The sequence below is a fragment of the Emydura macquarii genome, unplaced genomic scaffold (genome assembly GCF_026122565.2).
Source record: "Emydura macquarii macquarii isolate MOO-44397 ecotype Brisbane River unplaced genomic scaffold, CSIRO-AGI_Emac_v2 contig_320, whole genome shotgun sequence".
Lineage (NCBI taxonomy): Eukaryota > Metazoa > Chordata > Testudines > Chelidae > Emydura > Emydura macquarii.
In genome coordinates this window covers 6,054,916-6,199,094 of record NW_027130457.1, presented here as the reverse complement: position 1 = coordinate 6,199,094, position 144,179 = coordinate 6,054,916, and the positions used below count along the sequence as shown (strand labels likewise).

General features: G+C 41.1%; 2 protein-coding genes across 3 annotated transcripts; both read right to left on the bottom strand.

The window, feature by feature from the left end:
- Positions 1 to 13,906: 13,906 nt before the first annotated feature.
- Positions 13,907 to 52,125, bottom strand: LOC137167612 (reticulophagy regulator 1-like). The gene is made up of 7 exons (XM_067569817.1): positions 51,914 to 52,125; positions 33,258 to 33,384; positions 31,136 to 31,220; positions 25,605 to 25,742; positions 22,121 to 22,185; positions 20,262 to 20,388; positions 13,907 to 18,351 (listed from the first exon to the last, which is right to left on the bottom strand). The coding sequence occupies exons 1-7, from the start codon at positions 51,946 to 51,948 to the stop codon at positions 17,843 to 17,845; spliced, it is 1,086 nt and encodes a 361-aa protein (XP_067425918.1). The 5' UTR covers positions 51,949 to 52,125; the 3' UTR covers positions 13,907 to 17,842.
- Positions 52,126 to 85,176: 33,051 nt separating this feature from the next.
- Positions 85,177 to 143,702, bottom strand: LOC137167619 (reticulophagy regulator 1-like). Of its 2 annotated transcripts, XM_067569830.1 has the most exons (5): positions 143,283 to 143,702; positions 106,018 to 106,124; positions 97,105 to 97,135; positions 95,609 to 95,800; positions 93,920 to 94,704 (listed from the first exon to the last, which is right to left on the bottom strand). In XM_067569830.1, the coding sequence occupies exons 1-4, from the start codon at positions 143,588 to 143,590 to the stop codon at positions 95,635 to 95,637; spliced, it is 612 nt and encodes a 203-aa protein (XP_067425931.1). In that variant the 5' UTR covers positions 143,591 to 143,702; the 3' UTR covers positions 93,920 to 94,704; positions 95,609 to 95,634. The 2 variants fall into 2 exon arrangements, with proteins under 2 accessions (XP_067425939.1, XP_067425931.1); XM_067569838.1 differs by lacking the exons at positions 93,920 to 94,704; positions 95,609 to 95,800 and adding an exon at positions 85,177 to 85,544.
- Between the last annotated feature and the right edge of the window lie 477 nt (positions 143,703 to 144,179).

Sequence of the window (144,179 nt, the reverse complement as noted above, 5' to 3'; positions counted from 1 at the left end):
CTGTCTTGAGACAAAAGGTCCCTTCGCATAGGAAAGTATTGTGGAGTTCGAATCGACATTCTCATCAGATAGGGATACCACAGCTGTCTGGGCCAATCAATACGACACAGGCTCCATCATGACAAATGTTGTGTACTATTGATAGGAATGGGTTTGGATGCATATAGTAGCATCGCTCTCCATTTGAGGAGGAAGGCACCTCATTGGGGTCCTAATCCCAGCTCTCAAGCAAAAGCAGGGGAATTTTGGGTTTGTTGTTGTTGCAGATAGGTCTATTGTTGGAAATAGGTCTATTACTGGAAAATAGTGTGTAGCACTATGTTGTTCAGTTCCCACTGATGTTCTTGGAAGAATTTTCTGCTCAGCATTCTGCCATTGTGTTCATACAACTAGGGAGGTCTGAGGCTGAGATGTTTATGTTGTGACTTATGCACCAATTCCACAGTCTTATGGCTTCTGTACATAGGGAGTGAGATTGGGCACCATCCTGCTGGTTTATGTAGAACATGCAAATGATGTTGTCGGTCATCACTTGAACTGACCTGTTTGCTATCTGTGGAAGAAAGTGTAAGCACGCATTGCGCACTGCCCGTAACTCGAGTAGATTGATGTGCAGACAAGCTTCCATAGGAGACGATTGCCCCTGCATAGTGCAATGTTCCATATGGGCACCCCACCCAATTAGCAAGGCGTCTGTTGTGATTATCTCTGATGGTTGTTCTCACTGGAATGGTATCCTGTTGCAGACGTTTTCTGGTTTCGTCCACCAGCATAGCAAGTCTTTGATTTTGGGAGGTAGTACCAGTCATTTGTTTAGGCTGTGCTTGTTTAGTGTGTAGACTGAACACAACCATCCTTGAAGGCAGCACATGTGTAACCGTGCATGTTGTACTACGAATGTAGTGGCTGCTATATGCCCCAACAGTTGAAGGCAGGTACATGCTACAATGTACAGGCTGGTCATAATTAGAGAGATATTTGTTAGTGTATGGAATCTGTGCGTTGGTAATGATGCTCTGGCCTCTATGGAATCAAGGTATGCCCCTATGAATTCCAGTATTGTATGGATATTGTGGTTGATTTTTGCTAGTTTATTTGCAGTCCTAGGCTTTGAAAGAGGAGATGGTCCTCTTTGTGTTGTATAATACCTCTGATCATGTGGGACTTCTCAAGAGGCAGTCACTTAGGTATGAGAATATGATTATCCTCTGTCTGTGTAGGTGGGTCGCCATAATTGCAAGAGTCTTGTTGAAGACCCGTGGCATGGTGGAGTGGCCGAATGGTAGTACCCTGTATTGATAGTGTTCTGATCCCACTGTGAAACGAAGGAATCATCGGTGTGCAGGGTGTATTGTGATATGAAAATACGCGTCTTGGAGGTCAAGGGCTGAGAACCAGTCCCCTTGTTCCACAGCTGAGATTATTGTGGCTAAAGTAACCATCTTAAACTTTTGGACACAAGCAAATCTGTTTTGCTTCCTGAGATCCAGGATGGACCTCCAACCTCCACGTTTTTTCTGTATTAAAAAATAGTGGTAGTCGAATCTCTTCCCCCTGTACTGTGGTGGGACCTGTTCTATTGCACTTAGTTGTAGGAGGTGATGTATCTCTTGTTGTAGGATGTGCTCTTGACAGGGGTTTCTGAAGAGGGACGGGGAGGGAGTTTGGGTGGGTGGTATGGACATGAAAGGGATGGAGTAGCCCACTCAGATGATCACTAGGGCCCATCCATCTGTGGTAATTGTCATCCAGATGTTGTAAAATGGGCATAACCAGTGTCCAAAGATTTGTGCAGTGATGGTTGTTGGTGCTGAAATGGTGAGGAGGTTTCTCAGACCCTCAACCAAAGCTTCAATATGATTGTTTTGCCTGCGATGGTTGAGAGAGCAATGCTTGAGTCTGAGTCGGTCCTTTTTTGAGGTCTCTGCTTCTGCCTGTATGATTCAAATGGTCTTTGTTGGTGAGTTAATGAGGGTTCCCTGCATTGGTACCTGGCTGGTACCTCTTACACTTAGGGGCAGGTGTGTCAGTCCCAATGGTTCTCAGAGTAGCTCTCAAGTCCTTCATGGAACGGAGTACCTCATCTGTTTACTTGGAAAAGTTTTCCCTGTCAAATAATATGTCTTCTATCTTTACTTGCAGGTCCCTTGGGATGCCTGATGACAGCAGCCAGGATGCCCGGTGCATGACCACAGATGTTGCTGTTGTTCAGGCTGCTGTGTCTGTGGCGTTGAGGTATGCCTGTAGACATGTTTGAACCCTCAGTTACTAGAGACTTAAATTGTTTGTGTTTGTCTTCTGGTAAGTCACTAGCAAATTTGCTTATTTTGGTGTAATTGTCATGACCATATTTTGCCAGAAAAGTGTTGTAATTGGCCACTCTAAACTGCAAGGTTGCAGACGAATAAACTTTACAGCCAAACAAATCAAGTCTCTTGCAGTGTTTGTCCTTCGGTGTGGCTTTTATTGTGCCTGTTTGCTCCTTTGGTTCACAGCGTTTACCACCAAGGAGTTTGGAGGAGGGTGGGTAAATAAAAATTCTATACCTTTAATAGGGATATAGAAAATACTATCTGTCCTTTTATGGGTTGGTGAAGTAGTGGCTGGTGTCTGCCACACAACCATGGCAGGTTCCATTAATGCGTCGTTTATTGCCAATGTAATCTTCGTGTTGGTTGACATGTGTAGTATCTGGAAGAATTTGTTTTGGTTTTCTGCTTCTTCCTCAGGGGTATTTCTTGGCTTATTGCCACTCTTTTGAAAAATTCCTGAATTTGTCTGAAGTCATCAGCCATGGTAGGAGGTGGTAGCAATATAATCTCATTGGGAGATGACGAGGAATTATGGAGTGGCATGGTGTCTTGCTCTGCCCCTTCATCTGTCTCGTCTAATGGATCTTTTTGTATTTCAGATGATTCAGGTCCGGGTGATGGTGGAGATGATCGCCATGGGATGGTGTTATAGGATGGCTAAGTTGGGCTCTGTTAGTAGCCCATAGATCCATGGAGGCCTTTGCATAGGGAATGGCATTTGGGGGTGTATCCATGTTGTTTGTACCACTCTATCATCATTTTGTCCAACTGGGATCTTGACTTTGTGGTAGATATTGACTCACATCTAATGGGGGAGGAGTGGTGCAGTGAAAAGGTGCCTTCCTGTAGGCTGTCTTCCTCATCGCTTGAGAATTGGTAGCTATGCGAGATAATGGAAGTTCTGGTGCCGTATGGTCTGGTGACATGTTGGTACTGAATAACGGTGAGTGTGGCACAGAAGGTCCGGTGCCATCTTCCACCTCACATTGCTGTTGTTTCGGTACCCTTAGTGCTGGTGTGGTTATGTCTGTCGGTACAGTAGGCAGTGTCGCTGTTTTCTGTCCCACTTTTCTCGGTGTTGTCTTGGTCAATACTGATGCTGGCAGTGCCAAAGGTCAAGGTATAGGGGCCATGGTGCATCTTGGTGCCATTTTCGCCAGTGCTGACAGTGCCATGGAGGCAGAATTGGATTTGCCTCTTGTCTCTATTAATTTCCATAGGGACTCAGCTGACTTCCCAGCATGGACGGTGCTGAAGGTGCCTGTAGCATCAAAAATACTCACCAGTGAGGTAGTCGGCATGGAGAGCAGTGACTTGGCTAGATACTGCTTCATTTTGGGTACGTCTCTATCAGGTGAGGTTGGGGGCTTATTCTTCGATTTTTTGGCAGAATGAGCCTTGTGTTTCTCCTGTTTTTCATTGGCGTCTGGTTCTGAGACAGGTTTGAGGGATTTCTTCATCAAAATGAGCTTAAGATGGAGATCTCTATCACACTTAGCTCTAGTCTTTAGGTTAGTGCAGTGTATGCACTTTGATGATGCATAGTGGCCGTCTGTTACTGGAATTGCAGCTCTACAGGATCCACATCTCTTAAAACCTGGGGAGCCATGCATTTTAGAGTACCGTCTACTTCTACGAAGATAACTATCTAGAGGCTAAGGAAAGAAAGAAAAAAATGTTTTTACTAGATCTTATGGCTTACTCTAAAGCTAACTTATTATAACTAAAATCAGGGTTATTTACCAGTAACTGTTGTTCTTCGAGATGTATTGCTCATATCCATTCTAATATAGGTGAGTGCGCACCCCGTGCACTGGTTCCCGGAACTTTTTTCCCCTTAGCAAGCCCCGTAGGGCCGGCTCAGGCGCCCCTGGAGTGCTGCACTCATGCCGTGGTATATGAGGCGCCGTCGGCGCTGCGGGCCCTCAGTCCCTTCTTTCTGCTGACTCCGATAGCGGAGATGGAGGGTGGGTGTGGAATGGATATGAGCAACACATCTCAAAGAACAACAGTTACTGGTAAGTAACCCTGTTTCTACTTCGCGTGATTGCTCATATCCATTCCAATATAGGTGATTAAATAGCCATACCTTGGAAGTGGGTAGGAGTCAGCGTTAAGCTACCCTCGTCAGCACGGCCCTGCCGAAGTCCGCATCCTCTCGCCTGCTGCACGATGGCGTAGTGGGACGTGAAGGTGTGGACCGACGACCAGGTCGCTGCCTTGCAGATGTCCTGCAGGGGCACTCTTTCCCGGAAGGCCACTGACGAGGACTGGGCTCTGGTTGAGTGCGCTGATATAGCTCCTGGAAGCAGCACCTTCGCCTGCTCGTAGCAGGTCCTGATGCAGGCGGTGATCCAGGCGCAGATGTGTTGGGTGGAGACAGGTGAGCCCTTCATCCGGTCCGCCACTGCCACGAACAGCTGTGTCGACTTCCGTAACGGCCTCGTCCGCTCGATGTAGTAGGCCAGGGCTCGTCCCACGTCCAGCGAGTGCCATCTCCACTCCTCCTCTGAACTGCGTGGTTTAGGAAAGAACATGGGGAGGAAGATATCCTGGTTATAATGAAACTGGGACACCACCTTCGGCAGGAAGGCCGGGTAGGGTCTCAGCCACACCTTGTCTTTATAAAAGACGGTGTAGGGGGGCTCCAAGGTCAAAGCTCTTATCTCGGAGACCCTCCTAGCCGATGTAATGGCCACCAGGAAGGCTACCTTCCAGGAGAGGATGAGCAGCGGGCATGTAGCCATGGGCTCGAAGGGGGGTCCCGTCAGAGCGGCGAGGACCAGGTTCAAATCCCAGGAAGGCACCGGGTTGTGGACCTGCGGGTACAGCCTCTCCACCCCTTTAAGGAACCTGACTGACATGGGGTGTGAGAATAATGACCTCCCTTCCATTAGTTGCTGGAAGGCCGAGATGGCCTCCAGGTGCACCTTCAGGGAGGCCAGTGCTAGACCCTGGAGCTTCAAATGGAGCAGGTACTCTAAAATCATCTGTATGGGCGAACAGCTTGGTGGGACACCCCGGGACTCTGCCCAATGAGTAAAGCGCTTCCAGTTGGCCCGGTACGCCACCTGAGTGGAAGGTTTTCTGCTACCCAGCAGAACCTGTTGGACCTGCACCGAGCAGGCTCTCTCTCCCTCCGTCAGCCACAGAGTCTCCATGCCGTCAGGTGGAGGGAGTCCAGGTCTGGGTGCAGCAGGTGACCCCGGTCCTGGGAGAGCAGGTCATAACGCCTCGGGAGTGGCAGCGGCATGGCGATGGACAGGTCCAGCAACATGCTGAGCCAATGCTATCTCGGCCATGATGGGGTGATGAGAATGATGTCCGATTTGTCCCTCTTGATCTTCAAGAGGACCTTGGGCAGCAGCAGAACGGGGGGAAACGCGTACATCAGGGTCCTCGTCCAGTCTATGAGGAACGCGTTGGAGATGGAGCCTGGCTCGTGACCCCAGAGTGAGCAGAACCTTGGGCACTTCTTGTTCCAGGACAACCCGAACAGGTCCAGTTGGGGAACACCCCACTTGCAGAAAATGGAAGTCACCACCTCCGGGTGGAGTGACCAGTCGTGGCGGGGTAGAAACGACCTGCTGAGATTGTCCACCTTCTCGTCCCTGACCCCCAGGAGGTGAGAGGCAGATACGTGGAAGTCGTGCCTCACCACAAAGTCCCAAAGTAGAATGGCCTCCTGGGAAAGGCCCAAGGAGCGTGCTTCCCCTTGCCTGTTCATGTAAAACATGGCCACTGTGTTGTCCGTGAGGACCTGCACCATCCTGCCCCTCAGGAATCTGAGGAACACCTTGCAGGCCAGGCGGACTGCCCTGAGCTCCCTGACGTTGATGTGGAGATACCTCTCCTCTGCCGACCAGAGCTCCTGGCTGCTGAGGTCACTGCTGATGTGGGCCCCCCAGCCCACATCCGAGGCATCCGTGATGAGGGTTACTGATGGTGCCAAGTCTCTGAATGGGACTCCCCTCAGTACCTCCTCTGGGTACCTCCACCAGTCTAGGGAGGTCAGTACCTGAGTGGGAACCATGACTACTCTGTTCAAAGAGTGCCTGGCTGGTGCATACACCGAGGCTAACCATGCCTGGAGAGGTCTAAGCTTGAGGCGAGCCAGCCTCACCACGTACGTACAGGCTGCCATGTGTCCCAACAGCTGAAGGCAGTGCCTGGCTGTTGTCATAGGGGATCTGTGGAGATTGTCGATTATGGCAGTCATCGCCTCAAAGCAAGGCTGTGGGAGGAAGGCTCTGGACTGGGTGGCAGCCAGGGTGGCCCCAATAAAGTCTATGCGCTGCACCGGGGTGAGAGTGGACTTCTGCTCGCTGATGAGCAGCCCCAGTCTGGTGCATGTCGTGCAGGTGAGTTCCAGTCTGTTCTTCACGTGGGCCCCTGACTTGCCCTGGATCCGCCAGTCGTCCAGGTAGGGGAAGATCTGAACCCTCTGCGGTGCAGGTGTGCTGCCACCACCACCACCACCATACACTTTGTGAATACCCGGGGGGTGGACAAGAGGCCAAAGGGTAGGTCCGAGAACTGGTAGTGGCAGCCAGCTACCACAAACCGGAGGAAACGTCTGTGACCGGGAAGGATGATAATATGGAAATGTGTGTCCTTTAAGTCGAGGGCAGCGTACCAGTCCCCTGGATCCAGAGCGGGAATGATGGAGGCTAGGGAAACCATACGGAACCTGAGGCATCTGATGAATTTGTTCAGACGGCGGAGATCTAATATGGGCCTCAGGACCCCTTTGCCTTGGGAATCAGGAAATAGCGTGAGTAGAACCGCGTTCCCTTTCCTGTGGAAGAACCACTTCCACAGCCCCAAGGAGGAGGAGAGAGTTCACCTCCTATACGAGGAGTTGCTCGTGAAAAGGGGTCCCTGAAGAGGGACGGGGTAGTGGGAGAGTCCGGGGGGGAAGGCCGTGAGTTGAAGGGTGTAGCCCCTGAGGACTACAACAAGGACCCAGTGGTCTGAGGTGATGTTTTGCCACTCAGTGTAGCATAGCCGGAGTCTGTGAGTGAACAGTAGGGTCAGACTCAGGGGAACGGTAAAAGTGCCACCCTCGGGCGCACCATCAAAATTGCCGTTTGTTTTTTTGTCCTTTGGTTGGGCCTTGTTGAGGGCCCGCCAAGAACCCCAAGCGGTCATGTTGGTTAGGCGCCCTGTACCTATCCCGACCCCTCCTGGGCTGAGCGGGTCTGGGAGGTGGCCTAGGGGCAGGCTGGGGCTGGCATTGGGATTGAGGCTGAGACTGATGCCTCGAGGCCTGTGGGGTGTATAGCCCTAATGATTTCAGTGTAGCCCTTGAGTCTTTTAGGGCGTGCAGTTTGTCATCAGTCTTGTCCAAAAAGAGACCAGCGCCATCGAAAGGCAGGTCCTGGATGGACTGCTGGACCTCTTGAGATAATCCCGATGATTGCAGCCATGAACACCGCTGCATCACAATGGCTGAAGCCATGGCCCTGCTGGCAGCATCTGCTGCATCACTGTCCGTTTGTAAGGCCGCCCCTGCCACCGTAGCACCTTCGTCCAGGACCGTCGCAAAGTCTGCTTCTTGGTCCTGTGGCAATCCCTGCATGAACCTCCATAAGGAGGACCAGAGGTTCAAATTATATTGGCCTAGGAGCGCCTGGTGGTTGGCGATCCTCAGCTGCAGGGCCCCTGTAGAATAGATCTTGCGGCCGAAAAGATCTAGTTTCTTGTTGTCTTTATTTTTTGGGGGTATTGCCCTGGGCCCCCTGCCTGTCTCGTTGGTTGGCAGCATCAACCATGAGAGTCCCCGGAGCAGGGTGGGTGTATAAAAATTCGAACCCCTCCGCGGGAACATAGTACTTCTTCTCGGCGCCCTTGGACATAGGGGCGACCGAGGCAGGGGTTTGTCAGAGGGCCTTGGCCAGCTTCAAAACCCTCTCGTGTACTGGCAGGGCGACTCTAGATGGCCTTGCTGACCCAGACACACCAAAGAGGGGGTCCTGCTCCTCAGAGAGCTCCTTGAGCTCCAAATTTAAATTGCTGGCCATCCTTTTGAGTAGTTCCTGGTGTGCCTTGAAGTCTGTCAGGGATGCCGTATGGTCCCTGGCGGCCGCATCGTCAGGGGAAGATGAGGAGGATTGTGGAAGGGGCCCCGTGGAGTGACCCTCCCCAGGGTCCAATTCCTCCTCCGAGGAATGGCCCTTGTCCGGCTGGCTTGGAGGGGGGGGTGCTGGTTGGGCCACTGAGGAGTGGACCGAGACCGTATCCTGGCCCATCTGGGTCCCCCAAGGCTCCCAGTACGGCCAATACCAAGGCCCTTGCGGCCACGGCAGTGCCGGCATCGGTGCCGACTGGGCAGCCTCCTGATGGTGGGCACAGGATCTCGAGCTGCTGGATCAGTGCCTGTGATGCTTATGGCCACGGCCAGCTCTCGTCAACGATCTGCCCCGAGATGATGTCAACGAGGAGGAGAATCATTGGTGCTGACGCCTGCGGTGCCGGCAGGGGGGGTGAGTAGCTGGAGGAGCTGGAATACGACCTCCACCACTGCGCCGAGGTCTTGTGACGATGCTTGCTCCTCGGGGATTGGGAGCGGTGCCGGCCGTGACATCTCCGCACCAGCTCTGACTCCGAGAACCTTGATCGGTGGCACGGTGCCTGAGATGCCATCGGTGCCGAGTCTTTTGGCACCAGTGTTTGCGCCGTACTACGGCCCAGGGATCGGGACCGGTGCTGATGAGTCTCTGCTAGTGCCGGGAGTCACGCCAGGCTACATGCCCGGGATCTTGACCAGCGTCGCTTCGTTGTCTCGTCAGGCACCAGGATCCATGCTGGGCTGCGTGCCGGGGATCTGGACCGGTGCCGAGCACGTCTGGTCTCTTCAGGTGCCGGGATCCGCGTTGGGCTGCGTGCCGGGGATTGGGACCGGTGCCGCACTGGACTTGGTGCTGGTGTGCGAGGTCCTGAACTGTGACCCCCTCGCGAGGCGGAACTGTAGCGGCATCGCCTCGTGCATGAACCTCTAGACCGTCCTCGGAGCCCGCACTCTCTACCCTCTGCGACCGTCTGGGGGGAGACCTGGAATCCTTTCTCAACCAGCCACCGGGGCCACCAAGCACTGGTTTACCTCGAGACACGAGTCCCTGCACCCTTGGCCGAGGGGGGGATGGAGGCGTGGACATGCCCATGAAGGCACGTGCCGCAGTGAACACTTCCGGCATTGACGGCCCTGGCAGGGGCACTCCCCCATCCCCAGGAGTCGGGGGAGGCTCCCTGCGGGGAGATGCCGGTGCTGGAGTACTCTCCACGGCACGTGGCTGGGGCATCTCCTGACTGACCCCTGGCCAGTCAGGCGATGTGGGGGAGTCCTTGTGAGCGGCATCCTGCTGCGTCTTCTTTTTCGGCACCAAAGGTTGTTGGTACGTTGACTCTGGTGTCGGTGGGGCGCTCCGCACCGAGGAGATGCTCGATGCCATGGGGGATTGCGCTGGTTCAGAGTCCAGCCGGAGTGCAGACTCCATCAGGATGGCCTTTAAGCGTGCATCTCTCTCCTTCTGCGTACACGGTTGAAGGCCTTGCAGATCCTACATTTTTCTTTATGGTGCTGGTCCCCGAGACAATGGAGGCAGCGGTTGTGAGGGTCACTCACTGGAAATGCCTTGCCGCAAGCGGCACAGGACTTGAAACCAGTTGAGCCAGGCATGGCCCAACCTTAAGCCCCTGAGGGCTATCTATCTAATCTAGCTATCTTAACACTTAATACTATTCAAACTTAACTACTAAACTTAACAACTATTTTACTAATAAACAATGGTAGAAACAACGGGAAAGCTACTTGCTGAGCAAGAGGCAGATGTTCCAGCAACCGTCAACGGGAGGAAAGAAGGAACTGAGGGCCCGCAGGGCTGGCGGCACCTCATATACTGCGGCATGAGTGCGGCACTCCAGGGGGCGCCTGAGCCGGCCTACGGGGCTTGCTAAGGGGAAAAAAGTTCCGGGAACCAGTGCACAGGGCGTGCACTCACCTATATTGGAATGGATATGAGCAATCACTCGAAGTAGAACTCTATATCTAAACTATCTATAGAACTAATTAAATTGTGTTTCTTATTCTGTCAGGAACAGTGCTGTGGAGCTCCATCTCAGACTGGGGACAGATGAGAAGGAACTGAAGGGGTTGGGTCACGTGTGCAGCAGTTGAGGCTCCATTCCTGCGCATGCACAGCCTGGACAGGCACTGCTGCAAAAATCTCTGATTAATGGTGCTGGGACGCACTGACACCTAAAGTGGAGTACCCACAGGGACAGCACTTGATGAAGAACAGATAGGTTGGTCTTCTTCTCTCTTGATCTGGGAATCTTCTCACAGATACGGACACATGGCTGCCACTCAGGACAACAGCCAGAGCAGTCCCTAGAGCAGAGTGAATTGGGGCAATTGCCCCCGACCCTGCGCTTTGCGGGGGGGGGGGGCATGCTTTGCCCCAGGACCAGCTGGGAGGTGGGCAGCTGCAGCCCGCCTCCTGGCTGGGAGTGGGTACTGGACAGGAGGGGGTGGCTACAGCCAGCATCCTGCCTGCATGCCAAAACCCAGCAGGAGGCTGCCACCAGGGTCCCAGTTTTGTGCTGGGACAATTTTCCCTGGGCCCTGCACCCCGCCTAGGGACAGCCCTGAAGACAGCCCTGTGCAACACTGTCCAAAGTCTTAAATACTTCCCAATTGTCCAATAGGGAAGCTTCCTTTTCCTGCCTGGGTGCACACAGCACTCCAGTCTCTGCACCCAGCATTTTAATCTTTCCAAAGTTTTCCACATGGCACACAACTGTTGCACACGATACATAGCTTTCATTCATAAATGTAACTCTTTCCTTATAATCACAATTTACAAGATGGATTCCATATAGAAAATATTTAATTACATTTAGGGCCTACATCTAAGAGGCAACACTTCCTCCCTTGCAAGCACTGAGTCTTTGTAGGACAAAAGAAAGCTTTTAATAAAAAGGGGAAAGGAACCTTGGATTAATTTGGGAAAACATCAAAACTGTGATTTGTAAGCATGTGACCGTGAGCAAAAAAAAGTATAATTAGGCAGGCCAATAAAGAATTACTGCAGGATCGAGGTGCTAAAGGATCACTCAAGGAAGATAAGGCCATTGTGGAAAAGCTAAATTAATTCTTTGCATCTGTCTTCACTGCAGAGGATGTAAGGGAGATTCCTACACCTTAGCCATTCTTTTTAGGTGACAAATCTGAGGACCTGTCCTAGATTGAGGTGTCACTAGAGGTGGGTTTGGAACAAATTGATAAATTAAATAATAAGTCCCCAGGACCAGATGATGTTTCCCCAAGAGTTCTGAAGGAACTCAAATATGAAATTGTGGAACTACTAAGTGTGGTATCTAATATATCATTTAAATCAGCTTCTGTACCAGATGACTGAAGGATAGCTACTGTGATGCCAACTGTTTAAAAAAAGTCTCCAAAGGCAATCCTGGGCAATTACAGGCTGGTAAGCGTAACTTCTGTACCAGGCTAATTGGTTGAAACTGTAGTAAAGAACAAAATTATCACACACAGAGATGAACATGGTTTGTTGGGGAAGAGTCAACATAGCTTTTGTAAATGGAAACCATGACTCACAAATCCATTAGAATTCTCTGAAAGGATCAATAAATATGTGGATAAGGGTGATCTAGTGGATATAGTGCAACTGGACATTCAGAAAGACTTTGACAAAGTCTCTCACCAAAGGCTCTGTAGCCAAGTAAGTAATCCTGGGATGAGAGGGAAGGTCCTCCTCTGGATCAGTAACTAGTAAGTGGTTAAAAGACAGAAAAGAAAGGGTATGAATAAATTATGTTTTCAGAATGGAGAGAGGTAAATAGTGGTGTCCCCCAGGCTTCTTCACTGGGATCAGCACTGTTAAACGTTTTCATAAATGACCTGGAAAAAGGGGTAAACAGTAAGGTGGGAAAATTTGCAGATGATACAAAATTACTCCAGATAATTAAGTCCAAAGCAGACTGCAGACTTAAAAATGGATCTCACAAAACTAGGTGACTGGGCAACAAAATGGCATATAAAATTGAAAGTTGATAAGTGCAAAGTAATGCACATTGAAAAACATAATCAATGCATTAGAATTGGAAAAGGTACAGAAAAGGGAAGCAAAAATGATTAAGGGTATGGAACAGCTTCCCTATGAGGAGAGATTAAAAAAAACTGGAACTTTTCAGCATGGAAAAGAGATGACTAAGAGGGGATATGATAGAGGTCTATAAAATTATGACTGGTGTGGAGAAAGTGAATAAGGGAGTGCTATCTACTTCACATTACACAAGAACCAGGGCTCACCCAATGAAATGTATAGGCAGCAGGTTTAAAACAAAAGGAAGTATTTCTTCACACAATGCACAGTCAACCTATGGAACCTGTTGCCAGGGCTGGTGTGAAGGCCAAAACTATAATGGGGTTCAAAAAAGAACTGGATAAGCTCATGGATGATAAATCCATCAATGACTATTAGCCAAGATGGTCAGGGATGCAACCCTGTGCTCTGGGTGTCCCTACCTTCTGATTGCCAGAGACTGGGAGTGGATGACAGGGTTGGATCACTCAATGATTGCCTATTTCATTCATTTCCTCTGAAGCACCTGGTATTAGCCATATTGGGTTAGATGGACCATTGGTGACCCAGTGTGGCCATTCTAATGTACAATAAATACCCATTCCAGAATATGTTGGGCAGTGTCCTTTGCCTCAGTTTCTCACCTTGTGGTGTGAAAGTCCAACAAATGTTCCTTTAACCTGCCATTGCCCTCTCCCTGCACTTCACTCACAGTTACTGTCCTTGGTGAATGAGGGCGCAGAGGTCAGACCTGCCTTCACTGAGTTCACCCTCCCACCCCAGGGAGGAGAAGGTGTTGAGCTGTGCCTCAGTTGCTGCTGCCACTCACTGTGCTGCCATCCTTCACTCTGCCACCACTGGCTGCCGCCACCACCATTCATTCTGATGTCACATTTTGACGTTCTACCACTTAACCTCCCTCTCAGTGATTTCAGCAGGTAGTGGGGAACCTCACTGCAGGCTGGGCAGTCTCTTTCACTGTAGTACTGTCCCACATCTGGTCTAAGGCTCAACAGCTAGACTGGTTATCAGTGATCACTTAACAAAACAAAGACTCTCTATTGACTGTAATCAGCTCTGTCTTTAAACAATGGAAAGGGGGAGGGTCTTTAAGTAGAACCCACACTGCGCTCTCTGTCTTTCAGTGGGATTTGGCATCCCTACCCCCTGTTTAGTGATTGAGGTTCAGTTCAGGGTACCCCATCAATCAGGGCAAGCTAAGTACAGTTCTGCTGCTTTGTACGCATACACTCAGGATAACAACATTCCATTCAGATATTAGAGTGATTTGTAACCCAACACCAGCCAGAACGGATCATTTTGGAGAGCAGCAGTTCTCTCTGCTGTGCACCTAGGTAAAGTAGGTGCATCTAGGCAAACACAGTCTGCTCCTGAAGGCTTTTCCCCCAGCTCATCACAAGATGTCAGGGGAGAGCTCATTCAGATCCTGCTTACATGGATAAAATTCTAAAATTATCAGGCTGTCACTGAGAGCTAAGATTATTTATTTAGTATGACCCTCTACACTATTAAACAGTGATTCACATCAGATTAGAAAAAAACAAGAAGTGGCATTACCTTGACTAAAGTTATTTTTTTGGAGTAACAAACATACAATTTTATATAATGAAAGATAAAAATTAACAGATTTATTAAATGATTTTACAAACAATTACTATAATAATAATAATAATTCCATGTTTATAAAACAGTAATCATATTAGGTAAAGTGCTGCAAAATATTTTAGATAAACAGTTAAGACATTTTGTAATTTTCCAGTTTCTGGTTACTTGGATAGATTGTATCTATAGACCATTTATTTAATATGAAAGCAACTGACACTAAGGCATGTCTGTTCAGCAGAGTGTTTAGTTAAATGAACATTTGCCTGGAATAAGTGCAGAATGAACTAAAAGCAAATACAATCTGTATTTTTTCATATTTAGTAATGTCCTATTTATCTGTGCTCAAATAAACTTAGCTATCCCTTCTCGTAGACTCAATTTAAAAAGAAATAAGTTAACTAAATTATTAAAATTATGCATTTATTATTATGTATGTGCCAAAAAGGCTTCTATATCTAAGTTTAAACTTTTTGAAAGCAGGCTCTTTTATTCCGGATTTAACATATTGTTCAAGAAACAGAAATGACACAATTAAGGCCCCCAATTCAGCCATCCTTACGAGGGCAACAGGCCCAATGAAATCAGTAGGAATTTTCTTGAGTAAAGAGGCCTGAACTAGGGTCCCATATGTGCTCTTCTAACAAATGGAGAAATTTCTTAAAGATACAATCACCAATATGTGATCAATATGTGTGCATTTTTTTTTACAATATATTATGTCAAAACAAGTGTTCTATGAAGCAAATATACACTTTTACACCATTTAATTTACTCTCTCATACTCATATGGCTTTGTTTCTGTAATTTTATTCCTTTTTGAAAGGTGAGAGGACTCTTGATTGAAAAGAAGCTGTGAGAATTATTATGAAAGTGTAAAATGTTGTAATTCTTAAATACTATGTTTTGTTCCTGCTGCTGAGTGCAGCAAAATTAGGATCCCTAATATGAATTCCAACTGAACACACTTTGGACGGGACCTTTTAGAAGGACAGAAAATGTTTCTTTGTGCCCAACTGTTCAACTGATGCTAAAGGAATGCATAACCAATATTTCTTAATTATTTCTGAACCAAGTACTTCTGACTTATGCTGTCATTTTTTGAGAAAGTTCTGCAGAAAATCATGGCATGCTCAATTACTTACTATTCTGAATCCAAAGCCTTTTTTTTTTTTGCTCTGATAGATGCTTGTGAGTCATGAACAGAACATGAACAGATATGCTATAAAGAGCATCCTTCAGCAATTTTAAAAGGAATATCAACTACTAATAATTTTACTAAGTCCTCTTCTTCCAATCCTGCAATATTTGGGGTCCTGAACAAACAGTTGAAGTATAATTAAAACAGAAGAACAAAATCGTTTAAAAAGCCAAACACAGGGGTACCAATTAATGAGCAATTATGCTCCCACATTTCAGTAGGTTGTATGTACAGGTTTGTTTTGCCTTGCTTCCCGTGAACCATGCAGGACTTATTCCACACTGGAACATGTAGTCAAACTAATTACTTTTCTATCTTGAAACCAGAAAATGGATCATTTACAAAAAGTCTGAGCAACTCCTCCTGCAATTGCTTTTCTTCCTTGATGTAATATGTATTTCAATAAGAGTGCCCCTGTATTATATACTTTTGTAACCACAAATATTCTTCAGAAAACAACAATAAAGTGCACACTGTTACAATGCCACCATTGACAGCAAGCTAGTATGCCTCATTATCCATTTACAGTCTTGTTAAAGACCTCTCCCACTCCAGCCCTGTCCATCCAGTTTTTTCAAGTTTTGTAACCTATTAATCTTCTGTTACTTGTAACATCATGCAAGGGAAGCATACTTTTGTCAAGATGTTCTGTACAGCTTCATTGGTGACTTGTAACTTATACTCTTTTGACTATATAGATTGTCTTAAACATGCATTAAGGAAACAGTGTTCTTTACTCATCTGAGAAACTGAAATGGCTTTTACACTCATTAATTTCCTGGCCACAGGCTTTGTTTTTGTTTGTTTTGTTTTTTAAATGGGGATGCACAGGTAGAGAAAAAGTCATAAAAGAAACCTAACAGCTAATACTATATAAAATATGTGGCTGTATTTTATTTATTTTTCAGAAACTTGCATTAAATGTCAGATGATGTCATTTTAAAAACTACATTTTGTGGGCTCTACATCCAGTTTTCACTTGTTTCAGGATGGGTTAGATAATGAAGGCACAGGCTCACTTTTGTACTGATAAAGGACAGCAAACACAGTCAATAGCGTTACTGACACATAAGCAGAAGCAACAATAAAGCTAGTGTCAAGTCTTCTGTAGCTTTCCTTTACCTAAAATCTTTTTGGCAATCTGTCTACTTTTTAATGCCTCAGAAAGAAAAAAATTAAATTGTGTTACTTTAAAACAAGGGTTTTTTTCTAAAAATATTCTATTATGGAAGAAAAATTGACCTTGCTCTATAAGCTTGGTCTGTACTTTCTGAGGATCCTAGATAACAACATTCACCTGTGAAAATGCCAGCAAATAGGAGATCACGTAAAGATTAGTGGTAACAGCTGACGTGGTCCCTCAACCCTGCTAACAATTTACAGCACATTAATAAAACTAGCTGTACTTCTTCCTATTAATCTTTGTTTACTTTAAATTAGCATTACCTTTCATCTTTGTTTAAAGGCGAACCAAAAAATCTTGAAAAAATTGAGTAAGTTACTTGTTTAAGATCCCAAGACAGTCTGAGTATATGTGGAGTTAAAAATTACAAATAAATATTTTTAAATAAGTTCCTCCTTCACCTGCATGCCAAGAAATTTCTGTGTTTCTATAACATCTGGCCTCACTGAACCCCAAATACAGCTTAAAGAATAGCTCTCTCTACACAACTTTAATTATGAGTGATGGCAGCTGTCTCTTGAGAAAAACAGAACCTTGACTGCAGGAATTGGCAGGTAAAAAGCCTCTCTGTTCACCTTTAATATTCTTGGCTTCCCTATTCTAAACTATAATGAAAAAACAAAACAACAAACACCTGGTTCAGTTTACATGATATTCATAATCTCAAGTGTAACATTGTATTTGCCTTGCTTTCTATGGACAATACTGCCCAGTACCAAATTCTAACAGAGAATACAGCAGGCGGTCAATTTAGTAGTATGCCGTTTCATAACTCTACAAGCTTAAAACATCAGAGATACATATCCAAGTTATCAGCCTATCAAAAAATTCATTTGAAAGTTTACCTATGCAACACAACTTTTGTTAATTTTGATGGTGTTGCACACATCCTTAACTTAGAGGTTTATGCTGGTTAAAGTGTTCATGGACATCAAGTGTGCCACATGCAATAACCATAGGGATCTAGTTGTTTCACTATAATAGAGACAGATAAGATTTTGCCAATCTCACTGCATTCTATTAATAATTTCTCTTCACTGCACATATTCTTAAATGCTTTGGATGCTTGAAAACTACGCATAAACAAACTGAAGGAGGACAGTATTTGGCTGAGGACCCCAAAATCTGGATTTGGCAACTTAATTTTTTCTTAAATAACAACTGACCTCTAACATTCACCAATGACCAAAGAGTGGATAGATACTTCATTTCCATGCTACTACATTGAGGCATAACTATCAGAAACATTAAACTATCAGTGTCAGCTGATATGTATCCAGTTAATTTACTCTGTGTAAGGGAAATTATTACAACACATCTGAAGTAATAGTTAAAGCTTACAGCTCAGAAATTTCCATTTTTTTTGCATTTGATTTTTTGTTTCACTTCTGCTGTGTTACTAGCTCTAATTTCCAAGTTAATGACCTCCAAGCAGATTTGAAAGGAAGCCTGAAGATTTCTTTTTTTCCTGTGGCTTTTCCTCTTGGCCTTGTGTAAGCCCCAGTTCACTCTCAATCTGCTCAAGCTCTGATTGATCAAGCAGTTCAAAATCATCAGCTTCTTCTGTGTCTGTCTCCTCACTCAAACTGGGGACCACCTGTGAGGGTGCTTGCTGTGCGGACTGCAACTGGTCTTTGATGGCAGCAGACACTGCAGCTGCAATAACTTCACCGGCAATACCACTCACTAGGTTAAAGGTTTGGTCACTGGTTAAAGGCAGAGAGAGGCCTGTGGCAGACTGCCTCTCTTTATTCTGTCTGGGAGAGTGAGCCACCTTGGAAGGCATCTGTTCCTTTTTTGTCTTCTGCTGGATGGGAATGCCAATGCTCGAGTCATCATCATTTGTTCCTCCACCATTTTCTAAAGAGGGAAATTCTGCAAGATCGCTGGCAAAAGCTTCTTCGTGATCACTAGGTCGGTCAAAATCTATTAAGTGATCAACAGTAGAAAATACTGTTAGCAAACAACGGAGAATGAAAGAACACAAATAATTATTTTTAGGAAAAAGTTTATTCCCTACCACAATTTTGTGATTTAGCACAGGAGAGCTTTCTGGCACCATTTAAATTAAACATTTCTCAGTTTATATACCCAGTATTTCAAAGTTGGGAACATCATTGTTGCTCAAAACGGACTATATTGCTTCAGTGAGAACACATTCATAATTTAATGGGAAAATGTCAGGTTAAAAGTAAATATTAAAAGATGCCTTAGATTATAAAAAGGTAAAAACTAATTTCCTTTTTACCATTTAAACTGATTACTTTTTACATTTCACTTAGCCTAAAGAATAAAAACTTCCTGGTGAAACTCACTTTGTGGTACTCATGCATGAGCACTATGCTGATGGGGACAGGCTGTAAAATCTGTTTGGGAATGTCTGAATCCATTAACAAATCTCTTTTTATTAAGGTTTAAAAAAATATCATGAAAACGTTTTTGTTAACATCCAGACTGTATGTAAAACATCCTTAGCAAAACCTTAGCAAAACTGACCAGTGCAGTTTCACTTTTAAATGGTTAAAAGTAAATCAGATATTTAATAATTTTATTTTGAATCATCCAAAGTATTATTAGTAATGAGGAATTTTAAAAAAAATTAAAACTTTATAGTGTGCCTTTAGGACCTGAATCTATAGTCCTTACTCTACTAACTAAAACACCAACTGACCATAGGCCTGTGGATCAGGCCTTAAGGGAGTGAATTAAGTAGAATACATGTGAAAAGAATATGCACTGTTTGAATGAGGATTTTTAAAAAAAAATAACCTGAATTTATTTTGTTTCATAAGAACAAGTGACAAGGAGTTTTGATAAGAGTTAACTGATATAAAAGTTTTGAAGTTTAAATGATTAAAATGTATCACACATATCTATCATTAACTTGTGTTTTTCCACCAAACTGTGCTGTTTGGCTACAACTTGGGATAGCTACTTTAAAAAAAGAAAGAATTAAGTGACACTGATTTGGCATATATAACTACCTTATAATACTATCCTACTTGTAATTTTAAGTAATCTCCATTTTAAAAGAAATAAAATGCAGGATCTGCAGAATAGCAGAATTACTGACTGAATAGATTACTTCAAGCTTACGATAATGACACCAGTTACAACATATCCAATATCAGTGACATTTACAATTCTATGGTATTTCTGTTGATCTGACTAGGTGGAAGTTCTCCATCACCTATCCAGAGGGCCATATCCTGAACTCTGTACTTTGCTTCTACTCAGTCCTCACTCATGCAAAGTCCCATTGGGAGATTGCTTGAGCAAAAACTGAGTAAGGATCTCATAATTTGGCCTTGAAAGATGAGTCCTTGAGTATCTCCTTCTAGCCTATGAGCCTCCCCATCCCATCCTGGCTCAATGCTGCCCACCTCCCCCAAAATTCTATTTGGAGCCCATTAATGCTTTTATTTAATTGGCTGCTGGAGTGGTTACTGAACACATCAAGGTATGCTTTTCCTCTACTCCCCTTATATCAACATAGCACGCTCAAACCAAAGAGCAAGAGGATAAATCCTATTTTTCCACCCTGCCTGAGAACTCTGGTGGAGATAGCTGGGTCTTGCTGGCTCTCAGTATGTTTAGTTTAGCCTTTGCTGCTGATGTTATTTAAGTTATGCACTGATGTGCTTCATGATGTACAAGACATAGACAATCCTTGTCCAGCAGATGTCCCCAAAACACAATAAATTAAACCTATTGCAATATATTTTAATAATAAATGTCAGCTTTTACAAGGAATTTGTCATGTCCTGACATTCCCTAAAAGTTTTAGATAATTTTCAGTACTGTAATAAATGAAGACAACCAAAACCATTACATACCATCAGAAGTGTCTGTCTGTGGAGTGTATCCCTCAGATAAATTAAAGGTCCCATTATCAGTCCAAGACACCTCTGATACATCTGTGTCAGACACCGATAGCTCTTTAGCAACAACTGTAGAACTAATCTATATATACAAAAAAAAAAAAACAACAAAACCCCCCCCCATGAAATGTGGCATTCTTACACTCAGAGAATTCATTTTACAGTTAATGCCTACACATTGAAAAACAATGTAATGCATCTTGCTTGTGATACCATATAGAAATTCTCCCCAGCTTAAATGTAGAAACAAGTAGATAACACTTGCAATACATCTATGCTGCAGTTGGGAACTTGGGTAGACAGACATGTGTTAGCTTTGCTCAAGCTAGTGTGCGAAAAATAGCAGTGTAGCTGGAGGGTAGCATTAGTGGCAGCTTAGGTTATCTGCCTGAACATGTATCCAAAGGGGCTGGGCAGATTTGTACTCAGGCAGATAGCCCAAGATGCTGCCCAACCTACGCCCCACCTACACTGCTATTTTTAGCACACTAGCTTGAGCAGAGCTAGTACATCTATCTACCTGAGCTAGGAAGCTGTAGTGTAAATATATCTTAGTTACAGGATGTATTTGAACATATGCAATTATATAACACATTTTGATGTCTGATTTTATCCCTGCTTAGTGCTTCAGCCTCCTTTCCCATCACTTGAAATCACACTATGCTAAGCAAGCATTAGAAAACACTTTGCTTACAGATACACAGTCATAGTTTACTCTCAGTCATATTTTATGTGGATGTTTATTCTATCTGCAATGAGAACTGCAGGATTCTGCAAATACAGCATGTGTATTCATGCTTTATATACAAAGCAAAATCAAACCTAGCTAAACTTGAAAATAATTATTCTTATTGTGTTTTATCTATACATGTTCAGTCACATTAACTACAGTTTTTTATCCTATTGAAAAAAAAATCCTTATGCTTCTGAGCATAAAACAACCATTAAGTGCCCATGACTGACTTCTTCTACAACATCTGGTAGCATCTGTTGTCAGAGTCAGATTTCTGGACTACATGAACTATTTGGTATAATCCAGCATGGGAATTCCTAGTCCCAATCATTTTATATCAAATAATTGTCATTTAATATACTTTCTGTGATTATACTGCAGAGAGCCATGATATACAGTTATATAGTATATTAACATAGACTGGAAGTATTTTAAAGTCTTTTTTGTTGTATGTATTATCAATGCTACATAACTGAATAAAGGCTGCATGGTATACTTGTTTACAGGCAATATAACACCACATTAAAAGTGGTCAAATGAGCTTAAATGATTACACAAGTCTAACAAATTATGTGGTTTAACTATAGAAATGTTTCTTTACATATGTTGAAGTTAGAGAGGGGGAGCTGCAAATAGCAAAATGAATCTGCTTTACAATGATCTCAGTTGCATCTCTAGGCACTACTATAATAATAATAAGAATCTGTATCTCCACTCCGGAGAAGTGGGATAGATTCAATTGCTATGAAATTCCGGTAGTCCTTATGCAGCCAATACCATAGGGATGTAACATTTTAGAACAGATATAGCTTCCCCAGAATAATAGCCCAGTGGGCCACAGACATTTGAGGAACCAGTACTCATAGATGTGATTAGTTTCTGTGTAAAGTAGGATGGAGATAATATGAATCACTTTTAGAATATGATGTGATGATGCACATGGCTATGTTCCTGGTCAGCAACAGCATGTCTCTTATTAGGGGAAAAAATAAACTTTCATAGAGCACAGAGACCAAAAGAAATCTCTATGCTTTTCAGTGCTTTTTACATAAATGGAGATAGCTGACTAAAATCTAGTCACCTTAGGACACAGGGCTGATATGTCCAATTCACTGTCATCTTCTGTGGATCTTGGTTTTGCTGTTTCTGAAAGAAAGAAAATTACAACTAGTTATTTTCTATCCTACCTTGATTACAAAGCATTTTGAGTTATTTCTGTTGTCTCTGTACAACAACTTGAGCTACAGCTCCTTAAATACTTCAATCATATTATGGGCTTCATCTGCTGACACAATGAATTATTCATATTTTATATATAATAGGCTGGTGATGTAAAACAAGTTGACTCAGAGGCTCGGTATTTACTAAGGTATTATTCTGTATCAGCTGTAGCCAGAGAGACAACATTCCTCTGCACAGTCTTCCTGCACACTTATCTGTCTTTAATATGTTTATTTCTTTTTAAAACCTGTTGCTCCTTGCTGTGTAAAGTGCTCTGACAATATACATCCCTAAAATTACAATACAAGTACAAGTTAACGCAAATAAAATGATTCAAGTAACTACAATTCAAAACTACACCTTCCACCTAGCTACTCTAGTGTTGAGATGGCTGTATTTTGCAGATTTAAAATAGGCAGTAGGTATGCAAGCCATGCTATTTTCTTCTGAATAAAATGCATGTAATTTCTAGGTACGTGCATACAGGTCTTCATGCCCAGGATTTTTCTCTCCTTTGCACTAAATCCACTCATTCTTCTCTCTGTACTCATCCTCCCTTAAAATTTGCACTGAAAGTGACCAAGTTGGTCTGGCAGTTTTTGTTGGGTTCCAGGTGTCTCCAATGAACATACAAGGAACACACATTTTGCATTGTTTGTTCTCTGCCCTTCTGTCAGAAACAGTCTCATCCTCCACCTCCCCCTTTTTTTTAGGAGGAAGTTAACTGGAAGCAACATTGCAGGCTAGCAGAAAAGCTGATAAGACTCCCGGACTCCTTCTAATGCTATTTTTACTTATTTTGATAGCACCCACAGTACATATTAAGATAGGGGAAAATGCAGCTGATAAAGCTGCTTTTATGCTCGGGGAAGAGTGCACTATCTGCAAGATGCACAGTTATATGGCCTGAAAAATTTTAAGTGAATGTGCATTCTACTGATTTAACATTTAAACATGACCGAAGAGTAAAGCTCCATGCATGTGAGCAATTTGCCCAAGTACAGTGGTGGTAGAAACATAACGTACTTCCTGATTTTCAGCTTAAAATTACAATATAAATGAAAAAATCCATTAAGGCAAAGTTAACGGAAGTTTATAAATAGAAATTTGCTCCTGACATAAATGTATTCCTTAACAAAGCCTAATAGAATCTGCTGTAATCTAGGTCTGAAAGGAACATGGGTGTGATAAGAATTCTTTATTTTAGATTTGCTTTCCTATCTAAATGATAGTTTAGATTAATTTGTGGGACTGTGTTATTGCAATTCTCCTTAAATGCTGACTGAATCTTTGGAAAAAGGTTATTTTAACAAGTATAATTTTTTCCCCAGTAGTTTGGCTGGAGAAATGCATCTGTAGACGCTGAGTCTGGAGTCCAATCTCCTACTGTAGGTTCTATTTCTCATTCTGTCACATACTACATTGTGTCCTTGGGCAGTTCTCTAGACCTCCCTATGCCTGAGCTTTCCCCATCTAAAAAAGGAATTACCCCCAACAAGGATGGCGTGAAGCTTAATTAAATTTGTTTTTGTAAAGCTATATAAAATCTTACAATGAAGGTGCTACAAAAGCAGGCCTGCCGACCGGGGGAGAAGACAGGGGACAAAAGGGGCAATTGCCCAGGGGCCTGGCGATTTAAAAGGGCCTGGCCCATGGGGGGCAGGTGAAGCTTTCCTGAGGGGAGGCTAGCTCCCCATCCTGCCTCTTCTGCCTGTGGCCCCACCCACAGTGCACCTCCGCTCCACCCCAGGCCCTGCTTGGCCCCACCACTCACCATGTCCCTCCATTCCCCCCATCTACACGTGGCCTCCCCGACATAGCTTGCCATGTGCATCCCTCCTTTCCTCTCCCGCTTGCTCCCCCCACCCTGCTCAGCCTCCCTGCTGTCACTCGCTGCCTGGGGGAAGAAGGTGTGTGGAAGAAAGCAGGCTGAGCAGGGGAGGGGGCAAGGCTGGGATGCAACAAGGGCGGAGCATGTGCAGGGTCTCGTACGGAAGAGGTAGGACGGGGAGCTAGCCTCCCTAAGGGGAAGCTTCATCCACCGTCCATGGTTGTAAACCTCAGTCATCCCTTTCTGAGGCAGTGGGGCATTGACTGTTCTGCCCGGGGGCCCACAATTGCCGTTGCTGGGCCTGAACAGAAGCATTTTCAATAATAACCTCATACCTATGACAAAACACATTTTCCCAGTGTCACTTGCTTTCTCCCTCATGTGAACAATCAAATAAGCAACATAATAATTTTGCTCATATAAAGATGACCCAGAATAAAAGTGTCTCCTAGAAAGTCTGGAGAAAGATGTATCAGAAATATGGCCTTTTGATTTTATATTGTAATTCAATTTCATGGCTCAAAAATAAATGAGTATATCATTTCATATCCTTCCCAGCAGTTGTTTTGTGACCCCCACATACCTTCCACAATAAACATCGTAATAAAATGAACAACAACATGCATTTATACAGTATTTTTTATTTCAAAGAATTTCAAAATGCTTAAGCCTCACAATACCTCAATGAGCAAACATAAGCACACAGAGGTTATGGGACTTGCCTAATGTCACACAGTCATTAGCATAATTTAGCTGGGTTAGAATCCAGGGATCCTGATTTCAGAAGCCTCAACCTAATTACTAGATATTAGGTGCTTTAATGTGAATAGAACATATGCACTTGGAAGTACATGTTAACTCTGAGTAAAGTGGCTAGACTAATGTTTCATACTTTAAGACTAGCAATTTTCCTAAATATATGAAGTGATGGGGCAGATCAAATCTAATGAAAGGACTCAACCCGACCTTGCTTCCCTCTATATGAAGACTCCTCATCCCATCCTAGATGGTCAGTCTGACATACACTGTTACTCCATGTTTAAATTTTGCTCCCAACCCTCAGGCTATGTCTACACTAACGGCGGCAAAGTCACCGCCATCAGATCGAATTATATGGATCGACTGAGCGGTCAGTGAAGACCCACTCAGTCGATCCAGAAGTCGACATACTAAAACCACCTCCTCAAGTGATGTAGCGCTGCATCGACAGGAACACAGTTCCCGTCAGTGCAGTGCAGTGAAGACGGCACGCAGAAGAGAAGCACACAAGTCAACAGGAGTTACGCAAGTTCTTTGCATACTTTGTGTAACTCCCATTTGCTGCCGAATCGCCGAGGTAAATGTAGACCAAACCTCAGTTTAGAATTCCAATAATGACAGGTATACTTATGCTTGGTTTCAAAAGATGAACTGTGATGTTTACAGTATGAGCAGATTTTTGCATAATTTTACATGTATAATATTTGGAACTGTATGCAGGAAAAACAAAACCCCACTCACATTAGTTACTTACCAGATCTCTCTTTCTTCTTTTGGTTGATATAGTCCCCAATTCCAAAATCCAGTTTCAGCAGAACTGACTTGATTTTGCTGCACACCTTCTGCCCAAATTCATTGCACTTGAAGAGTGGACATAAAAAGGCACACAGTACTGTAACAAAAAATGAAGATATAAAGGGAAAGGTTACTAAAATATTTCTGTTTAATTCACTAAATAAAGATTACACCATATATTTCCTTAATATAAAGAGAATTACTTCTACATAACTTAAACAACTGTAAATGCCACATCAGACAAATTACTGAACTCAGTCCAGTTCCTGCTGTTCACTAGTCCACAGCACAAAAACTACCATTATATTCACATCAACTGGCACCTGTTTTCATAGTTTCTTTAGAAGGCTGGGCACTGAGATCAAACTACCCTCTCTCCCACCCTTATAAATGTGTTCTGTTGAGGTTAGGGTAGGCAAAGCATTCCACAGCTGCCGTCTAAACCATAATCTATCTGGATAAACAGAGCTTTAGTCTCTAGTGACAGCAATCCAAGCCCTCTCACAAGGGCCCAAATTTGCTTTTCAAAATAAGTGAATAATAATAAGTCCTCTTTATTCTACTCCTGTCCATTCCCAGTGCAAATCAGAAGCAAAAGGATATCACTGAGACACTTTCCAGGGGTAGACAGGGACCTCACCACCATCTGTTCTTAGTGTGAGAGAGTCTTGTCTGTACTTGCTGTGGATCAGCTTCCTGAAACCAGCAGTGTCTGCTGACACAAACACTACTTTCCAAGCTTTCCTCTTTTTGTACAGGTTAGCGATAGGCACAAACCAGCCTGTGCGTCCTCAGAATGTTCTCTACAGAGTCAGCCCCTTATTCGCTGAACACTCACACCACTACTAGGCCTGCTGTTCCCAAAGGAACAGTACACCACAGCTTACTAGTTAGAACACAGCTCTGCTAAACACACAGCACTTAGATATATTTAGAGAAAATATTTATTATCAAACAACAGAGATTCAAGTGGCAGTGAGTAAGAATATTGGAAACAAATGGTTACATATAAAACAATATCATAACATACTTTCTAGAGACTAAATTTAATTAACAAGTTATCCTCCTGACTAAAAAAAGCTTTTTATCACCTGAAGTTCTCTCAACATTCTCAACTATGCTTGGTTGAGACCCCTTTTTAATGAAGCAAATTTTGCTGTCCATTTACTTCCTAGGTGAAGATGCCAAGGTGTCGATATACTTGGAATATACTTGGTATACTTGGATATACTTGGAATATACTTAATTTACATGGAATATAAATTTAATTTAAATTTAATTTAAATTTAATTTATACTTGGAATATACTTGGTATACTTGGATATACTTGGAATATACTTAATTTACATGTAAACAGATAAACATTTCTTGCACAAAAGAAAACCTGTTTCTCACTGCTCCTGGTGACCAGTCCCTAGACAAAGACCTTAAGAACATAATTTTCAGTGTACACACCTAACTCTTAACTCTATGCACAACATCCGTACATGCATTTTGCAATGATATTGATAACCAGCGTGATACAGGCTTTTATTAAAAACCTCACATGACACTCTTTTGGTGAACTAGAATACCAGACCCAGGGGATTCCTGTAACCCTTATGTACCATTTATTCCTGCCGCCACTTGCCAATTGATCCAGGCTTGTATGTACATTTTATCCCACTTTGAAGAAAGTTTCTGCTGTTGTGGAACATCAATCTATGTCAATCAGCAATTTTAACCATTAGATGAAATAATACTGCTGGTGTTGTCCACAAAAATACAAAATTTATTTATATATTTAAAAGAAATCCATGCTTTGTTAATTTTGTCTCATCCCAAAATAGGATTTAAAGTAGGGATGTAAAAGATTAAACGTTTAAATGTTTAAATGATAATGTTTTAAACAGCTGATTACCATTTAAACTGGAGGGGTGCAGCAACTGTGCTTGGCTCCCCACCAGCGAGAGCACCTCTTGCTAGCAGGGAAATGTGGAGCCCAGTGTGGGGGGCAGGTAGCTGCAGCTGGGCTGGCTCCCTGCAAATGGGGAGAAGTAATCACAATTGGTCTGACTCCCTGGCAGTGAGAGCAGCTGGGCAGCTCTTGCTGGTGGGGAAGCATGGAGCCCAGCTGGGGGGGGGGAAGGCGGGGAGAGCCGTAGCTGGGCTCGGCTCAGCTCCCCATGAGTAAGAGCTGCTCAGCTACCGCGGCAGGGAGGGAGCTGCAGCTAGGCAGCTCTCACTTGGCAGTGAGAAGCCAAGCCAAGCACAGCTCCCCCCCAGGGTTTAACCGTTCTATTTTTAGAATGTTTAAACAGATTTTTAATTAAACTAATTTTTACATCCCTAATTTAAAGGTGGAGTTTTACAATATATTCAGTCAAATTTGTTGACATACATAGTACTAGAAGTAATTGCTGCCAAAACTAGTATCATAATAGATTTGTAAGGTAACATTATCTCCCATTTCTCTATATGTTGGGGAAGAGGTGGCAGATTATTATCAAACTGTTAAGATTTCATTACTGCGAGAGCTTTAAAAAGTATTCTTCCTCATTTCTGACATTTCCCCTGCAGAGAGAAGAGACTAGTAAGGCTCTAATGTAGCACTCAGGGGATCTGTGAAATCAGTTCCTAACCCTGCTACATTTCTCCCTGTGACCTTGGGTAAATCACTTAATCTCTCCGTGTCCAGTTTCCTATATGTGAACTTCTTTCAGGACACACTGTTTCTTACTAAGCATTTGTACAGTCCCTACCACAGTGAGGCCCGTAGGCACTACTCTAACACAAAGAATAACAGTAAATAAATTCATCTGTCAGGATAGACAGACAAGAATTTAAATTGGCTTAAGAACAGCTAAACACTGGAAAGAATTGAAATCTATGTCATGTTCCACCTATTCCATATGGAAATCATAGCTTAAAATCAGAATTTGGCCTGTGTGTACCAGTATGCCCAAAAAAACACCAAGAAAGCAACGGAATGGCACAACTCTTATGGTCAGTTTTTGGCTTCCCCAGAGCCTGCAGAATCAACTCTTGGCAGGTCCTCCACAGATCATCTTTGTGACAAGCCATGGAGGGCTTTAGAGGTCAGGGCCATGGTCCTTGTGTTGTAATATGGAGCATCCTGTTTTGTCTGTAGCCACTATGTGCCCTCTCCTACTTGGATTACTTATGCTTCTGAAATAAATACTTAGTATAGGTAGCTGTATGGGTGTAATAAGGAAGTGATCTATGATGTAGTATCTGTGGGACATGGACTATCTTTTTAGTGTGTGTGTATGTGAGAGAGGGAGAGGGAGAGAGAGAGGGGTGCACTGGTGGTTCATTATTCTGTGTTGGCAACTCATCAGGCTGGACAAACTCACTACACCTAACTCTGCTGTCATGATATTTATCTATAAAGAATGTTGCGAGAGATATCAAATGAAAGCTGGTGACACACTGGTCATTGATATAATTGTGAAATGCATGTATTAATACTTTACAAGGAATTATGAATTCTTACTGATATTATGCCTTAGAGTCTGTAAGCAAACAAAGGGAGAAACTGGTTCTCTCTCAAATGAGATAGAGCACAGTTATCTCCCTGTCTTTAACTGAACCTGGTCGTGCCAGTGACAGTGGGTAATTCATTTGCATTGGAGGCAACAGGAGTAACAAATTAATATGAAAACGTGAAATAAGCATAGGAAGACACTGGAGTCTGAACCTCAGGGCTTCATCCTGACTCTGGTAACAAAGATAATAAATTTTGGGGAATATAAGGAGAAGCAAAAAGACACTGAAGAAACAAAGAGGTCAGAGCTCTTTGCATTCCATGAATGGTAGATCCTCAGCCATGCGGGGTGGGTGACACTGAAAGGCTGCTTTAGGTAAGAAACTTGGCTTAGTCAAGGATTGGAGCCTGTTGAGATAAGTTTTAGTCACTAGAAAGTGTGATTATACTTTTGTTTTATTTGTAACCATTTTCTGTTTCTCTTGTCTGCTTAGTTTCACTTAAATTTCAGTTCTTTATTAATAAACATATTATTGTTTTATTATACATTCATTATAAACAGGTTGATGTGTATTGTGTCTGTTCAGAGACAGCATATTTGGTAATTTCAGTGAATGTCCAGTGACAGGGTCTGGATGTTGCAGGGAGCCTGCAGTACACCAACATTTAAATTGCAAGGAACTTAGGACTGGTGGAGTCCTGAAGAATATGTGAGGCCGGCTAACAAACTGGAGTGGCAAGGAATTGTCACTCAGTTTAGCACCAGCAGATCCCTTTTATGCTTAGGCAGAGAAGTGTATGGGAGTGTATGTGCTGCTTGTGTCAGCACAGGAGCACTGTCAATGGCATTCTGGATGGCCTAGGGGAAAAAAAGTCAGTGCTCTCCTTGGTTTTGTGTAGATGTTTTCTGTTCCTGGTATCGGACAGATCCTTGATGCTAATGGTATAATCATTATCTTAATAGGCTACTAGCCACATTTATTTGAAATGTAACATTCTCTCCCACTTGCAATGGGGGTAAACTTTTGGCATTCTTGTTGTATTAATTCTGTATTGGTTTCCTGGTATACAGCTATTTTAGAACAAATACACTTTTCAGCTAACACTTTGTCTATTAAGAGCTTGACATGGTGCACTTGCACTGATATCACGCTCCAATGTGGTGGATTAATATATGCATCAGCCTCAGTTTACTTTGTTTTCCCTCTCCTTAACCAGAAATTCTCTTGAAAGGACAAGGCAATCTCTCAGAGCAGCAGAGATTGACACCGATATATTAGCAAGACAAAAGCAGGTGGGTTTTTTTCATATAATTTACTCAGGTCTTCACCCACTCTTGAATTTTTTTAAAAACCGGTAATATATAAATGACAGTATTAGATGACTATATGGACACATGAAACACTACAGCAGTTGGCGGCAAAATTTGTAGAGAACAGTAGGGACAGTGGGATAGTTTTCCATGGAAGAGATGTCTCCATAACAGGTAGCTCAGAGCTCACCATCAGTCTTTGAAGACATCATTTGCTTTCTGAGGAAGGTAAATGTACTTCTGAAAGATGGAAATCATTGACAAAGTACATATCAAAAGCAGCACATTCTGACCTGCACCAGGTATTGTGAGGTGGAGGAGTATGGTTTCTCTTCTATAGGAAAGCAACATTATAACAACTTTCTATACTAAGTGACTAAACATTTGCAGAAGTTCCAACAGAGAATTTGTGGTCATGCTAGCATTTATTTTTATTTATGATTATGTTTGATTTTGGCATAAATCTGAGTCTCTTTATATCACTGCCTAAAAGATATTACACAGTTGTGCTTTGTTGTGTCAGAACTTTAACTGACAAACTGAAAAACTTGTAACCTGACTTCCATATGAAACCATCATTGGTCAAGATCCATATACAGAATTATTAAAGAACAAAACAAAACTATGTTAGACTGCATAATGATCATACAACATGTGTAAGACATGACTGAAAAAAAAAGATTATACTTACATAGAAAGTAGGAGAGTACAACTCCAGGAATGTAACTACCCAAGATAGTGAAAAATGTACACACACTACAGACCAGAAGGCAAAACTGAAAACAGAAGAGATCAGAAATGACAGTTAGAATTCATATTGCTATGACATTAAATATTTCCAGCACTTTGGATAAGAATAATTCTCCAGCAGGGTAATATTCTAGTTTAAATGTACAATATTGCAGACTTTTCATTATAATTGCAATATAAATATTAAAGTAAGCACAAAATAGCATATTTTTGGGTGATTAAGCAATGTCTCAGATGGCATTATAAAAATAAGATATCTTCCCTCCACCTACCATATGGAAGATTTAACAACCTCCTGGTCATCACGAGTCATGAAAATTGAGTACAATGAATATAAAAAGAAATACAGTAGACAGTATTAACAGGTGCTCATTTTGTTTATGTCACCATCTTCAAAATCCATCTGAAAACTATAACCTGGGTTTTATTTTACTCTATTTAAAACTGGGGGCTAATTTGAAAGGAAGGCATTAACAAGGTCTAGTTAAAGCCAGATATAGCTTTGTGCAAATTAAGCTGTAATTTACTTGATATTTTCAGTGTTTTGTCTCATATATTGCTAACTTTGAGCACTTGTCAACACTGTGCAGTGTATCATTATGGAAGCATTAGTTACTGCTCCATAAGTTAAACTGAATTTTTCATATATAAAGGGATTTAACTTCTGTTGTGTTTGAAAAATACAGCATAACTTCCCAAAACTACAGCATTTATTTTTAGAATATAGAATTAATTTTCTGAGAATTTACAAGCCTGTAATTAAATTTGGAGATAAAGTTAATTAACAGAAGACTGGCATACACAGGCAGACAGCCAACAAGGGGTGCCACCAGCAGCAAAAGGACTGCAATACTACACCCAGCCACAAAGAGGTGCTCAAGAGGCAAGTGCCCCTCCCCCCAGTGCAATATGGTTATTGCATGGCATCAGTAGAGGGCAGAATTTGGTTGTCTGGGTGCATTAAAGTTGAATTTCCATACCTCAGTATGATTGGGTTTCTTTTAAGTTTAATCTTAACTTTGAATTTCCTGGGTATGTGTTTGATTCCAGGATAATCACAATATCCCTGTAATATATTTTACCCTATGTTATTAATATATATTCTCAACCTTAGCTTCTTAATATAATTTTCATCTTGGAATATACAAATTCATTGTCGTATGTCTGAAGAGCCTCCTTTCCAAGAAATATCTTAATGCAAACTCTTGTTATGATCTCAAGAACAAAATTTATCATGTCCAAGTAAGTTTGAATGCAAAAATGAAAAAAAAACAGTGAAACACTCAAAGATACAAGCAAAAGTCTGCAATGTCTACTACAGCTGCCATGATGCACTGTTCCACCATAAATATTGGTCGTGCTAGTAACATTTTGTTTAATTGAAAAGACCAGTTCAGATTTGGCCAAAAACAACTGTACTCTGCCAACAGGAGTATTATATTATACTCTTCCTTGCCTTTATCATGCATGTGTTTTCCACCTCAGGCTGTCTATGAAAGATTATGCTACAATTATAAGAGCAGATAAATGACAGCACTAGGATATAAGTTGGAGCCTCTCATATCATAATATTAGATGCTATTTATGTAATATTTGTGTAAAACTTTCTGAAAATAAACTAAAGCTATTTTAAAAAATAACACATATATTTATAAATGATGTAGGCGTCTCCTATTTTTGTTAAAGCTATTATTGCAATCTGATCTTTCTGATGTCTCTACTGTAAGGAGACAAATTTAATCTCCAACAGGAGCTCCAGAGCAGTGCATCCCATAGCCATCCTGATCATGCCATATCCTGAACCAATTCTGGTGTTGTAGTGGGAGGCTGAGGCGTGCGGGGCTCTGCTGCCATAAACCTTTCCCTGAAGCAACTTTTCTGCTACATGGCTTCCCTTACCGTTTGTACAGGAAGAAGCCAGCACAAGTCCTGATTGAATCTAGCTTAGTGTCTTTATTTTAGCAAATTTATCTACTGTATATTTTATCAATTATAGTTTGCTGAGTTAAAACATCTTCTGATAAAAGAGTATATAAATGTTGATCTTTCTTTATTGAACTTACCTTGCCAGGGTTTTTCTCTTTGAAGTGTGACATTTCTTGAAGAAATATAAATAAATTCACCAGTGCATCCGCAATACATTGGTTTATTCTGGGCCTGTAGTCAGGTTTGGAATTGATGACCTCCCAGCTGAGTATAGAAAAAAACCTTTAATTACAAGTAAAACTGAGAAGGTATTGCCTTTATGGAATATTTTGCTCACATTAATTATCTTTCATCTTATTTCTGTAAAAAGCTTAACAGAATCTGACCATTCTGAAAACTTATGTCCTCCATTTATCATACAGCTTCTGTTATGCTACAGAAATCCACAATGCTTATTATCCCATATGTTCTAGCTAATACATTACACAATGATCTAATTAAGTCTCCTTATGGAGTGAGGTGCAAGTCGAGAATATTTAAATATTATTTATTATATTATTAAATACTTAACCACAGTATTCTCTTGTACACAGACCACTGAATTTAAAGATTACAAGTTGGCAGGCACCAATTATGTTATCAGACTACTTCCTACAGCTTTTCCCCCTGGACATTCTTTCCTAACATACATATTTGCAAACCATCACTCTATTTACTTTAACTATATGTTACATGCTTTCCCCCCACCATTTGTCTGCCTTGTCTATTTAGATTTAAACTCTTAGAAGAGGTATTATTGTCTCTTATACTATGTTTGTACAGTGCATAATGGAGCCCCAATCTTGGAAGTCTTCTAGGTGAAACTGGAATACAAACAATTAATAACAGTTAGCCATGATGATGAAAAGCCTGAGCTAAAATTTGTGAAATCACTATGTACACTTCCTTGGGCCCAGAATCTTTCCAGAGCTTGACTCTGTTTTCCAAAATCAAATCTTTTTATTTGAATAATAAACTACTTGTACTCTTGGTTACAGCAATATCCCACACTCTTTAAATCAAAACAGTCTCTTATTGAAACTACATAGCTAAACAGACCTAAAAATACACCAGACAGCTCAATTCTATATAATATTTTTCTAGGTTCCTGTAAACAATCACAGCTAGAATCATTGCTTATTAATGCTGGTCCTTTAGAAGCATTAATTTCAAAGCTTAGATGCACCCCTACATTATGCAACCATACAAAAACACCAAGTTTGTGTTACTGGTGTTTCCTTTTTAAAAGGACATTATCACTGTATTTTTCATACATTTTAAAGCCATCTTGTGTGCCAGTTAATGTAGTTAATTTATTATATAATATTCTGGTGGGGTTTTTTTGCATGCAAATAAGAATTTTTTTTTTGCAAATTTAAGAAATCTTTAACAGATCTATTTTTCTATCCTAAAACAAAAGCCATCTGCTGAAGGATTGAGGTTTAAATCTATTTTCATTTTTTGTTTTATTGTGCAGTCATGCTAACTTATTATTGTAGGGTTGCTCGAGAGACCAGGCCTATGGCCATTTGTATTTTATAATTTTTTAAAAACAATCCACATAGAAGAATTAATGTAGGTTAAACTTGCAGAAAGATGTTAGAAAAAACACAGCATATATCTAATTTTTGTCTCATCAACTTGGATGTTTTAAGTGATAACTTGTCGGCTTTTAATTTTAGCTTGGTTGAGTGCATGGTAAACATATGGAACACAAGAAACTGTAGCATACGGGAGGAACAACTGGTACTGGCCTATGGATATTATGTCCCATTAATGCAAAAGATGTATGTGCCATCACATATATATCCAAAATCTGAATTACATATCCCACATTAGGAGAGAGGGAGTTGGCAACCCTATGAGTGACTGCTCAATTAGCACAGCATTGATCAGACTTACGCAAGTAACCTGTACACAGTACTACAATCTCTAATGAATTACGAGGCCACTGACAACCACAAACAACAAAACCTTTTATATTAGCAGTAATAATTCTTTTTGTCATAGACAGGTCAAACTAAAGAGAAACCAAAGAACTAGGTAAAGGAAAAAAGGGTAAAAGAAAACAACAAGAAAGTACCACACACAGTGCTAAATACACAAACTATAGGCTCAAGGAGGGTCTCTCTCTTATCCTGGGACTGATACAGCTACGACAACACCGTATAAAACTATAGGCTGTCAAACACAGGTATCCCTCTTTCCAGATGATTGTTCTACCATTTAGGAAGAAGAGCCTTTCTTAGCTAGGTAGCAAAGACAAACTACATTTATTTTCAGTTTTTCCTACCATTCAGAATAGTAAAAATTCCTTAGATTTCACTGTAAGAGCCATACAAGCTCCTTTTTCAGTAATCATTAATTAGTGAGGGATGGCATTATCGCTGTTTAACATTCAACTCGCATGAACTTGGAAGGCAAATATGCTCAAAACTTACCCTTAAGCATTTGTCCAAACACTTGGGTTGGCATCCTAATTGGAACATTTTAAAATGATTTCAAAACAGATTCTAAAGAAACCGCTTTACTTTTTAAAATTTTAAATCATTAAGAAATTTAAAAATGAATGTAGTTCTTGCTGAAAATTTCACTGATTTAACTTGTTTAGCCATTTTTACTAGTGTGAATGGGTTTAAAACTTGCAAACTTTTTCCTAGAATAATTGACTTTGTTCAGCTGAAAGCTGGTTAATAACAAGCTGTTTTGGTCTCATTCTCTGTATAAAATCTCATGTGCCTAATTAAAATTTGTCTATTTTTTAAATTACTCTTTAGTCAGTGTGTTAGGGAGTTAGTGATGAGCTATATTCTCTTTTAATTGCATATTGTGGTCATCATATTTTATAATACGAGCTTGTACTTTATTCAAATTTTATACTGATGTAAGACAAACTATAAATATAATAAAAATTTTGCAAGTATTAATTTAACCTTATTTGTATCCTTATGAAGTACTGTAGATATTTAAAGATATGCAACAAAATCATTAAAATATAGAGATGGTTTTGAAAACAGTATTCAGTACTAATATTTATCTTATCTACATTAGTAATGAACTCCCAACAATAAACAACAAAATTATTTTAAGTGAGAAATTACTTCACTATTAGACTTCATAAATATTAATATATGGTATACAGTTGCAGTCTCACAAGACACCGTGGCTCTGAGCCCACTCACAATTTTTCAGACTTAAATAGAAAATAATAGCTGCAGAATAGCAGGCTGTGCTTTCTGCATTCTACCATTCTTTTCAGAGGAGGACATAGGGTACTAATGGTTGGGGCCTCCCTTCTGAGGGGGATGGAGGCTTCCATCTGCCAACATGACATAATTCTTCAGGAGGTGTGCTGCATTCCTGGAGCCCACATCCAAGATATTACAGAAAAGTTGCCAAGCTTTATCTATCCTCTGACCATGCTGCTCTTCCACATGGGCACTAATGATACTGCCAGGTCTGACCCCGAGCAACTCAGTGGTGACTACAGGACTCTGGTAGCAAGAGTGAAGGGTGTCAGTGGAGGGGGTTGTCTTCTCGCCCATCCTCCTGGTTGAGGGTAAGGGCCCAGGCAGGGACGTGAACATCCTGGAGATGAATGCATGGCTGTGCAGATAGTGTCAATGAGAGGGCTTCAGCTTCCTCGACCATGGGAAGCTGTTCCAGGAGGATGATACGCTAGAAAAAGATGGGATCTACCTGACCAAGAAGGGGAAGAGCATCTTTGCATGCCGACTTGCCAATCTAGTGAGGAGGGCTTTAAACTAGGTTCCAGGTGACAGAAGCAGAGATAAGCATAAAAAGAGGAAATTGTAACAGAGGACTAGATTTTGGGGGTTGGGGGGGGGAGGGGGAAGGGAAGCATGAAAAATTACAATAGGCTCACAGGAGAAACAAGAGGGAAATCATGGGGGGGAATCTGTTCAACATCTCAGATGTCTATACACAAATACAAGGAGTATGGGAAATACACATTAAGAACTGGAAGTATTAGCCCATATGCTAAATTATGACAATTGGTACCACAGAGACTTGGTGGGATAAGTCTTATGACTGAAATATTGGTATAAAGGGGTACATCTTGTTTACGATAGACAAGCAGGAAAGAAAGGGAGGTGTTGCATTATACATTAAGAATATATACACTTGTTCTGAGGTTCAGAAGTAGGTGAGAACAGACCAGTTGAAAATCTCTGGGTAAAGATAAAAGGGGTAAAAAATACGGGTTGCATAATAGTAGGGGTCTAGTAGAGACCATCAACTCAGGAAGAGGAGGTGGATGAGGAATTTCTAGAACAAACGACAGAATATCCAAACCACAAGCCCCGGTAGTAAAGGGGGACTTGTAACTACCCAGACTTCTGTTGGAAAAGTAATACGACAAAACACAAAATTTCCAAAAAGTTGTTGAAATGTATTGGGGACAACTTTTTGTTTCCAAAAGGAAAGGAAGTAAACAGGAGGAAGCCATTTTAGACTTGATTATGACCAATAGGGAGGTAATGGTAGACAATCTGAAGCTGGAAGAGAATTTGTGTAAAGGTGATCACAAAACAATAGATTTCATGATTCTAAGGAAAGGAAGAAATGAGAACAGCAGAATAAGGCAATGGACTTAAAAAAAAGCAGACTTTAACAAACTCAGGGAACTGGTAAGGAGATAGAGTGATCCTATGACTCCTTTCACATTAGTATCTTTATAGATGAAGTGATACCTTTTTTGTGTATGCTAGCACATCTAAAACTAACGAAAATAAACCAAGCCATTGTTTTTAACTGCTGACTATTTTTTTTCTTCTCCTCATCCTTCTAGCAAACTGCTGCATCATTTCTAAAATTGCAACCAGCGAATGCACAAGCTGTCACATAGCAGCTGTAAAAACAGATGCTTCAACCTATCACGGTCACAAACTCTGGCCAGGAGATTCAGTAGCATGACATTCTCTGGAAATGACTAACGGCCTCATGCTCTCCGTTTGTATCTATATATCTGCTCACGCAAAGACCCATCAAGTTCTTCTCAGAAAGGTCAGTTAATCTCATGTTACTGATTTAAAAATCTCAGAGTTATACTGGAATGTTTTTAATCATGTGTACATATTATATATATATGTACACATACACCCCACCCAAAATTACAGCCATGACAAAGCAGAACGTGATGTGGCAACTGAAGGATTATAAACACATAAACAAGAGTTAGTAAGTACACAGCTTTAAACCATCCTGATATTCCAACAATAATAATCACATTTGCTTCAATTCTCTGCAGGCTTTGTGGACTAGAAGATGCCATTTATGTCCTATTACTCAAGTTGGTAGAATTGAAAGTTACATTCCTACAGCTATATAAATCAAAATCGCTAATATGTCTATTTTTGCAGTCTTTACAAAAAATTAAAATCCAGAGTTCAACAGAGAAGTTATTTTCTAGCTGTTACTTAGAATTTATCATTTAAGAACTTTATAGAGTTTGATAAATATTACATCTAAACAATTTAGAGGACTAAGAACATTTCTCATGGGCTACTAGCAATAGTTACAAAACTTGAACAAATGAAAGCAAGCTTGCAAAGTATAAGAGATCCTAGAAATAATACTTCTTCAAAACCACCTTGGCAGAAACAAAACTAAATATTTAAAATATTACATCGGCAATTTCTTAGCACCAAAAGCTTACAGATCTAGACAAGTTTGACGTCACATGAAAATCAGTTTTACATGTTACTCAGTTACAGATAACAAAAATGGCTTTCAGTTCCCCCCAAAAGTTCAAATTTCAGTATGTAAAATAAAATATTTTGAAAAAGCATAACCTTGATTTTAATTTATATTTCTGGAATAAAGGGTTATAATTAGTCATTTTAATTATATCATGTTAATAACTTAATGGCAAAAACTTCTAAAAATTCTATCATAAGATGGTGCAGTAGGATTATATTTACTATAATGAAGTATTACAGATTTGTGAACAGCATTGCATGTGGTATGTAGGAACCATTTAGTGCGAAGTAGAAACATCTAGTGTTAAACATCACTTAGATAGTACATTCTTAGTGATGTATCTGTCCAGTTTAGAAGGCTGATTATGTAGTCTTCTAAGTGTTTTCTCTGGTGCTACTTGGAGCTCCCAATGAAATAATTAGATATATTAAGATATTGAAAGTAATTTGTGTCAGCTGATTATGACAAAGCAAATGGAATAAATTTGTACTTGTGGCATAAATCAATCAGTGGGAGATGAAATAAACATCTATTTTCTTTGAACAGCTTAACAGAATTGCTTTAGTTAGTGAGGAACAAGCCTAGAAATATACTCTGCCCTCACCCAAGTGAACTGTTAACAGTCTTTGACCAAAACTCATGGTTATTAATTTACTTACTATAAACAGTTTAAGTTTTCTAAAGCAATCTATGATCGCTCTTTCTAATCAATCCCACCATTGTGCATCCACAAGGGAGTTCTCCTTCATTGCGCCTGACTCTAAGTCAAAAGCAGTCCTGAGGAAAGTCCTCTGGCTTTCACCAGCACTTAACATTATGGTCACTACATTATTCATATATTTCTTTAACAGTAGTGCTGTAGCAGCACCTCTCCTCTCAATGGCCCTCCAGGTCACAGGAATTTTATTTTTAGATTGAAGTTGATGAAATTTACTGGCCACAAGAAGAAATGAGCAACATCTCCAAATCCAAACTCCCTCTAATTATTACACCTCTCCCCAGTCCAACCATATAACAACTATGAAAGCTGTAAAGGCTCTGAATGGATGCATTCCGTTAACAATATACAGTGTTTCATAACTTTTCTAACAGTTTGGATTAACTTTTGTTCTTGGTTTGAAACATTTTGGGAGAAATGGAGGCAAAACTATTACCTACAATCAATGGTAATTTGTACTGAGTATATGCTCAAGTTAAGTCCAAAAAGACCACTTTTAACTTAGAAGAAGAGGATCAGGCTCCTGTCTCAATTTCTTTTGGAAGATGTGGTTTCTCTCAGGAAACCAGTTTTAATGGTTAATAAAAATAATGAATGCATAAAACTGAAATGTACTCAGTAACAATTTTTCCTATTAAATGCAGGTCACAAGTAGGAAATATTTGATCAACAGCAGTGCCAATAATGTTCACTCCCCATAGTAATGAGATATGTGGAGCATTTGATAACTATCATCTGTAGAACTCAGTACTTTATTAAGCAGTGCTATCCGAACTCTGAATATACTAATGCTTAGAACCATTAAAATTAGCCCAACCTAGGGGAAAATTAAAAAAAAAAAAAAGATTTGAGGAATAGTATCTTTTTGGGTTGAAGCCTCTCTGTTGTGGACCAATGTTAATATTTTAAGCAAATTCTTACAAATGCTTTCATCAAAGCAGCTTTTTTTTAATGATAAAAGGGTTGAAGAATGTTTTCTATAGAGTTCTTTATGTCGGTAAGGAGCCACAATAGTACTTATGGATAAGAAATAAATGATAAGTAAAATACATAGCTCTGAATAGTCCTGATCTGTAAGCCTTTTCCTTTCACTAGCCATGCTGCTTAATTTAGACATTTCACAATTGGATGTAGTACTAGTCCTCAGTTCAACAAGTCTGTGTACTACTGCTAAATTAAACTCTGTATCAACATCTTCATTAGTTGTGGATACCAGGTGAGTGTTTAAATATTTGGTGTAAGTAACAATACAAAGTCTCTTTCCTCCTTTACCTTTTGAATCTTTCCTGGAAATAAGGGAATCAGAGGATACATATACCTTAGTTGACCTAATCTGGGATATCATATTGGCTAAAACCTATTTTTTTCTGGTAGCTGAAGACTCTGAGTCCTATATTTTTGGGTATCCAAAACATCTGATTATCCATTCAAAGATTCTGAATGTGGGTTCCACTTGCTGATGAATAACAAGTCATCTCAAAAAATCCACACACTCATTCAGACACTACTATCTGTATCACTTATGAACTGCACACGCATTTCTGACTGAGAACAACATGGATTTTTCTGGTTAGAGAAATTTCTTTTGCTTCTCTTCATGATTCACAGGAGATGACTGTGGTATTTTATTACATGATTAGCATTTGATGATCCTGGATGCGTTTTTCAGGGAATCTGACGTACTGCAGATCTGATAGTATAGGACATATGACTCTGTATCTTCCCTGTTTCAACCAAACATATATTGATCTGTGATCCATGTACCAATATGCTCCCTGGCTTACTTGCTAATGCTGGCATTTGTTGTGCTATTTTCCTCTTTAGAATTGGTAAAGGATATCATGTCTCACGAAAGTTCCTGAAAACTATTACTCCAGTAAAATGAAGAACTTGCCTGGCATACTAGTTGAGAGTCAAGTCTTTCTAAAGCAGATGATCACAACGTTAAAAGAATAATATTAAGTTGTTTTACAATACTGGGGAAAACCTCATATTGGCCTGTGGCTACTCCTAGAAGTCAGCGTTCTCTGCCTGGAGTCTCTACTGAAGAGAGTGCACTTATCTCCTCAATTCATGATTGTTGTGAGGTATTGTGACTGTCCATGACTACGGTAGCCCACCTGAAAATGCCAAGGCTGCAAAAAGAGAGCAGATTCTCCCTAAACTGGTGGCTAATATTGCAGTTAGTTTCACCAACCAGGTACAAACAATGCCTCTGATTCCCCACACTGGTTATGAAGACACTAAAACAAGAAGTTACACAGCCCCTTTACCACATTTCAGTCTCTGGCCCCCAATTAGCACTAGGTCCAGTAAAGAGATAAGTTACTTAAAACTCTATTCCATTTACCAAAATGTTCTCCTGACCCCCAAAGGGTCAGCCACATTGCCAGATCAATATAGTTTGAATCTTACCAAAATATCACGCTGCCAGCCAATCCTTTAGTAAGTATAACTAAAGGTTTATTGTAAAAGGAAAGAAACAAATGAGAAGAGAAATATTAATAGGCAAAGTAATCAGATACACACAAGTGACATTAAAGTCCATATATATATCAGATTTGCAGCAGAACTGTAGAGTTTGCAGGCTTATACAGTTCCTCTGGTGTACTTCCAATACCTGGTTGAGGTCTCAGTCTTTTGTTTCATAGCTTCAGTTGTAGATGAGTTGATCCAGAGGTAGGAAGCAGGAATGAAGAAGACAAGATGGGGATGGTACAGCTGCCTTTTATGTTCCTTTGTCATGTGGCTTGTCCCAAACATAGCCACACACAGCACATGGGATAGAAAGCCTCAGAGTCTCCTGTCCATAGGCATGTTCTTACATGTCCTGGTGACTCATAAGGTGTAATCCCTGGACTCTTTCACTGGATTCATTGTACCTGTAAGATCCATTGATGGGCCATTAAACAGGTTTAGTGCTGCTGCCATCCTGTCTGGGGTGTCACCCAGAATCACAGCACAAGTTGAAATACAAATATGCCATACATATTTAGAACTTATAATACAAAATTGACACACATATAAATATGCTTATCAATCTTAGTGAATGATAACCTTTCCAATGGTACCTGACATGGCATATCTCGTACAAATTATTGTAATTTTGCAATATTTATATCAATATTATAATAAATGGTCACCCCTAATCCGGACAGTGTCACAGATATGACTTTCTATAATTCTATCACTTGATCTGGAGATATTTTTACTTTCCTCAGCTCTCTCTCTCAAAACAAATATCAATTTAATGATCAAAAACTTCTTGGGGAGAATCCTCTTCCCTACTTCCTCAACACCAGTAGCTTGCTCTAACACATCCTACATTTGTTGAGACTTACTGATAGATGAGCTACATAAACTCCAGTTAAAATGTTTTGAGTATTTCAGCTCCCATCCCATCTGTCTGCAGATACAGACCTACTTTTTGGAGCAAATTTGATGGGCCAGCCCTTACATAAAAGATTGCTTTAAACCACTGATTCCAAATGCCTCCAGTATCTCTTATAGATATCGTCAATCCTCTAGTCCAGGATTGCCGAGGAGGAAGAACAACAATACTAGGCTCCTCCTGGTACTGAGGTCATTTTTAAAATAATGTGTAATGTGTCACTGTAGCTAAATGTTACTAATTTCAAGTCCCCATTCTGCCAAATCACAAAATAAGCATTTCAGTGCTAACATTATAAACCTGATTTTTATAAATGCACAATATGATACTTGCCCTACTGTATTGTATTTTTGCCAAGCAGTAGCAGAATTTGTGGCCTTAAAGGTGATTTTCCCATTTGGATTAGTGTAATGTGTTTGTTTACAAAATGTATAGAAGTCCTGCTTCCTTGAACAAGAGGGGTAATAAACAGCAATACAGGCAACAATCTTTTTACAGAGGGGTAGCGTGTTAGTCTGTATACAGCAAAAACAATGAGAGTCCTGTAGCACCTTAAAGACTACAAATTTAATTTATGTAGGCATAAGCTTTCTTGGGCTGCAACCCACTTCGTCAGATGCAAGAAATAGAAATCAGATGGGGGGGGTATATGTATATACATCCAAGGGTAAGGAATAACAATGGGGAGGGGGTAGGTGTTAGCAAAGTCCATTCAGTTAGAGTAGATGAGGCCTATTCACAACCCTTGATTAGAAGGTGAGAATGTGTGAACAATGATAATTACTTCTTGCAATCAGATAACCATTCCAAGTCCCTATTCAGACCCAGTTTGATTGTGTCAAGTTTGCATATGAGTTCCAGCTCTGCAGTTTCTCACTGAAGTCTGTTTTTGAAGTTTTTTTGTAGCAATATGGCAACTTTCAAGTCAGCTACAGAGTGTCCTGGGAGACTGAAGTGCTCTCTGACTGGTTTATGGATGTTACAATTTTTTATGTCTGATTTGTGTCCATTTATTCTTTTGCGTAGTGACAGTCCAGTTTGGCCAATGTACATGGCAGAGGGGCATTGCTGGCACATGATGGCATATATTATATTAGTAGATGTGCAGGTGAATGAATTCCTTATGGTGTCTCTTCCCCTCCCCCCCCAGACCTCGTTGATGTCTCACTGGTTCACAAACTCTATGCCAGTTTTCCTCATTCAGCCATTGCACTTTTAACCTTGAAGACTCCTAGTCCAAGGCTGCTCACCAAGATCACATGATTTTGAAAAGTGAACGGGGCATTTATCCTACTTTTGTGAACCTGCTCTGCAACAGAGAAAACTCAGATCTTCAACTGCCAGACAAAGAGGAGCACTTTATCTCCCAAAATACCCTTATCTCTTTGGTTTTAGTTATTGTATGGCATTTTCAGCCCTTTCTATGTGGAGTTTCATCTGGCCTGTTTATACATCAATGCCCCTTAACATGGAAGCCATTAGCAACTTTTGCCATAGCAATATTATCATCATCATACATTACAGCCATATAATCAAACCTGTCATTCTGCCTTGTAAACATTTAGTGATATGGTCAAGTGACCATTTCATTTGGACATGTCATCAAATGAATAAGGCTTTCAAGCATATGGTGAAATTACTGAAAATGAGCAACTACTTGTTCAAATATTTAAATTTGTGCAGTGAATTAAATCTCCAAAAGAATATACACATTACACTTTACTATTTACTATCAAACACAAGGAAACTTATATTACTGCAAAAGGCCATGTTTTGAGTAATTATTTATAGTACATAACACCTAGAGGTTTCTACTGAGATTGAAATCCTGTTGTTCTAGGTACTGGGCAAGTACATAGTAAGAGACAGTCCATGCTCTAGAAAGCTTACAGTCAAAATAAACAAGACAGATAGTGGGGGAAAGAGGAAACCAAGTCATAGAGAGGTAAAGTAATTTGCCCAAAGTCACACAGAAATTCAGTGGCAGAGACTGAAATGGAACCCAAGTCTCCTGACTATCTAGTGCCCTAGCCACTGGACCACATTACCTCTCAGTAATGAACATATCCCTATTTTTGGTATAATTGAGGCTTTCAGTGATATGGGCAGTTATATTTCAATTACTTTTTGAAGCACTTACAGTTGTGTTTACACTTCTTGAGCAGTGAACAATAATATATTTAATAGAATCACAGAAATGTAGGGCTGGAGGAACCTCAAGAAGTCATCAAGTCCAGCCCCCTATGCTGAGTCAGGACCACGTAAACCTAGACCATCCCTGACAGGTGTTTGTCTAACTTCTTAAAAACCTCCAATGATGGGGATTCCACAACCTCCCTTGAATACCTATTGTAGTGCTTAACTAGCCCTATAGTGAGAAAGTTTTTCCTAATATCTAGCCTAAATCTACCTTGCTGTACATTAAGCCCATTATTTCTTGTCCTACCTTCAGTGGCCCTGGAGAACAATTGATCACTGTCCTCTTTGTAACAGCCCTTAACATATTTGAAAATTGTTATCAGATCCCTCTGCAGTATTTTTTTCTCAGCACTAAACATGCCCAGTTTTTTTTAACCTTTCTTCATAGGTCAAGTTTTCTAAGCCTTCATCATTTTTGTTGCTCTCCTCTGAGCACTCTCCAATTTGTCCACATCTTTCCTAGTGTGGTGCCCAGAACTGGACATTGTATTTCAGTTGAGGCCTCATCACTGCCAAGTGCACAGGAGGTAGTTATCCCACTTTCCTACATGCCACACTCCTGTTAATACGCCCCAGAATGATATTAGCCTTTTTTGTAGCGGCATCACATTATAGACTCATTTAATTTTTGACCCACTATAAACCCCAGATCCTTTTCAGCAGTACTATCAGTTATTCCCCATTCTGTAGTTATGCATTAGATTTTTCCTTCCTAAGTGAACTACTTTGCACTTGTCTTTATTGAATTTCATCTTGTTGATTTCAGACTCATTCTCCAATCTGTCAAGGTCCTTTTGATGTCTAATACTGTCCTCCAAAGTACTTGCAACCCCTCCCAGCTTGGAGTCATCAGCAAATTTGATAAGCATACTCTCCACTCAGTTATGCAAGTCATTAATGAAAATACTGACAAGTTCTGAATCCAGGACTGAACCCCATAGAACCTCACTAGATACAGCCTCCCAGTCAGAAGGTGAACCATTGAAAACTACTCTCTGAGTACAGTCTTTCAACGAGTTGTGCGTCCACCTTATACTAATTTAATCTAGACCACATTTCCCCATTTTACTTATAATAATGTTATGTGGGACTGTGTTAAAAGCCTTATTAAAATTAAGACATATGTTTACTGCTTTCCCCCATACAATAGGCCAGTCACTCTGTCAAAAAAAAAAGAAATTAGGTTGGTTTGGCATGATTTGCTCTTGACAAATGCATGCTGGCTATTCTTTATAACAATATTATTGCCTAGGTGCTTACATATTGATGGTTTAATAATTTTTTCCAGTATCTTTCCAAGTATTGGAGTTAGACTGATTGGCCTATAATTCCCCAGGTCCTCTTTGTTCCCCCTTTTAAAGACAGGTTTGTTTCCCCTTCTGCAAGCCTCTGGGACTTCACCTGTTCTCCATTGGTTCTCCCAAAGGTAATTGCTAAAAATGGTTCTGAGATTGTGTCTGCTAGTTTCTTAAGTACTCTAGGATGATTTTCATGAGGCCCTGCCCACTTGAATACATCTAACTTATCTACATATTCTTTAACCTGTTCTTTCCCTATTTGGGCTTGCCTTCCCTTTTGCTGTTAATAGACACTTAAATCCTGATGAGCAGCATTTCTCACGTAGTCTTCTCAGGATTTACAGCATTCCAAACCACAAATTCTGGGTCACATATTGAAGAGTAATGGGGGGAAAATCCTGTATTGTCCATGTTGAAAAATTCTTTTGGATCCCCTGACCTCTGTGCACAAATAGAACTACAACTTTTTTTTCACCATCTTCCATCAGTTCTCGCTAAGAATCATCAGCTAGAACTCTCTCTGATAGTTAATGTTTTTGTGACTTTTTAAAAAAAAGATGTTATTGAAACTGTTAACAGAGGATAAGGTACTGGGTAACTTAAGCATAGGTATCTTGATTTATTAGAAGGTAGTTGTGACCATTCTGTGTCTAGGGCAGCCACCTGGTAATGCCAAGGTCAGGGCAGGCTATGAAGAGAGAGCAGATTCTCCCAGCGCTGGTGGGTGGCACTGAAGCCAGGCTTCCCAACCAGCCACAAACAGTGCTTCTGACTTCCCACCGTGGTTATCAAGAAGTCCAAAATACAAATATACACAACCCCCTTTATTGCACTCCAGTCTCCGGCTCCCAATCAGCCACTAGGTCCAGTAAAGAGACCAGTTATTTAAACTCTATGCTCTTTACTAAAAAGGTTCCCTCTGATTCCAAAGGGTCAGCCACAGTACCAGATCAATATAAGTTTGGATCTTACCCAAAATACCACACTGCCAGCCAATCCTTTAGTAACTAAAACGAAGGGTTTATTATAAAAAGAAACAAACCATAAGAGAAATGTTAAAAGATTGAAGTAATCAGATATATACAAATGATTCGAATGTCCATATGCATCAAGTTTCTAGAAGAATTGTGGAGTTTGCAGGCTTGTAAAGTTCCTCTGGCATACATCCAGGAATTGGATGGGCCTCAGTCCTTTGTTTCACAGCTTCAGTTGCAGATGACTTGATTCAGAGGTAGGTTGGTAGTTGAAGCTGAATCCTGACTGAAGAACAAAATGGATACCCAGGGATCCGCCTTATATACCCCTGGCCCTTGCCAGGCTGCTTGTGAGATTTTACATGAACTAAAATGGAGTCTAGAGTTACGTGGGCAAGTCCTGGTGGCTTATGAGGCATATCTCTGGTTTCTCCCCTGGGCCCCTGGCCTCTGTGAGTGTCTTAATAGGTCGCCATAGGTATGTCTCAGGCAGCACAATTTGAAATACAGGTATATTAAATATATTCACAACTTCCATTACATATATCACACATGAACATAAGTATTATCATCTTACCTAACACAATTTAACCTTTCCAACAGTACCTGATATGACATATCTCATGTGAATTATTATGATTTTGACATACTGATGTTAAACCATATACTACCTCCCCCCCTCCCCCCGCGCCCCAATCTAACCAGCGTGATAGTAGTTGGCATTGCTATTGGCTTGTGAAAGCTGTTATACACTGTCTTTTTTTTAATGTAAAAGTTAGTTGCTAATAGGATAATTTAAAATAAAACAATACAGTAGAACCTCAGAGTTACGAATAACTCGGGAATGGAGCTTGTTTGTACTTCTGAAATGTTCATAACTCTGAACAAAACGTTATGGTTGTTCTTTCAAAAGTTTACAAATGAACGTTAACTTAATACAGCTTTGAAACACTAATATGCAGAAGAAAAATACTGCTTTCCCTTTATTGTTTTAGTAGTTTATGTTTAACACAGTATTGTACTTGCTTTTTTCCCTCTCTCTCTTTCTACAGCTGCCTGATTGTGTACTTCTGGTTCCAAATGAGGTGTGTGGTTGACTGGTCAGTTTGTAACTCTGGTGTTCGTAACTCTGAGGTTCTACTGTACATGATAATTTAACTGGACAAGGGAGAGTCATAAGTGGAATGAAATATTTCAAACGAATTAGAAACACAGTAGGCCATATAATTCTTGAGAATCTGGAATGTGATTTTCAAGAGCGCTCAGTATTGGCCTAATACATCTCTCCTGGAAGTCCATGGTAAACACTGATTGCTTTTGAAAATCCCATCTTTAGTGTTTAAATTGGGAGTGGACTGAATAATGACCAGTGAAAAATATCTTCAAAGTCCTCGTTCTATAGACAATGGCCTGTGCAGAAATGCCACTATCCTCTTTCTCAAATGCACCAAGCAGTTATACCACAGTTACTCCATTACCTCCCAATTCATTTCAAGATCCTTTTCAAAACTGCCCCTTTTAAAACTATGAAATGAATTGCTCCAGTCTACCAAACAAACCTCTTCTCTTTACTTCTTTCTGCTCAACTACAAATGATCTCCTTTTTGACCCTCCATACAATCTTACAACTGTTGGTGCAAGAGCTTTCTCTTGCTCTTTGAAACACTCTTCCTGTTTCTCTGTATATCTCATTGACCCTCCAGCTAACATCAAATGCTGCCTGAAAATCACATCTTTTCCCCAGAACAGCAAAGGAAAATCTAAACTAACTGTATTTAACACTCAAAAGCACTGAGAGATATAGACTATAGAAAAACTATATATAAAATAAAACTATTATTAACCATGTGGTAAAACTAAAATGGATGTTTTCCCCTGTACATGCTCAGTTATTTTCAAATGTTGACCTAGAATTTATGCAAGTCAGGGTTAAATGCCCAGAAAAATCCACTAGTAAAAATGATGACCTCTTTGACAAGACAAAAAAGCAAATGAAACCAGAAAAACTCCTCTTTATAGAAGATGGGGGGAGGAAAGGCATAAACACCTGAGTCTTTTTTAAAATATAAAAACAGTTTCCACTCTGAGAATTTATAAAACAGAAAACAAGTGAGAAATTCACATTACTGAGCCCAGTTCAAAGGAAAGAAAACGGAAAACAAATATTGCACTTCAGTATGAGGGACAGATTAGACATATAGATGGAGGCTGCAAGTGGGGTTTGGTACAGAGCTGTAATCCCCAGTTTGCTGATTACATCAGATTTCCAATCCTTGTATTCCCCTGGAGAGGCACAAAGGGTGGGGGACCAGGATCTGGGCCCATGAATTCAAGGGGTGTTCCAGGAATGCATTATGGCAGGAGTTGGTCCTATTAATATTAATATATTTTGTTTCAAGTTCTCTCTTCTGAAGTGTTTGCTAATCAAAGCTTTAGTTTACAAAACTCTAAATTTCTACAGTGTTAACTCATATCTAATAGACAAGACCTCCTTACAACAAATTCTGAACTCCATATGCTGTCCATATTCTTCTAGTTTCCTTTGCATATTGGTAAATATCAGATTAATTAAAAAGTTTCAGAATTACTAGCTAAATTTTTCACTCGTGTTAAGATAATACAGATGGAAAATAATCTCTGTGATCAAAGTGTTCTATTCCCTTAGAAATGCAAGATATAGTCCCCTCATAAGATTGACCTGATATAATGAAAAATCACACTTTTGTTTACTCCCGAATTTTCTTATGTCACCCCATTATTCTTTCCCTGTATTGTAAAGATAACCACATTTTTAATAAATAAAAGTACCAGTGAAAGTGATTTTAATAAAAAGCAGCTAAATAGATATTTAAAAAAGACCATTAATAACCAATTACAACTTCACTTTAAAAATAACCATGTTACATTCAGTTACAATACTTTTACATCAGATATTTGCCAAAGCCCAGATTCTGCAATCAGATGTGCATGTGCTTGCACAGAGCCCCAATCATGTCACCAGGGATCCACGTGGGGATAGGAGTTTGCCCACATCCAATTGCAGAATCAGGTCCTAAGATATTGTCCTGGAGTGGACAAGTAGAAATAGATATTTTGTATTCAACTGTATCCTCTGGTAGCAGCAAAGGTCCATAAATCTTGGAAAAAATAACTATTGTGCTTGTATCCAAATGCATCCATTGGGATGATACACTCAAACCCTAAGTGAATCTAGAGTTCTGGCTCTTACAATTCCTTAAAATGTGCCCTGGCTGTACAAAATCATTTTTGAAAAGCTGAAAGTCTTCAAGCAAATTTCTGCCATCTTCATAAGTATTTTAAATTTTCTGATTCACACAGGGCAATGTACAATTTGTGAAGTCTCAAACTGTTCCTTTGGTCATGCTTTGGAGCCAATATTTTTCACCAATATCATAATACTGAAAATAATCCCAGAGTGGAGAGATTGTTTGGCTTTCAAATAACAAAAAAACCAAATAAACAAAATAAAATAAAATAAAATAAAATAAACAAATAAAAATAAACCCAAAACCATAAAGCAGAAACTTTGCTGTAGTCTGATTTACACCCAAAAATAAAATATAATTTTTTTGTATGTGTGAAGGAAGAAAAACTTTTTCCTTCAGACAACCAAGATGTTATTTCCTAAAGGGTTACTGGTTTCAACTTGTTTTGGCAGTCCATACAACGTTAAATCCAATGCTATTCATTGTTCATATTTTCCTATTCCCGTTAAGGAATCCAACTCAATTATTTCTAGGATACACTAAAGATTGTTCAAATTCATACTTCACTTTAAACACATTTTAATGTGATTATTAATAATGTCTGCATTTAACTTATATATATAGATAAATTTAAGTCATTATATTTATTTCTGTGCTGTAACAAACTAGTTGCTTCTAAAACTAAATTTTAGATCAGTACCTCTTTCTCAGTCCCTCTCCTATGATTTTACAATCTAATTTAAACAAACAGCAGATCTTAGAGTGTATTCCACAGGCATACCTCAGGAATGCAATGTCCTATCTAGCAGTATGAATTATGGATCTGTCAATAATGGGCTCCACAGAAGTTGTGTGTGTCTCTGACATTTTGAGGTTTATGTTGTCAGGATTATGGCTGTGAGGAGTGATTTATTAGAAATCTTAAATTGTTTTGTGTCATTCACTTTCTTTTTACTTAAAAATAACACACTAGCACTTATATAGCATTCTACAATATAAAACCTCTCTATAAATATTAACTAATCCCAACAGTGCTGTGAGCTAAGTACCTTAGATCCATTTTAAAGATGGTAAATTGAGACAGATGAAGTGATTTGCTATAATCACAGAACAGGTTTGAGTTAGGGCTGGGATCAGAATTCAGGAGTTCCTTGCTTTTATTCCTATACTACTTCAAAATACACAATTCTATATGAAAGAATTATTAAAGTAAATTACTGTACCTTTTACCTTGTCCAAAATCCTCACCTTCTGACATTTCAGACCAAAAAAAAAATCTACACCAAACTAGTTAATCCAGACAAAATTTTTCAATTCTTTGTGTTTTAGAAGAAAAACAGCCCAGGACTCTGCTTTGTGTGCTTCTGAGTAAAGTGCTTCTTGTTCAGAGAGTGTGTGTTTACACACATCCTAAGCATCTGTTTGTCTTGAATGAAGTTCAGAGTGTTCTATTTTGATTGGCTAATTCTATAAATAAATAGGTTACATCTTACTACAAGTCCCGTGACAGGATATTGGGTTTCAAGCATGGCTCAAAAGCCAAATATTTTTTTATGGTCATGTGAGGAGGATTCACCAGCCAATAATTAACCTTTTTTTTTTTTTTTTGCCTAACTCCACTGAAGCTCCTCTGCTCCCTCTCTAATTTTCTTAGTTGTAACTAAGCACAAACCAAAATAGTAGAAAACTACAGTATATGGAGCTTACCAGGAACTTCACAGCAGTTTAACAAACCATATATAGAAAATACTGTATAGTAGTTTAGAAAAAAGTTATACTGTAACTGTGATAACATCTACAAACTTTGTTTATTGGCTGTCTCTGCCATACAGTTGGCAGACACAACATACTGTTATTTTTCCCCTCCTACAACTAGAAATATCATGAGACACTAGCAGTTCCTTAGGGAAAATGAATTGGAAGATCTATATTTCCAGTTAGGATTAATTTCCTTCTTGCGATATGAGCACAAGTTCCTTGATTCTGTGTGTACTTGTGAGAGTCTGTCAAGTCAGGGAAATTGCCTCCTCACAGGGTTGCTTCTTTCCACAAGACAAGAGTTTGACATAGGCATATGATCTTTATAGTATCCTTATGGACCATCACTACTTATGGATATCATTATGCAAAAATCTGTTTTCTAGAAGAGGAAGCAACAAGTTTAGATTTTCCTTACCAGAAAGAATTTATGCAAATGTTTCCTGGAAATAAGAAGTGTTTAAAAAAACCTATTGTTTTAAAGTATCTGATCAAAGTAGGGATAATAGGTAAGGCAAAAATCAGGCTCAATGTTCTATTTATTAAGCCTTCTGAAGTTTACAATGTGTCTATGTATTATAAGTAGTACAATATTGACTAGAAAACTGCTTCTTAATTTAAAAAACAAACTAAGGAAAAAGGATACACATTTTCAAAACAAAGGGATTCTAAATGAGTAGTAGGATCTATCTTGTAGCAAGAATGGACCAAAATTAAAAAAAAACAACTATATAGCTCACAAAGACTGGCTACTTCAAGTCACAAGAGCTAAGCTGGTTGGGTAAATATTTGGATTAGAGACCATGTAAAAGTCTCAGAAAATGGATGGACATCAGAGAATGTGCATGTTGGAGGTCTGAAGGAAAAGGAAGTTTCACTCTTTTCCCTGTCCCAAACTTTCAGCCACTTTCTGCTTTCTTCTCCTTTCCAGTCTTCCACACTGTCCCTCTCCTCAGTCCTCGGCTAATCAACTCTTCCTTCCAAGCCATACTCCTTCCTTCCTTCCTCCCTCCCTTTGTTACAGATGTTGAGGGTCCAACAGGCGTGGGTGGTGTTCTGCACCCCAACAACCCAATTTAACTGTACACACAGTGGTAAAAGTGATGCCGCTTTACACAACAGATTTGTTCCCTATGAATATTCAGTCATAATTGCTTCCTTTAGTGACCAAACAAAGTGTATTGTTTTTTGTTCTTGTTAGCATAACTAAGTTAGAGGGAGCTGGATTCCATTCTGGCTTGCAACTCTTCAACAAAATTGTTAACTATGTTCCATTTCCAGAATAATGGTGATATGGAATACAGAAAAGAACCCAATTTGACTGAGCTTTTTCAGGCTTATCAGTTAGAAAAACACATTCTGTTTGATTATATAGAATGTGTGTGTGTACATCCATCCGTCCACCCACCCCATTAAATTAACATTAAAGATTGCAAAGTCAAGCACTCAAAAATTAGGAAATGCCAGAATTAAGGTTGCCATGCATCTTTAATTCCTCCCTTATGCACATGCATTATGATGCAGTCTTTAATTACATGATCACATACTATTTTTTCCACATGACCCATGCCTGATTCAATGCACAGGATGGATGGTGCTCACATAATAAGCAGCTATTCAATATTTTGTTTTATCCTCCTTGCTTAATATGTGGCCTTAGGCCTTATTTACTGCATACTATTCAAACCCTGCTCTGAACACAATTATTTCCTCATGGGCTTTTCTCTGATGATCATTACTATATTATCTCAGTGCTTCACAAACAATAATTTGTCTTTCCAATACCCATCAGAGAAGAGGAAGTTATTAAACCCATTTTACAGATGTGGAGCTGAGCCACTGAGAGATTATGGTCAAAAGTGTCCACTAATTTTAAATGCCCAATTTGAGATACCTTGGACCTGATTTGTCAGGGTACTTAGCATTACACAGCACTTCATATGTTAAAAGCAAAGCTCCCACTGACTTAAGTTGTAATTGTGAATGCTCAGCACTTCTGCAAATCAGACCCTGGGGTCTCAAATCAAACATCCAAGAAAATTATCCTTTGTCACCACACTCCGAAAAGTTTGGTTTAAGTGACTTGCTTAGTGTCATAGGGAAACTATAGCAGACGCAGGGATAGAATCCAGTTCTCCAGGGCAGCATACAACTGCTTTAATCATAAAACCAACCTTTCTCTTCCTGATTCATTCACTACATACCGTCCCAACTTCTGTAACAAATGAGGGTAGGGTCCCAAAGACAACAGTCTCCTTTACTAAACAACCCTCATTTATCTCAGAGGAGTTTTTTAAATAAATGTGACAGTTAATGTTTATTTTTAAGCATTTTTTCAATTTTTATTTATTTACATTTTCACAGTTGTGGGAAATTATGGGAGGGGCTCAGACAATGATTTAATAATAGTTGACTGAGATTTAAAAAAAAAATAAAGCTTTATAACCATTAAGAAACAAACTATCAACATTAAGAAAAACAACTGTTGTTGTCAACATCAATAACTGTCAAAATATACAAAGTAAATATTCTTAAATCAAACTGTAATAGGTTCTCAAGCAGCATTTTTAGTAGCAAACTGAAAAATCAAAAAAATCCATTATGTGGCATAATATTGACACAACATGTTTCATCAGCTGGGGTGAAACCTTTATATTCACAGCTCAATTCACTACTTGCCTAGACCATATTGGGTTGTAGTTTCTTTATGTATTATTATAGGAGAAATGAGTTTTGAAGAGGGACTTAATAAAAGTTAAGAAGGTGGCTTTTATGGGCTTTGACTCACTAGAAGCTTTCCCTGCTCAAGTGATACGGAAGGAACTGTGAAAGTGCTTGTTTGAGAAGCAAGCAATCAAGGCTGGCATCATAGGCAGAATCAAGGTAAGAACTGACTTTACAATAAGGTAACAGGTTGGATAGGTAGGGTGGAACCAAACTGTGGTGATCTTTGAAAGCAAGGACAAGAAATTTGTTTGAGATAGGAGAATGGGAGCCAAGAGAAGGACTTAAAGGGTGTGTGAGATGTAGTCAGGACAATAAGCCAAGCTGTGCAAGATGATCAAAACTTGGACAAGCGTTACAGTACTAAGAGTCATCAAGTAAATTTCCCAGGTCTTTATTAGCATGGTTGTCAAGTAATTTCATATCAATCTCACTAATTGTAATCATTTTATTTTTAAATCACATCTCTTCAGGCCAGGTAAGTGACATATGGCTCTGGGGGCAGCAACAAGTGTGCACTGTTATGATTAAGTATTCATTAATATGACAGGGAAAGGCAACATTTCATTCTAATTATTACTGGTTTGGCACCAGCAACATCTTGGGCTACTGGAGAGCCAGATAAAGAATATTACAGTTACAAATGTAACAATGTAAAAATGTGACAGACTGTGTGCGTGCGCACGCACACGTGTGGGACAGCTGTTGAATTACTGCCTTCTACTTAGACTCAGAGAATACCTGTGACATACAAGTTTGAATGAGTGTTATTAAAATGATTTTTGTTTCCAATTCACAGAAGAGATGAATCACATCAAGGTTGTTGTTTCTCCCTCCAGCAGCAGAAGGTGACAGGCAGAAGGGATGGATCATGTGGGCTCTGATCTGGTATGCATTCCCAGTTCCACAGGATGAGCAGCAGGCTGGTAGTAAATATGCATGAATCACTGTTGCCATGCCAATTGTCAGTACTGGCAACACTGTCAAATATGAGTTCCCTGGAACAGTTCTTTTCTCCCACAATTCAAGTTTATGGAATTTCCCCATCTCTACCAGACAAACTACACAAGTAAGATACATAGGTGTACTTGCCACACACCATTTAGTGTGGGGACACTCCACATGGTATTGAATCAGCACCGGAAAGCCAGGCAATGTATGAAACAAGCTCATGTAATGTGCAACATTCTTTTTTAATTTGTCTACAACCTAGTTGGAAAGAAAAGGACCTACGTCTGTTACAATTGCCTTAATGTGTCTAGTTATTTATATTTAACTAGTGAAGGATATTCTGCTTCTGTATACAGAAGGTTATTTATATATTTCATGAATCATCTTACAATGACTTTACATTACTCAAAGTGCCATTAGGATGTTATTTTATTTTGTAAGGTTCAGTCTATGTAACGATTATGTAAGCATGAAGGGTGTAGTTGGTACAATTTATTAAATATAGTAGAAATTGCATAGAATACTATTCCTACAAGATTATCAATTTATAATGATTTCTCCCTACCTTCCTGAGACTTTATTTTGCAAGTTATATTTATTCTGTTAAAAAGCAGAGGGGAGGAAAACTGTATGAGGAATCTCTAATAACAATATTTATTAAAGATGTACATCTAAGGAATTGAGATTGGAGCTAAAAATCAATCAATGTCAATTTTGCATATTAAATAAATACATTAATATTAAGCATATTTCCATGTTCGCTTATAGTCTTCTCCTTGTGCTGTTCAGGGTGTGATGGCCTTCTCAAGGTATTGCTAATCAGAGCTTAAAAGCTAAACTACTGTTCAATGGGGCTGCATAGTGCAGGTTGTTTTTGTTTTTTTTAACATACGTGCTCACAAACCTATACTTTATTCTATATTTGCCCCATGATGATAATCTGTACTGTCCAGTGATACAAGAGGGACATAAGAAACCCTCTCAATGTCTTGCAACAAAGTACCAAGATATCTTGAATCAAAACATCTTAAAGGCTAGATGCAGAGATGGACTTCACTACTTGAACTCTGTACATTCCCTTTTTTAATGAACTGGGTATGTCAATATTTTACTAAAAGAAAATACATCAACTAAAGATAAACATACCTAATATTCCATGAACTTTATTACTCTCCCTTTTCATACCTAGAAGTGTATAGATATTGTCCAAATAATTTTCATTCACATATATAAGTACAACATAAAATGTGTAAGTTTACACTGTTTATATCAGAAGTCTATTATAGCAACTTCTGTGCAACACTGAAGGATATGTGCTGTATGTATGACTTGTACCCTATAACCCTTTAAGCTGTTCTGTATGGCGCCCCACTGATTTAAAAATGTATGTGCAAGACTACACATGCCTAACTTTGAAAATCTTCCCATGGTATATCTGTGTATATCAAATTTCTGACATGTCCCCATCAAAGTACTGTGTGTCTGTGTGTGTATTAAGGAAAGCAATTTGTGGGTGAATTACCATGTAATTCTATATAAAAAATTCATCACGCTTGATCTGGCCAATGTGATTTACATAAGTATTGTACCATTAACTAAGGCCCTGATCCAACAAGTTGTGTGAGGGCAGATCCCTTGTACATACATAAAATATATTTTATACGTTTTATATAATATATATAGAGATTTTTGTTTATATAGTCACACTTGTATGTGTCCATTGGATTTGAGTATACATATACAAAATTACTGTTTTATCATAAAACAGTTTTAAAGGTTGTCATTTTTACTTTATAACATTTAAAATTTGCTATAAAATATTTTATACCTAAAAATCTGTTTATATATACCTAGAGGAATGATCAGATAGAAGCCTCCTGGTCTAACAGTTAGACCAATGCTTAATTCTCTGAAAGCAGGATGTTTGTACATAATAGCAAATGAAAAACATCGTATACAAGCAGCTCATGAAACTCTTAGAGAGCCAGCCAAAATAAGCTGTAATGAAAAATTCCCCTCTCCAAATGGAATTCTGTAAGTTATGTTTCTTCTCCGTACGTGGAGGAAATAACCTAATTATTAAAACAGGTTTTAAAAATGAACTAAATATTTAGAAAAAATGAATTCAGGTTGGATGGCAAAAATCATATATGCAGTATTAAAATAGCCATAGAAAACAGAGCTAAAACACAGGCAACAAAGTCCTCAGAGCAAAGCACACAAGTCACATTTTTCTTAAGGAGACATACAAAAAAGGAACATGGGGGAGGCATCTCTGTCAAGAGACACCAACACCTGATTTGTAAGCCATGAATTGTCATTATGTGTAGTTATTGTCTCACCATGAGGATCTCATGCTAGCCCATTTGCGTGAAACACAGAGCCCAAGAATTTTTCCCCCCTCTGGTTTTTGCATATAAGCCACAGAAAGAATGTGAGAGGCAGAAGACATTTCCAAGTTTAAAAAAGCAATCACATTCCTAGATGTGTCAAAGGAGCACATCTTCCTCAAATACAAATATCATAGACCATGGTGAATGTGTGTGGCAAAGTGAGAGAGGACCTGGATAGTATGCCAGGAGTCCTTTCTACTAAGGATGAAAATCACAACTTTCCCTGGGACTTTTTGGCCATGGAATCCTGTTAAACAACTGTAAGAGAAACAAAGGTGGAAAACAAAAATGTGTCACTTTGAATCACACTGATCAGTTTCTAAATTAATTTCAGAACAGAACTAAGCACCATTCATATTTTCAAGACATATTATTAGTTCTTGTGTGAAATTGTAAGAGTTGGATTTTTTTGTTTTGTTTTTATTGGACATAGCCCATTTCCTATCTATCCGGAAGTCTATAGACTGTAGGCATATACTACTTCACCCAGTATTATCGGAACTCATGCTAATTAAATAAATCACAGACCTGGCCAAGCAGGCAAGTAAATGACAGACACATGGGGATGGGTTTAATCAGCAGGCTGCAACTTTATTAATTATACACTGGGACGTGCACTACCATGCCCAATCCTTACTCTAACATACCAGGCATTTTAATTGGTTCCAGGGCAGTTTGCAGGGCTCCAACCTCACAAACAAAACAATAACTCGAGGTAGACCCTCCCTGATGTACCCCATGGACTCATCTCAATTATGAAACCTCTGTCTCCCCACCCCTATGCAAGTGTGCATTGGGGGGGGGGGGGGGGGGGGGAAGAGAGGGAGCGGGAGGAGGAGAAGAGGGTGATAGAGGCCACAAGGCTGGTGGTGGGGAGACTTCAATCTGCAAATATTTCTGGTCTCTCCCCTTATATAAAGGCAAGGTCCTACAGTGAAATCCTGAGTCCCATTGACATCTGGGAACTGGTGCTTTTAGCCTTTCCCTGGGCATAGGCCAGAAGTTATGATGGGTCAGTAATCCTACCCTCATTATATAAACCTTCCAATAATCTATTGTTTTCAATTAACTGTACATCCAGGAGGCTGTGAGGAAGACAGATAAAAAACACTAAACTTCTTGCCAACATGGCCTTAAAGGGAAAAATTCCTTCCTGATCCCTAAAAAAAATAGGCAATCAGTCAGACTCCTAGAAACACAAAAGGCACAGCTCCTAAGTTACAATGAGGGGAAGGAGGGTAGGACAGCAAACTGGAGAGTAAGAGGCATTTGAAAAGCCTACACTAGCTTAAATAGGCAGGAAGTGGTCAGCTGGAAGCCAATTAAATGGGCCCATCCCCTCCTGCTCCAGCCAATAGCTAAGCAAAAGACCAAAAGGGGAGTGGGAAATCACAGTCCCTATCCCCCAGAATGCATTCTGTGCTTCTCACATGCCCTGTCTGATGAAGGCAATAAGAGGGCACTCCACTAAGTAAGCAGGGAGTTTGAGACTTTGGAATGTGCTTTACCACTTGATCCATAACTGACAAGTTTGTTAGTTTTCAGGGTTATCTTTTCTTCTCATCTGTAAAAAAAAAAAACCACAAACAAACCCCAAAATCGGTTACTAATCTTCTGTGACTGTTGTTCTTCAAGGTGTGCTGCTCATGTCCATTTAGAGTGACCAGATGTCCCGATTTTATAGGGACAGTCCCGATATTTGGAGCTTTTTCTTATATAGGCCCCTATTAACCCCCATCCATCCTGATTTTTCACACTTGCTATCTGGTCACCCTACATCCATTCTATGCTAAGTATGTGTGCACCGCATGCACAACTGCCAGAGACTTTTCTCTCAGTGGTATCCATTAGGCCAGCTCTAGAGCCCTCTGGTGTTGCACACATATGCTCCAGTATGATGGGCGCCACTGGCCCCACAGCCTCTTGGTTCCTTCTTACCGGTAATTCTGACAGAGAGGTAAGGAGTGCAGGTCATGGAATGAACATGAGCAACACATCACGAAGAACAACAGTTACGGAAGGTTAGTGACCATTTTTTCTTCTTCAAGTCCTTGCTCGTGTCCATTCCATGTGAGGTGATGCACAAGCAGTACCCCTGGAGGTGGGCTCAGAGTTCATGGATGTGCTGATTGCAACACTGCTCTCCTGAAACTGACATAGTCAAGGACCTGTTGGTAATGGCGTAGTGGGACGCGAAGGTATGAAACAATGACCATCTGCGGCTCTGCAGATGTCCTGGATTAGTACCTGCTTGAGGAACACTGCTGACAAAGCCTCTTGTGGAATGAGCAGTCACACTGGCTGGAGTTGGAACCTTCACCTGCTCGTAGCAAGCTCGGATACAGGTGGTTATCCAGGACAAGATTCTCTCATTCTTTCCGCTACTGCTGCAAAAAGTTGCGTGGACTTGCGGAAGGGCTTAGCTCTCTCAAGTTAGGCAAGACCCACCTAACATCCAATGTATGAAGCCGATGTTCCTCAGTGGTCTTGTGAGGTTCTGGAAAGAAGATGGGAAGAAAAATGTCCTCCTTGTTGTAGAATTGCGACAGCACCTTTGGTAGGAAGGCCAGATGGGGGTGCAGCTGGACCTTCTCCTTGAACACCGTATAAGGGGGTTCTGAAATCAGAGCTTTGATCTCAGAGACCCTTCTGGCTGAGGTAACTGTCACCAGGAAGGTGACCTTCCAAGAGAGAAGCAGTATGGGGCATGATGCTAATGGATCAAAGGAGGCCTGGTGAGCCTCGAAAGGACCAGGTTTAAGTCCCATGGGGAAACTGGATCATGAACCTGAGGGTAGAGTCTTTCCAGCCCCTTGAGAAACCTGATCATCATCTCATGGGAGAACACTGAATTGCCATGCACTAGAGGGTGGAAGGCTCAGATGGCTGCCAAGTGAATCCTAACAGATGAAAGTCAGACCTTGATATTTCAGGTGGAGCAGATGGTCCAAGATAGATTGCAAAGAAGACCGGGATAGAAAGATTCTGTTCAGAAGCCCAACAAGTGAAACTCTTCCACTTGGCCATGTAGGTAGCCCTGGTGGAAGGCTTTCTGCTACTTAGCAAGACTTGCTAAACCTGTTCTGAGCAGGCCTGCTCTTCAGGGTTCAGCCACGCAGCAACCATGCCGTCAGGTACAGGTAGGCGAGGTTAGGTGAAGCAACCAGCTGTAGTCTTTTGAAAATCAAGTCCAGGTAGGAGTGGAGTTGCCACTGAGAAGTCCAGAAGCATACCAAACCAATGCTGACATGGCCATGCTAGAGTTATCAGGATAACCTTCGCCTTGTCCTGTTTGATTTTTAGGAGGAACTTGTGAATCCAGGGGATTGATAGGAAGGCGTATAGTGAGCAGTCTGCCCATGAGAGCAGGAAGGCATTGGAAAAATAGCCCAGGTTGTGCCCCCGCAGCGAACAGAACTGATGGCATTTCCTGTTCTGTCTGATGGCGAACAGGTCCACCTGCAGAGGCTCTGATTTCTGGAAGATGACACTGACAACTTCCAGGTGAAGAAAACACTTGTGGTGAGAGGGAAAGGATCTGCTGAGGTGATCTGCCAGTGCATTTCAGGCTCCCAGGAGATGTGACACCTTGAGGTGAATGGTGTGTGTCACACAAAAGTCCCAGAGTTGGAGGGTCTCATGGCACAGGGCTGAAGATCAAGTCCCTCCCTGCACGTTGATGTAAAACGTTGATGCAGTGTTGTCCATCAACACCTGCACCACTTTGCCTGAGATCTGGGGAAGGAACACCTGGCAAGCCAAGCGTACCACCCTGAATTCCCTGACATTTATATGCAAGGAGAATTCTTCCTGGGGCTAAAGGCCCAGAGTCCTGAAACTATGGAGGTGGGCTCTCCACCCCAGGTCTGATGTGTCCAAGACTAAGGCTACTTACGGATGACGGTACAGATATCATGGTGCCTTTCATTATGGATGGTCTCTCCACCAGGTCAGTGAAGCAAGGACCGGAGGTGGAATCATGAGTATTGAGTCCACATAGTGTCTGATCGGGGAGTAGACTGATGCCAGCCACATCTATAGGGGTCTGAGGAATAGCCTTGCTTATTGCATCCCATAGATACATGCCGCCATGTGACAACAGTTTGAGGCAGACCTGAGCAATTGTTAGTGGGTGGGTTATGACCTTTGTTGCAAACAGCCGACTCCATCCTAGTGGGTCTCACGCTTCTGTTGCTTATAGTGGGCCAGGGCGTCTCCAGTCACCCCGTCTTCCCCGAGGAGGGGGTAGGGACCTGGGCCCACCCACTCCTCCGGGTCCCAGCCCAGGGGCCCTATGAGAAGCAGCTATGTGCTGCTGGCACCGTGTTCCCAACTGCAAATTCTCTTCCCCTGGGCTAATTTTCCCCCTCCTTCTGTCCTTCTGGCTTCTTGAGCCTGGTACCTTCCTCCAGTCCGCTCCTCCACAGAATCTCTGCACTCTAGTCTGCTCTTCCTCACAACTCAGCACTCCTATAATATAATATAACAGCACAGCACTCCTACTCCTCTCAGCTCGTGCCCTGTCTGTTTGGGTCAGAGGGTTTTTATGGAGCACCTGGCTGGTCCCTAATTGGCCTCAGCTGCTCCTAATTGCCCCCTAATGACTCTCAGCTAAACTGCAGGGAACAGAGCCCTGAGCATTCTGGGGCTTACATATCTCCCTTCAATCACTTTCCTACAGCCTTCTGCCTTCGCTATATCACACCTTGCAGATCAGATCCAACATAACTCGAAATCTGGCCTCTGGTAGGTAGGCCTTGGCCTGGGTCAAGTGGAGCACTGCCCCGATGAACTCTATTCTCTGAACCGGGACCAGAGTTGACTTCTGCTCATTTAATCAACAGATCCAGTGCCTGAAAGGTGACCCATACTACACCAATGCTGTGCTTGATCTGAGCCTGTGAGCAAACTTTAATCAGCCAGTCATCGAGGTATGGGCAGACCTGTCCACCTCGATGTCTAAGGAATGCTGCTACCACCGCTATACACTTTGTGAAGACTTGTGGGGCTGCCGACAGGCCGAAGGAAAACATGGTGAATTGGCAGCGGCGTTGACCCAGTAACCAAACCTGAGAAATCTCTTGTGACCACGGAAGTTGGAGATGCGGAAATAAACCTTTAAATCAAGGGCAGCATACTAATCTCCTGGATCCAGGGAGGGACTGGTGGAGGCCAGGGAGATCATGCAGAACCTCAATTTCTTCGGATATTTGTTGAGGCAACACAGGTCCAGGAAGATCCATATACTCCCCCCTTGACCTTTGGGATTAGGAAATATTGGGAGTAGCATTTTCCCCTTCAAGCCTCTACAGCTTCCCCTCCCCCACATAAGAGAGCTTGCACCTGCTAGACAAGAAGTTGCTCATGAGAAGGGTCCCTGAAGAGGGGTGGGGATTAGGAGGGAGAGGTGAACGAAAATTGGAGGCTATAACCCACTGTTATACTGAGTACCCAATGGTCCGATGTTATCTATGACCAGGCTGGGCTGAAGGGGGACAGGCAGTCCAAAAACAAGAGGAGGGATGGATTGGACATCGAGACTGGTATACCATCCACAAGCATACCTTCAAAAGGCCTGCCTGGCTCTTCTGGGATATCTATGTGAACCTGACTCGGAAGCTGAGGTACAAGGTAGGGTTTGGTGCTGCTTATAACCTTTCTCCTTTTTTTTTTTGTAGAGCTCCTGCCTGGGAGGTTCCATGAACCTGGGAGGCTGCTGGGGCCTAAAATGCTTCCTGGAGGGGTGTAGAGGCCCAAGGAGTGAATGGTGGCCCTCAAGTCTTTGAGGCCATGAAGCTTGGAGTCTGTGTTTGGAGAACAGGGAAGCACCGTCAAAGGGGAGGTCCTGGACAAACTGCTGCACTTGACCATTTGTGTGTGTGGTCTGAAGCCCATGCATATCTCACACTTCTCCTTAACATGAATTTCCCGGAGGCACTTTAGACAATTAGATTGTGGGTCACTCACTGGCATAGGCTTGCCACAGGAGGTACATGGCTTGAAGCCCGGGAACAGGGGCATGCCCAGTCCCTGAAGTGAAAGATCATCAACAATGGGGACAACTATTAACACTACTATATATACACTAATACTAAGAACTATACACACTAACTACAATAACTGTACAATATATGGTAGAAACATCCAAACCACTGGGAAGAAGCCTTTCAAGAGCAAGGAGGATTGTTCCAGGCAACCATCATGGGAAATAATATGGAATAGAGAGGGCATAGGGCCAGTGATGCCCCTTATATTGGCGCACAAGCATGCGACTCCAGAGGCGGCCCATCATATACCACTGAGGGAAAAATCTCTGCAACTGCGCACGTGCCGTGCACACACTTAGCATGGAATGAACACAAGCAAGCACTTGAAGAAGATGGGTCATGGGTTGGGTGGAGTAGTGGTGTGAGACTCATGTCATATTCTTGTTGTTCCTGGTTTATCTAATTTTATCTTGGGGTAACTGACTGGCCTATTTATGTGTATATTTTTGAAAGATGGGCACTCCTATTATAGAGTAGGAAAATTCCAATTGAATAGGTAAACATAGATAAATGTAAATAGTTAACATATATGCTATCTGTTGTTAAGGCAACAGTATATATACTTTAAAGATGTGACTCATGAATCCTGTACTACAGCCTTGAAATTAGCCCGAGGTAACAAGTAACATTGCTCAAATGCTCACCAGTCTAGAGACAAAAAGTAGGTTTGGTAACTTAAAAATAGTTTGTGTGTCTAGACAAATTACATGACAAGTTATTATACAGAGCTGAAAAAGTGTTCAAGCTACCGTTGGCACATTATATGTTCCAATATAACTATCAAACCTGGTATATGTCTGCATGGGATATAATGAGTAAAAGAAGTTTATCTATTGAGCTAATAGAGGATAGCGGAGGTCACTAGAATACAATGCTATATGTAATCCAGCTCAGGAAGTGAGGAATAATTCAATCATGCAGAATTTCTAAGGTAAATAAGAGACATGCATCTAGACAGTTCTAAGGCCTGTGTTTAACTGAGATCATTAACATGCCAAGCTGTCAAGGCAAACAAACATGGCTCAACACTGCTAGTGTTTGGAGCAAGAGGGTAGGGGCCAGCTTCCTGATTGGATATTTAACTTATTTTAGGTGCAACTGGGGAAATTCAGTAAAATATCTATTATAAACATGTCTGTACCTACTCACTTCTGGCTAAGTTATAGTTTTATATAATAACACAGGGTCACAGTCTAACTTCTGTTACTTTAATTTTGCTCCCATAGTGCCATGAGCCTCCTACCTTTCCTTCTTTGTTTCTTTTGTACCACCTTTGAAAGCTCTTACTGTTTAATGCAAGAATTTTTATAAAATACCAGCCAAGAATATTTTATGTTTTAAAAAGCCACACCACTGCCTCCCTTTGGATTACCACCCTTATTTCCTTTATCATCAATTTTCATAACAGCTCTAAAGAAGTCTGTCAGTCTTGCATTCAGGGAAGATATTTCACTTGTACATTTTACAGTTGGAATATTGAATATGTGAACCACAAAGCATTAATTTTACATATAGTTTCAGGCATATATTTGATAAAATGTGTGATATTTTGTCACCATACTAACCTTTGCTTTTTTACAGATAAGTGACAAAACTTTGGAATCTCCGCTAAGTTTCTATATGTTCTCTACTTAGCTCTGTGTCTCAAGGTACTTGCATATTTGTTGGTACAAAGAATCTTTGTATAATGGAAAAAACAAACAATTACACTCAATATGCTGTTTGCTTACTTAGTAACTGTTAAGTAAATATTTTCTAAAGAGCCTCTAGAACTGCTATGGGTGATATATTTGAAATTCAAGCAGAAAAGTTCCTGGATTTGTCCTCTCTAGTAACAGCACTGTGCCTACAACTGCCAGCAGATTAATTGAAATCTGAATGATGACACCTGAAAAATTAGCTAAAAACTTCTCATAGTAAAAAAACACTTGACATTGCTACCAAAAATAAAGGCTAATAACCAAGCAATGAACCACCTGAATGTGGTCTGCTGATGGGATTTCAGACACTGTGTTGGAAGCAAGGAATCCCTTCTTCCATTCCTGTTCAGCCACAGCATGAGATTTCAAGAAATCTGTGTTGCAATTGCTCAGGTGGTGCTTTTGCAACCAACAATGGAGACATTTTCGTACATTCATCTGTCTTAGGTCAGTGTTCAATGGAAACATCGGATGATGCAGCTTAAAATTCTGTCATTATTTAAAAAACAAAAATACAAAATTTTATTTTAGTGACCTCACTTAAAAATGCCTCTGAAGTGCAGTGGTTTCCAAGTAGGAGACAGATAACACTCTTGCACCCATTACTGATGTAGAATATTAAACTGTATCCTCTGACCCACCTCTTCAAAGGCCAAATCCTGCGAGGCCCTGAGCACCTGCATCTCTCCTGGAAGTCCATGGTAGTAGCAGGTGCTCAGTTTGAATTTAGGCAATAGCTACTGTGTGTGCCTTTCCAATACTTTACACTGTATCAATTACAAAAATAATGCAGAAATAAACTTGCTTTATACACCACATGGTCAATCACATCAGTCTAAATTTGTACAGTTGTTCTGCGGTCCAGGAGGTGGTGAGAGTCAGACCAGCTGAAAATCTCTGGGTAAAGATGAAAGGGGAAAACAATAGAGGGGACATCATGGTCGGGAGCAACTACAGACCATGAATTCAGGAAGAGGAGGTGGATGAGGCATTTGTAGTAAAATAACAGAAATAACCAAACCACAAGCCCCGCTAGTAATGTGAGACTTCAATTACCTAGACATCTGTTGGAAAAAATAATACAGCAAAACACAATTTCCAGAAAGTTCTTGAAACGTGTTGGGGACAAGTTTTCATTTCTGAAAGTGAAGGAAGTAACCAGGGGGGCAACCATTTTAGATTTGACTCTGATCAATAGGGAGGAATAGGTAGTGAATCTGAAGGTAGAAGGCAATTTGGATAAAAGTGACCACAAAATAATGGATTTCATTATTCTGATGAAAGAAAGGAGCAAAAGCAAAATAAGGACAGTAGACTTTAAAAAGGCAGACTTTCACAAACTCAGAAAATTGATAGGCAATGTCCCATGGGAAGAAAATTTAAGGAAAAAAGGAGTTCAGGAGAGCTGGCAGTTTCTCAAAGAGACAACTTTAAAGGACTGCAAACTATCCTGATGTGAGGGAAAGACAGCAAGACTAGTAAGATGCCAATATGGCTCCATCAGGGGCTCTTTAACAGCCTGAAAATCAAAAAGGAATGCTACAAAAAGTGGTAACATGGATGAATTACTAAGGAGGAGTACAAAAGAATAGCACAGGCATGTAGGGACAAAATCAGAAAAGCTAAGGCACAAAATGAGTTAGACCTAGCAAGGGACATAAAAGGCAATAGAGGTTTTCTGAATATATTAGGAGCAAAACAAAGATGAAGGAAAGTGTAAGTCCTCTACTTAGTGGGAAAGAAGATCTAACAACTGATGACATCAAGAAAGCTGAGGTGTTTAATGCCTATTTTGTTTCAGTCTTTGCTAAAAAGGTTAACTGTGACCAGATACTCAACACAATTAATATTAACAATAAAGGGCAAGAAACACAAGCCACAATAGGGAAAGAATAGGTTAAAGAATATTTAGGTAAATTTGATGTATTCAAGTCAGTAGGGTCTAATGAAATTCATCCTAGGGTACTTAAGGAACTAGCTGAAGCAATCTTGGAAGTGTTAGCAATTAAATTAAAAAACTCCTGGAGGATGGGTGAGGTTCTGATAGACCGGAGAAGGGAAAACATAGTATCTATCTTTAAAATGGGGAAAAAAGATGGCTCAGTGAATTATAGGCTAGTCAGTCTAACTTTAATACTTGGAAAGATACTGGAACAAATTATTAAACAATTTGTAAGGTTCTAGACACAACAGGATTAAAAGGAATAGCAAGTATGGATTTGTCAAGAACAAATCATGCTAAACTAATCTAATTTCCTTCTTTGACATGGTTACTGGCCTCCTGGATAGGGGGAAGGCAGCAGACATGATATATCTTGATTTTAATATAGTCCCACATGACATTCTTATAAGCAATCTGAAGAAAAGTGGTCCAAATGAAATTACTAAAATGTGGGTGCACAACTGGTTGAAAGACTGCACTCAAAGAGTAATTCTCAATGGTTCGCTGTCAAACTGGGAGAACATATCTTGGGGTTCTATATGGGTTAGTCCTGGGTCCAGCACTAGTAAATATTTTCATTAATGAATTGTATACTGGAATGGAGTCTATGTATTAAAAATCTGTGGATGCCACCAAGATGGAGAGGTCACAAGCGCTCTGGAAGAGAGGATTAGAATTCAAAAAGACCTTGACAAATTAGATAACTGGTCAAAATCAACAAAATGAAATTCAATACAGACAAATGCAAAGTACTTCACTTAGGAAGTAAAAAAACCAAATGCACAACTACAAAATGAGGAAAATAGGCTAGGAGGTAGTATTCTAAATGAACATTAGTGAAATGTTGATGCATTTGCAAAAAAGTTCATATTCTGTTATTATTAACAGGTTAACATATCTAAGACATGGAACTCTACTAGTCCCCCACTACTCGGCAATGACGAGGCCTCAGTCTTCAAATCTGTTAAGGGTGATTATAAATAATATTGGAATCAATTGTTCTCTGTGTCCACTGAAGACAGGACAAGAAGTAATGGGCTTAATCTGCAGGGAGGGAGATTTAGGTTAGATATTAGGAAAAAACTTTCTGACTATAAGGGAGTTAAGCTCTGGAATAGGCTTCCAAGGGAGGTTGTGGAATCTCTATCACTGGAGGTTTTAATAACAGTTTGGACAAACAATCTTCAGGATGGTTTAGGTTTACTTGGTTCTGCCTCGCTGCAGGGAGATGGACTTGATGACCTCTCAAGGTCCCTTCCAGTCCTACATTTCTATGATTCTGTGAAAGTTAAAATTTGATTGAGGTTTGGTGAAAATGCCTTACTTGTTGTGAGCCTTATAGGATGAGGAAATCTCAAGATTTATTTTAATGCATATTCTGTTCCAGTTCGCTGTTTGGATGATACAGAAATAAATGATTTCTTGAACATTCTTAAATAACTTCTCTTAGCATCATTCTGACAGTACAGAAAGCCAGGACCTGAGAGCTGACAGCTCAATTCAGGGAAGCATTTCACATGTACTACCAGAGAAACTATGAAGTGAAAAAAAGCTTCAAGTTTTATTAACAATTTCCTTTTTTTCATTAGACATAACTTCATTCCTGATTGGAGACTGAGATTTACATCACATGACACAGTTTAAATGAGTGGATGTTGCACCTGGGTGGACTGAAAAGGAATTTTATGCTTTAAAACCCTTTTTTTTCCCTAGTTAAATATTTATCACCATGGAACTTTGTAATGGACTGATCTCCAAGATACTTTTGGTCACCTAGTTTCAAGAAATATAAATAGAACAAAAGCAATACTACTAAGCATGAAAAGAAAACTTGGATATATTAGCATCAATCCTTTTCCCTGTAAGAATGAGAAACAGCTTACAGAACCTGACAGACACACTACACTTTCCAACGTTGTCCATTCACCGACTAAAACACTAGAGAAACAATTTAAGGAGAATAGAATATACTTCAATATATAAACACATCAGATATCTGTTCATAGGGAAGACCAACTCAAATAAATTATCATAACATTTTGTTTTTGAACAGTGTATAGAATACTAAATTGTTTCACTAGTCAGCATGTTGAAATGCTTAGTAATAAATAAACATGTTATTCTGCTGATATGTTCACATGCTTTGATAAGCTATGTGCCAGGACATTCCTTGCTAAGTTAAGTGACTAATCAGATGATGTGCTGGTAAGCACACCCTCAAGTGTCATAACAACCCGGATGTTTGCACATGACATCCAGAGAAAAAAAGCTGTCACTGTAGCTTCGTGTGCCCTCTGTAAATAATTTCCATATTACGTTTTGTAATCTAATGCTTGTATTTAGGGAACCAGGATACAAGTAAAGGTCAAAACCTACCACTTTGTAAATTCATTATCACATATCATCTTTCTCTCTGCCCCCACTCTACAGGCACTAAGCTTTAAAGTCATCTTCATTCAGAAGCAACAAAAAATATTTTAATAATTGTTTCTGGGTGTCTCAGTTCATTCACTATAACAGAAATGTCAAACACATTTCTGAAATTCTCAAATTAACTGAAACCAGTTTTCTTTTTTCTCTTAAAGCTCTCAAATTTCTCCTTTCTGAAATTTGCAATGTGGTTTACCAATTGGAGTTAGAAACAATTAACAGTAAGTAGCTCATTATCACCCAACTTTGATTTGTTATGAGTGCTGAAAATATTTTCTCAAGTCACAGTTTTCAGGAAAACAGTCTTCTTAATTGAAAATATTTATTTTCATTGCTGTATCTACTGTACATTGCCTATAGCTGAATGTTTGGCTTTATAGAATTTACAAGCCTATTATTTTTTAAAGCAAAGGGAGTATTGGGAAAGTGTTTAAAATTATTAGCTTTCTGAAAAAAAAATTAACAGCATGGAAAAGGGGGATAATACCAGAGCAGCAGTAAGGTGCCTGGAAGTTCTATGCCCATAGATATGCCCAAATATAGCAAGGCATCTGAAGTATGACCAGACACTGAGGTTATGAGTAAGGGATCAGTACTTAGGTGCAACCACTTTATTACGCTATCTCTGTACAGGACCACATGCATATTCTTAACTAGATTGCTTAGTGTCAAAGGACTGATATTTGTGACCGGCAGCGGCTGTGATGAATGATCCTTGAAAACAGGAGAAAAATGCTCCATGGCTCCATACAAACATATGTCACATAACGTGGCAAGGTTTTAGATTGGACCCTGTCATCTTTTCTGTAGGGAGTAAACCCTTCCCTAACCCACTCATGTTTTCAAGGAAATTTCCCCATGGATATTTCCTCCCTACAGCCCCACATGCCACATTTTTTTTCTGTGGGAGGGAATCTAGACATACTTTTAAAAAATTGCTATTTGTATTTTTGGTAGCATTTGGCTATTAGATTTTTGAGTTTGACAACTGGTGCCATGTGTTTTTAATGTAGATTTTTTTGCTTACTAGAAAACAGATCTATGGAAGTTTTCACGATATTGCATTGTGGAATGAGTTTGGTTCTATGAAAATTTCTCACCACTTAAGCAAAAGTGTCTCATTTTTTTCCTTTAATACTGAAAGTACTCTGTGTTGTAAATGACACTAAGGGACACTCTGAATGATATAGTTTATAAATACCCTCTAAGAAGACAAGCCAAATGACTGAAGGATTATAAGTTCTCTCTACCAGCTGTTCAAGTATTAAAATGGCAAGTAGCAAGACTGGGAGTGTGGAGGGGAGTAACAAAGAGCCAATGTTGAAAAATGTACATGTGCAACCAAGTAAATGTTCAGAGTAGCAAGCTGAATTACTATTACGGAACTCTTGTAATTCAAGTTTATTTTCTACCCCCTAAAAAGGTCAAATACACACATCCACTGATTAATAATTTTAGGGCTCTCATTCTAGTGACGCTTCCATGTTCACTACTAATATAAGGTTCTTTGACAAGATAAGACCAAATATGGAAGTCACTTACCTGTAACTGTAGGTTCTTTGAGATATTGTAGCAAATCTTTTGCAGAACTTGTAGTAGCAGAGGTATGGCGTATCTCAGGCTGTCTGGCCCCTGGAACTGTGATTTAGAACTACCCTGGAGCAGTATAGGGTGAACTTCTTATTGGTTTGGGATGCAAAAAGGTCCAAGGTTGGTGTTTCCCACTGTGTGAAGATCTCGTTCAGGATGGAAATGTGTATCTCCCACTCATGAACTGTGGAGAAGTGCCTGCTGAGATTGTGTGCTGCAGAATTCTATGCATCTGATAGGAATGTAGCTGAAAGTGTTATGTGGTTTCTAATGCACCAGTTCCATAAGTTGACTGCTTCTAAACAGAGGGAGGGATTTTGCTACACCTTGTTTGTTTGTGGAAAATACAGGTGTCATGTCTTAACACTTTCTGAGTGTGTGGGACTGAATAAGTGGGAGGAATGCATTGCAGGTTAGAAGGACTCCTCTCAACTCTAGTAGATTGATAGGCATCCTGACCTCCCAAGGAGTCCAAGTGCCATATGCAGTGTAGTTGTCTAGATGGGCTCCACAGCCAGAGGAATGTGTCTATGACAATGCTCACATCAAGTGTGGGTATAATGAAAGTACTCCATGCATACCTGTCCCAGGTTTGTCCACCAGGCAAGAGAAGCTGTGACCTTGCCAAGAATTGTTACTCAGGTGTTTATGTGGTCTCCATCTAGTGAGTAAATAGACCAGAGTCAGCCCTGTAGGCAACATAGATGCAGCCTGATGAATGGTGTTACATAAATACACAAGATCATTGACTTGACAGAGGTCTATGACTTGAGAGTGACTTGTCTTATCAAGATGTTCATGCCTTGAAAACTTTCCATAGTAAGGTAGTATCCTGCTGAGGTCAAATCTAGTGTTGCACCTATAAAGTCTCTAGTTCTTGTGGGAGTCAAAGTGGACTTTTCTGTGTTGACACATATTCCCAAGGCTGACAGAAGATGAAGCAAGCACAGAGTCGCTGATTGGACCTCCTGACTGGAGCGACCTGTTAGGAGCCAACTGTCTAGATATGGAAATATTGTGCAGTTATGATTTCTCATTGGGGCTGCTACCACTGAGAAGACCTTCCTGAAGACCCGGGTACTATTGCCAGTCCTCTGAACTAGTAGTGTTCTCGTCTCACCCGAAATCTGAAGAACCTTGTGAGACAAATGAATGTCCACATGAAAGTACGCTTTTTTCAAGTCTAGAGGCTTGAACCATGTTCCCTTCTTCAGGGATGGGATTACTGATGCCAACATAACCATTCAGAATTTTGATTTGCAAATAAAAACATTTAATCGCCAGAGGTTGAGAATGGATCTCCATCCTCTGTTTTTCTTGGGAACTATGAAATACGGGGCATAGAATCCTTTCCCTTGGGGCTGAGGTGGCACTTGTTCTATGTATGGCCCCTTGTTGGAGGTGAGAACCTGTGTCCTGATGGACAATCTCCTTGTGAGAGTGGTCCCTGAAGAGAGACCAGGAAGAGTGTTTGGATGTAGGAGGGGAGAAAAACTCTATAGAGTAGCCACAGGGAATGATTTCTAGTAATCACTTGTCTCTTGTGATTGTCCTCCAATTTTGGGTGAAAAGGATGACGCGTGCACCAACTGTTTGGGGGGGAGAGTAGTGGATGGTATCAGTAAGGGTAGGCAGGCCTCAATCGTCCTGTCAAAAGTAATTTCTGGATGGTAGATGGGGTTGAGCAGTTGGTATTACAGTAGAGGGAGCTATAGTCTTTGTACCCAGATTACTTTGTGGTTTGAATGCATGCTGGTGGTAGAATGATTGAGAAAGTGGTCTTGGATTTTACACCTGCTTATGATGTTTTCTCTTTGGGGTGTATATGCCCAGGGAGCTGAGAGTTTCCCTAGAGTCTTTCAATGAATGTAGATACTAGTGAGCCTTTTTTTAAAGAGATTAGACTCATCAAAAGGCAACTCCTCTGTGGTATTCTGAACCTCCCTGGAGAATCCCAAAGAGTGCAGCCAACATCCATGCCTCTTAACTATTCGCATACCTATCCTTCTAGACATGGTGTCAGCAGCATCCATTGCAGCTTGAAAAGATATTTCTTTTAGCCACCAGTTTGCCTTCCTCAATGAGAGATAGAAATTGGACCCTGTCCTTTAGATGGAGTTTGTCCCTGAAGACTAAACTCTGAGCAATTGTTGAAATCATATTTTGCTAACAAGGCCTGGTAGTTAGCCATTAGAAACTGAAGGCTGATATTTTCTTCTATCTTCCTCCCTAAAAGGTTAGGGTCATTTAAAGTGTTGCTTTGGGATGCTGTAGTCTAGACCTCTAAATGGCTGCTTGTACCGAAATGGACTTGGACATGTGAAGAGAAAGTCTGCTGTTTTGATTGATACAATATATCACTTCTCAGCCCTTTTCAGGGTGGGAGCCCAGAAGACCGGAGTATGCCAAACTACCCTGGCTTGTTCCATGATGGCCTAGCCTAGTTTACTGGGAGGGCCACTTGGCTTGGATCAGATCGTAAGATGTCAAGGAGCTGATGCTGAGTATCTTGGACCTCCTTTTGTGAAATCTGGCACTCATTTGCTACTCTCTGCAGGAACTTGATATTGGTTGCGGTCATCAGGCGAGGATGGTGAAAATGGGACAATACTGTCATCTGGTAAGGATGATGAAACACCCATTCAGTACCATTGGTACCTGCAGATATAGCTCAACTTCCTCTCTCTTAAATTCCAAGAGCCAACTGATGTGTAGGAGACGGTCGATGGGACTCATGGACTGATCTAGAGTGCCTAATTTAGGGATCCTGTGGACCATAATTGGGCCAATATGGGATCAACCAGTTGTAGGGGGACCCCACAGCATTAGGCACCGAAGGTCCCTTGGATAATCATATCTGGGTGGAAGACAGACCCCCTGATCTTCTCGAGTCTCTGTCCAAACTCACCTCTCCGCATGGGAGTGAAGATTTATCTGGAGCATCAGACAAATCTAAAGAGAAAGCTGGTTCTTCTTTGACTGTTCGAGCCGTTGATAAAAGTGGGTGAAAGCTCCTGTCAATGGACATGAGAGAGGGGGCATTCCCCTCTCCCTGAGTTGGTTTCTTCCTTCAGTGTCAAAATGTGTCTCAAGAGGATTGGACCCAACAAAAGAGAAGACTGAGGATAGGGAAGAGTGAAGATGTCCTCTGGGGAGTGTAGGTTTCAGTTTGTCCTGGACTTTGGGGTGTTCTTGTAGTTGAGACCATTGTATCCAGTGGGTCCCTAGTCACAGTGGATGGCCAGTCCTTCCAGGGATGGGTTGGGATCATCAAAGATACCAACTCTTAGATGGTATTGGTGGGTGCATGTAGGCATATGCATTGCAGCAGTTGTTGGTACCGGTGGATCTTTCACCTTTGTGCCTTACCCTCATGTTCCAAGGGTTTAAGTGGACCTATATCCTTAGGGTCCGTGTGAGATGACTCATCCGACTTATACAGAGTCAGGGAGGGAATCTCTTCTTGTGCAAGCAGACCTGGCAGGAGACTTGTCCTTATGTTTATGAGAGTGCCCCTTACTCTTATGAGAAGCCCTAGTAGACGATTCCTTAGGCTTAGCAGCGTGGGCTTCTGCTCCTGAGCTCATACTCAGAGTGGGTGTATGCTGGGGCTGATGTAACAGGGAAGTCTCCCTGGACTCATGGTATTCGCCACAAGGTGTTTCTGCAGATGGAGCTCTTGCCTCTGCTGGTTCATGGGGAGAAGGAGCAGCAAGTGCTGCTCTTAGCTGAGATATGGGCCTCTCCCAAACAGAGGCAGCATTCATGGTTTATGGGGAAGAGATACAGGTCTTAACCCTGTGACTCTGGGCATAGGGAGAGACTCCCTGAGGCAGGGAGAAACTAAGCTATACTAACTATACTAGAAGACTAAAATCTAACACTAAAAATACTAAAAACTCTGTACAATATATCTAACAGTTTTGAAGAAGAAACAACACAAAGGATTCCGACCAAGGCTATGTGGCAGTAAGAAGAAACTGCAGAACTGTTGGTCCGCACTGCTCCTTAAATCCTAAATCCAGGGCATGTGGAGGGCAACTACATAGCATAGATCAATGGACACTGCTTGCTAGAAATTTCCAATTTCAGGCAGATAGTGCAAATATGTACCCGTGTATGGAATACATGTAGGGACCAGCTTTTGAAGAAAAACGGATATTTATTCAAATGTTTTATATATATAAAAATTTGACTGCGACCATTAATGACTTTGTGGTCATTATGAGGCTCAAATATGATAATGGTTTAGCCACTAAAATAATTCAGTGCAAAACACTAATTTAACAAAACTAAATACTCAAATGCCAAAAATTTAGAAAGTTAAGGCTCTGCCTGAAAAATTAACTCCTTCCCTGAAATCATTCTTCTCTATGCTTAGGTCTTGCTCCAAAGCCCATTGAAAGCAAAGGAGTCTCAATCAGGTGAACAAGGTAGAAAGCAGACATGGGCTGTCACTTGACTTTATAGAAGCTCAAATCTCATTTTTTGCAGACCCTCACAGCAGGTTATAAGAAAAAATATTCTTCCCAAACATTTTCTCAGGATTCCTATGATCAGAATTACAAATCTTCCAACTAAAATCTAAACCTAGTATAAAGGTACAGCAAGCAGGCTGATGTTTGATATCAAAGAGCCAAACCACAGTTTAGAACTTGAACCGCAGAAAGCTATATAAAACTATATAAAACTCCACACTTCTTTTTAACCTTTCCTCCTCATAGAACACTATATATACTGAACTTACACTGCACTGGGCAAAGTAAAAGGAAGTTTAATTAATTCAATAACTTTTTTCACCCATGTCATCCAATCCTTCTTACAAGAACATCTATTAACAAGTTAGACTTTTTGCTGGGCATCAAGACACTTTTCTCATCCTTTATTACTACTATAAATAACAGCAGAATAAACCCTCACATATCTTGGGGATATTATTTCCTTTGCTGACACTTAGAATTCAAGGCATAGGTTAGCAGGTGAGGAAGATGGAAATTCTGTCCTATGGGTGTCTGAATATGGTCCCCTTTTCACTCAACTCTCACTGGATTACACCTGAAATATTTCCAGGGAAAGACATGGTCTGTAGTCTGAGCACAGGAGTACAAACCAGGAATACTAGTCCTAATTCCAATGTTGAAAACTCTCTTTCCACTTGTGGGCAAGTATCAACTTCATCCTTAGTTTCTCCCCTTTAAAATCATTATCTTAATGTGCTTATGTAAGACACAAGTGATTTATAGAGAGTTATGTTTACAAACTGTTTTGAAGAAATTAAGAACTCTACATGCTAATTATACAAGAAATAATCACTTGAATCATTAAGCGATATCTAACCAACCATACTAAAAAAATTACACGACATGTAACATAATCTAACTAAGTCAACTATCCTCTTTGTAAAAGCGTACCAACTTTGGACATCCAGATCTCAACTAACAACTGTGCAAAAGAAGCAGCCATCTTTTTTCAGTACATCTGAGTTTAAATTAGCTTAATGACGGAAGTAAAGCTTATAGCAATTAATTGCCTTTAAACATCTACAGAATATGAAATGCCTAAATAGCACAAAAAGTTGTGAGATAATCTAAATCAATGAGCACTTTCTATTCTTATATACAAGAGATTTAAAAATATGAATTCAGAATGAAAGCTATTTTTTCATTCCAATTGCCACAGGAAAAATATTTCCCACTTACCTTTACCTTTGTCACCAGCCCTTACTTCATCTTGTTAAGAAAACTTTTTATACTCCAGAAAAAAATTCCCCAAGTAAATAAATAGACCTGAATTCACTATAGCACAGGTAAACATTTGAACAAGAAAATCTGAATGATCTGTAACATGGTATGAGACTAGCTTGAATAGGTATGCAGACCATATGTAAAATTTGAATACATATATTTTAAAAGGGTTTGTTCTTGATGAGCTTTAAAGAAACCTTTTTCTGTCACGATTTAGATTTCAAAAGATAAGTTGTTTGACTTGTAGCCCGGTTCCAAAATAGGAAGGTTACTGTAATTGCTTTGTTTTCAGAAAGAATAAAAACCATTGTCTGCTTTTAGATTAGCAAAGGAGAAAATAGATGATGAATTTATCACGTCTAAATTTATTTTCATGTTTGAGCAATTGGCTTTATGTTCAGGTTTTTCACATTAGTTATTTTTTTATGGGTTTTATACTGAATTTTCTGTAAAATGGTGACAATGTCTTCTTAAGACTTTTCCCCTAAATGAGATCATGCCAGCTGCCAGAAAGTGGTCTCATATCTGGATTTTTGACATTTGGGTGGGCATGGGGGGAGGAGTTTAAACAGAGCAATAGTCTCTGTGATATGGAAAAATACAGAAAAATTTCTAAATAGCTGTCTTAAGCAGGACTTTTCCAAGGTGACACTTGCTAATGACGACCTAATTCAAATTGACTGGACTTAGTTGCATGGCTCCCAGATAGGCCTCAATCCTGCTTTGCATGAAGACTTTGGCAGATGATTCTGCAGGACAAAGGGAGGTACTGCAAGGCAGTGCAAGTAAAATTCATAAGCCATAAAAATTAAGGGTAAAGCCAAGAAACTTTACCTTTTGGGTCAACAAGTCATTTGGGCTTTTCAAATTCTCCAATGCTGATCACACCTTGAGGATAGGAAGTCAAAATATCAACAGACAGTCACTGATTAGTCTCTCCCTGCACCCAAGGAAGGTTCACTAATGAGAAGGAATGTGCCAACAGAACCCCCCATGTAGATCTTTGTCTGCAGTTCCAGTTCCACTAAGAGCTGAGAAGTTTGCAAATATATCATTTAAAGTGATTTTTAACTTTTCCTAACCTTTGTTTTCTTAGCTGGAAGACATCTCAGCCGTTTTTTTTTTTTTAATTTTATTGTGTGAAAGTATGGCTGTGAACATGAATGTTTGAGCGCATCCATAAAGACCACATGATGAGGAATGCTCCAGAAAGAAAAGTTACCCAGGTTTAAACAGACCTAAATATAGTCTCATAAAAACAGTCACTAAGTATGTTCTGTGTTTAATGGTCTTGAAATACTTGAAATTGTCATCTCTAATTTCTTGTAAATAAGAGTTGTTAAACTTCTGCTTAAGAGGTCCTGTTAAAGTTTGTGTTTCATATTTCTGTAGTGTGGAGGAGAAAAGGGTTAGCCACCACATAAGAACTGAAGTCTAAGAAGGAAGCTTTACAATGATCTCTGAGGTCATGGTTTAGACATTACATAAGGAGAAGTTACTCAACTTGCACAGTGACTGGAGTTCTTTGATGTGTATGTCCCTATGGGTGCTCCATTTCATGTGTGCATGTGCCCTATGTGCCTTTGATCAGAGATTTTTGGTAGCAGTGCCTGTCCGGCCAACATACATGCTCCACACATCATTGTGCCGTGCACTGATCACATACAAAGCTGCGTGGGGAAACCACTCTTAGTTCTTTCTCTGCCACAAAACTCCATGAAACAAAACTCTGAAGCAGAGTTGGGGGGAGAATTAGTGAAGCACACACTGGGACCCCGATCTCAAAGAACTCCAGTTACTGCACAAGGTGAGTAATCTCTCCTTCTTTGAGTAGTGTACCTATGGATGCTTCATTTCAGGTGACTTCTGAGCAGTATCCCCTAAAGTAGAAGGGAGCTTAGGGACTACCAACAGCAGAGTCTGATCTAGAGGCATGTATCAGGGTGTAGTGTTTGGAAGAAGTGTGCACAGATGCCCAGGTTGCTGCTTTGCAAATTTCAGCAATTGGAAAAAAAATGTATAGTGCCATTGAGGCAGCTTGGGATCTTGTAGAAGTGGCTATTATTCTTGAAACGTGCTGAACATTAGCAGGCTGATAAATAAGAATATGATACACTTTGAAAGTTTTTGGATGGAGATTGTAGATCCTTTGGATCTGCAACTGAAATGAACAGCCTGGGAAAAACACAGGTCGGTGGATAACTTTGTTAGTGTGGGAATCGGAGGATTTTTAGATATGAACTTGGGATGTGGGATATGATCCTTGAAGAAAACATCGAAGGGAGGGATTAGCCATTAATGCTCCTGGTTCCCCAACCCTGCAAGCAGAAATGATGGCCACTAAGAATGCCATTTTCATAGATACATGCAGTTGAAAATACTTAGCTAGCAGCTCAAAGGGAGATTTCATAAGACTATCAAGGACCAAGTTGAAATCACATACAGGAATAGGCTCTTCGATTTGCAGAAAAAGATTAACCAACTCCTTGATATATCCTGTCAGGGCCCAAATATATTTTTTTCAGGCCAGTACAAACTTGTAATACAGGCCTCCCCCCACACACATACCACAATTTCTCATCATACAATACAATCTCATGAGCCATGAAACATTTTTTCCTCATGGTAACGGGGGTTGCAGTCTGGGCTGGGCCCCTCAAGGCCTCAGTAAAGTGTACTCTTCCCCCCCCCTCCAGGTGGGGGTCCTGTATCCTGTTACTGTGGGATAAGAAAGACTAGAATTCCTGCACAGTGGAATGAAAGGCTGTAACAGCGGCCAAATGAATTCTGATGGAACTCATAGGAAGACCTGACTTCTTCAAATCCAACAGGTTGTCAAGAACAGCGAAGAGGGAAGAATGAACAGGAGAAAATTAGGTACATCAATATGAAATCTCTTCCATTTCTGAAGGTAAGCATTTCTAGTACAGTTCTTTCTGCTATTTAATAGGAGCAAATTTGCTCCTAATTAGCTAGATCTGCTAATTTGCTATTTTAAACTGGAGGGTCACCGAAGTGTAGCTTTTACACCCAAAGAGGCTGACACATTTCTGGATTTTATTGTATGGTGCAGACACAGAATGGTGTGTCTACCGTATTCATTAACAGCCTTCATAATTAAAGAGTTGGGAAGAGGGTGTGAAAATAAAAATTTGAGAATTCTTTGTGAGAATATAGTATTTTTTAATCAGCTCATTTACATATAGATGGTGCAGTCAGTGAAGTCTACCAGATCATTTTGGAAGGATCCAGTAAAGCATCATTTACTGGCAAGGCTACTCAGAGTATGTCATGTGGCGTATATCCAAGAGCATATTTTGTAACTCTTGCACTTCTTCCAATGGGATCTGACGTGAGTTAGCAATCCGTTTTATCAGGTTCTGAAACCGCTTAAAGCCATCGGCATAAAATGGGGGAGGAGGCATTATAGTCTCATCTAGAGAAGATGAGGATATACTAGTTTGTGGTGTCACCTCCTTGTCCACTCTTGCCTCTTGCTCTTCAAAAGGCTCCTCATGAAGCTGGGGTTGTTGAGAAGGGAAAGATGGGGCAAGGAAGTTCCTTTCGTGATGATCCCCATGAAAATAGCCAGGAGCTCTTGAAAACTGCTGACAGTATGGCTGCCTGTGGGTCGCAATATGTCCATAAGGTAGAGGGGAAAGCATTCACTGCTGCTCTTACCAGAGAGAAGTGGCATGAGATTGACTTGCTCTTGGGGCTTCTTTCTCAATTAAGGTGTATGGAAAGATACCTCTGTGGTGATATGTAGGAGATCCCTGTACAGAGATCTAGGAATCTAAAGAATCCATAGTCTAGATGAGAAGCAGACACTGGAGGAAGGATGGTTGTCTAGCTGGTGCCAATGGTACCGGAGAACCCTACGGTATCAGAAAAGAGTAAGGCCTTGGACACCAGGCAGATCTCAAGACCAACAGCTGTCCAGTACCATTAATACTGGAGAGACTGGCTTGTCAGATAATGACAGTCCTTGGAGAATCTAAACTTCTGTAGTACCATGTGGATCTGCACCTGTATTCGGTGGGGTTCCAGAGTAACCAATGGCTATAATGAGGATATCAAATGTGCCAGTACCGAAGATGTTGGCCTTGGAGATACTAGTGTTATAGTATAGGTCACCTGTTTGGTATTGGTGTTGCTAATGAAAAGTGTCAATGTTACAGACTTCCTAGACAGAGGCAGATTGCTTAGAAACTCTGCTGAAGTGGTCATGTTTGGACTTTACCACAGACAATTTTGGTATGCATGGTACTGAGTGTCTTTGAAGAGTTTGAGGTCTTCAACAACTCCTGATACTGCAGATGCCTGGAGCCTCAGTGGTGCCGTTCTTGGGACATGAGGTCTTTGAAAGTGTCGATGATGATGGCAGCTGATGCGTTTTTGAAGTAGGCTTTCTCTGAGGAGATTCAGATCTCTTCCTGGAAGCATTAACATTACTCTCCATACTCTAGTCCTGCTAAGACCTAGGTACCAAAGTTAACAGGGCACTGTGCTCACTTGGAGGCTGATGTCCAGAATGGGCCTCTGGACCTCGATCTGAGGCTAGTTGAAGGGAGCGCTCCATTATGAGGACCCTATGTTTAATCTCCCAGTGTTTACAATATCTGCTTTTAAAAGCTGAGCAAAACTTGCACTTAGCTGGGATATGGGTGTCTCCCAGCCAGCAGATATATATCCGGAATGTCCGTTGCTGACCAGGCCAGTTTCCTGGCAGTTAAGCCAGTGCTTGAATCTTGGGGATAATGGCATATTGAATCAACAAAGACCCCAAAGCAAATCCCTCAGAATAGAGGAGAAAGAGTAAGGGAGGGGAAAATTAAATGGACCTCCCCCATATGTAACTAAAGTAACACAACTATAAAAACTAAATAAACTAAAACTATAATTATAACTAAAAAGTTGAGGCTAAGCTAAGTAAAGCTGAAGCAGGCATTGTAGACGCATCTCAAGTGATGGGTAGTTCAGAAGAAACTGAGGAAATTTTTCTGCACAGCTCTATATATCCTCAGTGCAGGGCATGAGGATGTCTGGGAGTGCATGTGTAAGCTGAAAGTGTACTGCTATCGAAAATCTCCAATCAAAGGCGCATGAGGCATATGCACATCTGAAGTGGTATGCCATAGGGACACTACTCAAAGAAGAATTGTTTCAGCATTAAGATGTTTAACCAGATTCAAATTATAAATATGATGGACTTTCACTATAAATCCCAGCAAAAGAATTACCAAATTGACAGCCACTTTCTTAGAATTTATAAATGATTATTTTGGTATTAATGTAATGATTTAACTCTAATCCAATACTGAGACTGTCTTGTTCAATTAGATTTTGATTTGATAGCTGTTATTTTGTTTAGTTAAATATTAAAGAGTGTTTTTTTATTTTAATAAAATTTATAAAATAGAAATTGATAGTCATACTTTTCAATATGTAATACAGATCCATAATTTTTGAGGGCTTGGTCAGACCCCACTAATAAATGTATTGCTTTCAAAGCAGGCTGGGTATAGTCTGTTATAATATGGTTTATATAATAAATTCTTACTATCAAAAATACTTAAGTTTAAAGCTGACTAAAGGTAATAATCAATGCTGACTTTACTTTGAAGTAATTACTAAAAGCAGTCATCTTAAGTTGTCATTATTTACATTTTTTTGGGAAGTCTTCCAATAGTGCACTATCATTGATGCAGTTAAGATGCAACAACTGCACATCTGGTGTAGAAGCTTCTGAAAATCCTCTGCCCCAATTCTTGCCAGCTCACAAAAATATTTTTATCCTGAAAATCAAATGAGCAGGAAACAAGCTGAAAACCAGAAAAATGTCACATATGTATTTAAACTGCTTTTTGGAAGATCATGTTGTAAAATAAAGATTTTTTTTCTCTATGAAGGTAGTAATTCTAATAATTAAATCTTTGCAATGGTAAACACTTATATGTTGCAAACAGCTGGGGAAAAAGTTTCTGCACAGAGATTTTGATGCAAACTGAAAAAAACAAAGGTTGCTGTTACACTGGTTAGATCAGGGGGTGGGGCGTTTAATATATGGTTTAACATCAGTATGTCAAAAAAGTAAAAATTCATGTGAGAAATGCCATATCAGGTACTGTTAGAAAGGTTAAAATGTATTAGGTAAGATGGTAATACTTATGTTCATATGTGATACATGTAATGGAAGTTATGGATATGTTTGATATATCAGCATTTCAAATCGTGCTGTCTGGGTAACAACTCAGACAGGAGGGCTGCAGAACAATAGCCTGCTTAGTGGCCCATTGATACATTCACAGGTGCAAGGGGCCCAGGGGGAGAAGCCAGGGATATACCTGATAAATCACCAGGACTTGCCCATGTGACTCTGGACTCCATTTTGATTCCTGTAAAATTCCACAAGACAGCATGGCCAGGGCCAGAGGGTATATAAGGCAGAGACCTGGGGAATCCATTTTGTCTTTGATCCTGTTCAGCTACAGACACACATCTACCTCTGGATCAGTTCATTTGCAACTGAACCGAAGGACTAAGACCCATCCAGGTATTGGATGTATGCCAGAGGAACTGTGCAAGCCTGCAAACTCCACAATTCTTCTAGAAACCTGATGTATCATTTAAATGTATCTGATTGCTCTAATCCTTTAACATTTCTCTAATGGTTTCTTTCTTTCTTTTTGCAATAAACCTTAAGTTTAGTTACTAAAGGATTGGTTGGCAGCATGGTATTTTGGGTAAGATCCAAACACATTGATCTGGTGCTGTGGCTGACCCTTTGGGGTCAGAGGGAACCATTTTAGTAAAGAACAGAGTTTAAATAACTGGTCTCTTTACTGGACCCAGTGGCTAATTGGGAGCCAGAAACTGAAATGCAGTAAAGGGGGCTGTGTGTATTTGTATACTGGCTTCTGTGGGGATTCAGAAGCACAGTTTGTGGCTGGTTGGGAAGCCTGACTTCAGTGTCACCCACCAGCGTTGGGAGAATCTGCTCTCTTTTTACAGCCTGCCCTGACCTTGCCATTATCAGGTGACTGCCCTGGGCACAGGACAGGTCACAGTTGCATCTGCATTTTTTCCCCTTTTTTAGAATTATCATTTTTCAGAAATCACCCACCAGTCCAGCTCCACCAATAAGAGCAATAATGGAAATACTAAAGCAGGCAAGACTTAGACATTGTTACTAGTGAGTCATCTAGACCCGCTCTGCTTAGGGTGTTTCATACCATGCAGTTTGCAAAATCTTATAAGAAAGCCTTTTCTGTCAAGTCTATCATTTCAAACATTTCATCATGGAGCTACTATCTTGATTAGAATAAAAAGTATTTTAATCTAATACAACACTGCATTTTTAAGCAGCACAGCTTAAAGTAAATACAAGTGCCACTATTCTTCTGGCTCTTCTTGTCTCCTGCTGACCTATTTCCCAATGCAAAAGGTTATTTTCCCTCTCTTTTGTAAACTTGCAAAAGTTAGGGGTCAGGATTTTCAGAAGCTTCCAAACCAAATCTCCTGCAGCTGTTGCATGGGAGCCTCTTGCTCAATCAAGGAATGGCATTCATTTATCTGAGAAAATACAAACAAAATCCTTCAAATATACTGCATTTAATATGGTTTATAAGGAAGCATATAGTACTATTTATAAATAACTAATGAGATCTCCTAGCGTTACCTGTTGTTACTTTGGCCTCACTAGTAAATCTCCAACCACAGATTGAAACTGGCATTCTGCATCCTGCAATTTTAACCCAAAATTTGTACTAATCACATTTGCTCCTTGAAAAATGGAAAAAGCCATTTAAATGGCTGACTTCCCTGAAATAAGTGGGGCCAAGTTTTTCTAAACTAGCCACTAGTCTGTCACTCCTTCAAAAATAAAAGTATTTTAACAAATACAGAAAATTGCTAGACCTGTCTATTGGTGATGAAAGAACTATAACTGATTCTTGCTAATTTGTCTAATAGCAAAAAAAGAAATATTAAAAGCAAAATATTTATTGTTCCATTGTGTGTCTTACCTATTTAAAGTTGGACAGATTTACAAATATGCTCTGATTTATTTGCACCACTCCAGTGATACAAAGCAGTCATTGAGCTAGTTTCACAAGCACACTAAATATTTTTAACTTTATGATTTTGTGTTATATTTTTCAATTAGATTATGGTTTGAATACATTATTTTATTTAAAAGCAGTCACCATGACATGTATTCATAGCACTATGACAATTAGGCAATGATCCATCCTTAATTAAGCTCTAACGGAGTGTATTTATGCTGCTATATACCTCTCTCTCTCCCACCCCCCCCCCCCCAAGGTCAAATGCAAAGTAGATGATTCATACTGATACGTGATCTAATATTTTTGAGCCACATTCAGAAATTGCCTGGGACCTTGCATTTCTTTTTGGTTTGCTGATCTTTGGGAATTATGTTTGCCTTTGTTTTTAATAGCCACATTAGAAAAAAAGCAAGTTCTTTCCTAAGATGAAGACTATAGAATTCCAGGATGTGGTCATGAGGACTGTGTGGCTTTTCAAAAAATAATATCTTTAAATATTATCCTACTAGAGGTTCATTAATTATTTTAAAGCATTATCATATTGACATGTCTTCTGAATAACTCGTTTAGACACTAAAGGATCTATAAGTATATATGTGCCCTCATGCCTCTAACAAATCACTTTTTTAAAATCTCCGCTAAGAAGTAAGAAAATATATAGACATTTTCCTGAAGTGTAGAATTCAATATTCCAAAATGATTTTAGCAAACATTTGGATCAATGGCTGAAAGTTTGTTTAGACTAATTATCTAAATTACAAAGAGCACAAAGGCTACTCCTCCTTACAAGTGATTCAAAATTAGCTGAAGAACAAAAACCCAGAAAGTTATTCTTACATTTAGGGAATCAAATTCCTCATTAACTGAACAAAATAGAAAGTGAAATTATACAATCATGTGATATAAAACTCAAAGTTAGCTATTTCAAGGTGAAACCCCTTACAGATTCCATTGGTTATGTCTAGATAAAGGCTTTTCCTGAAAAAAGTTTTATGTAAAAGTTATCTAAGGGCCAGATGATGACACCCTTGATCATGTTAAGTAGCACCTTACTCCACATATAATCTCATTAAAGTCAGTAGGAATATCTGCAGAATAAGGCACTATTTAAAATTATTGAAAATGGCATAATTTGGCTCTCACTATTAGTTTTTTAGGACCCATTTCAGTCTAACACATATGTCTTTCATATTTGAGAAGCCCACAAAGATGTATTTTGGCAGTGTAACAAGAAAAACTATCACTAAGCAGAATGAAGGGAAACATGATGTTCAATGCTAATGGGCCCACTGTGTGATCCCTGGCTTTGTTTTTAGGTTGACAAGAAGATCAGAGCTTTGGAAGTAAGGAAGACTGGAATTCCTTTGTCCATTTTGTGGTAGGAAAAAGTTCCCATCTTGTGACAGAGACTAAAAAAAGCTGATCTACTTTGCTGCTAGCAGTTAAGTAGTACCTTTGCTTCTTCTCTATCTGCAATTTCTTTATGGTGTGATTTGGTAGCCATCTTCTCTGGAAGGTCCAGATAAGAGTAGGAATAGGGCTTACCTCTCATAAGGACCCACCTGTACTGTGGAAGCTTTTAGTGACCATGTTTAAAAAGGAGAAAAAGCTAGCATCTGTATTAGAGAAGGCAATCATATAAGAAGTTCACAGTTAGGGTTAACAAAGCTAGATATTTTGGAAGGCTAACCGTTCTGCAGTCACATATGCTTGACTCAGGAACAGAACTGAGCATGTCAACCAATCTGCTCCCTTTACATAGGCAGTATTTTCCTTTTGCATTTTTCCTGCCACCATCAGTGGCTAGAAGGATGTATACTCACTAGACGACGTCTAATAAAGACACACTATAGAATATGTATACATTTAATCCATTTAATATAAAACAATAGAGTTCACTGTCCACAACACACAGCAAAAGCCACACAACAAAACACAGGAATGTTGAGAATAATATTGTCTATGTGCACGTGGGGAGGTGGTTATGAATGTGGGTACGTGCAAAGAGTAATTTCTTACTATCTATTGCACAACTTGGTACACAACTATTACTTGGTGCACTTACTATCTATTGCACAACTAGTGGGGGGCTATTATTCTACCTATAAATTCTGATTTATCTGTTGACATTTTTATTACCATGCAATTAGCATTAGTCCGTAACAGAAAAAAGTCATTGTCATAGACATTTAACATGTATGGCTTGCTGAACAAAACTTTTTAAAGGGCAATATCACATAGAAATGATATTTAAATTAAACCCAAGGCAAGCAATGTATTTCCTGTGTTACTAACAGCATAACAGATTCTAAAAATGAACACTTAAAAATGCTATTTATATATTCTGTGATGTGTATTTATGTTTAGGCATCACTCTGCTTGGACAGTGAAACACTAATCAGCTTCATTTTGTCTATAGTTAGTTTCACACTTTTTCTCATGCTTTAGCACAATACTGTTATTTTTCTGTTGCAAACACTCAAGATCTAAATCCAAACAAAACATTTTCAGTGATATTTCCCCCACTGATGTCATGAACATGTCAATATTAGTGATTAAAAAAAAAAAAAAAAAGAATGTCTGCCTATATTACTTTAAAAGTCTCCTTAAAATTAGTCTCACCTTTTAGCCCAGCAAGCAATCTGCAATACATAAAATACTACCAGAACAAACCAGTGAATTATAGACCTGTCAGCTTAACTTCAATACACAGAAAGATAATGGAGCAAATAATTAAGGAATCAATTTCCAAACACTGAGAAGATAATAAGGTGCTAAATAACTTTGCTTCCAAAGCTCTGATCTTCTTGGCCACCTAAAAACAAAGCCAGGGATCACACAGTGGCCTATTAATGATCCTGAAATCACCTTTCCAGAAGTCTAAATTTTATTACTGGCAAGATAATGGAATACATATTAAAACAATAAAATCACTATACTTCTAAAGCATGATATAACTATGAACAAACTGTAGTATTTTTTTTTTTAATAAAGAATAAGCTTTGCTGGAGAAACATGGAATTCAGAGTTGGTGCTATATTGGAATGAATAACAAATACTAGTGAGGACAGAGACTAGAAAAGGTCTCAGAATAAGTTTAAAAATAGAACAACAAAATGAGGTTCAGATGGGAAGGATGCAAGCTAACATTTCAAAGAGAAAAGATCTGAACATTCTATTCAGTGAGGGGGGTATGGTGAAACAATACTGCTGAAAATTAAATATGTTTGTAATGGATGTAACTGCAAAAATGCTTTTTCGTGCTGCATATGCAGAGACATCATGTCACACAGTGAAGAGGTAACTATCTTTTTCTATTTGGCTCTGGTCTGACTGAGCCTAGAAAACTGCATTCAGTTCTGGACACTACTTTACCAGAAAGAATTTGTGTGGTGAATGTAGTTCCCCTAGAACATTTTCCATTTACTTTTAATGAATTAGGAGCTATGCCTCTGAACGTAAACTAACCCACACATCATCAGTTGAAGCTTTTTTGAATGCAGTAATTATTGTAAAAGTTACAGGTACAGTATGTGTTCTATGTTTTTATATTGTACTGACTGCATTTTGCATCCATCTTTACACTAGTTTTCTACAACTTTTCCAACCTTTCTACAGGAGTATATTTCTGTAATGAATACAGTCAGACATGTTTGGTATGCACTTGAAAACCACCATTTGTAAAATGTAGTTGCATCGCAGATCATGTTATTTTCAACACCATGGTTTTCTGTACCAATTATTAGGATCTCCTTAGCAAAAATATTTGAGCTTTGTTTATTACATACCTCTATAAGAAGAGATTCAGATCAAATTAGATTACAGACATTATTACAAAAGACAAACATATCCAGAATTATTGCAAGGGTTTTAGAGAGCCTACAGTAAAAGATTTTTATGAAGTGTAAATCAGAAAATTAAATGTAAAATCATAAAATTACATTTAAATGACAAATCTTGCAAAGCTTTCCCTTTCTATATCTCAAATGATTTTTAGGAGTGAAAAATTTGTGATTCTGTATAACAACTTTTCAACTGATATGTTTAAGATGCCAAACTATTAACAAAATCAGCCCAATCTGAATGTTTTCCTTGTGCTTTACTTGCATACATAGAAGTCAATCAAAACTTCACCTAGGAAAGAACTGTAGCTTCATGATGTGTGTGTAGCCCTCAACATTATAAATACCAATACTAAATACCTGAATATTATCTTCTCTTTCATTTACCTACCAAATCCTTAATTCAGGGTTCTGTGTTTCCTTTGCAACAGCTGATGACGGCACAAATGCCTAAACAAAGCAAGGAATTTTTGCCTTACTCCCGCTGTAGTTGTTTCTGATTTCACCAACTCTTGAAGGAAAAACATGGAATCCCGATTGCTGCTCCTAGCAGGTTAAGTGAAGGTAGGAAATAATTTCTTTTAAAATATACGTTATTTGTAATGTCTTTATTATATGTTATTGAGGTAGAGTAACAGATGTAAAAAACAAAAGCTAAAAACCTGATCCCTTTACTGTTAAGGGCCTGAGATCCTATTGTCTTTATGCATGAAAAATATTAATTGATTTTTAGTTTTGAGTTATATATGCATAAAGATTGTAAGATCACAGTATGATTCATATGTTGTTACGTTCAGATGTTCGGCTTCCTCAAATGCATATAAACTGCCACAAAGTAGATCAGCTTAGGCTATGAGTATGAAATATCTTGTAAAGTTAAAAAGAGCCTTAAACACTGTTTAAAGAATCATCTGTTAATCCATCTTCCACAATTTCACATCCCTGAAACAAACTAGTCAGTTTGATGTAACTGGCTACAGAGACTGTGGTAGAAGTCTAGTTGATTGACACACTGTATCAGGATATCCTCTTTGCTCTCCAGTGTTAAGGGCTTTAAAATAATTGGAGGAAATGGGGAACTGTCTCTATTGGTTAAACCAAAAAAATATTAAATGAAACTCAAATTCAGTACTTTTTCAGCAGTCTAAGCATAACAATCTATTATTTCTGTTATTTAAATGTATGTGGTTATTTCTGTGTAGTTTTTGAGAACAGCCATTATAGTGACTACACTGAAGATCAGAGTTTTAGATACATCTTTGCTACAGTTATGTGACCTCCTCAAATGTAATGTTGGAAATTTTACTTTCTGAGACTGGGCAAAATGAAAAAACACAAGCATCCAAACTCAATAGCTTACAAGTGATTCTTCCCATTTCAATATATTTTCTGTACAATTCAAATGCATTCTCCTTAATAAAATGTGAAACTTAGGGACATTCATCTTCATTTTTATTTCCTGATGAGAATCATTTTCAAATGTCAAGAGGATTGTGCCATGATGCATTTGAACCAGAAGAAAGTGTAAGACAAATGAATGCAAATATATATATATGTCCACATAAAAATGTTTGTGAAAGGTAATATTTAAAATTTTTTCCACAAAAGTCTCATAATAAAAGTGAGTATAAGACTGATTACAGAAAAATGATCTTCCACAAATCTTTACAGAAATTTGTCACTAACATAACCATATACCTGAAATATCCTTGCATACTTGAGGTCAGTTTTCTTTAAAGTGAATGGAATTATAAAGTTATATATGTTTTTAGTGGTAACCTTAATGCAAGTTAGTTCTTAAAAAATGTCCATGGTTAAAACTACTTTTGGCATGCCTTAAATACATCATCTTACTCACTTGATATCCACTTTTACATTTTAGTACACTTTAAACATCCCACTAAAGAGTGCAGAAAATAAATTTAAGTACATCTTGTCCAAAAGAGCAATTAACAATAAGAAGGGCTCTAAATAATGAGATCAAAATATGAAGGGATATGAATATACACCTAAGTCATCTCAGCAACACAGACTACTATGAGTAAATCAAACCTGGCCTGTTCTGTTACCCACAGGGTCAACGTCTTATATTCAAAGTGTTCAATAGCCTTGGATCTAGGATATCTAAAATATTGCCTACATCTACATGGTTGACAGCTCTGCTCCTGAGCCACAATAGAGTTTTCTACTTCAAGGGTAAAGCTAATCTATGCAGGAGACAGTTTTCTTGGGTGCCAGCTGCAGACTGTGGAGCGAACTCCCACAGGAACTGAAGACCGCACACTTCACCACCTTCCATTCCAAGCTTCTTTGACCTTACCTTCTCTAGTTTAAGCACACAGCTGCATGTATATATTTAAAAAAAAACTACCAAAGCAAAACACTGCACAGTCCACAGAAAGAAGGAGACACACAACAAATATTAGTTACATTGCCTAATACAACAGTGGAAGCATTGAGATACTACAGTACTGAGGAAATACCTACATATAAAAGAACAGAAACTGAATCTCATGTTTCCATGTTCACATTATGAATTGCTAGCTTTCCAATGCAAAGCTCGAGTTGACTGGAATTTTTAAATGATGTCACTTAGGGTATGTCTACACTGCAGAGTGAAGTCGATTTACTTTAAATAGACTTTCACCTGCTGAATTGTATTGTGTGATCACACCACTCTCCTTGCGGTGGGCTCTTGTGTCCCCACTCACCACGCTTGGGTCGATTTTCAAAGCAGTGTTCTGTGGGTAGCTATCTCACAGTGCAACTAGCCGCAGAGGCTTTTGGGAAGCTTGTCGTCCTCCCATGATGCAACGTGCTTCCTCTTCCTCCCTTCTTGTCCCAAACAAACTGCAAATGCTTTTTTGCGCCATTTTTCTTTGCCACGCACATGCCACTGCCAGAGACACATGGAGCCCGCTCAGCTCTGCACTATCATTGTGAGCATCACAAATACCTCACAGAGTGTCCTGCAGTATTTTCAAAGGCGAGACAGGAGTCACAGCATGGAAAATAGCGATGTTACGAAGGCCACCGTGCTACAAGCCATAGAGGCGAAACAATTCCCATTTGCTTCAGGCTGTCATGGATCATCTTCATCCATGGAATGCCGGTTCTGGTCCCAGGAAACAAGCACAGACTGGTGGGACTGCCTCATTATGAAGGTGTGGGATGATGAGCAGTGGCTGCAGAACTTCCATATGCGAAAAGCCACTTTCTTTGAACTTTGCATGGAGCTGTCCCCAGCCCTGAAGCGTGTGAATACTCGCTTGAGACCAGCTCTGACAGTGGAGAAGGGAGTGGCCATCGCTCTGTGGAAGCTGGCAACCCCCGACTGCTACTGTTCAGTTGGGAATCAATTTGGAGGCAGTAAGGCCACCGTTGGAGCTGCTGTGATGTAAGTGTGCAGGGCCATTAATAGACTTCAGCTACGAAGGGCAGTGACTTTGGGAAATGTGCAGGACAATGTGGATGGGTTTGCCGCAATGGGGTTCCCAAACCGTGGGGGGAGTGGTGGGGGCAATAGATGGCATGCATATCCCTATCTTAGCACCTGACGACCTTGCCACAGAGTACATAAACTGGAAGGGATACTTCTCAATGGTGTTGCAGACCCTTGTGGATCACAAGGGACGTTTCACTGACATGAACGTGGGGTGGTCATAACACACGCATCTTTAAGAACTCGGGTCTGTTCAATAAGATGCACCTGGGCACTTTCTTCCCTAACCAAAATATGAACATTGGGGATGTTGAAATGCTAATAGTGATCCTGGGGGATCCTGCCTACCCCTTGCTCCCTTGGCTAATGAAGCCCTACACCAGGCACCTGGACAGCAAGAAGGAGTGTTTCAACAACAGGTTCAGCAAGTGCAGAATGATGGTGGAATGTGCATTTGGTCATTTAAAGGCCAGATGGAGATGTCTACTCACTAGGCTTGATATCAGTGAAAAGAACATCCCATCAATTATATCTGCATGCTGTGTACTCCATAATTGTGTGAAATGGAGGTGGAAAAGTTCCCCGAAAGTTGGTCTGTGGAGGCTGATAGGCTGGCCGAAATTTTGAGCAGCCATATTCCAGCACCGCACTCAGCGCTCCGCGGTTGGCTCTTTGCCTATGGGAAGCATTGAAAAACTGGTTTTGCAATGAACTGAAGTAATGTATGTTTCTGCTGTGCCTTTCTCTTTCTCATCCCCCACCCTTGCATTATCGGCTCCCTTCCCTTCTTTCCCCGCCCAAACTATGAATGAATAAAGACAGATTTTTTTAAAGCTGCAAAGTTTCAATGGGGGGAAAGGAAGATAAGTTAAAATTGTAAAGTGTCACTGTGCAAGCAACTGTAGTTGCGTGCAGTTCTTAAAGGGGCTGTCGCGTCTTTCTGCTCGCCTCCACTGGTGTGGAGTGCTGCACATACTGCACCCTGCTCAGCCTCCTCCTAGAGCGCTTGGGGGTGGGGGTTGCTAACAAAGTGATAGGTGGTGGAGCGTTTTGGATGGGCTGCAGAGGGAGTCTGTCCTGCCGCTGCTCTTCCTGGAGCTCTACCAGATGCATCAGCATGTCGGACTGACCCCTCATAATACGCAACATCTCCCGTTGCGTATCACGCGCCTCCTCCTGTGCTGATCTTCTGTGTTCCATATCCATGTCTAGTTTTTCAAACAAGGACATCCTCCAGGCTCTGAGCTCTGTGTCAGCAGCTGTGGAGGCGTTCATGAGTTCGCTAAACATGTCATCCCGTGTTTTTTTTTCCCCCCGTTTTCTAATCTGGGAAAGTCTTTCAGCAGGAGTTCTGCAAGATTGGCTGAAGGCCAAAGTGTCAACTGTAAGTAAAGCAAAGCACAAAGTTGCCATTGTTAGTTGACCCAAAGTAGTAAAAAAAATGTTACAATGTAAAAAGAACTCCCCTTCATGTTCACACGGCTAAGCCAGATCAATGCCCACATTCCAATCTGAAAGTAGCGGATAGGTCGGAGTGGCATTCCAGACATGGTAAGCAAGGGGCCCTTGCATCCATTATGGAGAGGTTTAATTAGTACCAAAATCCACAATCCACACTGGAGCAAGGAGAGGGATCACCGAGTTCCCCTGTAACATCCCAAGGACCGATTTGAGAGGAAGTGGACAAAACAAATTAGCAGACGCTGTGGGTGAAGTGTAGCAGCAGAAAACATACCAGTGTCCTGACCCATAAAACTCATTGCAACAATACCAGTACTAGGAATTGTCTTGGGGAGGCGCCCAGGGACACTGGCCATGGCAGAGGAATAACACAGAGTGACAGCATTGGTTGGGTATTTTAAACTTGCGCCATCTTCCCTAGGTGACCATGTGTGATAGTCTCCTGAGGGTAACGCAGGTGGAAAGAGATTTGCTGCAAGCACCGGGGTACAGGCCTGGCCCTTATGCTGCTATGCTATGTTCCACGATGATGCCTGCTCATTTAATAGTGTGGTGGGGTAAAATCTCCTACCGTGGCAGAAGAAATAAGGCTGCCCTTCCCAGAAAACTTCTGCAAAGGATTACAGATTACCTACATGAAAGTTTCCTTGAGATAGCCACAAAGGATTCTCGGAGCATACCTCTGCACATAGTCTATACTGGGAGTAACCCTCCACTGAAATATGGCAATACCCAGGAAGCCCCTCTCCTCAAAAACACAAACTCCTTTTAAGATGCTGGACTGGGGACATAACTGCAAAAATTAGATTTGCCACACACACTCACCAGATGTGCCTTCTCCAGAATCTTGATCAGTCCCACTGTCCTGTGTGTGGCAGGGCTGCTCTGAACAGGTCCTGGCTCTCAGGGAGAATGGATACCCTGCTCTTCTGCACCCTGCTCTCCTCAGCCTCATCCTCGTCATCCACACAGTCTTCCTCATTCATTCTGGACTGGGATTCTGCAGAGGTATCAATGCTGCGTGGTGGCAGAGTGAGGGGGTCACCGCCGAGAATCGCATGCAGCTCCTCGTAAAAGCGGCACGCTTTGGGCGGGAAGCCAGAACGGCTGTTAGCTTCCCTAGTTTTCTGATAAGCCTGACTCACTCTTTGATCTTAACACGGCACTGCTGCACATCCCTGTTGTGCCCCTTCTCCAACATGCCACAAAATATTTTCTCAGATATCTAAATTTATTTTGCTCGCTCGGAGCTGAGCCGGAACAGACTCTTCGCCCCACAGACCGATGAGATCCAAGACCTGTGGTAGACTCCATGCTGGAGCATGTTTGGGCTGTGCAGTCACCATGAGCAGTTCAGCTACAAAGCTTGCTCCACGCTGTCCAAACTGGAAATGGAAATTTCCCGGGCTTGAGGGGAGAAGCTATTTCCTTTTTACATGGCCACATTACAGCAGAGCACGAATGTCCAGAGCGGTCACAACAGAGCATTATGGGATACATCTAACAGCTGTATAGTGGACTATGTAAAGTAATAATGCCTTAAATTTATAGCATTTTTATTCAGAAGATTCTCAAATTGCTTTACAGACTGTTAAGATTAATTTCATCCACTAATGAAATACAGTTAATCTTCCCCAATGATACTATACAAACATTTTGGGGGAGAGGAGATAACTGTAGGGGGTTTAGACAGACAAAATTAGCCAGCTGTGACAGTCCAATGCCTAGTAAAAGGTTTCACAATCATCACTAACTGGTATCCATGGTAGCCATTTTACAGATGCCAACAACTGACAAGAGCATTGAACTGATCTATTGTTTCAGTCTAGGGCTGGTCACTACCAATCAGGAGCATGGTGGTGAGGGGAACCTTATATGGGCGTGTCTAAGAATGGAAGACATCACTCTTCAGAGCTGTAAATCTTTCACAAGAACTATCTTCAAATTAAACACATTCTAAGTGGCAGAAAGCCCAGAAGAGGATAATGTTTAAAGAAGAAAATGGTAACATTCAAAAAGCAAATTGCTTTTTTAAATCTGATACTTGACTGAATAATATACTGTGGTACAATTCAAATAAAAAAAAGTTATGATTTTCACTAAGAATACTATTTAAAAACACCTACTTAAAATCAAGGCACCATGTGAACAGCCAGTAATATAGAATAATAAACTACACTGTGGTCAAAATAATACAGTTATTGTTTGGTAGGCTATTTGGGAGAATTATTTGTAAAATTCAGAATTTTTAATGTAATAAGAATGGAATGTAATTGTTTAATGTGATACTAGTTATCAGCATTTAGAGACAATGCACTTACCTGTCAGTGAGGCTCCTCCATAGTTGTGCACCTGAAATAAGCAAAGTATAAGGTGAAAAATAGCACTGGCATATACAGCAGAACTGATTTTTCCCTTCAATTTTTCAGCAATGCTCCAAATTATGTAAAAATTACTCTAAAAATCTCTGCAGTACTACAATACAAGTCACAGTTACCCCAGTTACTAGTAAAAAATCATTCATTCTTCCTATTTTAAACAATGGACTAACATGCTTTAGAAAAATCTGTTTTTTGTAAACTTGATATGTCAAAAAAAAAGTTTGAAATATGCATGAAAAAGCAATGTACTTATTTATCTTGGTCTGTCTTTAAACTAGAATTATTAGCTACCCAATGTAATCTAACTTTGTTATTCAAATATAATAACTACTTCCTGTATTTGTCATTGTATTGTAATGATCCTGCCACCTAGTGGCTGGCTAAGCTACATAAAAGTGATTATCCCACTGTGAGCTAACAGTTTTTCTTTTAATTCAAGTGGTAATTTGTTGATTTCAGATCTAAAAAGGTTTCTGCTTCAAGCTAGAAGATAGATTCTTCTAAGTACTAAATATTTAGTTGTTTTGGACTTACCTAAAGTCTTCCTCTGAAGTCACAGGAGACATTTTATATTAGCTCAAGTGAAATATGACTATCCCATGATTTCACAGCTAGGAAAATATAGCTTTACTGGCCACATCTAACACTACTGGATTGCCAAAAAATAAAAATAGGAGTATACTCTTGCACTTCCAATCAGGTCAGTAATATTTGATGCCAAAAACTATTAGCTGGAACTCATTACTAAGGGTCACATAATCACTGTAACCTAACAGAAAACAAAAAGGCCTCAGTAATCTGAATTGAAGAAGCAGCACAAATAGGACATACACTTCCTTACTCTTCTGCTGCTTTTTTAGGGTATGCGTATAATGCAATGCAAGTCCAGGAAAAGCAGAACTTGGGTTAGCAGACCCTAGGTTTATCAGCCTAAGTCTTGAGCATCTACATTCATTTGTAACCCAAGGTTAGAAACTGTTGAATTGTGTCCCCCAACATGGGCTCCGCTGTCTACACCGCATTACGCGGGCCTGAGTCCAACCATTCATATTTATCCAGACTTCTTAGTGCAGCCCCCATTCCCAAATGTGGCCACTCTAGTTCTTTGTTCATGGTGCAGTGTGGGGAAACATGACTGTCCACCAAGACTAACTGTCCAAAGACAAAGAAAATCAATCCGTGGGATTGTGGAATACCTTTGATATACTTCCAGAACACAAGTCCAGTGGGGCTGAGTCTACAAGGCAAAGCAGTAGGGCTTGAAACTTGGGTTCCAGCTTATTTTAGGCTTAGACCCTCCAATCCCATAAAGTATGTCTACACAGCAAAGAAAAACCTGCTGACTTGAACTCGCAGGATTCAGGCTGCTTCATTGCTGTGAAGGCTTCCAGGCTCAGGCTGGAGCCTGGGCTCCAGGAGCCTGCAGGATGGGAGGGTCCCGTGCCTGGGCTCCAGCCTGAGTTTGAAAGTTTACATAGCAATGAAACAGCCCTGCAGTTCCAGCCTGAGGCAGCAGGCATGGGCCAGCTGTGGATTTTTCTTTACTGTGTAGACATACCCATAGGATCCTGGGATGCTGGGTCTGAGCCCTGGGTTACCGTGATGTGTGTGTAGATGAAAGGGGGGTTAGGCTTGAGTCTGAGTTCGAACTCTGAGCTTACACTGTAATGTAGATATACCTTTAGAGACTTTTCAGACACTTTGCAGAAAACAAGAAACATGGAAAAGAGGTTTACTCACCTTGTGCAGTAACGGAGGTTCTTGGAGATGTGAGTCCCTCTGGGTGCTTCATTTTAGGTGACTGCATGCCTAGTCAGACAATTTTAACAGCAGTACGTGGTTGGGCTGCTCTCCCCATCTCATGCCTGTGGCGCTAGTTGATTAGTGCTGTGCGGCCACCCTCCCCACCCCCTTCAGTTCCTCCTCTACCACAGCGGACTAATTAGAACTCTGAAGCAGAGGAGGAGGGAGGGAGGGTAGTGGAGTATCCACGTGGACTCACATCCTGAAGAACCTTAGTTACTGCACAAAGTGAGTAACCCTCTCTTCTTCTTCAAGTGGAGTCCCTGTGGGTGCTCCACTTCAGGTGACTGTAGAGCAGTGTCCGTCAGGGGATAGGAGGGGCTTCTGAATTAGGTCTGAATGGACAATAAGAGCATGTGTCCCAGCTGAGTGTCAGAGGCTGAGTTCTAATCAATGATGTAGTGTTGTATGAATATGTGGGAGAATGTCCAAGTGGCTGCTTTACATATGTCAGTAATAGGCACATCATTCAAGAAGGCTACCAATATGGCTACTGCTCTTGTAGAGTGTGTTCTGAGCTGTGGAGGGGCTTGTTGCTCGTGTTGATGGCAGCAGAGCTGAACGCAGCCTGAAATCCATTTGGAAAGCCTCTGCTTAGAGATGGGTTTGCCCTTGGAGTGTTCTGTGGTGGAGAGGAACAGCTTAGAAGTTTTTCTGAATGGTTTGGTCCATTTTAGATAAAAGGCTAGTGCCCTTCTGACGTCCAGAGTGTGTCGTTGCCTCTTGCCTATTTTTATGATGATTAGGGAAGATGTGGGAAGATGGGTGGTGGAATGAAGAAGGGACATTAGACAAAAATTTAGGGTGGGTCTCAGAGTGACCTTGTTCTTAAGAAAAATCAGATACAGTGAGTCTGCCATAATGGCCCCTATTTCTCTAATGCACCTCGTGGATGTGATGGCTACTAGAAAGGCTACTTTCATGGAAAGGTGGCATGGTGAGCACGTAGCCAGAGGTTCGAATTGGGCAGTCATCAGAGATCGAAGCACTAGTGTGAGGTCCCACGGAGGAGTTGGGGCTCTGGGTTCTGGATAAAGGTTACGAATGTCCAGTAGGAATCTTTTAGTAGTTGGATGAGAAAAGACCAAAACTCCATTCACCTTGTGGTGGAAGGTTGTAATTGTTGTCAGGTGTACTTAAAATGAACTCATTGAGAGGACTGATTTCTTAAGGTAAAGTATGTAGTCCAGGACTATGGGCAGGGTAGAATTGGTGGCATTGATTTGTTTGTTTAGGCACTACGTGTGGAGGTATGTCAAGTGTGTAGTTGGTTGTCTGCTGTTTAGCAAGATGTCCTTAACTTTTTTGGAGCAGATCATCTCTTCATCTTGGAACCATTGAGGAGCCAGGCTCTCAAATGGAATGTCTGCAGGTTCTGGTGCAGAGTTTGACCTGCATCCTGAGAGAGGAGATTTGAAAAAGGTGGAAGGACTTGTGGCAGGCATGCTGACAGCTGTTGTAGGTATGGATATGATGTTTGCCTGGGCCATGCTGGGGCTATCAGGATAACTTTGGCTTGATCAATCCTGATCTTGTGTATGACTCTGGGCAGTAGTGGGACGGGAGGGAAGGGATGCAGGAGGGGTGCATCCCATCAGATAAGAAATATCTACTCTAGATCTTGGTCCTAGGCCCACTATGGAGCAAAAGGTTGGACATTTGCTGTTTCGGTTCATGACAAATAAGTCTATTAAGGGGAACCCTCATCATTGGAATATATTCTGAATCATGAAGGAGTTTATTTCCCACTTCTGAGGTTGTGCGAGAACTTTTGGCTTAGCATGTTCACCCTGATGCTCTGAGATTCCGGTGGGTAAGTGGCTGATATGCTGATGCTGTGCTGGATGAAGCATGTCCACAACTGTATGGCCTCTATGCATAGAGAATGTGATCTTGCTCCTCCCTGTTTATGTGGAACATGCAGGCCAGATTGTCCATCATGATCTGTATGGTTTTGTTTTCTATTAGAGGCATGAACTGTGCAAGGCACTGTGAATTGCTCGCAGTTCCAGAATGTTCATGTGTAGTGTTGATTCCGAAGAAGACCATCTGCCCTGTACTGTGAGGTTATCTAAGCGTGCATCCCATCCCAAAACGGAGGCATCTGTTGTAATTATCCTTTCGGGAGAGGGAGAGGCGTAGAAAGGGGATGCCTGTGCACACATTGTGCAGGAAGGTCCACCATTATAGCCAGTCCTTGCTCTTTGTTGGCATGCTTAGAAGTTTGTTCAGTCTTTGTGGAATATACGCTGTCCTCAGCCAAGCTTGCAGGCACCACATGCGTAGTCTGGCATGTTTTATGACGTATGTGGTCACCACCATGTGACCTAGTAGATGAAGGCAGGTCCTGGCAGATACTTGTGGACTGTGCATCAGGGCATCAATCAGGTTTTCCAGGGCAATGAATCTCTGAGGTGGTACTGATGATTTTGCCTCTATTGAGTTTAGATGGACCCCAATAAAGTCAAGTTGATGAACTAGAGTTAGCGCTGACTTTTGAAGGTTTATTTGTAGACCAAGAGATGTGAAAAGTGACCTTGTCTTTTGTATGGCTTTGATTGCTTTTCTTCAAGTGTGAGCCTTGAGGAGAAAATTGTCTAAATATGGGTATATCATGACCCCTTGCTTGCATAGATGGGCCACCGCCACTGCTAAAACTTTGGAAAACACTCGGGGGACTGTGGAGACACCAAAAGGTAGTACCATGTATTGGAAGTGGTCCCATCCCAGTACAAATTAAAGGAATCACCTGTTTTGCTGAGTGTATGGCGATGTGAAAATATGCGTCTTGCAGGTTGCAAACCTCTCCCCGTTTCAGTGCAGGAATTTTGTTCCTGAAATGCTGTGTTTTAATTCATTTGTTTAGTTTCCTGAGATCGAGAATGGCTCTCCATCCCCCCAGACTTCTTTTGTGTTAAAAAGTAAGGGAAACAGAAGCCCCTCCCCTCTGTGTTGTACCGGCACTGATTCTACCATGCCTAGTTGCAGGTGTTCCATTTCCTGTCTCAGGAGTGATTCATGAGATAGGTCCCTGAAGATGGATGGGGAGAAAGTGTGGGTAGGGGGGATAGAGAAGAACTGGATGGAGTAGCCGTTCTTGATCTCTGATGATCTCTAGTAGCCATTTGTCAGAAATGATGGTATGCCAGACTGGGTAGAATGGTACTAGACAGACAGTCTGTAAATGGATGGCTGGTGGAGTGTGGTGCTAGCAACAATGGTTGAGGAAAGTCTGTCAAGCCCTCAATCAAAAATTCAAATTTAGTGTTTAAAGGTCGGTTGCTACAATGCGGAGGGCTGTGAAGAGTTTGATCTTCACTTGGGTGTTCTTTGCCTACAACTGTGAGGATCATACTGTCTCTGGTTCTGTGTGTATGAAGCTTGTCTTGGACATTGACATGTAATACCTGCCTTGTTTGTGTTTTATTGCATCTATAAAGATGTCTAGAAATCAAAGAATGGCTCTCAAGTCCTTTAAGGAGTGAAGTGACTCATCAGTCTTGCTGGCGAATAGTTTCAGACCCTTGAAAGGAAGGTCCTCTACTGTAGATTGCACCTCCCTTGGAATCCCAGACAGGTGCAGCCAGGAGGCCCAGTGTATTATTATGGCAGTTACGATGGTCCTTGCTGCCATGTCAGCAAAATCCAGTGATGCCTGAAGGGCTGCTCGAGCTATAAGGTGATCTTCAAAATGAGTGATGTAAACTGCTCTCTCTTTTCCTCTGGTATAATGTCAAAATCTGCTATCTTCGAATATGTTATGTGGTCATATTTTGCCAAAAGAGCTTCATAATTGGCGATTCTAAACTGTAATGTCACTGATGAGTATGCCTTGCAGACGAGCAGATCCAGCCTTTTCCACTCCTTATCATAAGGTGTGGTCCTAGAATAATATTGCCTGCCTCTATCATTAACAGCATCCACCACAAAATAATTTGGTTGGGGGTGGGAAAATAAAAATTCTAGTCCTTTCAAAGGAGCAGAATATTTTTTTGTCCACCCACTTACACATAAGTGGGATTGTGGCAGGGTTTTGCCAGATGGTTGTGGTAGTCTCCATAATAGCATACTTTATGGGCAAGGCAATCTTGGAGGATGTTGATATGTGGAGTTTGTCCAACAGCTTGTGCTGAGATTTGGTAACCTCTTTGAAAGGGATTTATAGTGTGTCAGCTATCCTTTTAAATAGTTTCTGAAATAGTTTGAAATTGTCTCCAGTAGTACAGAGAGGAGGCATGATGGGCTCGTCAGGTGAAGCAGACGAGTTGGTTGCAGGAATAGCCTCTTGGTCTAAGTCCTTCTCTGTTTCCTCCAAAGTCTGTTCTTGGGAGACATCAGGTGGTACTATTGACCTTGGGGAGGAGCCTGAGCGCATTTCCCTGTTACTTGGTGGCTTAGGATAGTATTGCCTGTTTACCACCCACAGGTCCCAGAATAGCCATTGTGGTGGGAAAGGAACAGATGGGGGTTCCCATGGGTGTCCATATCACCCCTATACATCTGGTCTGAGATGGTGTCTGGGAAGCTCTTGTGGCTCAGATATGATACTGGTCTGCAGAGGTGAGAAATGCTGAGATGAAAAAAGTTCCCCATCCTCCTCTTTCTCACTGGAGAAGAGGGGGGCAGGTGCAGCAGGTGGAGTGTGTGGACTGAAAGCATTGACGAAGTGTCGGTACTGAAGAGAGAGGACTCAGGTTCCAGAGTCACTATGAGGTCCTTAGTTTGCAAGGAACTGATATATTTCGGTACCGGAGGAGGCACCTGCATCTGTTACGGGACTGAAAATGGTTGCAGTTCTGGGTGGTAGGAAGGTGCCATGAGGGTAGGTGCTGACAGTGACTGTGCTGAGGACTTAGGAGGCTTTGGTGCCCATGCATCAAAAATGTGCAGCAGAGAGCCAGTAGGTGGCGCCAGTGCCTTAGAAATTGCAGAGGCACTCAGTCCAGAGGTGTGACACACTGCATCCCATGTACACCCTCATAGTGTGATTGTGTATCATTAATGTTCACCCTTATAGTGTAACTGTGTTTTGTTTACTGCAAAGTATGTCATATAAGGGGTTTTTAGAATGCTCATGACATACTGAACATTATTGTTATAGTAGTATGTTTGTTGCAACGTCATATGTTGGTTATGAAGCTCTGCTATGTAATATTTCCAAATAGATGTCTCGTGGCTTCAGGCAGATCTAGGCAAACACTAAAAACAGGGAGGTAGTTCACACCTCACTGAGACATGCATAAAACAAACCATAAGTGGATGTTCATTGACTCAAGCAGAGGAAGCCACGCCAGATATTGTGTCACCTGACCTCAGAAGGGGGCAAAGGAACATGTAAAAGAAGAGATGTTTTGCAACTGGAGCTCTCTCTTCCACATCCATCTACAAAACAACATCAAGCAACTGAAGGACTGTCCACAGAGTGAGGGCCTGGATGAAGGAAATAAGTCAGCCTGTGGTGAGCATTATTTGACTTTGTAAGGTTACTGAAAGCGTTAAGCTTAGTTTAGAATGTGATTTGCTTTTACTACATCCTGATCAAAACTGACTTATTTTCCTTGGACTTACACTTATTTAAAATCTTTCTGTACTTAAACTTATTTGTTTGTTTTATCTAAAGCAGTGCATGAGGTTTGTGTGTGTGTAGAGACTTCATTTAGAGTGACAAAGCTGGTGCATATCAATTTCTTTCATAAACTGACAAACTAATTATAAGCTTGCAAGCTTCAGTGGGCAGCACTGAACACTGCAAGACAGAAGTTCCTAGGGCTGCATCTGGGCCTGGGAGTGTTTGCTGGGATCATGCTATTGCATAAACCCATGACTGGCTGGTCAGAAGCACTCACTGAGTTGAAGGTCACTTGCTTGCAGGAAGCTGTTTGTGAGCTGACCTAGGAATGGGGGTTCACCCAATGAGGCAGAGGAGTGAAGGATTGGGGTGACATAGTTATACACCAGTCCAGATAGCAAAGGGGAATGTCACAAGAGGTTTTCGTAATTGCTGTCAGTGCCATAGTGAAAAGGGCAGTCTCTTCTCTGCCTTCCTTTTTGGAGCCTGCCCGCTTAGGGTCTGTGGCTTTAACGGTACAGACGGTACTGGATGTCCCTGCTGACTTGAAGGTACTTGCCCATGGTGTGGTCAGTACTGATGCAGTAGATCGAGCCAGAGATATCAGTCACCGGGATATCAGTCACCGGGATAAGTTTGCGGTCCTGAGTCTGAGGCAGGATGGAGGGACTTCTTCATGAGAATAAATTTAAGTTTGTGGTCCCTTGCTTTTCTTGTTTGGGTCTTCAGATTAAGGTTTTGGATGCACTTCTGGGGTACATGGGTTTCCCGCGGGCACCTGATGCACTGTGAATGTCTGTCAGAAATAGGAATTGCTTCACAACAGTAGAGGCAACGTTTAAATCCGGGAAAGCCTGGCATTTCAAAGAGATTATCCCAGGACAGGACGAAGTTATGAAGAAAAACATTTTTTTTTTTTGAACGGGAAGATAGACTCAGTCAACTAATCTAGCTATACTAATAACACTAATATAACTATTATATACAAAAAGCTGATGATAATCACTTCTGAGGTAAAGCAAGTGAAGGCAATGTCAGAGCTCTGACTCGGACCAAGGGTGGTTGAGAAGGAACTGAAGTGGGTGCAGCTGCACAGCACTAATTAACTGATGCCACAGGTGCTAGACAGGGAGAGTGCATGTATGGCCCAACCAGGTACTGCTGTCAAAATTCTCCTACTAAAGGTACAGGGGTGTGCAATCACCAAAAGTGGAGTACTCACAGGGACTCCACTTGAAGAAAAAATGGGCGATAGCGTTGTACTCATTATGCCATTTTAAAGCGATTTTTCAGAGTACAATTTCCTTTTAAAACATCTTCAGTGATTACCAGTCACTTGTCTCAGAAATGTTACATATTTAATGCTTTTACTATGATACATTACACACACACAAAAATTAAACAAAAAACAGGGGAACCAGTAGGATGAGTGCCAGCATAAGTAAGTTGGAGGTAAAATGCTATATTGATGATTGCCTTACCTTTTATCCGAGACAATACCATATCCTTCATTATCTGCACAATTACAACCCCAAGTATTATGAGAGAAGTCAGCTGATATACTCTCCAAGGGGTCAGTGCAAGGAACCTAGGATATATACAAATAAAAATTATCACTCTAAATGTTTAACTTATAGTACAGACTTAATTTATGTAGGGCCATGATTGTACCCCAATCTGAATAAGTACAAACAAAATAAATGTATATCGACATTGCTCTAATAGATACATTGAATTTGCTCTTCTTGGTGTCATTTCCAAGAAGTAGACACTGAGTCATAGTATAGTATGGCCATTACACCCTGGATTAAAAAGCTATATTTAAGCATCTGCTGAGCTTGATAGCAGAAACACTCTTTAAAAAAAAATGTATCAACCTTTTATCTAAGCAGCAATAAAAACAACCTCAGAAACAAAATATGCTCAAGTGCTCCAGGGGCATTTTCCCCTCCATTGCTACTAGGAAAAATCTTTGTAATTGAAACTGTCTAGGCATTACATTTTAAGAAGTGTTTTTTTTGTTTTTAATTAACATGCACAAAAGGTAGGAAGGAAAACAGGACAGAATGGGCTTGTTTACATGATGTGGTAGTACACATCAGTGGGGTCTGAATTCTAATACACACTTTTTTGCTATGCATTGACTGGCCTTCACAAACCCTGTTGGTGCGCACTAAAAGTTCCTTAGTGTGCATTAACATAGTACTGTTTGAAATGAGATTACTATTACAGGGTATTAGAGAACTTTTAATGTACACCAACAGGGACTATACGGACCAATTAGCACACAACACACTCATGCTTATTAGAATTCACATACCACTGATGCACACTACCCCACCACATAGACAAGCTCTTCTATTTGCTTATTTTTTAATACAGCCTCAGCAGCAACCCTAAATATCTAACCTATGGAACAACTAAATTCATATGGAAGCCCAATTACTTAATATATATAGATCCAGTTTGACAGAAAGATTAGACAATTATATTGCTCTTGCTCATAGTATAATACCACAATTTGCTTTTAAAGAAATTAGTCAAGATTTAATTATTTTTTCTTTTTCATAGCAAAATGTTAACCATGTCCATTCAAGAGAAGTTGGACCTTGACAGTGTGTATACACTGATTTACCATACAACTGCTAGTCTTGGCATGCAAGTATGTACAGAAACGTGTCTCAAATGATTAGAACCTTCTCTCTTTCACTGGCAGATCTTTCACTTTCCATTAGTGTTACCCCTACAAGAAATGATCTAAAGGCTGACAGGAACCAAATTCCTTTAGTGGAAAAATATATTGTTACACTGGAAGATGGTAATGGCTTTCCACAAGCAGGTCTTCGATCTATGGACAATCACAGACCTCATTAAAGGCGATGGGGTGTGCTAAGCACCTTTCTTTCAGGATAAATAGAAGGAACAATTTAAAGCCCCTTTACATAGTGATAGCTGAAAACCAAAGGAAGCCACCATCCAAGACAGTGGGCCACATCACATGGCCAAACAGAAAATAAGTTATATGGACTGATTGATTTCCCAGGGACTGATTTCAAATGCAGAAGCTAGTGGACTGATTGCTTGCAGCTGTCTGTGTCTACATGTGAAAAGCAGAAAGCAAGAGACGCTTTGCTGAGTGCACCCCCGGAAGGGAACTAAGAGACAGATCTTCTTTTGGGCACAGTACTCGCTGAAAAGGCATACTGCATTTCTGAGCACAGAAAATGCCTGGTGTTTGTTTCTACTGTGTTCAGGGAGACAGGATTTTGTGTACATTCTTTGTAAATAAACTGCACCGCACCAACAAAATACCTAATTCATATAATCAATTTCTCCTCTTAATGGAAACAACCTGACAAGGCCCCAAATATTGGCTAACCACGTGGACCTAGAAGATGGAACAATATACAATATTTGAAGTAAATTCACATTCTGGTTCTTGAAAAAAAGTCAGCCCCACTCCCCAATACCAACCACCAAAAGGGTGCAACATTTAAAACAATTCCATAGTACTTCAGACAGATGATTCACTCAGAATTAACCTAGTGTGCTAAATTTCCCAGGGATAACAGGCATGCGACATCAGGGCTTGTCTCTTGTCTAGTGAAGATGCTACCTACACCAACAGGAGGGCTTCTCTCATCAGTGAAGGTACTCCACCTATCCAAAAGGCAATAGCTAGGCTGATGGGAGAAGTCTCCTGTTGACCTAGCATTGTCTACACCAGGGGTTAGGTCTGTTTGACTAAGTTACTCAGGGCTGTAGATTTTCCACATCTAAGTGGCATAGTCATATTGACCTAAAAGGGTTTGAATTATAAAAATTAGTCACTCTGAAGGTACACAAATTGGCATTTTTGGGTACTTCAACAGACATGCTTCCCCTTAATAAACTGGCAGTTGTACACAGAATAATGCCACGAGGTACACATGCACTCTCTCTGACATGTAAGTAGTAGAACTCCTTAATTCAAAACCCTTTCCATAATGGCTCCAAAACTATGCTGCCCCAATATTTCCTCAAACAACATTTTGTACCATCGAAACAGTTGATTCAGCATGAGCATTTAATCTGGTTGCAGAGAAGACAACTCTGTCCTGACACCTAACTTGCTGAAGAGACTGTATATGGTGTAAATGGTCCATATTATTCCCTGAGAAAGTGGGGTCTCATGAGCCAGTTGTCCAAAAAAAGGTATATTTGGAACTCAAAGATAGTGAGCAGCCACCACTGCAAGGCACCTGGGTCCAGATTTTAGGCAGGTAATTAGGCAACTAAAGCTGCAGATAGGTGCCTAATGGGATTTTCAAAAGTCTCTAGGTGCCCAACTCCATTAAAGTGAATGGGATTTAGGCATCTCGGTGCTTTGGAAAAATCTAATTAGGCATCTATTTCCATCTTTAAGTGATTAATTACCTTTGAAAATATGGCCCTTGGTGAAGAGTTTGGGAGTCATGGCCACCCCAAACACGCTCCTTGTACTGATAGGGTCATTGCTCAATTTGAGCCCAAGCTATTTCCTTTATGATGACCTAAGCAATGCAAGCTTACACATTTCAATGAGTCAAAGTAATCCTAACAAATTCTAATAATTTAGACATTTTTAAATCAACAGGTCCAGATAACTTTTATCGAAAAGAGGTTTTTAAAAGCTGGTTAAGAAGTGTTAATGTTGATTCTCAAGTCCTGGAGCACAAAGGAAGTTCCAGAAGACTGGAAGAAAGCTAATGTGCCAATATTTTAAAAGGGTCAATGGGATGACCTGAGTAATTATAACCCTGTCAGTTTCACATCGATCCCAGGCAAGATAATGGAGCAGCTAATACGAGACTCAATTAATAAAGTATTAAAGAAGGATAATATAATTAATGCTTATCAAGATAGGTTTATGGAAAATATATCTAGTTAGTGTGACAGGATCTCTTTTTTGATGAGATACAAGTTTGGTTGATATAGGCAATAATGTTGATGTAATATACTTTCATAAAGCCTTTGACTTGGTACCACATGACTTTTGATTAAAAACTAATATATAGAATTGATATGGCACATGTTAAACTGACTAACTGATAGGTCTCAAAATGTAATTGTAAATGGAGAATCATCGACACTCAGGTGTGTTTCTAGTGGGATCCTGAAGGGATTAGCTCTTTACTCTATGCTATGTTTTTATTAATGACCTGGAAGAAAACATAAAATCATCACTGATAAAATTTGCAGATTACACAAAAAGGAGGTGTGGTAAATAATTAGGAGGACAGATGTCAGGGACCACAAGTCTTGAACCCTAGTCCACAGGGTTCTTTGGAGCAAATAAACAGCAACCAGCCACCCAGTGACCTGCTAACTCTTGTTAGAATAGGAGCTGAACTCTGACAAAGGACTCCAGTCCTGGAATCCGACCGGCAGAGTGCTGGACAGCCTGACTAGTTACCAGCTTCTATATAAACCCAGCATAGGAACAGGAACTTGTCTAAGCAACTGGGTTCTCCCTGCTTTCGCCTGCTCCTACTGCTAATCTCCTGGTAACCTGTTTGCCCTCTGCCTTGTCTTGGACCCTGACCTCCGGTATCAGACTTAACCTGACTCCCAAATCCTGCTCTGACTATTAGGTCAGATCTCCCACATCTGGTTATGACAGTTTATGACAGTTTATAACAGTTTGCCTGGGCCCCCTCCTTTTTGGAGTGCAATAGCTCAGTACTGTCCAACTGGGAGATCTTCCTCCAAGGCACGTCTGTACTATTTGATAATCCACACCAAACTCGAACAACGGAGGCTGCCCTAAGGAAGTTCCAACAGGGGCAGTGAACCACAGCCTCCTGTGCTACGCAATTCCACCACCTCACAGCCAATACAAACTGGAACAAGGCAGCACTTTGGTACTAGTTCTCGTGGGGCCTGAAAGAAGAAATTAAGGACAAATTAGCCTGAGTAGAGACGCCCGTGAGTCTGGATGCCTTTGTGGAGCTTGCCATCTGTATAGACAATTGGTTATGGGAAAAAAATGGGGGTCTTACAGCTCTCCAGACCAGGTACTGTGACCTTTTCACCACTGCCTCCAGACAAGTCAATGCAGGTGGACGTGGGCCATTGACAGCTCATCTCCATAGAAAAGGAATGATGAAGCCAGCACCACCTCTGCTTCTGTTACGGTGAGGCAGGTCACTCCATTTCTGCCTGCCTGTATGAACTCCAAGGAATCAGGGAAAAAGAGCTCCCTCACACTTCCGTCTTGACTAGAATGCACCCGGAGCCCTGCCCAAGGGCTCCCCACTTATTGGTGCCTGTCTAGTTGCACATACCTGGGGTGCCCCTACAAAATCCACTCTTACCAGCCCTGATTGACTCAGGCGCAGCTCACTGCTTTATTGATGCAGAGGCAACCCGGATCCCCTGCAACCCAAGGCCACTCTTGACCTTATAGAGACTACTGACGGTTCCCCCTTTTCTTCTGATGAAACATCTTCCCTAGAGACTGTGATTCAGGGGCCCAGGGAAACAGTACAGCTTTATGTAATCCATTCACTATACTTTCCCCGATCCTCAGTATCTCCTGGCTGGCCCTCCACAATCCACTCACTTGATGACATGCACAGGAAGTCTGTTTTACATCAGAGTTTGGTAGACAACATTATTGGAGACCAGGAGTTGCTGTCCTAACACTTGAACCTCAAGAAACTCAGATGGGGGGTGGCTATCCAGGCAGAACCTTCCATTGATGCTACATCTGAACTTCCCTCAAAATACCAGAACTACACTAAAGTTTTTGAAAAGAAGAAAGTGGAAACTCCATATCCGCACCAGGATTATGACCGCCCAATAGAGCTGCAGCCGGAAGCAAAAATACCCCTTCAATGAACGTATGCCAAGTCAGAACCCGAGCTAACGGCACTCCAAGAGTCAGGCCAGGTTCTCCTGGAAGTAGGGTTTACCTGCAAATCAACCTCACCGGTGACGCACCAGTACTTTTGGTCAAGAAGGAAGACAGCAGTCTCTGACTCTGCACTGATTACTCTGCATTGAATCAGATAATTATCAGTAGTGGTTACCGCTACCCCCGATTCCCAAGTTGCTGGACCGCATGGAGGCTGTCCATATATTCATTAAGTTGGACTCCAGGAGGCATACAATCTTGTGTGAATCAGGGAAGGGGACAAGAGGGAGACCACTTTCTGAATCTACTATGGCCACTATGGATACCGCTTAACATCTGTTGGGCTGACCAATGCCCCTGGCACCTTCCAATATTTTATAAATGATGTGTTCCGAGACATACTGCACCTGCATGTGGTAATTCACCTAGAGGACATATTGATTTTCCCCAACTATTCTGAACAGCATAACACTCATGTCCAAAATGTCTTGGAATGCTTACTGCAGCATGGCCTTTACACCAAGCTTGAGAAGCGTCCTTCTATCAGGCCTCCAGGGAGTTGTTGGGGCTTCATCTTATCCCTAGAAGGGATACAGATGAACCCATGGAAGGTCCAAGATCAGCCAACTCCCCACACAGTACATGTCTTGCAATGTTTCCTGGGATTCACCAGTTTTCACTGATGATTCATCCTGAACTTTCCAAAACAAACCAAGCCCCCTTACTACTCTCCTCCAGAAAAATATTCAATTCCATTCGTGTCCTGAGACCCAGCATATATTCAATCAACTGAAACTTGCCTTTACTAACAGCACCCATGTTGGCTCATGCCAATATCACATAAGCCTTTGTTGTAGAAGCTGACATCTTCAGGACAGTGATTGGGGCTGTCCTCCCCCAATGATGTGGTCTCAAACAAGTGTTATATTTGTGCACTTACTACTCAAGGAAGCTCACTCCCACAGAACTAAACTACAAAATACCTGATAAGGAACTCCTGGAGATTAAAAAAGCACCTTTGCAGAATGGCATCGCTATCTGGAAGGAACTCATCATGCAGTCCAGGTATTCACTGGCCATAAAAAGCTGCAATATCTACATAAGGCAAAAGCCTTCGACCAATGGCAGCTTCAGGGGGCCTTATTTTTCCTCACGATTCAAATGTATTATTACCTACCACCCTAGATCCAAAAATGGCAAGGCAAACGCCCTTTCCCCAAAGATATGGTACCAACTCACAATGGCCCCTATCAAGGAACCAATCCTCATTCTCAAATTCCATAATTTTCTCGGTGCAGCTTGTCACTCAGATATACTCAGATTGATGTGCTCTGTGTCTGTCTCAGGAATTCTGCCTGACAAACAAGCTATTATCCACAAGCAGCAAGCATGACTCAGGGGAAGGGATCACATATGTAAGGGACCATATCTATGTTCACTATGGACCCGCAAGAGTTGCAGTCCTGCAATTATGCCATAATTTTCCCCTAGCAATATATTTGGAGTGCTTCAAGACCCAATGACTAATAGCCCTCTCCTTTTGGTGGCCCTGAACGTGCCCTATGATGCAGCCATTCATTGTCTCCTGTGATATTTGTGCCCATACCAAGACACCACATCACAAGCACTGAAGTCTCCTCCAGTCTTAGATACCTGATCTTGACCCTGGGCAGCCATTACCATAGAATTTATTGTATAATTACCAGAGTCCAACAGTTTCGATAGCAGTGGACCACTTCATTAAAATGGCCCATTTCATCCCTTCCCTCTCCTGAAGAGGCAGTCCAGCTCTGGATTAGCCATGCAATCCATCTTTACGGCCTTCTGGAATGCATCATTTCTGATCGGGGGTCTCAGTTCACAGCCAGGTCTGGTGCAAGGCCTATTGGGAATCCACACATCTTTCCTCCACTGACCATCCCCGGTCCAACAGCCAAATGGAAAGAGCCAACCAAATTTTTTAACAATAACTGCACTGCTACATCAAACACCACCAGGATGATTGGTCTTCACTTCTCCCCTCTGCAGAATTTGCCTACAACAATGCAGACCATATGCCTACGGGGCAAAACCCCTTTTTTATCAACAAAAGCTACCACCCCTGATTCCATTGACAGTTACCTGCGTCCTCTCCCAACCCAGCTGTCTCAGACCTAATATAGCAGAGATTCATCAGGCCCAGGTCTGGGTATGGCTCACCACACAGCATCTCTGCACAAACAGAGCTGCTCACAAGCTGGACTTTTGATTCCATGGCCCTTTCAAGATCATTTAACAGGTTAATCCAGTCACTTTTAAACTACAACTACCCCATTTTCTGAAGATTCACTCAACGTTTCATGTATCACTTTTGAAACTCTATACAGAAAACTTGTCCTCGCAGGACCCAGCCACCTCCTCCAGCAGTACAGGTTCAGGGCCACAAGGAATACATGGTTCATGATTCCTTGACTCTAAACAGAAATATGACAAGCACTGCTACCTGTTGACTGGGAGGAGTATGGTTCAGTGGAGAGTACCTAAGAACCTAGGAAAATGTACATGCCCCCATGCTTGTACAAGCATTTCATAGGAATCATCCTGAAAAGCCTGGTTCCACGTCGCCCTAAAGACATCCCTTGGGGAGGGGAGTGATGTCAGGAACTGCAGGTCTTGAACTCTGGTCCAGAGGGCTTTTGGGAGCTAGTATGCTCCAACCTGCCACCCACTGAGCTGCTAACTGTTGTCAGAATAGGAACTGAACTCTGACACAGGACCCCAGCCCTGGAATCCAATTGGCAGAATGCTAGGCATTCTAATTGATTCACAGCTTCTATATAAACCCAGCACAGGAACAGGAAGTTCTCCATGCAACTGGGTTCTGCCTGCTTTGGACTTCTTCCTGAGATACCTTCTCCTACTGCCTGCTGCTGATCTCCTGGTAACCTGACCCTGCCTGCCTCCTGACCTCAAGTTGCTCTCTGTCTGCCCTGTCTCAGACTCTGACCTCTTGATATTGGATCTAGCCTGACTCTTGCTCCGACCACTGGGTCAGAACACCCACATCCCGGTCGTGACAATAGCTCACTGATTCAGTTTTCTAGATATGATTACAGAGTGATCTAGTAAATTGGGCATAAGCAAACAATGTTTTTAAATACAGCTAAATATAAATATATATAGGAATATAGAATGTACACCAAACTTACAGAATAGGGGACTCTATTCTGGGAAGCAGTGACTCTGAAAAAGGTTTGGGGGTTGTGGTGAATAATCAGCTTAACATAGGCCCCCAGTGCAATGCTCTGGCCTAAAGGACTAATGCAATCCTTGGATGCATAAACAAAGGAAATTCAAGTATGAGTAGAGAGGTTATTTTATCTATATATTTGGCACTTGTGCAATCACTGCTGGAATACTGTGTCCAGTTCTGGTGCCCACAATTCAAGAAGGATGTTGATAAACTGGAGAAGGTTCAGAAGAGTCACAAAAATGATTAAAGGATTAGAAAATATGCCTTATAATGACAGACTCAAGAAACTCAACCTATTTAGCTTAACAACAAGAAGGCTAAGGAGTGACTTGATTATAGTCCACAAGTACCTTCATGGGGAAGAAATATTTAATAATGGGCTCTTTGCTCTAACCCAGAAAGATATAAAATGATCCATTGGCTAGAAGCTGATGCTAGACAAGTTCAGATGGGAAATAAGGTGTAAATTTTTAACAGTGATGGTAATAAATCACTGGAAGAATTTACCAATGGTCGTGCTGGATTCTCCATCACTGACAATTTTTAAATCAAGATTGGATCTGCTCTAGAAATTATTTCAGGGATAATCCATGGCCTATTTATATAAGAGGCCAGAATAAATTATCACAATAGTCCCTTCTGGCCTTGGAATCTATGAATGAAAAACAGGGAAATTATGGCACCATACAGCCCTTGATTAATTTTAAGACTTTTAGCCTCCTCACTTCCTTTTTCTTTTGGACATAAAGAAATAATGGGAATAAAAATGTTTCTCTTCTGAAAGAGTTAACCCTAACTGCAACAATAAAGCAAATTCTTCCCATAATTATTCTTGAGAAAAATCCCTGTAAAAGAATAGAGGAAAAAGTTGGACGTTAGTAAAAAAAATTAAATTAAAAAAAAAAAAAAAACCAGACTAAAGAGTATAATCCTTTTTTATGATTTTTAGGCCACATGAGTCATAGTGAAGATGCAATTTAAACTATGCACGGCTGAGTCCGTGTTTTTCTATATTTTCTCAGAGCTACTTGGAACAATGATATTTATAGCAGTGGTTCTCAACCAGGGGTACGCAGAAGTCTTCCAGGGGGTACATCAACTCATCTAGATAGTTGCCTTGTTTTACAACAGGCTACATAAAAATTACTAGCGAAGTCAGTACAAACTAAAATTTCATATAGATAATGACTTGTTTATATTGTTCTATAGACTATACACTAAAATGTAAGTAAAATATTTGTATTCCAATTGATTTATTTGATCATTATAATGGTAAAAATGAGAAAGTAAGCAATTTTTTAGTAAAGGTGTGCTGTGACACTTTTGTATTTTTATGTCTGATTTTGTAAGCAAGTAGTTTTTAAGTGAGATTGAAATTGGGGAATGCAAGACAAATCAGGCTCCTTAAAAGGGTACAGTAGTCTGGAAAGATTGAGAGCCACTGTTTTATAGCACCCAGCAGTTTGCTTTGAAACAACATTGTGCCGATAGGAATCCCTCAAAAGTTGAAAGAAAAATTTCAATTCTCTAAAACAGTACCAAAACTGCCACGCAAGGGAGGAAGAGGTAAACAATTAATTAATCCTTGAAAAATTTAACCACTGTTTCAGAAAAGATGAAGAACATGGTATACTTTGTTTGATATTTGCAGTTAAGCTGTGTTCAGCAACAGTTCAGTTGCACCCACTGCTGTCATCCATTATCAGTAACAAGTAATTGTCCTAAATGCAGAAAAGGATTAACAATGAAGCATCCTGTTAGCAAATTCTTGCCTATAGACAACGTCATGCCATTCTATATTCTTGCAGCCATTATTTTTTTACTGATTTGTGGATTCACGCTGTAGTGTTTAGATGCCCATTTGGCATGTAAACTCATCAAAAGTTTAGTTCAATATTGCAAGGTTTGAAAACCAGCTATTATATTCTTTCTGAATAATTGTTTAAGAGAATCTCATAGGGATTATCAATAAAAAACAAAAACAAAAAAACACCCTACTAGGTCAAAAGTCCAGAAACACTACTCACACATGACAAAATGCAGCAGCGTGAAAAGGACAGAATGCTATTTACAGGCTAACACACACACACAAACACATGATCAGTAGAAAAACTACATACCTTACTGAGCCCAATTCCAATGGCTTCTTTTTAAGCTGTACACACAAAACATACTATTTGCAATTTTCAAAGCAGTCTAAGTAATTTAAACATGCATCTTTCATTCATTTGAATCAAAATTTGTCAGTGTTTTAGATGATTTTGAGAACAGCAATCACTGTAACTACCCAGAGGGTTAAAAACAAATTTTGGCATTTGTACAATTTAAACTGCATTTCAGCTTTTGGAGGCTGGGGGGGGGGGGAGAAGGCTAGTTGGCTTTTCAAAAACAAAAAAAAAAGTAAACCAAATTATGTGCATTAATAAAAAACTCTGCCAAATCCCTTTCTGTTACATTCTAAATTTAGCATCTTAAGCCATAATAGCATCTTATGACTGGTCCGATTATATACTTATTGCTTATAAATGAGCATAGCACGCTGCAGAATAAGACTCAAACTTGACAACTTTCAGTTGTTAAAATCAAATAAATTCTTTTTGCTGGTCTGTATAAAGGTAATTTCCGCCAACCCCTCTAAAAAATTTGTATTTTATTTTTATTCATTTGTAGAATTGGAGAAATTAATTCAAAAGGAAAGTGCATCATTCTAGAACTCCACCCAAAACTATCCCATCTGCAATGCGGTATCTCATAGTTATCTTTATTTCTCTCTACCCCAATCCACCAAGCTTGAAAAGCAAAACTCAACTTTTTATCCTGCATTTAAGCTTTTTACAAGTTCTTGCCTTTCTATTTTCAGTCATTGCTTAACACACAAAATTACCATTATTCTGTACTGCCTTTTTAGCCCTATTTACTAAGTAAAGGCCAAATCCTTGGAGGTGCCAATGATCTTCAATTTTCCACTGACGCCAGCTACTATTAGCATCATTTGAGCATTTCTGTAATTCTGATATTTTAGTTACCTAGAAGTTTACTTTTAATTTAGGGCTCTCTTATTCCCTATACTGGCTGTTCATTCACAGAGAACAGAAATGTCAAGTTTCTTATAAACTCTTCTTTTGGGGAAGGGAATGCTGCTGTGGTCCCCCCACAACAAAAGCAAGACTTCCTCCCCCTAAAGCCAGATCTCTGGATACACAGAGAGGTTAGGACCATCTGAATAGAAAGGACCGATTATTCTACACTTGTTCCTAGCTTGCCATACTCCCTAATGGTATAGCTCCTAAAGCCAAAGTGCCTGAAATACCTGACCACCCATCCTTCTCCAACCCCTGTGGCATGGAAAAGCAGGTGAATTAACATTGACAGGGTCAGTGTTAACTAACATGCCAAATCATCCAGGGGGATCTGCTACAGCAGAGCAGCCATCTCCCAATCCAGACCCTCTGACATTCCACAGCATGACCTTGTGAACCCTTCCACAGAGCTGCTGGCATGTGTGGTGCTGGTGGGAAATGTCACAAAGGCAACCTCTTGAAACACCTTTCCCTTCCATGCTTCCCTCAACTGGATATGCTGGCTCTTTGTAGGATACAACAGAGATGATTACTTTGAGGTATAGCAATTACCTGTTTAATATGTATTACCTACACCCGTTATGAAAATATTACAGGAATTGTTCAAACCATGAGTATCATCATTGTAAATTGTAGGATTGTTGGGTTTTTTATTTATTTATTTATTTTTTTACACAATTACTGTAGCATGTGGTGGTATATTTTTATAGGATATGCTCAAGAATTGACGTGTTTCTACATCACAACACTTATGAAAGAATCATATGGTCCCCGTGACTAATATATAGACACATATCTTGGAAAGACTTTAATAGAACTGTCCATCTCTCAGATTAGACCTTAAAACACTGGACACAAATAAAATATATGAAAGCAATTAATAAATAGGACAAAAAAGGAGAAATATAAAATCACACATGTAGCTCCACTGAAATGCATTAGAATAGACATTTTAAAGAAAGATGGAATTAATTTTTAAAAGAGGCAATCCTCCCTAACAAAAGCAGATAGTTGGCCTTTTATGAATCAATTCAAAGAAGGCCACTGGATTAGCAGGAACTAAAGCTTTATCTAATGGCTTGTCAGTGACCTGTATGAAGTGAGTTGGTGGTCCGAGTTCAGCCTCTAGTACACAAAAGTATAGAATCAGAGTTGGAAGGGACCTCAGGAGGTCATCTAGTCCAACCCCCTGCTCAGAGCAGGACTCACCTCAGCTAAATAATCCTAGCGAGGGTTTTGTCAAGCCACAGCTTAAAAACTTCTAAAATTGGAGATTCCACCACCTCCCTAGGTAACCCATTCCAGTGCTTCACCACCCTCCTAGTGAAAAACTTTTTCCTAATGTCCAACCTAGACCTCCCTCCCTGCAACTTGAGACCATTGCTCCTTGTTCTGTCATCTGCCACCACTGAGAACAGCCTAGCTCCATCCTCCCTGGAACCCCCTTTCAGGTAAAGGCTGCTATCAAATCCCCCCATTCTTCTCTTCTGCAGGCTAAACAAGCCTAGTTCCCTCAGCCTCTCCTCATAAGTCTTGTGCTCCAGCCCCCTAATCATTTTTGTTGCCCTCCGCTGGACTCTCTCTAACTTCTCCACATCCTTGTTGTCAGGCGGGGCCCAAAACTGGACACAATACTCCAAAGGCAGTCTCACCAATGCCGAACAGAGGGGAATGATCACTTCCCATGATCTGCTGTCAATGCTCCTACTAATGCAGCCCAATATGCTATTAGCCTTCTTGGCAACCAGGGTACACTGCTGACTCATATCCAGCTTCTTATCCACTGTTACCCCCAGGTCCTTTTCTGCAGAACTGCTGCCTAGCTCTTCAGTCCCCAGTCTGTAGCTATGCATGGGATTCATCCGTCCTAGGTGCAGGACTCTGCACTTATCCTTGTTGAACCTCATCAGATTTCTTTTGGCCCAATCCTCCAGTTTGTTTAGGTCCTTCTGTATCCTATCCCTACCTTCCAGGGTATCTACCACTCCCCCCAGCTTAGTGTCATCTGCAAACCTGCTGAGGGTGCAATCTACCCCATCCTCCAGATCACTGATGAAGATGTTGAACAAAACCGGCCCCAGGACCGACCCTGGGGAACTCCGCTTGTGACCGGTTGCCAGCTAGACATGGAGCCATTGATCACTACTCGTTGAGCCCTATGCTCTAGCCAGTTCTCTATCCATTTTATAGTCCATTCATCCAACCCATACTTCTTTAACTTACTGATAAGAATACTGTGAGAGACAGTATCAAAAGCTTTGCTAAAGTCAATATCACATCCACCGCCTTCCCCACATCCACAGAGCCAGTCACCTCATCATAGAAAGCAATCAGGTTGGTCAGGCATGACTTTCCCTTGGTGAATCCGTGTTGACTGTTCCTGATCACCTTCCTCTCTTCCAAGTGCCTTAAAATGGACTCCTTGAGGACCTACTCCATGATTTTTCCAGGGATTGAGGTGAGGCTGACCGGTCTGTAGTTCCCCGGATCCTCTTTCCTCCCTTTCTTGAAGATGGGCACTATATTTGCTTTTTTCCAGTCCTCAGGGACCTCCCCCAATTGCCACAAGCTTTCAAAGATAATAGCCAATGGTTCTGAAATCACATCAGCCAACTCCCTCAGCACCCTCGGGAGCATTGCATCCGGCCCCATGGACTTGTATATGTCCAATCTTTCTAAATAGTCTTGGACCTGTTCCTTTAGCACTGTGGGATGTTCACCTCCTTCCCATCTTAAATCTACTGTTTAGATTTTCTCAAGTGTGGTCTGCTGAGCTTTTTTTGTGGTACACTACAGAATGCTAGCTGCTGAAACAATGTTAGCTTTTCCCTGTTTCCCATAGTTAAATGTTATTAAGAAAAGCTAACTATACATTAAATATTTCCCTAATATGAATTTTGATATATGCAATTGCTGTTTTAGGTACAGGCATAATGCATGAACACAAAAGAAAAAATATAGTGTACTATCAAGAATGACCTTCCATGAAATAATCTCTCAATCATATAGGCCACAGCATAAATTGGTTAGAGACTGGCAATATCATCAGAAAGCTCAAGTGCTTAAATAGAATGGGGACTCACCTCTAAGCCTTGTCCACACTTTGAAAATGCTCCATTATTGACAAGACAAAAGAAATGAGTGTAGCTGAACTGGTGCTAAACACAGTTCAATGTTTAACATCAATTTGGCTACACCCAGTTCTGACACCCATTGTAAGCAAGAGATCATTTCATAGACAAGGTATTAGATGTGGTCTCTGAAAGATATTGAAGAAGCACATTCCCAGGGCAACATGTGAAAGCTTGCACTGCCATTAGCTATGTTGCACCATTTCTGTGAATAGAGAACTTTGGTCTTCATTCCTGTGACTCAAGGAGCTTTAATAGCTACTAAAATGCATTTGTATTAACAAACATTAACAAATAAGTTTGAACAGAAGTCCAAACTTTTAAGAAACAGCATACTTTGCATAGCATAACATTATTTAACATAATACCATACATGGTTTAATGGTGATTTAAGAATTAGTAATTGCAATACTGCCATTTTTATCATTAATACTCTTAAATTAAGTGATGTGTATTCTATAGATATCTGGACTCTGGTGTTTACTTTTTGATACTCAGACTACAATAGGAAAAATGTTTCATGTGACATTTTGGTTGAAGGTGAGGATAATCTAGAAGCATGTCAAAGAACTGCAGTACAAGAATTTAAAAGGAAGCCAAAGGGTGTCTAAGTTTATGCAATAAGTGGTTAAGTGAAACAAACACCAAAAAAAAAAAAAAAAAGGTAATTTTAGAGTGACTGTTTTTATGATCTACAGTTTTTAAGCATGGGTGCTAATCCCTTGTGGTATTAACTTTCAGACTTCATCTGTAGGAACTTCAACAAAGATGATTTCTTATTGGCCAGGTGTCAAAAATATATAATGTTTTTTTGGTTAAAGGAGACACTCTTGCATGCTGTTAAAATAAAATCTTAGAATGAACTAACAAGCATTATTCACAAAAAACATTCACACCTATTAAAGTACTACTTCGTTTAATAAACATGTCACAAGAGAGAAACCAAATACATCCAAGAAGATCATCATATCAACCCCTGTCCAAAAATGTATAATACATAAGGTCTGATTTACAATGTTATACACATAAAATGAACCTGCAGTGACTATGAGTGCATGGGTACATTTAGCTACTATATAATGTACAGATTGTACAATGTACACAAATAGTCATGTGTGTGCACAATCACAGCACTGATCACATTTTTGTTCAGTAATTTTGAAGAAAAACCCAAGTCCCTAGCTCATGCAGAGAACTACCACCTTCAGTTCTGATCCAGTTTTCACAAGTGACACGTCATCCTCCCTGCAGTTTTCTATAAATAATTATGACACACTAAAAAAAACCCAAAATTTAAGATTTTTATTTAAAAATGCATTATCGAACAGAAACACCAGTCACCAATGAACTGTTCATAGGACAGCAGCAAAGGACTGAAGACTGGATCAATGTTACAGAAAGGAGAGGGAGGGTAGAAAGGGAAATAGCACACATTCCACTCTAAAAGTGGCAGAATCACAGTATAACAATTTTATTCTGTCTTTACTAAAGACATATAATTGTTCTGGAACTCCAAGATGCAGCAACTGTTCAAAAGATTAGGATTAAGATTTCTTCAATTCTATGGCATAAATGCAAGACAAATGAAAAATCTGGACATTATTTTTCTTACTGTAGAGGAAATAGGTTCAGCACTTTCACTGGGGATAAAGACTTATATCAAGAGTGTGGTAATCAAATACCCATGTGTCAAAAGTCTGGTCACTGTAGCCCTAAACTATTGTACATGTGGTGCAATAGGTGTATGAGCAATAACACCCCAAGATACTTCCTTTTATACAGCTTGAATGGCGTAAACAAAAACAGTCAGGATTTATTCATAGAATCATGGAAGATTAAGGTTGGAAGGGACCTCAAGAGGTCATCTAGTCCAACCCCCTGCTAAAAGCAGGACCAACCCCAACAAAATCATCCCAGCCAGGGCTTTGTCAAGACGGGCCTTAAAAACCACTAAGAATGGAAATTCCACCTTTGTAGGCAGAGTAGATAAAAATCAATTTTTTTTTTAAATCGGACTTTTTTTTTTAATTTAAATCGGATTTTTTAAATTTTTTTAATATCAATAAAACACTAAATTTCTCTCGTTTAAAAAATAACAGTTACAATTAAATCTTATCACAAACATGCTAAACCTATACTTACAGTCTCATAAAAATGAATTAATGGCTCTAGTCAGTCCAGCTTAACTACCAGTTCTTGCTTCTTGGGCTTTCAGTTTCTGTTCCTCAGCAGACTAAAGTCACATATGCAAAGAAACACAGGCTGGATAGGATTGTTGTTCTGTGCTTATGTGGTGATAGAGGTGGGCCAAGCAAGGCAGAGGAGTAAGTTAAGATACTGTCTTAAGGACAGAGAGACAAAGGACAGAGGTAGAGTAGAAAGGAACAGTGGAGTGGACTGGAAAGAAATGGGGAAGACATTCAGTACACACACAGCTTCCTATATTCCCCCACACTTTTGCCACAGAAAAACTGTCATGGCTTCTGGGCGTAAGAGAGACCCTATCTGGGAATATTTTGAAGAAATTCCTTGCCTGGGTAAAAAAGGAAAACACATCAAGTGTAAGCAGTGCAAGGAGATGCAGGGCCTAGCTGCAAGAATGAAACATCATAATGAAAACTGCTTATTGGGAGAAAATGATGTGGATGAAGAACAATGTGGACCAACTGGTTAGTAACTTAAATAATTCACTTTGCAATGAATCATTCTTCAAAACGCTCTTTATGCCTTTTAGTATACGTGTGATTTAACGAGTAAATTCCCAAGCTATTTGCTATGTTGGACGTTGCTAGAAAAGAAGTTTAGCTTATCTAATCCTTATGGCTTGTTTAATTAGTTAACTAGGTTTAGAATCTATCACCCAAGTATACGGTACAGAAAGATGCAGTAAGAGAAATCTAGAATCATTTTTGAATTTGGTTTCAGGATTCCATTTAAGCATAAGAGACTGTCTGTGACTGTCTATCTGCAACAACTTCAGAGTCATCTGTTGGTACTTTTAGCAGCAGTGCTGCAACTAAAGGTATTTCAGACTACAAAGTATCAGCAAGCAAAAGATTTCAGTCATTCAGTAAAACCTCCACCATGGGATTGGCTTGTAGTAAGGACCAGCAAATACCAACAGGACACCATAGATGAAGATTGCTCCGTTTATTTATGCCACACATTCTCCTTTTTGCATTGTTAACACTTAATTGACATGGTTGAGTCCTTACGACCAGGTAGACACTGGTGGAAGGTTCCTAGATACAGTGTATGAGAAGGAACTTGAACAGTGTGCAAGAAATACTGAGGGGAAACTAGCCAGTTTAAGCCTTGATGGGTGGAGCAATGTACATGATGATCCAGTAATGTGTGCCTGTGTAACAACAGAAGACTGAGCAGCGAACAGAGGGGCGGCTAACAGAAGGAGAAGGAGGGAGTTTGCCTGGGAGTTCGGCTGCGGAGAGAGCCCACTGCAGGTTTTTGCCTTACAGACGTCGCTGAGCAGGAAATTGAGCATCTGAGGAGGCTCTCAGAGCAGAGATATGGAGATGGAGCGATCCGTTGTTGTCACCTGCACTGGGTGTGCTATGTTTGTCTTCCTCCCACAGGATAGAAATGACTTCATCTGTACCAAGTGCAGGCTGGTTTTCTTATTGGAAGAGAAGGTTAAAGGACTAGAGACCCAAATGTCAACCCTGCGGTGCATTACAGAAAACAATGTCTTTCTCCATCAGGCACAGGCAGAGCGTAAGGAAGATTCAGAGAAGGCCGGGCAGGCGACAATGAAGAACGGGGAAGAAAATTGGCAGCATGTGACCTCCCGAAGAAAGAGAACCCATGTGCCCACCATGCAGATAGAAGTAAGGAATCGTTTTCATCCTCTCTGCACAAGTACTACGGCGGAGAATGATTTGGAGGACCCTTCGGAGGGAATGGATCATCAGGAGACCCGTTTGATCAGAAGGCAAGAGATGCATTCTCCTAGGGATGGGGGTTCCACGACCACCATTCCAAAGAGGAAGAGAAGGGTGATGGTGGTCGGGGACTCCCTCCTAAGGGGGACGGAGTCATCCATCTGCCGTCCGGACCGGGAAACTAGAGAAGTGTGCTGCTTGCCTGGAGCTAGGATTAGGGATGTGACGGAGAGACTGCCAAAACTTATCAAGTCCTCAGACCGCTACCCCTTCCTGCTCCTCCATGTGGGCACCAATGACACTGCCAAGAATGATCTTGAGCAGATCACTGCGGACTATGTGGCTCTGGGAAAAGAGATTAAGGAGTTTGAAGCACAAGTGGTGTTCTCGTCCATCCTCCCTGTTCAGGGAAAAGGCCCAGGGAGGGACAGTCGCATTGGGGAAGTAAATGCGTGGTTACGCAGGTGGTGTCGAAGGGAGGGCTTTGGATTCTTCGATCATGGAATGCTGTTCCAGGAAGAAGGATTACTAGGAAGGGACGGGATTCATCTAACGAAGACAGGGAAGAGTATCTTCGCAGACAGGCTGGCTAACCTAGTGAGGAGGGCTTTAAACTAGTTTCGACGGGGGACGGGGACCTAAGCCCGAAGGTTAGTGGGGAAGAGGGACACCGCAAGGAAGCAGAAGGAGGAGGGTGCAGCAGGGGAGGCCTCTCGATTCATACTGTGAAAGTAGGCCACTCGGCTACTTATCTCAAGTGCCTGTACACAAATGCAAGAAGCCTGGGAAACAAGCAGGAAGAACTGGAAGTCCTGGCACAGTCAAGAAACTACGACATGATTGGAATAACTGAGACTTGGTGGAATAACTCTCATGATTGGAGCGCTGTCATGGATGGGTATAAACTGTTCAGGAAGGACAGGCAGGGGCGAAAGGGGGGAGGAGTTGCACTGTATGTAATAGAGGACTATGACTGCTCTGAGCTCCAGTATGAAACTGGAGATAAGTCAGTTGAGTGTCTCTGGGTTAAGCTTAGAAGCAAGAACAATAAGAGTGATGTCCTGGTGGGTCTCTGTTACAGACCACCAGACCAAAAGGATGAGGCAGATGAGGCTTTCTTTACTCAGCTAGGGAAAGTTTCCAGTTCACAGGGCCTGATTCTCATGGGAGACTTCAATCACCCTGACATCTGCTGGAAGAGCAATACAGCAGAGCACAAACAATCCAGGAAGTTTTTGGAGAGTGTTGCAGACAATTTCCTGGTGCAAGTGCTGGAGCAACCAACTAGGGGCTGTGCTTTTCTTGACCTGCTGCTCACAAACAGGGAAGATTTGGTAGGGGAAGTACAAGTGGGTGGCAACCTGGGCAGCAGTGACCATGAGATGGTCGAGTTCAGGATCCTGACAAAAGGAAGAAAGGAGAGCAGCAGGATACGGACCATGGACTTCAGAAAAGCGGACTTTGACTCCCTCAGGGAACTGATGGGCAGGATTTCCTGGGAGGCTAATATGAGGGGGAAAGGAACCCAAGAGAGCTGGCTGTATTTTAAAGAGACCTTATTGAGGGCACAAGAGCAAACCATCCCGATGTGCAGAAAGAATAGCAAATATGGTAGGCATCCAGCTTGGCTTAACAAAGATGTCCTTGGCGAACTTAAACGCAAAAAAGAAGCTTACAAAAAGTGGAAGCTTGGTCAGATGACTAGGGAGGATTATATAAACACTGCTCGAACGTGCAGGAATGAAATCAGGAAGGCCAAAGCACAATTGGAGTTGCAGCTAGCAAGGGACGTGAAGGGGAACAAGAAGGGTTTCTACAGGCATGTTGCCAACAAGAGGAAGATTAGAGAAAGTGTGGGCCCCTTAGAGAATGAGGGAGGTGACCTAGTGATGGAGGATGTGGAGAAAGCTGAGGTACTCAATGCCTTTTTTGCCTCTGTCTTCACAGACAAGATCAGCTCTCAGACTGCTGCACTGGGTGGCACAGAATGGGAAGGAGGCGAACATCCCTCAGTGCTGAAGGAACGGGTCCAAGACTATTTAGAAGGATTGGACATTCACAAGTCCATGGGGCCGGATGCAATGCACCCGAGGGTGCTGAGGGAGTTGGCTGAGGTGATTTCAGAGCCATTGGCTATTATCTTTGAAAGCTCGTGGCAACCGGGGGAGGTCCCTGAGGACTGGAAAAAAGCAAATATAGTGCCCATCTTCAAGAAAGGGAGGAAAGAGGATCCAGGGAACTACAGACCGGTCAGCCTCACCTCAATCCCTGGAAAGATCATGGAGCAGGTCCTTAAGGAATCCATTTTAAGGCACTTGGAGGAGAGGAAGGTGATCAGGAACAGTCAACACGGATTCACTAAGGGAAAGTCATGCCTGACCAACCTGATTGCTTTCTATGATGAGGTGACTGGCTCTGTGGATGTAGGGAAGGCGGTGGATGTGATATACCTTGACTTTAGCAAAGCTTTTGATACTGTCTCACACAGTATTCTTATCAGCAAGTTAAAGAAGTATGGGTTGGATGAATGGACTATAAAATGGATAGAGAACTGGCTAGAGCATAGGGCTCAACGAGTAGTGATCAATGGCTCCATGTCTAGCTGGCAACCGGTCACAAGCGGAGTTCCCCAGGGGTCGGTCCTGGGGCCGGTTTTGTTCAACATCTTTATTAATGATCTGGAGGATGGGGTAGATTGCACCCTCAGCAAGTTTGCGTACGACACTAAGCTGGGGGGAGTGGTAGATACCCTGGAGGGTAGGGATAGGATACAGAGTGACCTAAACAAACTGGAGGATTGGGCCAAAAGAAATCTAATGAGGTTCAACAAGGACAAGTGCAGAGTCCTCCACTTAGGAAGGAAGAATCCCATGCACAGCTATAGACTGGGGACCGACGAGCTGGGCAGCAGCTCTGCAGAAAAGGACCTGGGGGTAACGGTGGATAAAAAGCTGGATATGAGTCAGCAGTGTGCCCTGGTTGTCAAGAAGGCTAATGGCATATTGGGCTGCATTAGGAGGGGCATTGCCAGCAGGTCGCGGGAAGTGATTATTCCCCTCTAGTCGGCATTGGTGAGGCCGCATTTAGAATATTGTGTCCAGTTTTGGGCCCCCCACTACAAAAAGGATGTGGACAAGATAGAGAGAGTGCAGCAGAGGGCAACCAAAATGATTAGGGGGCTGGAGCACAGGACTTATGAGGAGAGGCTGAGGGAACTGCGCTTGTTTAGTCTGCAAAAGAGAAGAGTGAGGGTGGATTTGATAGCAGCCTTTAACTACCTGAAAGGGGGTTCCAGGGAGGATGGGGCTAGGCTGTTCTCGGTGGTGGCAGATGACAGAACAAGGAGCAACGGTCTCAAGTTGCAGGGCGGGAGGTCTAGGTTGGACATTAGGAAAAAGTTTTTTACTAGGAGGGTGGTGAAGCACTGGAATGGGTTACCTAGGGAGGTGGTGGAATCTCCATCCTTAGAGGTTTTTAAGCTGAGGCTTGACAAAGCCCTGGTTGGGATGATATAGTTGAGGTTAGTCCTGCTTTGAGCAGGGGGTTGGACTAGATGACCTCCTGAGGTCCCTTCCAACTCTAATATTCTATGATTCTATATCTTTCAGAAACAATAGATAGATCGGGAAATGCCCACACAACAGAATATTTAAAAGAAGTGGCAGTGAAAGCTGTAACAAACTGAACAAAAATTCAACTGTCACGTGCGCAGTTTTGTCACAGACAATGCTGCAAATGTGGGAAAGATGAGTAAATACTTAGAAGAAGAAACGGAAGGATGCTTCTTAATAACATATGGCTGCAATGCCCATTTAATGAATCTTTTAGCCAAAGACTTAAGTACGTCTTCTACAGGAATAAAAGAAAATGTTGCTGAAGGTGCAAAAGACATTCATAACAACCATTTCACTTCAGCTTCACTGAAGAGAGCAGGAGAATCCAAACTAATTGTCCCTCAAGATGTTCGATGGAATTCTGTGGCTGATTTTTTTGAACAGTGTATTAACAACTGGCCTATTCTCATAAACTTTGTGAAGAAAACCGTGATAAAATAGATGGAAGTATCTCATCCAAAGTATTTAAGATTGGATTAAAGAGGAATGTAGAGGATATGCTCAGTATACTGAAGCCTATATCCATAGCCTTAAACAAACTTCAGAGAAATTGTTGCTGCATTGCTGATGCTGTCAAAATTTGGAAGGCACTTCAAGAGACATTGAAGAATGAAATACCTCACCAGAAAGTTAAACTGCAGGCAATAAAGACGCAAATGGATCAAGCACTAACTCCACCTCATTTTCTTGCAAACATTCTCAACCCCGGATATAAAGATAGATGCCTAACTTCAGAAGAAGATGATGCTGCCATGGCATGGGCATCTCAAAATCACTCCTCAGTTATGCCAGTCATAATAAATTTCAGGGCTGGAGTGGAACCATTTAAACAGTACATGTTTACTGATGATGTTTTGAACAAAGTCACTCCCCTGAATTGGTAGAAATCATTAGCCAGGCACCTTGAAATAGAGAAAATAAAAATAATAAAAAAAAAAGTTTAAAGGACAGCTGTCAGCCAGCAACTCAGGAGACTGCTGTAATTCTAAATGTGAAACATTTATGTAACATATATGATTTAGTTTAATAAAATATAAGTGCTATTGTATTTGTGTGTGAGATTTAGTTCTTATCATTCCTAATGTACTGCTGCTGCATCTGCAGCTTGACATAAGTAATTAGAATTATGTATTATCCTAAATTAATAAAAATCAAGTTATCTAAAAAATTAGACAAAGTATACCCTCCTAGATGTTGTAAAGTGCTGTACTGAGTTTTAAATTAACATGTTTTAGGGATCAGATTTGCATTCTTGTTTAAGAAATATGTGAAGTAGTAGCAGTGAGAAACTTGATTTAAATCAATAATTTTCTCTTGGTGATTTAAATCATGATTTAAATTGCCTTGGTGTAAATCAATCCACCCTGTTTCTAGGTAATCCATTCCAGTGGTTCATCACTCTCAGTGAATTTTTTTTCCTAATATCCAACCACTGTAACTTGAGACCATTGCTCCTTGTTCTGTCATCTGCCATCACTGAGAACAACGTAGCTCTATCCTCTTTGGAACCTCCCATTCAGATGGTTAAAAGCTGCTATCAAATCCCCCCTCACTCCTCTCTTCTGCCAACTAAATAAGACCAGTTCCCTCAGCCTTTCCTTATAAGTCATGTGCTTCAGCCCCCAATGATTTTCGTTCCCCTCCACTGGACTCTCTCCAATTTGTCCACATCCTTTCTGTGGTGGGGGGGACCAAATCTGGACAATGCTCCAGATGTGGCCTCACCAGTGCCAAATGGAGGGGAATAATCACCTTCCCGGATCTGCTGGCAATGCTTCTACTATAGCAGCCTAATATACCATTAGACTTCTTGGCAACAAGGGCACCTTGTTAATTCATAACCAGTTTCTTGTCCACTAACCCCCAGGTCCTTTTCTGCACATCTGCTGCCTCGCCAGTCAGTCCCCAGTCTGTAGCTATGCATGGGATTCTTCCACCTTAAGTGCATGACTCTGCACTTGTCCTTGTTGAATCTCATCGATTTTTTTTGGCCCAATTCGTCTTGGTCACTCTGTATCCTATCCCTACTCTCCAGCATATCTACCACTCCCCGCAGTTTAATGTCATCAGCAAACTTGCTGAGGGTGCAATCCACCCCATCATTCAGAGAATTAATGAGGATGTTGAACAAAACTAGCCCCAGGACCAACTCCTGGGGCACTCCGCTTGGTACCGGCTGCCAACTAGACTTCAAGCCATCGATCACTACCTACTGAGCTGATGATCTAGCCAGCTTTCCATCCATCATATAGTCCATTCATCCAAGCCATACTACTTTAACTTGCTGGCAAGAATACTGTGGGAGACCATATCAAAAGCTTTGCTGAAGTCAAAGTATATCACATCCACCACTTTCCCCACATCCAAAGAACCAGTCATCTCATCGTAGAAGGCAATCAGGTTGGTCAGGCATGACTTGCCCTTGGTGAATCCATACTGACTGTTCTTGATCACCTTCCTCTTCTCCGAGCACTTCAAAATGGATTCCTTGAGGACCTGGCTCCATGATATTTAATTTTATTGTTAGACATTTCCCACAAGCAATGGATCTATCCATAACATATGGATGAACAAGTTCTTACTTATGCCCTTTTATCGCCTTTATTTACAAGCAACAGGATAACAAAATAGGTATATTTTTATATAGTCCAGTTTTTAAATAAAAGTAACAAAAAACATACATTAAATAGGAAAAAATTATATAAAAACTTTGTTTTAATCTTATTTACATAAGACAAATTTATCTTCTCATAGTCCAAAATTTACAAAAGCATGTATGTGCTTCTGGAAATGGGGGCTTCCACTGTCCTCTAGGTCTTCAGGCCTCTAGTCACTTGTTTGGGAAAATATGGGGATCATAGATACAGATTACCAATTCTTCTTATAAAAACCTCACTCTGAACCAAAGGGTTAATTTCAACCACGTCAAAGACAAATCACAAGTTTCTTTGACTCCAATAAACTTTCAGCTGAAGTAAAACTATTTATTCTCGACCACAGCACGTCTCCATTCTAGAACTCCTCCTCCCCTGCCAAATGTACATAAAAAAACTTCCTAGGGAGTTGCAGCACCAGCTCCTGATGTCACCATCTATAAATTATTGGGTTGCAGAGCCCAGATTTATCACAACAATGTCTGTTAATAAAATAAGGGGTATATCAGGGTCAAATCAAATACCACACTTAACTCAGTGTTGAAAATGAAGGCATTTCACAAATTCTACCATCACACCACTGTAAGTACAGCATACATCCATGAAAGCCAAAATTACTCTGGATTTACACAAGCTGTAAGAGAGCAGAACCTGGCTTTTTTTACAGTTCTAAAAACATGCCCAGATGCCCCTATTAGAGCTGTATTTCTGGCACAGTACAGAAAAAACATTAATCTAATTTCTTATATAGTAGCAGCACTCCAGCCTTAAATCTCCTTTTTCATGTTTGTAAAGCCAACATTAAATCTAGCTAAACTCTTATCCTGCAGTCTCTAAGATGTTACATACTGTATACCTCTGCCATTCTTCACAGTTTTCAAAATCCTGTCCATTATCTGAATGGGCTCATATTACTTAGATGGTAAAAGACAGGAGAAAGAGGTTTTCTTCAAGAGAATTGATTTAGACATAGGACTCAGTAGTTGAGAATTACAGTATTTGGAAAGAAAATTTTAAAAAGCTCTACGAATCTTCTGTTCCACTTTCTCTGGGATTTCCACCAGATGCAGATGCAGTTTTCTTCCTGGATTTGATCCCTAGGTTGCTCACTAATGCTGTTTTCCTCAATGGCAGCAGAAAACATCATGGTACACAGGCAATTCCAAATCTGTTACCCATATCTTGAATTTTTCTGGAGATTGATCCTGTTCTGTTATTATTGGTAGAAAAAAGTCTAGGAAATTGTCTTTTTTAAAAAAAAGTAAGTCTGGCTTTTAAACAATGCTGATTTTAGTTCTAAACCAGTCTTTCATCCAAAATCACATGAGCTGTTTCTAAGACGCTGCTGTGACAATGGTGTTTATAAATTTTTGCTAACTAAATTAAACTTGGTTTTTGCATTCAGACATACCCTTCTATTCCTGAAACCTTCACAGTTTTAAAAAATCCAGACTGAAAAAGAAGAGTCTTGATCTAAAAAGCTCAGAATGAACCAAAGCAGGTAGTCTTGCATTCAGCTCAGAGCTCCAACCTGTGTTCACTTGCATTAATTTTCCTCAAGAATACACAGGTGCTGGAACTAGAGGTCCTACTGCACCCCCTGGCTTGAAGTAGTAACAACAACAACAACCCAAAGACTTAGTTTCTGCCTTCAGCAACCCCACTATAAAAATTGTTCCAGCACCACCACTGCAAGAGTACGCTTTCTGGAATTTCAGTCTTGTAGGGAATAAAAATGGAAGGCTCTCTATTTAGGACCACAGGTCATTTTGCCACAAAGCATGCAACAAGTTACGGTATTTTAGATGGTCCTAGTAAAACAACGGCAACATCAATGAAGAACACAAGCTGATTTTAAAAAAAAGCAGCAATCCTGAAAATGGAGACTTTATCAAACTAGGAAGGAGAGAGACATGCAATACTGCTAATGATAAAGCTTAGCAGGATGGAATCATGCTGCTGCTCAAACCTGCTAATTTCAGGATTTTTTCCTGCTCTAGTGATTTCAGGAGACCAAGTACTTACAAAAGCAGTATGAAAGGAATGTGAAACCTACCTTACTATTACAAATCCTTTGCATCTACCATATAATGGAATCCATAGGGATATCTGTACTCATATCTCAATCATTAAGCTACCTCCTTATCCATTCTATTATATTGATTCCTTGGCTTTCATGAGCATGACCCCATACCATAAAGTGTGTTCTCCTAGTTCTCTCATCTTATGGAAAACCGGTTTAACAATGGAAAGATCCACATCTTTTCCATCTCAGATTGTTCATCAGATTAACATATAGCCTGAAAATAGAAAAAATAATTAATTCTCTTATGGAGAGACATCTTAGATCTGTCCTTCCAAGCTTGGGTGAGGCTGTAAAACGTATTATACCTTTTAGGAGGAACATCTATACAAATAGGCTGTCTAATTTATCTGTAACAAGAAATATAAGTACACATGGTAACATATCAGCATTGGGGAATGGTTTAGATCAGTGGTTCTCAACCTTTCCAGATTACTGTACCCCTTTCAGTGGTCATATTTGTCTTGTGTACCTGTTTTACCTCACTTAAACTACTTGCTTACAAAATCAGACATAAAAGACAAGTGTCACAGTGCACTATTACTGAAAAATTGCTTCTTTCTCATTTTGTCTGATAGAATTTTTAGTTGGTACTGACTTCGCTGGTGCTTTTTATGTAGCCTGTTATAAAACTAGGCAAATATCTATATGAGATGATGTACCCCCTGGAAGACCTCTGCATACCCCCAGGGGTACAAGTACCCCTGGTTGAGAACCACTGGTTTAGATTATCGTTTAGAGGGAATTCACACCTTATTCTCACACAAAACTATCTAAGTCATCTATATACAAGTAACTGAGCAGGCAAGGAGAAGAGGGGAGAAACATAACCCTTCCAACCCAGATCAGGCAGCCGGGTATTAGTACAGCTCCTCCACTGCCATTACTTTTAACTATAGACTGGAATAAAGGATACTGTCCTTCACTGAACCCTTTGGAGGAGCTACGCCTAAATGTGGATCCAATGTCCCCTCTCTGGCCTGCCTCAAAATACCAGCATATTCAGAGCCAGCACACAGACTACTTCTCTTGTGCAAGGAGTGAAGATGAGTCCATTAGCAGCCAAATATACCTACCTCCCCTGCACACAGGAGTATTATGGAGGTTCCTTGGTATAGAGATGTGTGCAAGGAAGGGTTTTATTCTTATGAGCCTCATCTATATCAGGAAATCAATTTTTTTAAAGTCAAGTTAGCTGACATGATGGTGTAGACAAAAACAAGTCATGTTCAGCAACTGCAAACTCGTGGTCAGCATCACATCAGCTAGCTAAAGTAATATAAATCATGTTTAAGCACAAAATATTCTAATGAAGGCAAGGTGAAAAGAAAGGGTGGTTTTGTGATTTGAGAACATCCTGAGGTTTCGGACATCAGGTTCTGTATCCTGCTCTGACAAAAACTTTCTGGGTGACAATGGAGAAGTCAAAGAGGACCAAATTTTCTAGTGTGCCTATGAACAACTCTGCACATACCAGACTGAGGCATACAATTCACTGCCTCGATTACATACGTACACTTTTGTAGGGGGAAGAGATGGCATGCCTACGTCCGTCATATACAAGAGCACACACACCTCTTTCAAAATTTGGGCTTCAGCCACCAGGTCAAGTAGCTCAGTTTTGTCCTCGTAACATTAAAATAAAGAGCAGATCTGCATATAGTGTGTGTACACATTCCAAACAGGCATGCAAATCCCTACATGTATTTGACTTGCCTATGAGGTAGCTTACAATTTGTGTGCGCACATTTGAAAACCTAGCCTAGTAAATAGAGTTCAGACCTAAAAAACGTTTGTAAATTGCTTTGAAATCTTTGCATGGTCAGCACTATAAATGCCAACTATAAGTAGAAGGGATTTCAAATAAGGAGAAGAATCGATCTTCTTTTAATCACAAATCTTAAGGCATATCAAATACTTTATCAACAAATATGCTATTTCTTTCAGCATTTTGTAGGTGTTTTTTTACAGTTAGTACTCCTGGGTGAATTCTGTGCCAAAAGATTAAAAATTCTGCAAATTTCTGCATATCTTATTTGTCAAAATAACACAACGTAATCATGCCAATTTCAGTTATTTTGGTAATTTATTTCAAAATACCTGTCAGCAGTATGTCGATAACAATACACACAACAACAACAAAATTCAGGAAATGTTTGATAAATAGATTCCTTACTAGGCATATTAATACAGGACTTTGACTAATAATTCATTTAAGCTACAATACAGAAACTTATTTCCCGCACCCCTCGGAAGTCATTTAAATGCTTGGCTGACCCCCTGCCTCTTCCACCTATTTGCAAACTAGGGTGGGTGGGTTGGCGTGAACCCGCCCACCGCTCAAACCCCCAGCCCAAGGGGAGGAGCCACCGGACGTAGAGAGCAACTAATTTCGTGGGACAACAAATGTAAAAACAGGAAAGGGCGTGAGGGTCACAGGTATAAACGAAGGGAACCGGAAGGGGACACTGAGCAGAGAACCCTGGACAGCGTCCACCGCTCCCGGAAGGTATCAATGGAGCCGGTGGACGCCGCCCAGAAGAACTCTGCCCGGAGACGTGAATGGAGAAGGGAACGGAAATAGGCCCCACAGTTGCAGGACGCCTCCCCAGCCAACCTCCCCTCCCTGGTATTGAAGATGGTGACTTTCGCCAGGGCCAGGAGGAGGTTGATGAGGAGGTCCCGCGACTTCGTGGGGCCACGGATAGGGTGTGCGTAAATAAACAAGTGCGGGGAAAAGTGCAGCCAGAACCTCAGCAGGAGGTTCTGGAGGAGCCGGAAGAGGGGCTGCAGCCTGGCGCACTCCAGGTACGCGTGCGCCAGGATCTCCCTCGTGCCACAAAAGGGGCAGGTGTCGGGGCGGGGGGTGAACCGCGCCAAGAACACGCCCGTGCTCACGGCTCCGTGCAGGAGCCACCAACTGATGTCCCCGGTGGGCTGTGGGGTCAAGGTGGAATATAGGCTGGCCCACCGGGGGTCCCCGCCCTCCAGAGGTGGCAACAGGTCCCGCCATTTGGTGTCGGGGCGGGACGCGAGGGCGGGGAAGTGAAGGGTGTGGAGCACGAGCATGTAAATGTGGTCCCTTGGCGCGGTTCGGAAAGGGACCGGCTGCAAATCATGCAGCCGGCTCGGTGCATGGGGGGGGGGGGGGGGGCCGAGCGGGCTCGCGGGGCCGGGGCCCGATGGAGAGTGCAGGAGGGCCGGGGCTGAGGGGCGGGCAGGGAACACCCTCTCCCAGGACCCGCTCGAGGTAGGTGTGAGCAGCGGGGGGCAAGCCTGCCCTCACCTCCTGGAGTACGCGCCGGGGGGTTCGAAGGGTGGAGAGCCCCATGCGCCGAGCCAGCGCGTGGGGATCCACCCAGTCCCCCCGGTCATAGTCCAGGAGGTCTCCGATCTTGGTGACTCCTGCCAGGACCAGCCTCCGTCGCACCAGTGCGACGGAGGCTGGTGCGACAGAGGCTGCCTCTTCCATTCAGTCAGGCACATCTGCCTCTGTCCCCATGTGTCTCTGTACCCCCACTCAGCCACCCCTTTTTCCCCAGTGCCCATATCTACACTGCACCCCTCCTACCCCAATGGGCATGTGGCCCTGCACGCTCACTCCCATTCAACCGTTGGCTCAATGCTGTCACCCCACTAGCTCGTTTCCCTGCCCCAGTCTGTCCTCCCCACTAGCCCTTCTGAACCCCAGTCTACGTGACCCTCCCAGCACCCCTGTGTGTCCTGCTCTGTCCATCCCCCCCATATCCTGTGCCTCCTCACCTGGCCCTGTGGGCAGGGTGCTGTGAGGAATGCAGCCAATGCCCCCTCCCCGTCCACGGCTGGCTGAACCAGCCTGTGAGCTGGCTAACCTCTGTTTCGGCACCAAAACATCCTTTGGTGGCCAAAAGGTATAATTGTAGCACCTCTCCGGCAGAACATATGTTCTGCAGGAGAAGGGAGGGAAATCTGCAGGGGACATGTACTGGAGTAAGTTGGACTTCATGGTATCAGGTGGAAAAAATTCCTTAGCAAAGTCTCCATGCTGATGCACTGCATACAGCCACTTCGGATGGATGATGAGTTGCTACTTCTTTTTCTGATATTTGTGTCACCGCGCTATTTCAGGAGATGACCAAAGAGGCTTCACATAATGACAGAAATAAACATTAAGGGACAAAAAACAACAAACAAAAAGATGTCAGTGTGTGGATAGTGATTGTATAAGGTTTTGTTGATAAGTCTAGCCAGCTCACTCATCCTCCACCCTGTCCAATACAGAAGCTGTGTAAATGCAGATATGCTTCCTCATGTCAATTAGAGTCTTAATGCAGTGTTATTATCAATAACTTTCATGGACTCTTGCGCATCTCTGAGTAGTGCACAAAGTCACACTGAAGCAATTCACTTTATCCCACAGCAGACTGTAAACTATATAAATCCTTATCTGTTATGCCTCCAGATAACATAAGCCATAATTGCAACAATTTGATATATTTTATACATACACAAATACAAACAATGTAGTGTATATATATACACACATACATGCATACACACACACACTTTTATTTATTATATATATATATATATATATACATACACACACACATATATATATATATATACATACACACACATATATACACACGCGCGCGCACACGCACACACACAGAATCATTCTTTCCCCCATGAAAATATATAACAAAAGTATGCATATTTGCAGAGGTTAAACTAACTGCGCCATAAACAATTTTAGACTAAATGGCAGCAAGTTTTAAATGTGAGAATATAAGTCCATTTATCCTTGTAAATTACACTATTGTATATGCATGCATAAAAAATGGAAACAAAACATAATGAATGGAAAATATACTAAAGCAGCCCCCCAACCTGAAGCAAATACTCACCAGCAACCATACACCCTACAAAAAATCCTACCCAGGAACCTATCCCTGCAACAAACCCCGTTGTCAGCTTTGCCCACACATCGCTTCTAATTACATCATCACTGGTCCTAACCACATCAATCACACCATAAGGGGCTCATTCACCTGCATATCCACTAATGTTATATATGCCATCATGTGCCAGCAATGCCCCTTTGCCATGTACATTGGCCAAACTGGACTGTCACTACGCACAAGGATAAATGGACACAAATCAGACATAAAAAATAACAACATCCATAAACCAGTGGGAGAACTCTTTAATTCCCCAGGGCATTCTGTCTCTGACCTGAAAGTTGCTGGACTTCTCCAAAAACAGACTTCAAAGAGAAACTGCTGAGTTAGAAATGATCTGCAAACTTGACACATTCAAACTGGGTTTAAACAGAGACTCGGAGTGGCTCTCTCACTAAGGAAGGTAAATTACTTTGCTCACCCATTCTCACCTCCTACTCAATGGTTGTCATTAGGTCTTAAGTACCGGACTCCACCTCCCCATTGTTCTCAATGCATTTGGATATCTATAAGTTGCCTCTGTGATACCTATTTTCTGTATTACTGCATCTGAAGAAGAGAGCAGAAGTCTCTCGAAAGCTTATGTCTGCAAATATTAAATTTGTTAGTCTTTAAAGTGCCACAGAACTCCCATTGGTTTTTTTATAAAATACTTGGTTTAAGAAAATTCAGAGATGGAAAGGAACAACAAAAATAAGACTCACTGTCCAATACTGACTTAAACCCACTAAAAGACACAAATTATTTCTGAACTACCTCATGGGTTTGGTTTTGGGACCTCTTTTTATTATAGATGTAACATATTTGGGTGAGAATATCAAATCTTGATGATTATGCAAAGATTGTGTATGTTGCCTACACTGAGGAACAATGCAAACTTGTTCAGATAAATGTGCCATTATATTAGGATGGAAATTCAGTTTTATATAAAATTCTCTGTACTACAGGATTTGAAGATATTAAATGAAATAGACAATACTTAAGAAATCCAAGAGTCATGCAGCATTATTCTTACCAGAAAAGGAATTTAGCAGTTATTATATGAAAATCCTCAATTCTTCACTGACTTGCATTCCATGCAACTCTACTGAATTCATTGGAATAGAAATTTTTCCACTATTTTTCTACAAACATATGATATATCTATAATCCCCAAAAAGAGTTGTATCATAAGTAAACTATTCTCCTCAGTCTCAGCAAAAAAGTTAGGATGACATGATAAAGGGACAGAATACAAATGAAAAGTATTGATGCTACTATTAAACAATCACATTTAAGATCAAATACTAGATTGACATTGATCAGCTTCTTGCATAAAGGGTATCATCACACTGTTTTCAGGGTGATAGAAGCAGACATGGTATATCTATACTGCGGGCTCCTCAGCAATCGATGCAGCAGGATCGACTGAGTGGGTTGTGTAGACCTGCTCAATCGATGAGAAATGGGCTTTCCGGTTGATGCCATTAGTCCACCTACCAGAAAGGAGTAAGGCTGCATCGACAGGAGGGCATCTCCCACTGATGCAGCTCCATGTAGGCGCCGTACTACATCAATGTAAGTACATCAGTGGGAGATACGCAAGCTACATAACATAGCTTGCATATCTCCTGTCAACAGCAGTGTAGACCAGCCCTGAGAAGGAAGTTCTTGTGATTAAGATACTCCACTGGGAATTGGAAGATCTGGATTCAATAACCAGTGCCACCACAGACTTCCAGTGTAATCTTGGGCAAGTCTCTCTACTCACTATCTCAGTTCCCTACTTGTAAAATCAGGATAACACTTCCTTTCTACCACTCTTTTGTCTTGACTATTTAGTTTGTAAACTCTCTGGGGAAGCAAAATGGGACTTGATTCTTGACTGAGACTTGTAGGTGCTACTGTAATACAAATATTTTTAAAATATTTTTAAAATCCTTGCTATAAAAACATTCCATTTTAAAATACTTTCAGATTAATAATATTAATTTCTTTAATGCTGTTCAAACTGAGTAAAGTACAATAAGTAAACAATTAAATCAGATGAGCCAATTTTGTCTTTTTAAAAAAAATCAGTTCTCTCTTTCTACTCATGTTCTAGGCATAAAGCTTCAATGCCTGTGAAGTTTTATTTATTTTTTTTAATCAAAGAACCTTTTCTAGTGACCTTAGATTTTGTAAAATTTGTATTTATACAACCAAAATTGTGTGTGATGAGATTTTTTTTTTTTTTTTAACTTTATTGATGCTTCACATTAGAAAGGTCTAAAATATGCACAAATGTTTGCAGGATCAAGGCCTTCAACACAGCATTTAACTAGAAGTCAAGAAAAACTCCACAAGAAATCTTGGCTATACTTTAAAGCTTCAAGGTACAGGATGGCCTACTAGAGGTGGGTGGCTCTCAGTATCCATTACACTGTCTTCACAATCAGAAAAGTAGCTGAACTAAGTCTTACTAGAGAAGATTTCAAGGTGATTGATTAGAAATATTTAAACTGAGAACGGATTTAAAAAATAGAGATAAGAATGGGTCAAACTACAAGGAGTTTACAAAAAGAAGGTCATAATGTAAATAGGAAGTACAAAAAATATTTTCGTCTGCACAAAGTCAGAGGAAACATACTTTGCACAGGGGGTTATTATGGTCAAGAAGGGGAGGGAAGATTATACTCTTAGGCAAGAGAATGGTAGTTGAGCTGCAGTAGCTTCCATCCCTGCCTATGCACACAAGTTTAAAATGTGTGACAACATGCAGAGGTTGGGAGGATGAGGGAAGGTAGTACCTCTCCTCAATGTCTGCTAGAACTAAACAGAGAGCTCCCACTACCCTCCCTGACTGCTCCCTCACAGCTTTCTCTCTAGCTAAATATGGGCTGGTATGGTTACAGATTTCCCACTCACCTCTTTGGCTGATGCAGTGAGAGATCCCTCACCTGTTCTAACCTGCTTTAACCACTGACTGTATAGTTCTTCTGGCTATCATCTATACACCTGAATCTTTCCTAGTTTGCTCTCACCTCTCAAGTCCCCCTGCACAATAAGATGGATGGAGGCCCCAAGAAGAACAGCTCCGCAGTGAAAAGGAGTTTTCTTAGTCCTGGATCTCTTTGACAGTCGGAATGTAGTGTGAACTAGAAATTCTGACAGAACCATTTCACTTAAATGTAGACATGCAGTAGAATACGAGTTGCCAATAAGACCATCAAAACCAACAATAAACATGAGTACAATAGAAAAAAAAAAAACTTTAAAAAATTTTAATTACAGAAGCAGAGAAGTGACGATGGTTGCACCCAGCTACAAATGGACAGGCTCAGCTCAGCCTTATCTTATTGACTATTCCTTATACTCAAAGTTATGCTCAGACTGAATGACAAATGGGGAAACCTGTAGTGCCCTAAATAAATGCACCCAATTCTACCTGAAATGCAGTAATTAATATAATTATGTCATACCTAACCAGTTTTAGTGCTATTACCAATACTACCTTTTATCATTTTATTACATCGCTTAGTTAAAAAAAATCATAAGGCATTGTGGCCCTTCGAGATTGTGAGCAACTGACTGGATCAGACATACCTAGAAAATGATGGCACAACTCTATAATCATTTTCTTATTGCAAGAAACCTACCTGCTATAGCAAGTATAGCAATATATGTTATGAATTAGGAGTGTTTATGATGGACTTCAACTGAGTTATGTATCACCTATCTCAAACCAGTAAAAAGCCCTTTAGTCTAGCCTAGGCATTAGAACATTTCTCTCCTTTCAATTTTCATGGATGACTACAACACCTATTAGCAAATGACAGTGCATTTCTTTTAATTAAAGAGCACAGGCCTATATTTTTGGATATGACAGAATATTTTCCTGTGTAGTGTCATGCTTAAGAAAATATTCAAGTTCTTTCCTTATGATTTGGACCACATACCCTTTAAAAAATGAATATTTCCAAGGTCATACAGAGTGGAGTTGTCAGTTAATCCACTTGTTTGTTTGCTTTGTCTCTTGTGTGCCTTACTGAGGAGGAAAGGGGGTAATCCCATGAGAGAAAACACAATTCAGTCCCCTATTCTCACTTGTATTAAGAGACTCATTGTACACATAGTGTTGTTTGTATGTACACAGAAGAATACATATAAGATCTGGTGATGGAGGTGGAGATTTTTATACACTGGCACAACCATGGATCAAAGAAGAGTTGAAACACATGAGTAGAAAAGTGTGGAATATTCCTATAGGAAATTACTTAAATTAGGACAATTTTTGGGGGAGGAGGAGTTGTATGGGGAGGTTTTGCAACACAATGTAAATATGCCCATTTCAATTATAAATCTTGTTTATTCAGAAAGTTGACCTAAATCTAACTAGTAAAGACCGAGTCAAACACAGAAGACGCAAAATACAGTAAGCCCTTATCCTGCAAAGGGCTTTTAAATGAGGTCACTGATTCTGCAAAACACACACAGGCTTAACTTTATGCCTATCACTCCTATTGCTACCAATTCCACATCAGTAGACCACTGTACCAGTGCAGATCCCATTTCACATTTGAGGTCTCATGAGCTTCACTCACCTTCCCAAAATGGGCTGGAGTCTGTGTGTCCCCCGTATCCCAAACCCAGAGGATGAAATCTGGTACCTGGGTGAGTCTAACCTCATAGCACGGATTTGTTGGTGGGGGAAGGGAAAGGACAAAAAATGATGCAAAACTAATGAAAACAAGTGCAGGAAAGAAACACTGTACTCTGGTCAGCTCTGGACACTGGATAGAAAGTGGGAGAGGAAGGGTATAAAGAGCTGAGGGATCTCTCCCTTGGATGAGGATATTAAGGAAGGAATGGGGTCTCTCCCAAGGTAAAGAGGAACAGAGTGGGGTGGGTCTCCCCAGGGGGAGGGGAGGGAAGAAGGTGTATTGGGGAGAAGGATGGAGGGGGGCACTCTCCTCATTGGGTGGGGGGAGTATAAAAGGAGATGAGGTGCATGGGGGGTGTCTCCCCTCAGAGAGAGATGAGTCTCTCCCATAGAGAAAGTGAAACAGGGTGCATGCATGGGCACAGGCTCTGCTCCTGGGGAGAAGGTTGTGGGGGTCTATGGCCACAGCGGGGGATCAGGTCCTTTCCGAGGCGGGGGGAACCGGGGTCTGTGGTCACGGGCGGGGCGGGGCGTGGCTGGTCTCTCCGGGGTTGGGGGGGGGGGGCAGCAGGGGGGGGCATCGCTCCCAGGGCCCCCCGGCCGGGCTCTCACCAGAACAGCAGGTTGGCGCAGACGAAGCCGCCCAGGCTGCGGAGCGGCCTCTCCCAGCTCAGAGCAGCCGCGACGCAGCAGCCCAGCGCCAGCCCGGTCTCCCCCAGCAGCGCGGACGCGGCTTCGCTTGACACCTGCTCCGGCTCCGGCTCCGGCTCCTCCTCCCCGGCCGCTGCGGGCGGCGGCGGCGGGTGCTGGTGCTGCTGGGGTCTCCCGGCCGCCGCGCTCCGAGCCCCGGGCACCTCCCGGCCGCCGCCGCCTCCCGCCGCTACGCCCTGCTGCTGCCGCGGGCACCCCGCACTCGCCATGTCTCGCTGACGGCTGCGGGCGGCCTGGGAGGGGGCGGGGCGAGAGCGCGGAGCCCCAGGAGGGCGGGGTCCACACGCGCGCAGCGGCGCCCTCTGCCAGGCAGCGGCTGACGTCACTGTGGGGCCCTGGAGCCGTTGCCACCGCTGCGGGCAGGCGAGCGCGAGGCAGGTGCTGTGAGGGGAAGCGCGCGGACCAGCCCAGGCGTTTCGCCCCCCGCCCGCGTTGCCGGCAGCAGCAGCAGCAGCAGTGCCGCGCCCCTCCACTCCAGCCGCCGTCACCAGGGCAACGATTGTGTCATAAATCTACTTCCTGAAGGCCGCTGCCACGTGCCGTGGATCTAGGCGGGAGGCCGCGGCGATTGCCTCTGTGGCTGGGGCTGCGGAGTCGGGGCGCGGGCGGCTCCTCAACCTGGGCGCGGGGTAGGGCTGAGCCAAGCGTGCCCCACAGCAGCCGAGTGCGCTGTGCCGATGCGCATTTATTTACTTGAGAAACCTCCGCTGGGCGATGTAAGGGTCACAACTCACAGGCGCCACTAGCGAGCGAACCGCAAGGCCAGAAAGTTGGGAGAAAGGCCTGCTGCTGGGTGAG

Excerpts from the sequence above, each read along its gene's own strand:
- LOC137167612 (XM_067569817.1), bottom strand. The coding sequence starts at position 51,948 with ATGTCAGAAGGTGAGGATTTTGGACAAGGTAAAAG. Across the intron at positions 31,221-33,257 it reads AAGAGAAAAACCCTGGCAAG|TTTTGCCTTCTGGTCTGTAG; the intron begins GTAAGTTCAATA and ends TTCTGTTTTCAG. Across the intron at positions 22,186-25,604 it reads AAAGAAGAAAGAGAGATCTG|AAACAGCAAAACCAAGATCC; the intron begins GTAAGTAACTAA and ends TCTTTCTTTCAG.
- LOC137167619 (XM_067569830.1), bottom strand. The coding sequence starts at position 143,590 with ATGGCGAGTGCGGGGTGCCCGCGGCAGCAGCAGGGCGTAGCGGCGGGA. Across the intron at positions 106,125-143,282 it reads TGCGCCAACCTGCTGTTCTG|GTTCCTTGCACTGACCCCTT; the intron begins GTGAGAGCCCGG and ends TATATATCCTAG. Across the intron at positions 97,136-106,017 it reads GGTATTGTCTCGGATAAAAG|GTGCACAACTATGGAGGAGC; the intron begins GTAAGGCAATCA and ends TGCTTATTTCAG.